The sequence below is a fragment of the Aegilops tauschii genome, chromosome 5 (assembly GCF_002575655.3).
Source record: "Aegilops tauschii subsp. strangulata cultivar AL8/78 chromosome 5, Aet v6.0, whole genome shotgun sequence".
Lineage (NCBI taxonomy): Eukaryota > Viridiplantae > Streptophyta > Magnoliopsida > Poales > Poaceae > Aegilops > Aegilops tauschii.
The window spans coordinates 34527556-34671734 of NC_053039.3; the positions used below are offsets into that span (position 1 = coordinate 34527556).

General features: G+C 46.1%; 1 protein-coding gene and 2 long non-coding RNA genes across 3 annotated transcripts; 1 reads left to right on the forward strand and 2 right to left on the reverse strand.

Annotated features, from left to right (window-relative positions):
• Positions 1–12472: 12472 nt before the first annotated feature.
• LOC141023268 (uncharacterized) lies at positions 12473–47716 on the reverse strand. Its single transcript, XR_012183988.1, has 2 exons — positions 45876–47716; positions 12473–12930 (listed from the first exon to the last, which is right to left on the reverse strand). It is a non-coding gene; the product is annotated as an uncharacterized lncRNA (long non-coding RNA).
• A 4218-nt stretch (positions 47717–51934) lies between these two features.
• Positions 51935–55142, reverse strand: LOC123493841 (uncharacterized). Its single transcript, XR_006663230.2, has 2 exons — positions 54238–55142; positions 51935–52158 (listed from the first exon to the last, which is right to left on the reverse strand). It is a non-coding gene; the product is annotated as an uncharacterized lncRNA (long non-coding RNA).
• A 298-nt stretch (positions 55143–55440) lies between these two features.
• Positions 55441–58290, forward strand: LOC141022517 (uncharacterized). Its single transcript, XM_073498777.1, has 3 exons — positions 55441–56941; positions 57374–57822; positions 57958–58290. Exons 1-3 carry the CDS (start codon positions 55441–55443, stop codon positions 58288–58290), a joined length of 2283 nt encoding a protein of 760 aa, XP_073354878.1.
• The last annotated feature ends 85889 nt before the right edge of the window (positions 58291–144179 follow it).

Genomic DNA, 144179 nt, shown 5'->3' on the forward strand with positions numbered 1-144179 from the left:
TTTGGCGCTTGCATCTTATGCAATAAAGAGACAACCATAAGGCTTCTTCCAGTTGCCGATAACTTCAACAAAACATGATCATCTCATACAACAACTTATATTTCATCACATCTTGACCATATCACATCACAACATGCCCTGCAAAAACAAGTTAGACGTCCTCTACTTTGTTGTTGCAAGTTTTACGTGGCTGCTATGGGCTGAGCAAGAACCGTTCTTACCTACGCATTAAAACCACAACGTTATTTCATCAAGTTAGTGCTGTTTTAACCTTCAAAAGGACCGAGCGTAGTCACACTCGGTTCAACTAAAGTTGAAGAAACTGACACCCGCGAGCCACCTATGTGCGAAGCACATCGGTAGAACCAGTCTCGCGTAAGCATACGCGTAATGTCGGTCCGGGCCGCTTCATCCAACAATACCGCCGAATCAAAGTATGACATGCTGGTAAGCAGTATGACTTGTATCGCCCACAACTCACTTGTGTTCTACTCGTGCATATAACATCTACGCATAAACCTGACTCGGATGCCACTGTTGGGGAACGTAGTAATTTCAAAAAAATTCCTACGCACACGCAAGATCATGGTGATGCATAGCAACGAGAGGGGAGAGTGTCATCCACGTACCCTCGTAGACCGTTAAGCGGAAGCGTTATGACAACGTGGTCGATGTAGTCGTACGTCTTCACGATCGACCGATCCTCAATACCGAACGTACGGCACCTCCGCGTTCAGCACACGTTCAGCTCCGTCCCACGAACTCCGATCAGCAGAGCTTTGCGGGAGAGTTCCGTCAGCACGACGGCGTGATGACGGTGTTGATGAAGCTACTGACGCAGGGCTTTGACTAAGCACCGCTACGATATTACCGAGGTGGAATATGGTGGAGGGGGGCACCGCACACGGCTAAGAGATCAACGATCAATTGTTGTCTATGGGGTGCCCCCTGGCCACGTATATAAAGGAGTGGAGGAGGGGAGGGGCTGGCCCTCTCTATGGTGCGCCCTGGGGAGTCCTACTACCACCGGGAGTAGGATCCCCCCCTTCCATGTAGTAGGAGTAGGGGAGAAGGAAAGGGAAAAGAGAAGAGAAGGAAGGAAGGGGCACCGCCCCTCCCCCTAGTCAAATTCGGACTAGGCCTTGGGGAGGTGCGCAGCCTCCCATCTCTCTTTCCCCAAGCCCAATAAGGCCCATATACTCCCCGGCGAATTCCCGTAACTCTCCGGTACTCCGAAAAATACCCGAATCACTCAGAACCTTTCCGATGTCCGAATATAGTCGTCCAATATATCGATCTTTACGTCTTGACCATTTCAAGACTCCTCGTCATGTCCCCGATCTCATCCGGGACTCCGAACTACCTTCGGTACATCAAAACACATAAACTCATAATACCGATCGTCACCGAACGTTAAGCGTGCGGACCCTACGGGTTCGAGAACTATGTAGACATGACCGAGACACCTCTCCGGTCAATAACCAATAGCGGCACCTGGATGCTCAGATTGGCTCCCACATATTCTACGAAGATCTTTATCGGTCGAACCGCATAACAACATACGTTGTTCCCTTTGTCATCGGTATGTTACTTGCCCGAGATTCGATCGTCGGTATCTCAATACCTAGTTCAATCTCGTTACCGGCAAGTCTCTTTACTCATTCCGTAATTCATCATCCCGCAACTAACTCATTGGTCACATTGCTTGCAAGGCTTATAGTGATGTGCATTACTGAGAGGGCCCAGAGATACCTCTCCGACAATCGGAGTGACAAATCCTAATCCTTATCTATGCCAACTCAACAAGTACCATCGGAGACAACTGTAGAGCACCTTCATAATCACCCAGTTACGTTGTCACGTTTGGTAGCACACAAAGTGTTCCTCCGGTATTCGGGAGTTGCATAATCTCATAGTCATAGGAACATGTATAAGTCATGAAGAAAGCAATAGCAATATACTAAACGATCGTATGCTAAGCTAACGGAATGGGTCAAGTCAATCACATCATTCTCCTAACGATGTGATCCCGTTAATCAAATGACAACTCATGTCTATGGCTAGGAAACACAACGATCTTTGATCAAGGAGCTAGTCAAGTAGAGGCATACTAGTGACACTTTGTTTGTCTATGTTTTCACACATGTATTATGTTCTGGTTAATACAATTCTAGCATGAATAATAAACATTTATCATGAAATAAGGAAATAAATAATAACTTTATTATTGCCTCTAGGGCATATTTCCTTCAGATGCCACGTGTCGGTCACCCTTGATGAAAGCACTTCTATGACGCGTGATTTATCGTCATGGAAGTGGACACTTCCGTGATGATAATTTTGGTAATGTCGTGGAACACTTCTACGACAGCACAGGTATGACTATCTTGATTCTGTCATAAAATTGTCATGGATGTACATGCATGACAGAAAATGTGACCTACTGTGACAAACACGTATCATCACGGAAGTGTATTTTTTTTGTAGTGTATCGTGGACGCTATGTTGATTTTGTTTCAACTACATGCATGAACATGTGCCAAGTCAAGCCACTTAAATCATTCAAAGGAGGATACCATCCTATCATACCACATCACAACCATTTTAAAAGCATGTTGGCATGCAAGGTAAACCATTATAAACTCCTAGCTAATTAAACATGGCATGAGTGACTATAATCTCTAGTTGTCATTGCAAACATGTTTCATTCATAATAGGCTGAATCAAGAACGATTAACTAATCATATTTACAAAAACAAAATAGGTTGAGTTCATACCAGCTTTCCCTCATCTCAATCATTTCATCATATATCGTCATTATTGCCTTTCACTTGCACGACCGAACAGTGTGGATAATAATAATAGTGCACGTGCATTGGACTAAGCTGGAATCTGCAAACATTTAATCAAAGGAGAAGACAAGGTAATATGGGATCTTTGTTAGATAAAAAATAATGCATATGAGAGCCACTCAACATTTTCATAGTGGCCTTCTCCTCTCGGCCCAAAGAAAGGAAAAAGAAATTCAAAAAACACACTGAAATATTTTTGGAGTTTTTGTTTTTCTAAAGAAAGTAAAACAAGAACGAGAAAAACTATTTACACGGGAAAGCTCCCAACAAGTAAAAGAAGAACGAGAAATCTTTTGGGGTTTTCTTTTAATACTACTACTACTAAACATGGAAAGGAAACCTAAAAAGAAACTGCAGCTATTTTTTGGATTTTCTCAAAGTTTTTCAAACACACAAGAAGAAAGCGGGAAAAAGAAAATAAACAAAGCATTGTTGATACAACGAAAAAGTGTGAACACCGACAACTGAAATGAGTGTGTAAACATGGATGTAATGTCGGTGAGAAATACATACTCCCCCAAGCTTAGGCTTTTGGCCTAAGTTGGTCTATGCCCACGGATCAAAGTAGCCCTCTCCTTGGTACTGAGGAGGATCCTGAGGGTTCCACTGGTGAGCGAGCTTGTAACACTCTGGACACACCCGCCGGTGGTCGTTACTCCTGGATGAATCTAGACTGGCCTCACAGATCAATACTAGTCTTTTCTGCGCACTTTGTCCTCACTCGTGCGCACCCGGGAGAAACTTCCCGGTCGGTCACCCATCCTGAAATTACTCTAAGCAGAGCACACTTAACTTTGGAGTTCTTTCCGAATGGGCTCCCGGAAAAGAAGAATTTCCTTATTGATATGAGTAGTCTATCATACCTAATAAGCCAGGCTATCACATACACCCCCACTCAGAGGAACCGACGTCCTCGTTGGGCCACAGGAACGTTCCCTCTTGGCACATACATCTGTGCTTCCAGTCCGGCACATGTGCCATACCATGTGCCACGACGAGTCACAAACATCATGCACAACATGACCGCGCACCTGTCCGCAAACATCCGTGTAACCGCGAGGGTCGGCACTGATACCAATGTTGGGAATCGTAGCATAATTTAAAATTTTCCTACGCACACCAAGATGCATCTATGGAGTATACTAGCAACGAGGGGAAGGGAGTGCATCTACATACCCTTGTAGATCGCGAGCGGAAGCGTTCCAATGAACGTGGATGACAGAGTCGTACTCGCTGTGATCCAAATCACCGATGACCGAGTGCCGAACGGACGGCACCTCCGCGTTCAACACACGTACGGTGCAGCGACGTCTCCTCCTTCTTGATCCAGCAAGGGGGAAGGAGAGGTTGATGGAGATCCAGCAGCACGACGGCGTGGTGGTGGATGTAGCGGGTCTCCGGCAGGGCTTCGCCAAGCTTCTGCGAGAGAGAGAGAGAGAGAGGTGTTGCAGGGGAGGAGGGAGGCGCCCAAGGCTGTGTGTTGCTTCCCTCCCTCCCCCCTTTATATAGGCCCCCTTGGGAGGGGGGGGGCGGCCAAAACCCATCTAGGGTTGGGGGGGCGGCGGCCAAGGGGTGGAAAGGGGTGCCTTGCCCCCCAAGGCAAGGGGGAAGTCCCCCCACCCTAGGGTTCCTAACCCTAGGCGCATGGGGGAGGCCTATGGGGGGGCGCCCAGCCCACTAGGGGCTGGTTCCCTTCCAATTTCAGCCCACGGGGCCCTCCGGGATAGGTGGCCCCACCCGGTGGACCCCCGGGACCCTTCCGGTGGTCTCGGTACAATACCGGTAACCCCCGAAACTTTCCCGGTGGCCGAAACTTGACTTCCTATATACAATTCTTCACCTCCGGACCATTCCGGAACCTCTCGTGACGTCCGGGATCTCATCCGGGACTCCGAACAACTTTCGGGTTTCCGCATACATATATCTCTACAACCCTAGCGTCACCGAACCTTAAGTGTGTAGACCCTACGGGTTCGGGAGACATGCAGACATGACCGAGACGCCTCTCCGGTCAATAACCAACAGCGGGATCTGGATACCCATGTTGGCTCCCACATGTTCCACGATGATCTCATCGGATGAACCACGATGTCGAGGATTCAGTCAATCCTGTATACAATTCCCTTTGTCAATCGGTATGTTACTTGCCCGAGATTCGATCGTCGGTATCCCAATACCTTGTTCAATCTCGTTACCGGCAAGTCTCTTTACTCGTACCGCAATGCATGATCCCGTGACTAACGCCTTAGTCACATTGAGCTCATTATGATGATGCATTACCGAGTGGGCCCAGAGATACCTCTCCGTCACACGGAGTGACAAATCCCAGTCTCGATCCGTGCCAACCCAACAGACACTTTCGGAGATACCCGTAGTGCACCTTTATAGTCACCCAGTTACGTTGTGACGTTTGGCACACCCAAAGCACTCATACGGTATCCGGGAGTTGCACGATCTCATGGTCTAAGGAAAAGATACTTGACATTGGAAAAGCTCTAGCAAACGAAACTACACGATCTTTTATGCTATGCTTAGGATTGGGTCTTGTCCATCACATCATTCTCCTAATGATGTGATCTCGTTATCAACGACATCCAATGTCCATGGTCAGGAAACCGTAACCATCTATTGATCAACGAGCTAGTCAACTAGAGGCTTACTAGGGACATGGTGTTGTCTATGTATCCACACATGTATCTGAGTTTCCTATCAATACAATTCTAGCATGGATAATAAACGATTATCATGAATAAGGAAATATAATAATAACCAATTTATTATTGCCTCTAGGGCATATTTCCAACAGTCTCCCACTTGCACTAGAGTCAATAATCTAGTTCACATCACCATGTGATTAACACTGACAGGTCACATCACCACGTGACCAACATCTAAAGAGTTTACTAGAGTCAACAATCTAGTTCACATCATTATGTGATTAACACTCAATGTGTTCTGGTTTGATCATGTTATGCTTGTGAGAGAGGTTATTAGTCAACGGGTCTGAACCTTTCAGAACCGTGTGCTTTACGAATATCTATGTCATCTTGTGGATGCTACCACGCGCTATTTGGAGCCATTTCAAATAATTGCTCTACTATACGAATCCGGTTTACTACTCAGAGTCATCCGGATTAGTGTCAAAGTTCGCATCGACGTAACCCTTTACGATGAACTCCTTTTCACGTCCATAGTCGAGAAAATTCCTTAGTCCACTAGATACTAAGGATAAGTTCGACCGCTGTCATGTGATCCATTCCCGGATCACTATTGTACCCCTTGACCAACTCATGGCAAGGCACACTTCATGTGCTGTACACAGCATAGCATACTGTAGAGCCTACGTCTGAAGCATAGGGGACGACCTTCGTCCTTTCTCTCTCTTTCGCTGTGGTCAGGTCTTGAGTCTTACTCAATGCTCACACCTTGTAACACAGCCAAGAACTCCTTCTTTGCTGATCTATTTTGAACTCTTTCAAAATCATGTCAAGGTGTGCTGTCTTTTGAAAGTATCATCAGGCGTCTTGATCTATCTCTATGGATCTTGATGCCCAATATGTAAGCAGCTTTATCCAGGTCTTCCTTTGAAAAACTCCTTTCAAACAACCCTTTATGCTTTCCAGAATTTTTTTTACATCATTTCGGATCAACAATATGTCATTCACATATACTTATCAGAAATGTTGTAGCGCTCCCACTCACTTTATTGTAAATACAAGTTTCTAACAAACTTTGTATAAACCCAAAAACTTTGATCACTCCATCAAAGCGTATATTCTGACTCCGAGATGCTTGCTCTAATCCATGGAAGGATCGCTGGAGCTAGCATACCTTTTAGCATCCTTAGGATCGACAAAACCTTTCTAATTTTATCACATACAACCTTTCCTTACGTAAACTGGTAAGGAAACTTGTTTTGACATCCATCTGCCAGATTTCATAAATGCAGCTAATGCTAACATGATTCCGACGGACCTAAGCATCGCTACGGATGAGAAAAACTCATCGTAGTCAACTCCTTGAACTTGTGAAAATACTCTTTGCCACAAGTCGAGCTTCATAGACGGTAACATTACCTGTCCATGTCCGTCTTCTTCTTAAAGATCCATTTTTCTCAATGGCTTGCCGATCATCGGGCAAGTTCACCAAAGTCCATGCTTTGTTCTGATACATGGATTCTATCTCGGATTTCATGGCCTCGAGCCATTCGTTGGAATATGGGCCCACCATCGCTTCTCCATAGCTCGTAGGTTCATTGTTGTCTAGCAACATGACTTCCAAGACAGGATCACGCATTACTCTGAAGTAGTGCGCATCCTCGTCGTCCTACGAGGTTTGGTAGTGACTTGATCCGAAGTTTCATGATCACTATCATAAGCTTCCACTTCAATTGGTGTAGGTGCCACAGGAACAACTTCCTGTGCCCTGCTACACACTAGTTGAAGCGACGGTTCAATAACCTTATCAAGTCTCCACCATCCTCCCACTCAATTCTTTCGAGAGAAACTTTTCCTCGAGAAAGGACTCGTTTCTAGAAGCAATTACTTTTGCTTCCAGATCTGAAATAGGAGGTATACCCAACTGTTTTTGGGTATTCTATGAAGATGCATTTATCCGCTTTGGGTTCGAGCTTATCAGCCTAAAACTTTTTCACATAAGCATCGCAGCCCCAAACTTTTAAGAAACGACAACTTAGGTTTCTCTAAACGGTGTCGTCTCAACGGAATTGCGTGGTGCCCCTTTTAAAGTGAATGCGGTTGTCTCTAATGCCTAACCCATAAACGATAGTGGTAATTCGATAAGAAACATCATGGTATGCACCATATCCAATAGGGTGCAGTTATGATGTTCGGACACACCATCACACTATGGTGTTCCAGGCGGTATTAATTGTGAAACACTTTCCACAATGTCTCAATTGTGTGCCAAACTCGTATCTCAGATACTCATCTCTATGATCATATCACAGACATTTTATCCTCTTGTCACGACGATCTTCAACTTCACTCTGAAATTACTTGAACCTTTCAATAATTCAGACTAGTGTTTCATCAAGTAAATACACTCAGCATCTACTCAAATCATCTGTGAAGTAAGAACATAACGATATCCACTGCATGCCTCAGCACTCATTGGACTGCGTACATCAAAATGTATTACTTCCAATAAGTTGCTCTCTTGTTCCATCTTACCGAAAACGAGGACTTTCAGTCATCTTGCCCATGTGGTATGATTTGCATGTCTCAAGTGATTCATAATCAAGTGAGTCCAAACGATCCATCTGCATGGAGTTTCTTCATGCATATATACCAATAGACATGGTTCGCATGTCTCAATCTTTTCAAAACGAGTGAGTCCAAAGATCCATCTATATGGAGCTTCTTCATGCGTTTTATACCAATATGACTCAAGTGGCAGTGCCACAAGTATGTGGTACTATCATTACTATCTTATATCTTTTGGCACGAACATGTGTATCACTGCGATCGAGATTCATTTCAGGTGCAAGACCATTGAAGGTATTATTCAAATAAACAGAGTAACCATTATTCTCCTTAAATGAATAACCGTGTTGCGATAAACATAATCCAATCATGCTTAACGCAAACACCAAATCTCGATGGTAGAGGGAGCATGCGATGCTTGATCACATCAACCTTGGAAACACCTCCAACACATATCGTCATCTCACCTTTAGCTAGTCTCCGTTTATTCCGCAGCTTTTATTTCGAGTTACTAACACTTAGCAACCGAACCGGTATCTAACACCCAGGTGCTGCTAGGAGTACTAGTAAAGTACACATTCATATAACGTATATCCAATATACTTCTGTCGACCTTGCCTGCCATCTCATCTACCAAGTATCTAGGGTAGTACTGCTTCAGTGACCGTTCCTCTCATTACAGAAGCACTCAGTCTCGGGTTTGGGTTCAACCTTGGGATTCTTCACTAGAGCAGCAAACGACTTGCTGTTTCATGAAGTATCCCTTTTGCCCTTGCCCTTCTTAAACTAGTGGTTTTACTAACCATCAACAATTGATGCTCCTTCTTGATTTCTACTCTCGCGGTGTCAAACATCGCGAATAGCTCAAGGATCATCATAACTATCCTTGATATGTTATAGTTCATCACGAAGCTCTACTAGCTTGGTGGCAGTGACTATGGAGAACTATCACTATCTAATCCGGGAGATTAACTCCCACTTGATTCAAGCGATTGTGGCCTTTAGACAATCTGAGCACATGCTCAACGATTGAGCCTTTCTCCCTTAGTTTGCAGGCTTAAGAAACTTGTCAGAGGTCTCATACCTCTTGACGTGGGCACTAGTCTGAAATCCCAATTTCAGTTTTCGGAACATCTCACATGTTCTGCGACGTTTCAAAAACGTCTTTGGTGCCATAATTCTAAACCGCACTGAACTATCACGTAGTCATCAACACGTGTATGTCAGACGTTTCGTAACATCTACAGACGACGCTGAGGTTCAGCACACCGAGCGGTGCATTAAGGACATAAGCCTTCTGTGCAGCAATGAGGACAATCCTCAGTTTACGGACCCAGTCCGCATAATTGCTACTACCAACTTTCAACTAAATTTTCTCTAGGAACATATCTTAACCAGTAGAACTAAAGCGCAAGTTATGACATAATTTGCAAATACCTTTTTGACTATGTTCATGATAATGAAGTTCATCTGATTATGAACTCCCACTCAAATAGACATCCCTCTAGTCATCTAAGTGAAACATGATCCGAGTTTAACTAGGCCGTGTCCGATCATCACGTGAGACGGACTAGTCAAGATCGGTGAACATCTCCATGTTGATCGTATCTTCTATACGACTCATGCTCAACCTTTCGGTCCTCCGTGTTCCGAGGCCATGTCTGTACATGCTAGGCTCGTCAAGTCAACCTAAGTGTATTGCGTGTGTTCCGAGGCCATGTCTGTACATGCTAGGCTCGTCAACACCCGTTGTATTCGAACGTTAGGATCTATCACACCCGATCATCACGTGGTGCTTCGAAACAACGAACCTTCGCAACGGTGCACAGTTAGGGTGAACACTTTCTTGAAATTATTATAAGGGATCATCTTACTTACTACCGTCGTTCTAAGCAAATAAGATGCAAAAACATGATAAACATCACATGCAATCAAATAGTGACATGATATGGCCAATATCATCATGCTCCTTTGATCTCCATCTTCGGGGCACCATGATTATCTTCGTCATCGGCATGACACCATGATCTCTATCATCATGATCTCCATCATCATGATCTCCATCATTGTGTCTTCATGAAGTCGTCACGCCAATGATTACTTCTACTTCTATGGCTAACGCGTTTAGCAACAAAGTAAAGTAATTTTACATGGCGTTATTCAATGACACGCAGGTCATGCAAAATAATAAAGACAACTCCTATGGCTCCTGCCGGTTGTCATACTCATCGACATGCAAGTCGTGATTCCTATTACAAGAATATGATCAATCTCATACATCACATATATCATTCATCACATCTTCTGGCCATATCACATCACATAACACTCACTGCAAAAACAAGTTAGACGTCCTCTAATTGTTGTTGCAAGTTTTTACGTGGTTTGTAGGTTTCTAGCAAGAACATTTCTTACCTACGTATGACCACAACGTGATTTGCCAATTTCTATTTACCCTTCATAAGGACCCTTTTCATCGAATCCGTTCCGACTAAAGTAGGAGAGACAGACACCCGCTAGCCACCTTATGCATCTAGTGCATGTCAGTCGGTGGAACCTGTCTCACGTAAGTGTACGTGTAAGGTCGGTCCGGGCCGCTTCATCCTACAATGCCGCCGAAGCAAGAAAAGACTAGTAGCGGCAAGAAGAATTGGCAAACTCAACGCCCACAACTTCTTTGTGTTCTACTCGTGCATAGTAACTACGCATAGGCCTGGCTCATGATGCCACTGTTGGGAATCGTAGCATAATTTAAAATTTTCCTACGCACACCAAGATGCATCTATGGAGTATACTAGCAACGAGGGGAAGGGAGTGCATCTACATACCCTTGTAGATCGCGAGCGGAAGCGATCCAATGAACGTGGATGACGTAGTCGTACTCGCCGTGATCCAAATCACCGATGACCGAGTGCCGAACGGACGGCACCTCCGCGTTCAACACACGTATGGTGCAGCGACGTGTCCTCCTTCTTGATCCAGCAAGGGGGAAGGAGAGGTTGATGGAGATCCAGCAGCACGACGGCGTGGTGGTGGATGTAGCGGGTCTCCGGCAGGGCTTCGCCAAGCTTCTGCGAGAGAGAGAGAGAGGTGTTGCAGGGGAGGAGGGAGGCGCCCAAGGCTGTGTGTTGCTGCCCTCCCTCCCCCCCTTTATATAGGCCCCCTTGGGAGGGTGGGGCGGCCAAAACCCATCTAGGGTTGGGGGGGCGGCGGCCAAGGGGTGGAAAGGGGTGCCTTGCCCCCCAAGGCAAGGGGGAAGTCCCCCCACCCTAGGGTTCCTAACCCTAGGCGCATGGGGGGAGGCCCATGGGGGGGCGCCCAGCCCACTAGGGGCTGGTTCCCTTCCACTTTCAGCCCACGGGGCCCTCCGGGATAGGTGGCCCCACCCGGTGGACCCCCGGGACCCTTCCGATGGTCCCAATACAATACCGGTAACCCCCGAAACTTTCCCGGTGGCCGAAACTTGACTTCCTATATATAATTCTTCACCTCCGGACCATTTCGGAACCTCTCGTGACGTCCGGGATCTCATCCGGGACTCCGAACAACTTTTGGGTTTCCGCATACATATATCTCTACAACCCTAGCGTCACCGAACCTTAAGTGTGTAGACCCTATGGGTTCGGGAAACATGCAGACATGACCGAGACGCCTCTCCGGTCAATAACCAACAGCGGGATCTGGATACCCATGTTGGCTCCCACATGTTCCACGATGATCTCATCGGATGAACCACGATGTCGAGGATTCAGTCAATCCTGTATACAATTCCCTTTGTCAATCGGTATGTTACTTGCCCGAGATTCGATCGTCGGTATCCCAATACCTTGTTCAATCTCGTTACCGGCAAGTCTCTTTACTCGTACCGCAATGCATGATCCCGTGACTAACGCCTTAGTCACATTGAGCTCATTATGATGATGCATTACCGAGTGGGCCCAGAGATACCTCTCCGTCACACGGAGTGACAAATCCCAGTCTCGATCCGTGCCAACCCAACAGACACTTTCGGAGATACCCGTAGTGCACCTTTATAGTCACCCAGTTACGTTGTGACGTTTGGCACACCCAAAGCACTCCTACGGTATCCGGGAGTTGCACGATCTCATGGTCTAAGGAAAAGATACTTGACATTGGAAAAGCTCTAGCAAACGAAACTACACGATCTTTTATGCTATGCTTAGGATTGGGTCTTGTCCATCACATCATTCTCCTAATGATTTGATCCCGTTATCAACGACATCCAATGTCCATGGTCAGGAAACCGTAACCATCTATTGATCAACGAGCTAGTCAACTAGAGGCTTACTAGGGACATGGTGTTGTCTATGTATCCACACATGTATCTGAGTTTCCTATCAATACAATTCTAGCATGGATAATAAACGATTATCATGAATAAGGAAATATAATAATAACCAATTTATTATTGCCTCTAGGGCATATTTCCAACAACCAACTTGTAACGCCCCGAGATGTAGCGCCCAAGATGCGATTCTATACCAATCACCTGATGAATTCATGATCGGGGCACAATCGCGTTTCGAGCGCATAGCAAGGTGGATATCATTACAACATACCATGTACTAAATAGATGAGAATACAAGATAAAGGCTTACACTCGCTACAAGCTACAACAAGAATACATCAATACATAGCAATCATCATACAGAAGAGCAGGATCCTACTACGGATGAAATCAAACGAAAAAGAAGAACGACATCCACCCTGCTAAACCCAGGCTCCCCGACCCGAAACCTACCCCTTGAACGAAGAAGCAGAAGCAGAAGAAGAACTCCAGACAAGCAAGCATCGCTCTCTCGTCATGATCATCGAATTACCTGTACCTGCAACTATTGTTGTAGTAATATGTGAGCCACGAGGACTCAGCAATCCCATTACCATGTGTATCAATACTAGCAAAGCTTATTGGGTAAGGAATGGATAAGTGGTGAGGTTGCAGAAGCCCTAAGAATTGTATGGTGGATAACTTATGAGTACAAGAATAAGATGAGAAACTATGCAATGGTCGCAAACTAGTTATGATCAATAAGTGATCCTGAACTACTTACGTTCAAACATAACCCAACCGTGTTCCCTTCTCGAACTTACAAAAAAAGAGATAGTCACGGTTACGCACGCGGTTGGTGTATTTTAATTGAGTTTAGTTCAAGTTCACTATGATACGTCCATTTTGCATCATGTTTTCCTACTATTATTTATGATGTTTTTATCCATAATAATCCTTTTTGGAGTAATTCTAATGTCTTTTCTCTCATAATATGCAAGGTATACACAAAGAGGGAGAATTCCAGCAGCTGGAAATCTGGACCTAGAAAAGCTAGGTCAGGCCACCTATTCCGCACATCTCCAAACAAGCTGAAACTTCACGGAGATTTTTTATTGAATATTTGAAGAATATTGGAGCAAATAACTACCAGAGGGGGCCCACCAAGTGGGCACAACCCACCTGGCCGCGCCAGGGAGCCCAGGCGTGACCTGGTGGGTTGTGCTCACCCAGGCCCACCTCCGGTGCCCATCTTCTGGTATATAAGTCATTTTGACCTAGAAAAAATCAGGAGAGGTCTTTCTGGACAGAGCGCCGCCGTCTCCAGGAAGAACTTGGGCAGGAGCACTTTTGCCCTTCGGTGGAGCGATTCCGCCAGGGGAACTTCCCTCCCGGAGGGGGAAATCATCATCCTCATCATCACCAACAACTCTCCCATCTTGGGGAGGGCAATCTCCATCAACATATTCAACAGCACCATCTCATCTCAAACCCTAGTTCATCTCTTGTGTTCAATATTGTTATCTAAACTATAGATTGGTGCTTGTGGGTGACTAGTAGTGTTGATTACATTTTGTAGCTGATTACTATATGGTTTATTTGGCGGAAGATTATATGTTCAAATCCAATATGCTATTTAATACCCCTCTGATCTTGAGCATGATTATCATTTGTGAGTAGTTACTTTTGTTCTTGAGGTCATGGGAGAAATCATGTTGCAGGTAATCATGTGAACTTGATATGTGTTCGATATTTTGATAGTATGTATGTTGTGATTCCCTTAGTGGTGTCATGTGAACGTCGACTACATGACACTTCACCATATTTGGGCCTAAGGGAATGCATTGTGGATTATCAATTAGATGATGGGTTGTGAGAGTGACAGAAGCTTAAACCCCAGTTTATGCGCTATTTCGTAAGGGACCGATTGGATCCAAAAGTTTAATGCTATGGTTAGAATTTATTCTTAATACTTTTCTCGTAGTTGCGGATGCTTGCGGGAGGGTTAATCATTAGTAGGAGGTTTGTTCAAGTAAGAACAGCAGCTAAGCACCGGTCCACCCACATATCAAATAATCAAAGTAGCGAACACAAATCAAACCAACATGGTGAAAGTGACTAGATGAAAATCCCGTGTACCCTCAAGAACGCTTTGCTTATTATAAGAGACCGTTTTGGCCTGTACTTTGCCTCAAAAGGATTGGGCTACCTTGCTGCACTTTAGTTACTATTATCGTTACTTGCTCGTTACAAATTATCTTGCTATCAAACTACTCTGCTAGTTACAATTTCAGCACTTGCAGACATTACCTTGCTGAAAACCACTTGTCATTTCCTTCTGCTCCTCGTTGGGTTCGACAGTCTTACTTATCGAAAAGAGCTACAATTGATCCCCTATACTTGTGGGTCATCAAGTCTATTTTCTGGCGTCGTTGCCGGGGAGTGAATCGCCTTTGGTAAGTGGAATTTGGTAAGGAAACATTTATATAGTGTGCTGAAATTTATTGTCACTTGTTACTATGGAAAACAATCCTTTGAGGGGTTTGTTCGGGGTATCTTCACCTCGTCCTGAACCACAATTAGCGACCCCTCAACCTATTGCACCTACTAAAAATATTGAATATGAAATTCCTTCGGGTATGATAGAACAACTGCTAGCTAATCCTTATGCAGGAGACAGAACTGAACGTCCTGATATCCACTTGATATATGTAGAACAAATTTGTGGATTGTTCAAGCTTGCAGGTTTACCCGGAGATGAAGTTATGAAGAAGGTTTTCCCTTTATCTTTGAAGGGAAACGCATTGGCATGGTATAGGCTATGCGACGATATTGGATCTTGGAATTGGAATCGATTGAAATTGGAGTTCCATCAAAAAAATTATCCTATGCATCTAGTTCATCATGATCGGAATTATATATACTCCCTCCGTTCCTTGATATAAGGTGTATAGATTTTTGAGAAAAAATACAAAATATAAGATGTATTATGTTGCACCACTCGTTTGGATAACTTTTTTAGGGATTTGATTACATTTTCTAATACCAGGCAAGCTCCATTATTTTCTCATGTCAATTAGTGAGGTGTAATCTCGCCCAAAACTTGTGAAATTTTCCCTCCACGTGCATTCTTTAATTTCCGTGCCAAAAACTATACACCCTATATTTAGGAACGGAGGGAGTATGATTTTTGGCCTCGTGAAGGAGAAAGTATCGCTCTAGCTTGGGGGAGGCTTAAGTCAATGTTATATTCATGCCCCAATCATGAGCTCTCAAGAGAAATTATTATCTAGAATTTTTATGCTCGGCTTTCTCGTAATGATCAAACCATGCTTGATACTTCTTGTGCTGGTTATTTTATGAAGAAGACTATTGAATTCCGGTGGGATCTTTTGGAAAGAATTAAATGCAACTCTGAAGATTGGGAACTCGACGAAGGTAAAGAGTCAGGTATTAAACTTAAGTATGATTGTGTTAAATCTTTTATGAATACCGATGCTTTTCAAAAGTTTAGCACTAAATATGGACTTGACTCTGAGATAGTAGCCTCCTTTTGTGAATCATTTGCTACTCATGTTGATCTCCCTAAAGGAGAAGTGGTTTAAATATCACCCACCTATTAAAGAAGAAATTAAAGAACCGTACCAGCTAAAGAAGAAACTATACTTTACAATGTTGATCCAGTTGTTCCTTCTGCTTATATTGAGAAACCACCTTTCCCTGTTAGGATAAAGGAACATGCTAAAGTCTCAACTGTGGTCGCCAAAAGCTATATTAGAACATCTAAACCTGATGAACAAATTAAAGTAGAACCTAGTATTGCTATGGTTAAGGATCTCTTGGAATAAAATGTAGATGGGCATGTTAGTTACTTCTGTGAAGAAGCTACTAGAATTGCCAAACCTGATAAAAAGGATAAACATAGATCTGTTGTTGGCATGACCATTGTCTCAGTTAAAATAGGAGATCACTGTTGTCATGGTTTATATGACATAGGTGCTAGCGTGAGTGCTATTCCTTATTCCTTATATCAAGAAATTATGAATGACATAGCACCCGCAGAGATAGAAGACATAGATGTTACTATTAAACTTGCTAATAGAGACACTATATCACCAATTGGGATTGTTAGAGATGTTGAAGTCTTGTGTGGGAAAATAAAACACCCTACTGATTTTCTTGTTCTTGGTTCCCCACAAGATGACTTTTGCCCCATTATCTTTGGTAGACCTTTCTTGAACACCGTTAAAGCTATAATAGACTGTGAGAAACAAACTGTCGGTGTTAGTTTTGGTGATGAGTCTCATGGCTTTAATTTTTCCAAGTTTAGTAGAAAGCTTCATGAAAAAGAATTGCCTAGTAAGGATGAAATAATTGGTCTTGCTTCTATTGCTGTGCCACCTACTGATCCTCTAGAACAATATTTGGTAGACCATAAAAATGATTTACATATGCATGAAAGAAATGAAATAGTTAAGATTTTCTTTGAACAACGTCCTCTACTTAAACAAAATTTTCCTATTGAAACTCTAGGAGGTCCTCCACCTAAAGGTGATCCTGTGTTTGAATTAAAACAATTGCTAGACACTTTGAAATATGCTTATCTTGATGAAAAGAAGATATATCCTGTTATTATTAGTGCTAACCTTTCAGAACATGAAGAAGAAAGATTATTGAAAGTTCTAAGGAAGCACCGAGTTGCTATTAGATATACTCTTGATGATTTAAAGGGCATTAGTCCCACTCTATGTCAGCACAAGATTAATACGAAACCTGATGCTAAACCCATTGTTGATCACCAACGTTGGTTAAATCCGAAAATGAAGGAAGTGGTAAGAACGGAAATCTTAAAACTTCTGGAAGCCAGTATAATCTATCCCATAGCTGATAGTAGATGGGTAAGTCATGTTCATTGTGTCCCTAAGAAAGGAGGTATTATTGTTGTTCCTAATGATAAGGAACTTATTCCACAAAGAATTGTTACAGGCTATCAAATGGTAATTGATTTTAGAAAATTAAACAAAGCAACTAGAAAAGATCACTACCCTCTACCTTTTATTGATCAAATGCTAGAAAGATTATCTAAGCACACACATTTTTGCTTCCTTGATGGATATTATGGTTTTTCACAAATGCCTGTTTCTCAACCTGATCAAGAAAAGACCACTTTTACTTGTCCCTTTGGAACTTATGCTTATAGACGTATGCCTTTCGGTTTATGCAATACACCTGCTACCTTTCAAAGATGTATGACTGCTATATTCTCTGACTTTTGTGAAAAGATTGTTGAGGTTTTCATGGATGACTTCCGTCTTTATGGGAAGTCTTTTGATGATCGTTTAAGCAATCTTGATCGAGTTTTGCAGAGATGCGAGCAAACAAATCTTGTCTTGAATTGGGAGAAGTTCCACTTTATGGTTAATGAAGGCATTGTCTTGGGTCATAAAATTTCTGAAAGAGGTATTGAAGTGGACAAAGCTAAGGTTGATGCAATTGAGAAAATGCCATGTCCTAAAGATATCAAAGGTATTCATAGCTTCCTAGGTCATGCTGGTTTCTATAGGAGATTTATCAAAGCCTTTTCTAAAATCTCTAGGCCTCTTACGAATCTTTTGCAAAAGGATGTTCCTTTTGTTTTTGATGATGATTGTTTAGAAGCCTTTGAAACACTCAAGAAAGCCTTAATTTCTGCACCTATTGTTCAACCACCTGATTGGAACTTGCCCTTTGAAATTATGTGTGATGCTAGTGATTATGTTGTTGGTGCTGTTCTAGGACAAAGAGTTGATAAGAAACTGAATATTATTCATTATGCTAGTAAAACTCTAGACAGTGCTCAATGGAACTATGCTACTACTAAAAAGAATTCTTAGCAGTGGTGTTTGCTTGTGATAAATTTAGATCTTATGTTGCTGATTCAAAAGTAATTGTTCACACCGATCATGCTGCTATTAAATATCTTATGGAAAAGAAAGATGCTAAATCTAGACTTATTCGATGGGTTCTCTTGCTACAAGAATTTGATTTACATGTCACTGATAGAAAAGGAGCTGAGAACCCCATAGCTGATAACTTGTCTAGGCTTGAAAATGTGCTTGATGACCCACTACCTATTGATGATAGTTTTCCTGATGAGCAGTTAGCTGCAATAAATGTTGCTCATAGCACTCCTCTATATGCCGACTATGCTAATTACATTGTTGCTAAATATTTACCGCCTAGCTTTACATACCAACAAAAGAAAAAAATTCTTCTATGATTTAAGACATTACTTTTGGGATGATCCACATCTTTATAAAGACGGAGTAGATGGTATTATTAGATATTGTGTACCTGAGCATGAACAGGGACAAATCCTACGGAAATGTCACTCCGAAGCTTATGGAGGGCATCACGCTGGAGATAGAACTGCTCACAAGGTATTGCAATCTGGAATTTATTGGGCTACTCTTTTCAAGGATGCCCGTAAGTTCGTCTTATCTTGTGATGAATGCCAAAGAATAGGTAATATCGGTAAGCGTCAAGAAATGCCTATGAATTATTCACTTGTTGTTGAACCATTTGATGTTTGGGGATTTGATTACATGGGACCTTTTCCTTCCTCTAATGGGTATACACATATTTTGGTTGATGTTGATTATATTACTAAATGGGTAGAAGCTATTCCAACCAGTAGTGCTGATCACAACACCTCTATTAAAATGCTTAAGGAAGTTTTTTTCCAAGGATTGGAGTCCCTAGATATTTAATGACTGATGGTGGTTCACACTTTATTCATGGTGCTTTCCGTAAAATGCTTGCCAAATATGATGTTAACCATAGAATTGCATCACCTTATCATCCTCGGTCTAGTGGTCAAGTTGAACTTAGCAATAGAGAAATAAAGTTAATTTTGCAAAAGACTGTCAATAGGTCCAGGAAGAATTGGTCTAAGAAATTAGATGATGCACTTTGGGCTTATAGAACAGCATATAAAAATCCTATGGGTATGTCTCCTTATAAAATGGTTTATGGAAAAGCTTGTCATTTGCCTCTTGAGTTAGAACATAAAGCATATTGGGCATTCAAAGAACTCAATTATGATTTCAAACTTGTCGGTGAAAAGAGGTTATTTGATATTAGCTCATTAGATGAATGGAGAACCCAAGCTTATGAAAATGCCAAATTATTCAAAGAAAAAGTTAAAAGATGGCATGATAAAAGAATCCAAAAGCATGAGTTCAAAGTCGGAGAATATGTTCTTTTGTACAACTCTCGTTTCAGATTCTTTGCAGGAAAACTCCTCTCAAAATGGGAAGGCCCCTATGTCATGGAGGAGGTTTATCGGTCTGGAGCTATCAAAATAAATAATGCCGAAGGTACTAACCCGAAGGATGTCAATGGGCAACGAAGAAAACATTATATCTCAGGTACGCCCATTAATGTTGAAAGTAATATTATCCAAACTTTGACACCGGAAGAGCACATAAAAGAGTCCTTCCGAAACACTCCAGAATCATGAAAATAAGGAGGTACGTGATACGGTAAGTAAACGGACTCCGAAAAATCTGCAAAAATATTTTTTGTCAGTTTGGAATGTTTATAAAATTAGGAAAATAAGAAACTTCCAGGAAGCGTACCCTGGTGGGCACAAGACACCGGGGCGCGTCTAGCTTGCCAGGCGCGCCCAGGTGGGCTGTTCCCACCTAGGACACCTTCCGGACTCCGTTTTTCTATGATTTGCTTGCTTCCCAAGATAAAAACTCTTTATATACTCCCCAAACCTGTTGCCACCGTATCGCGGAGAAATCTTCTGTTCTCTTTCCTTGTTGTTTTCTGACAGATCCAATCTACCATGGCCGCTCCACGCTCCTCCAAGGACAAGTTCTTCGAGAACGTCATCAACCCATATCTGCGGGAGGTGATGCAGCACCCTCAGGCTATCCAGATGCATGAGGGGGTGCTGCACATCCACGATGTGCAAGGTCCCAAGGGGACGGGAACTGTGGAGGCCAGGCTTGAGGCTATGGAGCAGGAGGTCTTCCGGTGCAAGGGGATGGTGGAACGTGGACTCAATGCCAATCACTATTGGAAATATGCCCTAGAGGCAATAATAAATGGTTATTATTATATTTCTTTGTTCATGGTAATTGTCTATTATTCATGCTATAATTGTATTGTCCGGAAATCGTAATACATGTGTGAATACATAGACCACAACGTGTCCCTAGTAAGCCTCTAGTTGACTAGCTCGTTGATCAACGGATAGTCATGGTTTCCTGACTATGGACATTGGATGTCATTGATAACGGGATCACATCATTAGGAGAATGATGTGATGGACAAGACCCAATCCTAAGCATAGCATAAAAGATCGTGTAGTTTCGTTTGCTAGAGCTTTTCCAATGTCAAGTATCTTTTCCTTAGACCATGAGATCGTGCAACTCCCGGATACCGTAAGAGTGCTTTGGGTGTGCCAAACGTCACAACGTAACTGGGTGACTATAAAGGTGCACTACGGGTATCTCCGAAAGTGTCTGTTGGGTTGGCACGGATCGAGACTGGGATTTGTCACTCCGTGTGACGGAGAGGTATCTCTGGGCCCACTCGGTAATGCATCATCATAATGAGCTCAATGTGACTAAGGCGTTATTCACAGGATCATGCATTGCGGTACGAGTAAAGAGACTTGCCGGTAACGAGATTGAACAAGGTATTGGGATACCGACGATCGAATCTCGGGCAAGTAACATACCGATTGACAAAGGGAATTGCATACGGATTGATTGAATCCTCGACACCGTGGTTCATCCGATGAGATCATCGTGGAACATGTGGGAGCCAACATGGGTATCCAGATCCCGCTGTTGGTTATTGACCGGACAGGCGTCTCGGTCATGTCTGCATGTCTCCCGAACCCGTAGGGTCTACACACTTAAGGTTCGGTGACGCTAGGGTTGTAGAGATATATGTATGCGGAAACCCGAAAGTTGTTCGGAGTCCCGGATGAGATCCCGGACGTCACGAGAGGTTCCGGAATGGTCCGGAGGTGAAGAATTATATATAGGAAGTCAAGTTTCGGCCACGGGGAAAGTTTCGGGGGTTACCGGTATTGTACCGGGACCACCGGAATGGCCCGGGGGTCCACCGGGTGGGGCCACCTATCCCGGAGGGCCCCGTGGGCTGAAAGTGGAAGGGAACCAGCCCTTAGTGGGCTGGGGCGCCCCCCTTGGGCCTCCCCCCATGCGCCTAGGGTTGGGAACCCTAGGGGGGAGCTTCCCCCTTGCCTTGGGGGGCAAGGCATCCCTTCCCCCCCTTTGGCCGCCGCCCCCCCTTCGAGATCCCATCTCCCTGGGCCGGCGCCCCCCCAGGGGGCCTATATAAAGGGGGGAGGGAGGGCAGCAACACACAGCCTTGGGCGCCTCCCTCCTCCCCTGCAACACCTCTCTCTCTCTCTCTCTCTCGCAGAAGCTTGGCAAAGCCCTGCCGAGACCCGCTACATCCACCACCACGCCGTCGTGCTGCTGGATCTCCATCAACCTCTCCTTCTCCCTTGCTGGATCAAGAAGGAGGAGACGTCGCTGCACCATACGTGTGTTGAACGCGGAGGTGCCGTCCGTTCGGCACTCGGTCATCGGTGATTTGGATCACGGCGAGTACGACTCCGTCATCCACGTTCATTGGAACGCTTCCGCTCGCGATCTACAAGGGTATGTAGATGCACTCCTTTCCCCTCGTTGCTAGTAGACTCCATAGATGCATCTTGGTGAGCCTAGAAAAATTTTAAATTATGCTACGATTCCCAACAGTGGCATCATGAGCCAGGCCTATGCGTAGTTACTATGCACGAGTAGAACACAAAGCAGTTGTGGGCGTTGAGTTTGCCAATTCTTCTTGCCGCTACTAGTCGTTTCTTGTTTCGGCGGCATTGTAGGATGAAGCGGCCCGGACCGACCTTACACGTACGCTTACGTGAGACAGGTTCCACCGACTGACATGCACTAGTTGCATAAGGTGGCTAGCGGATGTCTGTCTCTCCTACTTTAGTCGGAACGGATTTGATGAAAAGGGTCCTTATGAAGGGTAAATAGAAATTGGCAAATCACGTTGTGGTCATACGTAGGTAAGAAAACGTTCTTGCTAGAAACCTACAAACCACGTAAAAACTTGCAACAACAATTAGAGGATGTCTAACTTGTTTTTGCAGCAAGTGCTATGTGATGTGATATGGCCAGAAGATGTGATGAATGATATATGTGATGTATGAGATTGATCATATTCTTGTAATAGGAATCACGACTTGCATGTCGATGAGTATGACAACCGGCAGGAGCCATAGGAGTTGTCTTTATTATTTTGCATGACCTGCGTGTCATTGAATAACGCCATGTAATTTACTTTACTTTGTTGCTAAACGCGTTAGCCATACAAGTAGAAGTAATCGTTGGCGTGACGACTTCATGAAGACACAATGATGGAGATCATGGTGTCATGCCGGTGACGAAGATGATCATGGTGCCCCGAAGATGGAGATCAAAGGAGCATGATGATATTGGCCATATCATGTCACTATTTGATTGCATGTGATGTTTATCATGTTTTTGCATCTTATTTGCTTAGAACGACGGTAGTAAGTAAGATGATCCCTTATAATAATTTCAAGAAAGTGTTCACCCTAACTGTGCACCGTTGCGAAGGTTCGTTGTTTCGAAGCACCACGTGATGATCGGGTGTGATAGATTCTAACGTTCGAATATAACGGGTGTTGACGAGCCTAGCATGTACAGACATGGCCTCGGAACACACGCAATACACTTAGGTTGACTTGACGAGCCTAGCATGTACAGACATGGCCTCGGAACACGGAGGACCGAAAGGTCGAGCATGAGTCGTATAGAAGATACGATCAACATGGAGATGTTCACCGATCTTGACTAGTCTGTCTCACGTGATGATCGGACACGGCCTAGTTAAACTCGGATCATGTTTCACTTAGATGACGAGAGGGATGTCTATCTGAGTGGGAGTTCATTAAATAATTTGATTAGATGAACTTAATTATCATGAACTTAGTCTAAAATCTTTACACTATGTCTTGTAGATCTAATGGCCAACGTTGTCCTCAATTTCAACGCGTTCCTAGAGAAAACCAAGCTGAAAGATGATGGCAGCAACTATACGGACTGGGTCCGGAACCTGAGGATCATCCTCATAGTAGCCAAGAAAGATTATGTCTTAGAAGCACCGCTAGGTGAAGCACCAATCCCACAGAACCAAGATGTTATGAACGCTTGGCAATCACGTGCTGATGATTACTCCCTCGTTCAGTGCGGCATGCTTTACAGCTTAGAACCGGGTCTCCAAAAGCGTTTTGAGAAACATGGAGCATATGAGATGTTCGAGGAGCTGAAACTTGTTTTTCAAGCTCATGCCCGGGTCGAGAGATATGATGTCTCCGACAAGTTTTTCAGCTGTAAAATGGAGGAGAACAGTTCTGTTAGTGAGCACATACTCAGAATGTCTGGGTTGCACAACCGCTTGTCTCAGCTGGGAGTTAATCTCCCGGATGACGCGGTCATTGACAGAATCCTCCAGTCGCTTCCACCAAGCTACAAGAGCTTTGTGATGAACAACAATATGCAGGGGATGGAAAAGACCATTCCTGAGGTATATTCAATGCTGAAATCAGCGGAAGGGGAGATCAGAAAAGAACATCAAGTGTTGATGGTGAATAAAACCACTAAGTTCAAGAAGGGCAAGGGTAAGAAGAACTTCAAGAAGGACGGCAAGGGAGTTGCCGCGCCCGGTAAACCAGTTACTAGGAAGAAGTCAAAGAATGGACCCAAGCCCGAGACTGAGTGCTTTTATTGCAAGGGAGGTGGTCACTGGAAGCGGAACTGCCCCAAATACTTAGCGGACAAGAAGAAGGCCGGCAACACCAAAGGTATATGTGATATACATGTAATTGATGTGTACCTTACCAGTACTCGTAGTAGCTCCTGGGTATTTGATACCGGTGCGGTTGCTCATATTTGTAACTCAAAACAGGAACTACGGAATAAACGGAGACTGGCAAAGGACGAGGTGACGATGCGCGTCGGGAATGGTTCCAAGGTCGATGTGATCGCCGTCGGCACGCTACCTCTGCATCTACCCACGGGATTAGTTTTAAACCTCAATAATTGTTATTTAGTGCCAGCTTTGAGCATGAACATTGTATCTGGATCTCGTTTAATTCGAGATGGCTACTCATTTAAATCCGAGAATAATGGTTGTTCTATTTATTTGAGAGATATGTTTTATGGTCATGCCCCGCTGGTCAATGGTTTATTTTTGATGAATCTTGAACGTGATGTTACACATGTTCATAGTGTGAATACCAAAAGATGTAAAGTTGATAACGATAGTCCCACATACTTGTGGCACTGCCGCCTTGGTCACATTGGTGTCAAGCGCATGAAGAAGCTCCATGCAGATGGACTTTTGGAGTCTCTTGATTACGAATCATTTGACACGTGCGAACCATGCCTCATGGGTAAGATGACCAAGACTCCGTTCTCCAGAACAATGGAGCGAGCAACCAACTTATTGGAAATCATACATACCGATGTGTGCGGTCCAATGAGTGTTGAGGCTCGCGGAGGATATCGTTATGTTCTCACTCTCACTGATGATTTAAGTAGATATGGGTATGTCTACCTAATGAAACACAAGTCTGAAACCTTTGAAAAGTTCAAGGAATTTCAGAGTGAAGTTGAGAATCAACGTGACAGGAAAATAAAATTCTTACGATCAGATCGTGGTGGAGAATATTTAAGTCACGAATTTGGTACACACTTAAGGAAATGTGGAATAGTTTCACAACTCACGCCGCCTGGAACACCTCAGAGAAACGGTGTGTCCGAACTCGTAATCGCACTCTATTGGATATGGTGCGATCTATGATGTCTCTTACCGATTTACCGCTCTCATTTTGGGGCTATGCTTTAGAGACTGCCGCATTCACTTTAAATAGGGCTCCGTCGAAATCCGTTGAGACGACACCGTATGAATTATGGTTTGGGAAGAAACCTAAGCTGTCGTTTCTAAAAGTTTGGGGATGCGATGCTTATGTCAAGAAACTTCAACCTGAAAAGCTCGAACCCAAGTCGGAAAAATGCGTCTTCATAGGATACCCTAAGGAAACTATTGGGTATACCTTCTACCTCAGATCCGAGGGCAAGATCTTCGTTGCCAAGAACGGGTCCTTTCTAGAGAAGGAGTTTCTCTCGAAAGAATTGAGTGGGAGGAAAGTGGAACTTGATGAGGTGATAGTCACCCCTTCCGAACCGGAAAGTGGCGCAGCGCGGGAAAATGTTCCTGTGGTGCCTACACCGACTGGGGAGGAAGTTAATGATGATGATCATGAAGCTTCAGATCAAGTTACTGAACTTCGTAGGTCCACAAGGACACGTTCCGCACCAGAGTGGTACGGCAACCCTGTCCTGGAAATCATGTTGTTAGACAACGGTGAACCTTCGAACTATGAAGAAGCGATGGCGGGCCCGGATTCCGACAAATGGCTAGAAGCCATGAAATCCGAGATAGAATCCATGTATGAAAACAAAGTATGGACTTTGACTGACTTGCCCGATGAGCGACGAGCCATAGAAAACAAATGGATCTTTAAGAAGAAGACGGACGCGGATGGTAATGTGACCATCTACAAAGCTCGACTTGTCGCTAAGGGTTATCGACAAGTTCAAGGGGTTGACTACGATGAGACTTTCTCACCCGTAGCGAAGCTGAAGTCCGTCCGAATCATGTTAGCAATTGCCGCATACTATGATTATGAGATATGGCAGATGGACGTCAAAACGGCATTCCTTAACGGCTTCCTTAAGGAAGAGTTGTATATGATGCAGCCGGAAGGTTTTGTCGATCCTAAGAATGCTAACAAAGTATGCAAGCTCCGGCGCTCAATCTATGGGCTGGTGCAAGCATCTCGGAGTTGGAACATTCGCTTTGATGAGATGATCAAAGCGTTTGGGTTTACACAGACTTATGGAGAAGCCTGTGTTTACAAGAAAGTGAGTGGGAGCTCTGTAGCATTTCTCATATTATATGTGGATGACATACTGTTGATGGGAAATGATATAGAATTCTTGGAAAGTATGAAGGCCTATTTGAATAAGTGTTTTTCAATGAAGGACCTTGGAGAAGCTGCTTATATATTAGGCATCAAGATCTATAGAGATAGATCAAGACGCCTCATTGGTCTTTCAAAGAGTACATACCTTGACAAGATATTGAAGAAGTTCAGTATGGATCAGTCCAAGAAGGGGTTCTTGCCTGTATTGCAAGGTGTGCAATTGAGCAAGGCTCAATGCCCGACCACGGCAGAAGATATAGAAAAGATGAGTGTCATCCCCTATGCCTCGGCCATAGGGTCTATTATGTATGCCATGCTGTGTACCAGACCTGATGTAAACCTTGCCGTAAGTTTGGTAGGAAGGTACCAAAGTAATCCCGGCAAGGAACACTGGACAGCGGTCAAGAATATCCTGAAGTACCTGAAGAGGACTAAGGATATGTTTCTCGTTTATGGAGGTGACGAAGAGCTCGTCGTAAAGGGTTACGTCGACGCTAGCTTCGACACAGATCTGGATGACTCGAAGTCACAAACCGGATACGTGTATATTTTGAATGGAGGAGCAGTAAGCTGGTGCAGTTGCAAGCAAAGCGTCGTGGCGGGATCTACATGTGAAGCTGAGTACATGGCAGCCTCGGAGGCAGCACAGGAAGCAGTCTGGATGAAGGAGTTCATTACCGACCTAGGGGTGATTCCCAATGCGTCAGGCCCGATGACTCTCTTCTGTGACAACACTGGAGCTATTGCCCTTGCGAAGGAGCCCAGGTTTCACAGGAAGACCAGGCATATCAAGCGTCACTTCAACTCCATTCGTGAAAGTGTTCAAAATGGAGACATAGATATTTGTAAAGTACATACGGACCTGAATGTAGCAGATCCGTTGACTAAACCTCTCCCTAGGGCAAAACATGATCAACACCAGGACGCAATGGGTGTTCGATTCATCACAATGTAACTAGATTATTGACTCTAGTGCAAGTGGGAGACTGTTGGAAATATGCTCTAGAGGCAATAATAAATGGTTATTATTATATTTCTTTGTTCATGGTAATTGTCTATTATTCATGCTATAATTGTATTGTCCGGAAATCGTAATACATGTGTGAATACATAGACCACAACGTGTCCCTAGTAAGCCTCTAGTTGACTAGCTCGTTGATCAACGGATAGTCATGGTTTCCTGACTATGGACATTGGATGTCATTGATAACGGGATCACATCATTAGGAGAATGATGTGATGGACAAGACCCAATCCTAAGCATAGCATAAAAGATCGTGTAGTTTCGTTTGCTAGAGCTTTTCCAATGTCAAGTATCTTTTCCTTAGACCATGAGATCGTGCAACTCCCGGATACCGTAAGAGTGCTTTGGGTGTGCCAAACGTCACAACGTAACTGGGTGACTATAAAGGTGCACTACGGGTATCTCCGAAAGTGTCTGTTGGGTTGGCACGGATCGAGACTGGGATTTGTCACTCCGTGTGACGGAGAGGTATCTCTGGGCCCACTCGGTAATGCATCATCATAATGAGCTCAATGTGACTAAGGCGTTAGTCAAGGGATCATGCATTGCGGTACGAGTAAAGAGACTTGCCGGTAACGAGATTGAACAAGGTATTGGGATACCGACGATCGAATCTCGGGCAAGTAACATACCGATTGACAAAGGGAATTGCATACGGATTGATTGAATCCTCGACACCGTGGTTCATCCGATGAGATCATCATGGAACATGTGGGAGCCAACATGGGTATCCAGATCCCGCTGTTGGTTATTGACCGGACAGGCGTCTCGGTCATGTCTGCATGTCTCCCGAACCCGTAGGGTCTACACACTTAAGGTTCGGTGACGCTAGGGTTGTAGAGATATATGTATGCGGAAACCCGAAAGTTGTTCGGAGTCCTGGATGAGATCCCGGACGTCACGAGAGGTTTCAGAATGGTCCGGAGGTGAAGAATTATATATAGGAAGTCAAGTTTCGGCCACCGGGAAAGTTTCGGGGGTTACCGGTATTGTACCGGGACCACCGGAAGGGTCCCGGGGGTCCACCGGGTGGGGCCACCTATCCCGGAGGGCCCCGTGGGCTGAAAGTGGAAGGGAACCAGCCCTTAGTGGGCTGGGGCGCCCCCCTTGGGCCTCCCCCATGTGCCTAGGGTTGGGAACCCTAGGGGGGGAGCTTCCCCCTTGCCTTGGGGGGCAAGGCATCCCTTCCCCCCCTTTGGCCGCCGCCCCCCCTTGGAGATCCCATCTCCCTGGGCCGGCGCCCCCCCCAGGGGGCCTATATAAAGGGGGGGAGGGAGGGCAGCAACACACAGCCTTGGGCGCCTCCCTCCTCCCCTGCAACACCTCTCTCTCTCTCGCAGAAGCTTGGCAAAGCCCTGCCGAGACCCGCTACATCCACCACCACGCCGTCGTGCTGCTGGATCTCCATCAACCTCTCCTCCCCCCTTGCTGGATCAAGAAGGAGGAGACGTCGCTGCACCGTACGTGTGTTGAACGCGGAGGTGCCGTCCGTTCGGCACTCGGTCATCGGTGATTTGGATCACGGCGAGTACGACTCCGTCATCCACGTTCATTGGAACGCTTCCGCTCGCGATCTACAAGGGTATGTAGATGCACTCCTTTCCCCTCATTGCTAGTAGACTCCATAGATGCATCTTGGTGAGCGTAGAAATTTTTTAAATTATGCTACGATTCCCAACAATCACCTCATGATCGCGGACTACACCCGTGATCTCAAGGTGGATGGCAAGTCTATGAAGGACATCGTCTTCACCCTCAACGAGCAAATCAACTTGCTCCAAAGCCAGATCTATGATCTCCAAAACCAAGTCTTTGAATATGAGGCAAGGTTTAAAGGTATGAGTTTGGCTGCCAGTTGCAGGACCCGTGAGACTCACTCCTCCTCTTATAATGGTGAGCCTCTGCCATGGAAACCCGAGGACAAGATATCTTCATCACCACCTCCTTCTTCTTCATCACCAAAGGAAAACTGAGTATCGGGTATGGGCACGCCCCTTGGCTTTCGCCAAGCTTGGGGGAGGTGCCCCGGTATCGTTTCATCCTCACTATCTTTTTCCCTTTACTTATTTTAGTTTGATCTTTTGCTTTAGATGAATAAAAGTTTAGTTCATTCATTTCTTTTCGAGAATTTGCTTAGTGATCTATCCTTGTAATCGTGTGCGAGATATATAATAAAGTTTAGTTTGAGTTTTTGCTTTCTTTACTTTTTTGTTGCAATAAAAGGATAAGATATAAATAAAAAGAAAGGAAATAAATCAAGAAGATCATATCTTTCACTAATAATAAAGCACGGATTGACTCCGTGGATTCACCGTCACAATATGCTTCTTTTCGTGAATTTACGCTTTCAGTTTAAATATAAAACATATATGTGAGGTGGTACTAATTGCTTACTCCCTAATTTTTGTCCGTCTTCATCCGTCCGTCCGTCCGTTACGCGTTGTAGTTAGATCAACTTCAGTTTTTCCACCCGTGACACCTCAGGACACTGGACACATACCTCAGTTGGATTCTAGCATTGCATCTCTCCACACCTTTCTAACTGCTCCCATAGATCGGCTCGGGAAAGAGAAGGGGGCGGTCATGGATTGGACAAAAAAGTACACGAGGATTTCTTTAGGGTTTCACAGATCACGAGGAATTTCGCAGCAGCGGAGGCGAACGGGCGGCCCTGCGACAGATTAGAGACGCTGTCGTAGACGTGACAAAGCTCGCTGGCCCGTGTGTGCACGTAGGGTAGCTGGTCTTTCCTGGCCAAGTCGCTGAGGAGCATCATGGTGAAAAGGCAGCAGCCAGCGCAAGCTCCTCGAGCGGCGGTGGGGACTACGAGGACGTCGACAACAAGGACTAGCCCCGACTGGGTCTTGGTGCTATGGTGTCTCCCTCATCTACAGGGAGCGACAACGACGGCGCATGGCTGCTCTAATAGAGATGGACCTGTTCGACTGATAAAAGCGAACGCCGTGGTGTCAGTGATGACACGGCAATGGCCGGCCAGCACGCGTCGCCGCTCGCGCATGTGAGCGATGGTGGCTCGCGGCACTCGGTAGAATGACTTTCGCGGTGATTCTTGCTGGCCGGCGAGGCCTGGGCACTTGGGCGGCAGAACGGCTCGTGGTGCACGGCGGCACGATGGTGCATGCAACGCGGCCTTGGCCCATTGCAGTGGTGCCAAGAACGCGATGCTCGCGGCCAGGTAGGCCAAGGCGCGTGGGCTGTTTGGGAACGCGGTTGCCGTTGGTGCATGGTGGTGCCGGTCAGGAGCGGTGCAGCGACTTCTGCAGGCAGACGTGTGATGCTCGCGACTGCGCACAGGAGGCGGAGGCATGCGGGGGAGAGCCGGCGACGCACATCAGATGGCAATGGCATTGAGGCTCGGCACCGGCACACCAGCGACAGCCAGCAACGCAGCAAGCAGCTGCATCGGGCCGTGATGCGAAAAACAGCATTCCAGCAGTTGCCTGACAGCCTGAGCATGCACTGCTGCGGAGCCAAAGCACGGCGGGGAGTGCAACCTATTCAGGAACGGCTGCACGTAGGCTAACACTCAAGGCAGCTCCCAAACAGTAATACTTCTACATATATTACACACGTATTCTATTTGTTTCTCTTCACAATTTTTTAATTTCATCGTATATATAGCAATCTACGTATATGCACAATCACTAGTACAAAACACGGCTTTCGTCACAGGGCAATATTCACATTAGTCCCGGTTCAGTCACGAACCGGGACTAATGTGAGCATTGGTCCCGGTTCGTGCGGCTAAGGCATTAGTCCCGGTTCACCTGGGCCCTTTAGTCCCGGTTGGTGCCATGAACCGGGACTAAAGGGTGCGATGCCCATTAGTACCGGTTGGTGGCACCAACCGGGACTAAAGGAACCTTTAGTCCCGGTTGGTGCCACCAACCGGTACTAATGGGCTTTGAGGCATTAGTACCGGTTCATGGCACGAACCGGTACTAAAGGCCCCATCAAACTCTACCCCCCCTGTGGACCGCCTTTTCAGTTTTAGAAAAAACAAAAGTAAATGATGGAAATGTCAAAAAAATAAAATAAAATAAGTTTCCCATGTGATATGTGGTCTAGTTGTTGGGAAAATTAACAAATATGAATTTCGACTTTATTTCCAAAATCTCTCTGGAATTTCTTAAAATGGGCATAACTTTTGCATACGAACTCGGATGAAAAAGTTTTTATATCAAAAATCATCTACTCGAAAAGTTACATCCGAATTTCACCGGGGGAACCCCGTTAAACATTTTCAAAATCCTAACAGAAAAAAAGTTACGGGGCTTTTAAGATCTGGAGAGGCAAAAAAATTCAAAAAATTTCAAATTGTGGTCAAACTGTGGTCAAACAATGGTCAAACTAATTATTCTAGAATATTAGTGTTACTAAATAATTATTTCAGTTTTTTTGAATTTTGGTCAAATCTGGTCAAGCTGTGGTCAAACTGTGGTCAAACAGTGGTCAAACAATGGTCAAACTAATTATTCCAGAAATATTAGTGTTACTAAATAATTATTGTTTTTTAAAACAATGGTTTCAAACTCAAACAGTGAAATGTGTCACTTCATGCTCAAGCTAAATTCCTGAGGGTTAATAGAATTGACATCTTACTATTGTCAGGAAAACAACAAGTGCAGACTTGGAAACGAGGAAGAATAGAACCTGGAAGTTAAGCGTGCTCAGGCTGGAGTAGTGAGAGGATGGGTGACCGTCCGGAAAGTTAGATGATTTGGAATGATGAGGGGTGATTAGAGATTAGAGGATAAATTGAGCAGTGATGAGGGGTGGTGATTAGAGATTAGAGGTTAAAATAATTCAGAAATTTGAAAATCAAAAAAAAAATTCGCCAATTTATTTTCAACAAAAATCATAAAATTTCCTTTAGTCCCGGTTGGTGAGCTCCAGGCTGCGTCCACGTGGACGGCCTTTAGTCCCGGTTCGTGTACTAAAGGGGGGAGGCATTAGTAACGACCCTTTAGTCCCGGTTCAAAAACCGGGACTAAAGGCCCTTACCAACCGGGACAAAAGCCCCCTTTTCTACTAGTGAGTGCCAATGCATCTGATAACAATGCAAGTCCCTCCCATTGCATGTTGTATTTTTTATATGGATTACATAGTTCTGCAAGTGCACATATGCCAACAAAACTAGCTTAGACTGGATTTAATTACTATTGTGCTCAAGCTACAGTATGGAGCTTTAATTAGCACTTACTTACTCTCCTTGCTATGCTTGCAGAGGTAGAGGGATCATGCCTCATATGCAGAGTTACGTATACTTAAGAATCAGGTGCAATGTCATCATATTTTTATTTACTTTCTACCACTTCTTCTCCGAGTGAAAATTTAGTGTATATATGTAGAACAATGACATCTATGCTGATATGTGTATGCAACTCTCCTTATTTTGTTAGTTTCTACAAGGGTCTGTCACAATTTTGTTTTATTTGTCTGCGGTGATTTAGTTCCCACTGCTTGTAATTTGTGGTAGAGAAATTGAGAGGGAGGCCTCACTGTGAGAGTTTGCAGTTTGTGTGTCGATGTTGCTCGTGGTGGTGAATGGAAAGTCGGCCGTGTAGCCGCCTGTTGCGTAGTTGTGTGCCGATGTTACTCGCGGTGGTGAATCGGAAGGCCGGCCGTGTAGCCGCTTGTTGCGTACCATGGTGGCAGTGGTCAGCCCTGTGAGGAGGAAAGAGAAGAATGGCATGTAGATCAGTGGGTAGCAAGAGTTTCGCGCTGATCACGTGCCCAAGCACAGGCACGCGAAGAAACACGACAATAAGATTGATCATACGATTGCGGCTAAAAGTGTAAGTGGTCAGGGGGAGGAGGATTGAGGAGAGATGGCATGGAACTGACTAAAGTAAATGGGAGGGAACCGGTGAGTGGGGGAGGGATGCATCGGTGATGGAAGATGGGACTGGTTGCTGAATTGCTAGCTAGGAGAGCAAATCGGCTAGTTGTGGTTCATGAAAATTTGTGTTCGCTCCGTAGAAAAGCACGAGCATAGAATATGTATACCCGTTGCAACGCACGGGCTCTTTTCCTAGTACTAATCTTATGGTAGGTGATGGCACCACATAAGGAAAAGTATAAGTAGAAAATTTTATTAGAGACTGACAAACATAACATTAGTCAATGATGCAACTCATGAAAGAATTAATAAGGGAAGAGAAGATTCACATATAAATATACTATCCTAGAAATCTTTTGTGATTCTGAGCCCCCATCAAAATATTATATGCCAAAATTATTGACGTTGGACAAGGAAGACAACTTAATGATTTATGTTTGTTCATATTCACATAGAAGTTATATTGTCATAGATCCTTTAACATGTGGTGCTTGCCCCCTATCTTTGCTAGCCAAAAATTCCGCACTAAGTATAGATACTACTTGTGCATCCAAAAACCTTTAAACCCAAATCTTATTTTCAAATGTCCACCATACCTACCTAGGGATTGAGCAAGATCCCTCAAGTAAGTTGTCATCAGTGCAAAAAGGCAATAAAAATTACTTCTAAATGTGTGAGATTATTTAGTGTAAGAGAAAATTGAGCGTTGCACGAACTTGCGATGGTGAAGAATAAAAGCGACGGACTGCATAATAAAGGTCGCTATCACAAGGGGCAATGCAACGTGACGTTCTTTTGCACTAAGGGGTTGAGCATACAAACAAATAAGCGAATGGCAACCTCTGCTTACCTCTGTGAAGGGCCTATCTTTTACTTTCATGTATTTAATTTTATGCAAAGAGTCAAAGTTTTCTCTCTATTCCTTTTTATTTTCTCCTTTTGCAAGCATCATGTGGTGAGGAAAGATCTAGGCACATATGTCCAGTTGAATATGGGTAGCATGAGTTATGATTATTGACATCACCCTTGAGGTGAATACGTTGGGAGGCGAAACTATAAGCCCCCGTCTTCTTATGTGTCCTGTTGAAACGTTTCGCTCATATGTATGCGGTGAGTGTTAGCAATCAGAGAAGACTATATGATGGTTGAGTATGTGGACTTGCCTAAAGGCTCCGATACATGACCCTTCCTGAAAAGATGATGAATTGTAGTTGCAAAGTTGACTGAGAACATAGTTTGTTGGTTTTAAATAGAGTTTTTGGTTTATACTTTGATTGTGTGATGAACTGTTACTTATTCATGAGAAGTTTATGATACAAGTGTTGGAAATATGCCCTAGAGGCAATAATAAATGGTTATTATTATATTTCTTTGTTCATGGTAATTGTCTATTATTCATGCTATAATTGTATTGTCCGGAAATCGTAATACATGTGTGAATACATAGACCACAACCTGTCCCTAGTAAGCCTCTAGTTGACTAGCTCGTTGATCAACAGATAGTCATGGTTTCCTGACTATGGACATTGGATGTCATTGATAACGGGATCACATCATTAGGAGAATGATGTGATGGACAAGACCCAACTTAAGCATAGCATAAAAGATCGTGTAGTTTCGTTTGCTATAGCTTTTCCAATGTCAAGTATCTTTTCCTTAGACCATGAGATCGTGCAACTCCCGGATACCGTAGGAGTGCTTTGGGTGTGCCAAACGTCACAACGTAACTAGGTGACTATAAAGGTGCATTACGGGTATCTCCGAAAGTGTCTGTTGGGTTGGCACGGATCGAGACTGGGATTTGTCACTTCGTGTGACGGAGAGGTATCTCTGGGCCCACTCGGTAATGCATCATCATAATGAGCTCAATGTGACTAAGGCGTTAGTCACGGGATCATGCATTGCGGTACGAGTAAAGAGACTTGCCGGTAACGAGATTGAACAAGGTATTGGGATACCGACGATCGAATCTCGGGCAAGTAACATACCGATTGACAAAGGGAATTGCATACGGATTGATTGAATCCTCGACACCGTGGTTCATCCGATGATATCATCGTGGAACATGTGGGAGCCAACATGGGTATCCAGATCCCGCTGTTGGTTATTGACCGGAGAGGCTTCTCGGTCATGTCTGCATGTCTCCCGAACCCGTAGGGTCTACACACTTAAGGTCCGGTGACGCTAGGGTTGTAGAGATATATGTATGCGGAAACCCGAAGGTTGTTCGGAGTCCCGGATGAGATCCCGGACGTCACGAGAGGTTCCGGAATGGTCCGGAGGTAAAGATTTATATATGGGAAGTCTTATTTTGGTCGCCGGAAAAGTTTCGCGCTTTATCGGTATTGTACCGGGAGTGCCGAAAGGGGTCCGGGGGTCCACCAAGGGGGTCCACCAGCCCCGGGGGGCCACATGGGCTGTAAGGGGTGCGCCTTGGCCTATATGGGCCAAGGGCACCAGCCCCAAGAGGCCCATGCGCAAGAGATAAGAAAGAAGGGAGAGTCCTAAAGGGGGAAGGCACCTCCGAGGTGCCTTGGGGGGGAAGGACTCCCCCCTGGCCGCACCCTTCCTTGGAGGAAGGGGCAAGGCTGCGCCCCCCCCCCCTCTCCCTTGGCCCTATATATAGTGGGGGGAAGGGAGGGCAGCAACATCTAAGCCTTGGGCGCCTCCCTCCTCCCCTGCAACACCTCTCTCTCTCTCGCAGAAGCTTGCGAAGCCCTGCCGGAGAGCCGCTACATCCACCACCACGCCGTCGTGCTGTTGGATCTCCATCAACCTCTCCTTCCCCCTTGCTGGATCAAGAAGGAGGAGACGTCGCTGCACCGTACGTGTGTTGAACGCGGAGGTGCCGTACGTTCGGCACTCGGTCATCGGTGATTTGGATCACGGCGAGTACGACTCCGTCATCCACGTTCATTGGAACGCTTCCGCTCGCGATCTACAAGGGTATGTAGATCCACTCCTTTCCCTCCGTTGCTAGTAGACTCCATAGATGCATCTTGGTGAGCGTAGGAAAATTTTAAATTATGCTACGATTCCCTACAGTGGCATCATGAGCCAGGTCTATGCGTAGTTACTATGCACGAGTAGAACACAAAGTAGTTGTGGGCGTTGAGTTTGCCAATTCTTCTTGCCGCTACTAGTCTTTTCTTGTTTCGGCGGCATTGTAGGATGAAGCGGCCCGGACCGACCTTACACGTACTCTTACGTGAGACAGGTTCCACCGACTGACATGCACTAGTTGCATAAGGTGGCTAGCGGGTGTCTGTCTCTCCTACTTTAGTCGGAACAGATTCGATGAAAAGGGTCCTTATGAAGGGTAAATAGAAATTGGCAAATCACGTTGTGGTCATACGTAGGTAAGAAACGTTCTTGCTAGAAACCTACAAACCACGTAAAAACTTGCAACAACAATTAGAGGACGTCTAACTTGTTTTTGCAGCAAGTGCTATGTGATGTGATATGGCCAGAAGATGTGATGAATGATATATATGATGTATGAGATTGATCATATTCTTGTAATAGGAATCACGACTTGCATGTCGATGAGTATGACAACCGGCAGGAGCCATAGGAGTTGTCTTTATTATTTTGTATGACCTGCGTGTCATTGAATAACGCCATGTAAATTACTTTACTTTGTTGCTAAACGCGTTAGCCATAGAAGTAGAAGTAATCGTTGGCGTGACGACTTCATGAAGACACAATGATGGAGATCATGATGATAGAGATCATGGTGTCATGCCGGTGACAAAGATGATCATGGTGCCCCGAAGATGGAGATCAAAGGAGCATAATGATATTGGCCATATCATGTCACTATTTGATTGCATGTGATGTTTATCATGTTTTGCATCTTATTTGCTTAGTACGACGGTAGTAAGTAAGATGATCCCTTATAATAATTTCAAGAAAGTGTTCACCCTAACTGTGCACCGTTGCGAAGGTTCGTCGTTTCGAAGCACCACGTGATGATCGGGTGTGATAGATTCTTACGTTCGAATACAACGGGTGTTGACGAGCCTAGCATGTACAGACATGGCCTCGGAACACACGCAATACACTTAGGTTGACTTGACGAGCCTAGCATGTACAGACATGGCCTCGGAATACGGAGGACCGAAAGGTCGAGCATGAGTCGTATAGAAGATACGATCAACATGGAGATGTTCACCGATCTTGACTAGTCCGTCTCACGTGATGATCGGACACGGCCTAGTTAAACTCGGATCATGTTTCACTTAGATGACCAGAGGGATGTCTATCTGAGTGGGAGTTCATAATCAGATGAACTTCATTATCATGAACATAGTCAAATAGGTATTTGCAAATTATGTCATAGCTTGCGCTTTAGTTCTACTAGTTAAGATATGTTCCTAGAGAAAATTTAGTTGAAAGTTGGTAGTAGCAATTATGCGGACTAGGTCCGTAAACTGAGGATTGTCCTCATTGCTACACAGAAGGCTTATGTCCTTAATGCACCGCTCGGTGTGCTGAACCTCAGCGTCGTCTGTAGATGTTACGAAACATCTGACATACACGTTTTGATGACTACGTGATAGTTCGGTGCAGTTTAGAATTGTGGCACCAAAGACGTTGTTGAAACATCGCAAAACATGTGAGATGTTCCGAAGACTGAAATTGGGATTTCAGACTAGTGCCCACGTCAAGAGGTATGAGACCTCTGACAAGTTTCTTAAGCCAGCAAACTAAGGGAGAAAAGCTCAATCGTTGAGCGTGTGCTCAGATTGTCTGAGTGCCACAATCGCTTGAATCGAGTGGGAGTTAATCTCCCAGATGAGATAGTGATAGTTCTCCATAGTCACTGCCACCAAGCTAGTAGAGCTTCGTGATGAACTATAACATATCAAGGATAATTATGATGATCCTTGAGCTATTCGCGATGCTTGACACCGCGAGAGTAGAAATCAAGAAGGAGCATCAATTGTTGATGGTTAGTAAAACCACTAGTTTAAGAAGGGCAAGGGCAAAAGGGATACTTCATGAAACAGCAAGTCGTTTGCTGCTCTAGTGAAGAATCCCAAGGTTGAACCCAAACCCGAGACTAAGTGCTTCTGTAATGAGAGGAACGGTCACTGAAGCAGTACTACCCTAGATACTTGGTAGATGAGAAGGCAGGCAAGGTCGACAGAAGTATATTGGATATACGTTATATGAATGTGTACTTTACTAGTACTCCTAGCAGCACCAGGGTATTAGATACTGGTTCGGTTGCTAAGTGTTAGTAACTCGAAATAAAAGCTGCGGAATAAATGGAGACTAGCTAAAGGTGAGATGACGATATGTGTTGGAAGTGTTTCCAAGGTTGATGTGATCAAGCATCGCATGCTCCCTCTACCATCGAGATTTGGTGTTTGCGGTGAACATGATTGGATTATGTTTACCGCAAAACGGTTATTCATTTAAGGAGAATAATGGTTACTCTGTTTATTTGAATAATACCTTCAATGGTCTTGCACCTAAAATGAATCTCGATCGTAGTGATACACATGTTCGTGCCAAAAGATATAAAATAGTAATGATAGTACCACATACTTGTGGCACTGCAACTTGAGTCATATTGGTATAGAACGCATGAAGAAGCTCCATGTAGATGGATCTTTGGACTCACTCGTTTTTGAAAAGATTGAGACATGCGAACCATGTCTATTGGTATATATGCATGAAGAAACTCCATACAGATGGATCGTTTGGACTCACTTGATTATGAATCTCTTAAGACATGCAAATCATACCACATGGGCAAAATGACTGAATGTCCTCGTTTTCAGTAAGATGGAACAAGAGAGCAACTTATTGGAAGTAATACATTTTGATGTACACAGTCCAATGAGTGCTGAGGCATGCAGTGGATATCGTTATGTTCTTACTTCACAGATGATTTGAGTAGATGTTGAGTGTATTTACTTGATGAAACACAAGTCTGAATTATTGAAAGATTCAAGTAATTTCAGAGTGAAGTTGAAGATCATCGTGACAAGAGGATAAAATGTCTGTGATATGATCATAGAGATGAGTATCTGAGTTACGAGTTTGGCACACAATTGAGACATTGTGGAAAGTGTTTCACAATTAATACCGCCTGGAACACCATAGTGTGATGGTGTGTCCGAACATCATAACTGCACCCTATTGGATATGGTGCATACCATGATGTTTCTTATCAAATTACCACTATCGTTTATGGGTTAGGCATTAGAGACAACCGCATTCACTTTAAAAGGGGCACCACGCAATTCCGTTGAGACGACACCGTTTATAGAAACCTAAGTTGTCGTTTCTTAAAAGTTTGGGGCTGCGATGCTTATGTGAAAAAGTTTCAGGCTGATAAGCTCGAACCCAAAGCGGATAAATGCATCTTCATAGAATACCCAAAAACAGTTGGGTATACCTCCTATTTCAGATCTGGAAGCAAAAGTAATTGCTTCTAGAAATGAGTCCTTTCTCGAGGAAAAGTTTCTCTCGAAAGAATTGAGTGGGAGGATGGTGGAGACTTGATAAGGTTATTGAACCGTCGCTTCAACTAGTATGTAGCAGGGCACAGGAAGTTGTTCCTGTGGCACCTACACCAATTGAAGTGGAAGCTTATGATAGTGATCATGAAACTTCGGATCAAGTCACTACCAAACCTCGTAGGACGACGAGGATGCGCACTACTTTAGAGTAATGCGTGATCCTGTCTTGGAAGTCATGTTGCTAGACAACAATGAACCTACGAGCTATGGAGAAGCGATGGTGGGCCCATATTCCGACGAATGGCTCGAGGCCATGAAATCCGAGATAGAATCCATGTATCAGAACAAAGCATGGACTTTGGTGAACTTGCCCGATGATCGGCAAGCCATTGAGATAAATGGATCTTTAAGAAGAAGACGGACATGGACGGTAATGTTACCGTCTATGAAGCTCGACTTGTGGCAAAGAGTATTTTCACAAGTTCAAGGAGCTGACTACGATGAGTTTTTCTCATCCGTAGCGATGCTTAGGTCCGTCGGAATCATGTTAGCATTAGCTACATTTATGAAATCTGGCAGATGGATGTCAAAACAAGTTTCCTTACCAGTTTTTGTAAGGAAAGGTTGTATGTGATACAATCAGAAAGGTTTTGTCGATCCTAAGGATGCTAAAAGGTATGCTAGCTCCAGCGATCCTTCCATGGATTAGAGCAAGCATCTCGGAGTCAGAATATACGCTTTGATGGAGTGATCAAAGTTTTTGGGTTTATACAAAGTTTGTTAGAAACTTGTATTTACAATAAAGTGAGTGGGAGCGCTACAACATTTCTGATAAGTATATGTGAATGACATATTGTTGATCCGAAATGATGTAAAATTTCTGGAAAGCATAAAGGGTTGTTTGAAAGGAGTTTTTCAAAGGAAGACCTGGATAAAGCTACTTACATATTGGGCATCAAGATCCATAGAGATAGATCAAGACGCCTGATGATACTTTCAAAAGACAGCACACCTTAACATGATTTTGAAAGAGTTCAAAATAGATCAGCAAACAAGGAGTTCTTGGCTGTGTTACAAGGTGTGAGTATTGAGTGAGACTCAAGACCTGACCACAGCAGAAGATAGAGAAAGGACGAAGGTCGTCCCCTATGCTTTAGACGTAGGCTCTATAGTATGCTATGCTGTGTACCGCACATGTAGTGTGCGTTGCCATGAGTTGGTCAAGGGGGTACAATGGTGATCCGGAAAGGATCTCATGACAGCGGTCGAACTTATCCTTAGTACCTAGTGGATTAAGGAATTTTTCTCGATTATGGAGGTGGAAAGGAGTTCGTCGTAAAGGGTTACGTCGATGCGAACTTTGACACTAATCCGGATAACTCTGAGTAGTAAACCGGATTCGTATAGTAGAGCAATTATTTGAAATGGCTCCAAATAGCGCATGGTAGCATCCACAAGATGACATAGATATTCGTAAAGCACACGGTTCTGAAAGGTTCAGACCCGTTGACTAATAACCTCTCTCACAAGCATAACATGATCAAACCAGAACACATTGAGTGTTAATCACATAGTGATGTGAACTAGATTGTTGACTCTAGTAAACTCTTTAGATGTTGGTCACATGGTGATGTGACCAGTGAATGTTAATCACATGGTGATGTGAACTAGATTATTGACTCTAGTGCAAGTGGGAGACTGTTGGAAATATGCCCTAGAGGCAATAATAAATGGTTATTATTATATTTCTTTGTTCATGGTAATTGTCTATTATTCATGCTATAATTGTATTGTCCGGAAATCGTAATACATGTGTGAATACATAGACCACAACCTGTCCCTAGTAAGCCTCTAGTTGACTAGCTCGTTGATCAACAGATAGTCATGGTTTCCTGACTATGGACATTGGATGTCATTGATAACGGGATCACATCATTAGGAGAATGATGTGATGGACAAGACCCAACTTAAGCATAGCATAAAAGATCGTGTAGTTTCGTTTGCTAGAGCTTTTCCAATGTCAAGTATCTTTTCCTTAGACCATGAGATCGTGCAACTCCCGGATACCGTAGGAGTGCTTTGGGTGTGCCAAACGTCACAACGTAACTGGGTGACTATAAAGGTGCATTACGGGTATCTCCGAAAGTGTCTGTTGGGTTGGCACGGATCGAGACTGGGATTTGTCACTCCGTGTGACGGAGAGGTATCTCTGGGCCCACTCGGTAATGCATCATCATAATGAGCTCAATGTGACTAAGGCGTTAGTCACGGGATCATGCATTGCGGTACGAGTAAAGAGACTTGCCGGTAACGAGATTGAACAAGGTATTGGGATACCGACGATCGAATCTCGGGCAAGTAACATACCGATTGACAAAGGGAATTGCATACGGATTGATTGAATCCTCGACACCGTGGTTCATCCGATGATATCATCGTGGAACATGTGGGAGCCAACATGGGTATCCAGATCCCGCTGTTGGTTATTGACCGGAGAGGCTTCTCGGTCATGTCTGCATGTCTCCCGAACCCGTAGGGTCTACACACTTAAGGTCCGGTGACGCTAGGGTTGTAGAGATATATGTATGCGGAAACCCGAAGGTTGTTCGGAGTCCCGGATGAGATCCCGGACGTCACGAGAGGTTCCGGAATGGTCCGGAGGTAAAGATTTATATATGGGAAGTCTTATTTTGGTCGCCGGAAAAGTTTCGCGCTTTATCGGTATTGTACCGGGAGTGCCGAAAGGGGTCCGGGGGTCCACCAAGGGGGTCCACCAGCCCCGGGGGGCCACATGGGCTGTAAGGGGTGCGCCTTGGCCTATATGGGCCAAGGGCACCAGCCCCAAGAGGCCCATGCGCAAGAGATAAGAAAGAAGGGAGAGTCCTAAAGGGGGAAGGCACCTCCGAGGTGCCTTGGGGGGGAAGGACTCCCCCCTGGCCGCACCCTTCCTTGGAGGAAGGGGCAAGGCTGCGCCCCCCCCCTCTCCCTTGGCCCTATATATAGTGGGGGGAAGGGAGGGCAGCAACATCTAAGCCTTGGGCGCCTCCCTCCTCCCCTGCAACACCTCTCTCTCTCTCGCAGAAGCTTGCGAAGCCCTGCCGGAGAGCCGCTACATCCACCACCACGCCGTCGTGCTGTTGGATCTCCATCAACCTCTCCTTCCCCCTTGCTGGATCAAGAAGGAGGAGACGTCGCTGCACCGTACGTGTGTTGAACGCGGAGGTGCCGTACGTTCGGCACTCGGTCATCGGTGATTTGGATCACGGCGAGTACGACTCCGTCATCCACGTTCATTGGAACGCTTCCGCTCGCGATCTACAAGGGTATGTAGATCCACTCATTTCCCTTCGTTGCTAGTAGACTCCATAGATGCATCTTGGTGAGCGTAGGAAAATTTTAAATTATGCTACGATTCCCTACAACAAGTTCTATGATAAAAGCCTTATGTTTAATTTTGTTGCTGTTATAATAATCTACATGATGCTTCTATGTCCGTATTTTGTTTTTATCGAGACCTCTCTCTCTAAGCATGTGGACATGTTTTACGATTTCGGTTTTCGCTTGAGGACAAGCGAGGTCTAAGCTTGGGGGAGTTGATACGTCCATTTTGCATCATGTTTTCCTACTGTTATTTATGATGTTTTTATCCATAATAATGCTTTTTGGAGTAATTCTAATGCCTTTTCTCTCATAATATGCAAGGTATACACAAAGAGGGAGAATTCCGGTAGCTGGAAATCTGGACCTGGAAAAACTACGTTAGGTCACCTATTCTGCACAACTCCAAACAAGCTGAAACTTCATGGAGATTTTTTATTGAATATTTGAAAAATATTGGAGCAAATAACTACCAGAGGGGGCCCACCAGGTGGGCACAACCCACCTGGGCGCGCCAGGGAGCCCAGGCGCGCCCTGGTGGGTTGTGCTCACCCAGGCCCACCTCCGGTGCCCATCTTCTAGTATATAAGTCATTTTGGCCTAGAAAAAAATTAGGAGAGGACTTTCGGGACGGAGCGCCGCCGTCTCGAGGCAGAACTTGGGTAGGAGCACTTTTGCCCTCCGGTGGAGCGATTCCGCCGGGGGAACTTCCCTCCCGGAGGGGGAAATCATCGTCCTCATCATCACCAACAACTCTCCCATCTTGGGGAGGGCAATCTCCATCAACATCTTCAACAGCACCATCTCATCTCAAACCCTAGTTCATCTCTTGTGTTCAATCTTGTTACCGGACCTATAGATTGGTGCTTGTGGGTGACTAGTAGTGATGATTACATCTTGTAGTTGGTTACTATATGGTTTATTTGATGAAAGATTATATGTTCAGATCCAATATGCTATTTAATACCCCTCTGATCTTGAGCATTATTATCATTTGTGAGTAGTTATTTTTGTTCTTGAGGTCATGGGAGAAATCGTGTTGCAAGTAATCATGTGAACTTGATATGTGTTCGATATTTTGATAGTATGTATGTTGTGATTCCTTTAGTGGTGTCATGTGAACATTGACTACATGACACTTCACCATATTTGGGCCTAGGGAAATGCATTGTGGAGTAGCAATTAAATGATGGGATGCGAGAGTGACAGAAGCTTAAACCCCAGTTTATGCGCTATTCCGTAAGGGACCGATTGGATCCAAAAGTTTAATGCTACGGTTAGAATTTATTCTTAATACTTTTCTCGTAGTTGTGGATGCTTGCGGGAGGGTTAATCATAAGTAGGAGGTTTGTTCATGTAAGAACAACACCTAAGCACCGGTCCACCCACATATCAAATTATCAAAGTAGCGAACACAAATCAAACCAACATGGTGAAAGTGACTAGATAAAAATCCCGTGTACCCTCAAGAACTCTTTGCTTATTATAAGAGACCGTTTTGGACTGTCCTTTGCATCAAAAGGATTGGGCTACCTTGCTGCACTTTAGTTACTATTATCGTTACTTGCTCGTTACAAATTATCTTACTATCAAACTACTCTGCTACTTATAATTTCAGCACTTGCAGACATTACTTTGCTGAAAACCACTTGTCATTTCCTTCTGCTCCTCGTTGGGTTCGACACTCTTACTTACTGAAAAGAGCTACAATTGATCCCCTATACTTGTGGGTCATCACACTACAACCGGATATTAAAAACTCCCATCTACGGCATAACTGGAGGTACGGCTCTCGAAAGTTTAAACCCTACATGGGTGTCCCAACTTAGCCCATGACAAGCTCTCACGATCAACGGAGGAAAATCCTCCTCCTGGAACAACCCGATCAAGCTCGAAATCCCGGTTCACAAGACATTTCGACAATGGTAAAATAAAAGCAGCAAGACTGCCCGATGTGCCCACAAATCCTGGTAGGAGCCGCACGTATCTCGTTCTCAGGGCACACCGTATGGGCCAGACATCGAGTTGGCTGAGACCCTGGTTGCTCAGGGGGCGCCGGACATTGCCCAGTTTGGACCAGCACCAACAGCACTGGCCCCCTGTATTATGTTGAATTAAGAATCCCCGGGAATGCCACCCACTATGCCAATTAATTAATTATCAGTATTATTATGTTGGCAAATGTTAAAACCAATGTTGGGCCTTGCTAGAAGAGTTTTATTCAAAGCGAACTGTCAAGGGGGGCCCATAAACCCCAACCGTGTTAGGAACGCAAAATCAAAAAACATAACACCGGTATGATGGAAACTAGGGCGGCAAGAGTGGAACAAAACACGAGGCAAAGGCCGAGCCTTCCACCCTTTACCAAGTACATTGATGCATTAATTTAATAAGAGATATTGTGATATCCCATGATATCCATGTCCCAACATGGAACAAACTGCAACTGCACCTGCAACTAGCAACGCTATAAGAGGGGCTGAGCAAAGCGGTAACATAGCCACACAACGGTTTGCTGGGATGGTGAAAAGGGTTAGAGGCTAGCATGGCAAATGGGGAGGCATGATAAACAAGTGGTAGGTAGCGCGACATAGCGATAGTATCGTGACAACTAGCATAGCAAAGATAGTAGTGAGATCCAAGGTGACGATCATCTTACCTGAAATCCCGCTAGAAAGAAGATCGAATACATGAAGTAGACGAACCAACATAGTCGAATTGATCCTCACAATCGCAACGTAACCGGAACTATCAAGGAGAAGCTCAACCGGAAAGAAGCAAACATCATGGTAACAACCATCACATAAACATGGCATGATGCACAATCAAGTATGATGCATGTCCAGTTTAATGAGTCATGGCATGGCAAAGTGCAACAAACAATACTACAAGTTAAGCGAAGCTCAATATGCAACGAGTTGCATATTGAAGAAACACCATATTTAATTATTTAGTTTGCTCTCGTTAAAACTACTCAACAATATTAGATGTTGGTTAACATGGCAAGAGGTGAAGCATAATTGAACTACCTATCTAGGCAAGTTTAAGTGAGGCCGGAAACAACAAACAACAATTCTGATAAATCCCCATATGTCATTTAGCAATTTGATGCAAACAACAATTTTAAAGATTTTAAACGTTGTTATCATGATGCGGATGACATATGCAAGTTATATGCAATTTTAAGAAAATGTTGACATGAGCATGTTATGAAGCATTTGTCATCGTGCCGGAATGAAAGGGGTGCCACGGCAACGACAACGGAAATGGTGCCACGGCAACATTCCGATGATCCGACAACTCAGTGAGACACCGGTGCAAAAGAGCAAGTGTGTGGACGTGCGGAACATGCTAGAGATGGTGGGGTGATCCCGGTTACCGGGTTCCCACGGGTCGACGCATGGCAAACGAGAAAGACCGTGCAATGACAACTCAGACACGGTGCAAACACGAGCATCTCATACAACACGCATGCATTCGTTCTCGGGCGTCGTCTCAGGTTATACCTTTGAAGCGTGCATTTTTAGGGCGGAACGAGTTCAATGCGGTGTAGATGGAAGTAGATGTTCTCGCGATGGTAGTCGTACATGTCCGGAGAGGAACTTGGCGTTTCAGTCTGTAGTCGTTCGAGCGTCCGTGCGGTCTTGCCGGTGGCGTACTTGCGCTTGCAGTCCAAATCCAAGGTCATAGCCGTGTATTTGAACTTGACGAAACGGGTCCCCGACGACGGTAGTGGTACATCTCGTAGTGGAACTTGGTGCATCCAAGGTCCCCGGCGTAGTGGTACACATTCTGTAGACGAACATGGGTGTCGTGGTATTGGCGTCTCGTCGCATAGTTGATCTTGCCGGTCTTGATGGTCCAACACAACGCAACACAAGGGGCCTCGGGGCGGCGCCAGATCCGGGCAGAACTTGCCGGATCCGTCCCGGAGGAGGACAGGGTTGACGTGGCGGCGCGGATCTGGCGAGGAGGAGCTCGCACGAGGGACGGGGAGGTCGCTACTATTGCTCGTCGGGCCGGCGGAAGGAGGCGCTCGGGAGCCCGACGGCGGCGGCCGGGCCGGGCTGCAGAGGCAGGAGGTTGGCAGTGCACAGTGACGGGGATTGCCTGCGAGGTCCAGGCGGCGAGACGGCTCGACTGCACAGGGAGGAGCGGCGCGGCTCCGAGGAGGTGGCGGCGGGGGCTCCGGCTGGCGCGGAGGCGGACATGCGCGGGCTGTCGGGGCCAAGCTGCGGCGGGGTTTGGCGTCGAGGAGGAGGTCGGGCGCGGGGTCTCGCTCCTCTCTCTCTCTGTGGGTGGCGGCTCAAGGGAGAAGACGAGAGGGAGAGGGTGGGGGAAGAGGAGGGGATCGGGAGTGAGCGCTCTGTCCCTGGCGGCGCAAGAGGGAACGGGGGGAAGGGAGCGAGGGGTGAGGGAGTGATCGGGCTAGGGTTAAGGTGGGAGAGGTGGGTCTTGGGCCAACTAGGCCAGTTTAGAGGCTAGGGAAAGAGAGAAGAGATTTGGGGCCAGCCCAGCTGCTTACTGCTGAACATTTGCCACTTCCCAGCAGAGAGAAGAAAAATATCCGAACTATTGAATACTTTCTGATTGAGATGGAAAATTAATATGCGGCCACTCTGAAATATTTATCAAAGCTCCACAACTTCAAATGGATTGAAAAGAGAAAGAGGAAGGACTTGGAATATTTCGAAGCAAAGGGAATTTAACTTGCAAGTGGGTTGCGGTTAATTCCAAACTAATGGAATATTTATTATAGCTCCCTAAAATATTGGGAGGATATGTTATAAAGAGAACTCACCATGTGAATTCCCTCGATTTAAATGGATCGAAGATCCATACGATTTATTTAGATGAGTTTTAAAAATTAAATGACATGATGCCATGATGCAATGTAAATGATGCTATGAAGAATGCAACAAACAAATAAATCGCACGGCGAAACTCAGAATACATGGAAGGCATCTGGAGCGTCAGTCTCGGGTCGTCACAACTCTCCTCCACTTACAAGAGATCTCGCCCCGAGATCTAGGGCTGACACCAGAGATAAGCGGAAGAGGAAGAGGTAAAACAAAGTTGCTTCTTTGACAAACGAGTGAAACCACGAGCCTTGGGAGGTTGAACAAATTGAAAGAAAGAATACAATGGAGATGAACGAGATTGAAAACACCCATTAGGAAGAGGAGCAAGGAATACAACGAGAACCAAGAGCTCAAGGGACAAGATAGATTTTGAAGCCACTCCGGTTAAAATTATTTGGACAAGGAATAAGAGTAAAAGGATTCGGGCAGCACTCTGGTTGAAAAGAGACGCAAGACTTGATAAGATGAAAGAACTTGAATGAGAACACAACACCCCGGTTAAATGGATAAGCAAGAAAAAGAACATGATCTTGAGAAAATGAGATGATTGGTCGAAGAGAGCAACATCACAATTCCTCCGGAGCAAATGAAAGAATGGAATGGAATGAACGGAGAAAAGAACAACATAGTGTACCACCCAGAACTTGCTTACGAGGAATGCCGGAACAGAGTTGTGGGATTATCAACAACGAAAGGATATGATCCTCATGGGCTTATGGAGACATCTCAAAACTTGAGGTGAAATTATGCCACTAACGGAACAATTGCTTGCTTTAGATCGACAAAGAGATGAAAAACTTCTTTCGCCGAGAGGATAGGAGAAAACTTGGATCGTTGATAAGCACTACAAATAGCAACAATACTTTGGAAAAGTTTTAGGTGAAATCTTTACCAAGATAACTCCAACCAAGTGATTGATGGATTTAAAATACCTCATTCTTGACAACATGTGAATCACGAAACGCGAAGGGAAATTGTCAAGAATGACATAACGCCACCTCAAAAGATAAAGTAGAAAGAATTGCACTTCAGAATGCACGATAAAGAGCGCTTCAGCTCCTCCAACAAGAATCTTGACGAACATACTGAGAATGAATGAAATCTTAATGAACCACTCTGTTGAGCCTTTGTGAGAACTCCGGTAATAAAAGAATGATGAAACGAAAGGAAAGTTGAAAAGAACAAGATGAAGCCTTGCAATGACTAGATGGAGCTTCGTGACGAGATAACCGAGAAAACTTGGAACTCCGGAAACGAAAGATGAACAACTTAACCCAAGAAATTGATATCATGAACGACTCTGAAGGAAGGAATCAATCACTTGGATGAAACAAGAATAAGAATTATGTTATGCGTATCCTTCACCAATTTAAATTGATGACAAGCAACGGATTTGGCATACTACTTATTCTCGTTGAAAAGGATTGAAGAGAGATATAGAGCAAACTTGAGGAAGGTCTTCAACGAACCACCGGTAGGATTTTGGAAAGATCGAATTAATTGATATAAGAACAAAGGAAGAGGAATCTTGAACGAACCGCCATAAGAAGTTAAAAAACAAATGAAGAAAGGATAACAAAACACCGGAAAGAATTAGAAAACGGACGAAGATACTTGAGTGAATTTAGATACAAGAGAATGAAGAGATGACAAGCTGACTAGAGAATACTTGAACGATGCAGCGGTAAGATTTGGAGAACAAGAGCTGAAAGCTGAGAATGAGTAATATTCAGAAATGATGGCATTCGGATGATCGAGAAAGGGAAGAAACTCCTAAAATGCTTTCGATGGGTATGAATCTCACCATCGAAAACACTTTGAGAGGATGGCATGAAGCTAGAACCATGATTCTTCACGAAAACGGGAAATGACTTCAGAGAAACTCGTATCCGGCCTTCAGATGACAAGAATGACGATGATAAATACCACCAGATTGTTGAGACACTTTGGATGAATGAAAGGACAAAAGGTTGAGCTAAAGATGGAAATAATTTGAAAGCAATCTTGGAGAAGGCATTTGACTGGTGAAAATTCATTCTTACATCAAACTTTGAAAATAATTTGAGAATAACTCCAGAAAATTTAGAAGAGTCAGGTAATATCCTGGGAAAAGACCTGTGGGTTAGGGCCCACTCAAAAGAGAATACCGTTGAACAACTTTCAAATAGAGATTGCACCGGTTAAATTAAATGGCTTGAATAAGGTAAGACCTCGAAATAGCTTGAAAGGATTAAGAATGGAAACTCAAATCTTCTGAGATATCTCTAGCACTCCAGAACAAATGAATAGAGAGAGGTGAATAAATAAGAGAGCCTTGGATAAGAAATTCCAACATGGGAAAACATCTGAACCAAGGAAAAGAATATGATCAACGCCGAAAGCTTGGACTTAATCCACCGGAAATTTGAAGACAAAAGAATGATGAACTTGAAAACTCCTGAGCATCTTCATGATAATCGCCGGATAAAGAACACTGAAGGAAAAATGAAGAGACTTCACATGATTATAATGGATATTTGATTAAGATATCCGAGTCCTTGAAGAAAAGGGTGGGATGGTGGGAAAAATGAATGCAACTTGGGACGGATGAAATGAACAATCCTCATGCTTCTAAACGACGCCCGTATGGAATAGCTTGAATAGAAGTGCACCGGTTGAAAAGGATTGACATTACAATCTCAATGATCCAGAAGGATTGGCATTCACATAGAAATATGAGAATACCGCTTAGGAAATGGTATGGAATCAACACTTGACTTGGAAGCAACTCGAATACCACAACCAAATCAAAACAAAGGATTTGGTTTGCAGAATCAGCCGGAAACAAGCATATGATAGAGATTTCGCCCAGAGTGTTCGCGATGAGGCCCCACGGGCACGATGTACAGCGGACATCATGAATGACAAATGAGACGTCCCCGAATCAGCATAGCCAAGGATTCTTTAAGACTCCCCGCGACCACTGTAAATCGGCCGTGAAAAACGAACCACTAGACGTTGGACCCCAATCTCAAATCATACATCTGTCTGAAAGAATTCCTGGGTAACTACTTGAATTCCCACCTATTAACTCCTGAAACTTTCTGGTTATGCAATTTGGTGTTGGGGATAGAGGGAGCACAAATATCGCACAAAACTAACAAATCCTACACTCCAACTGTATCCATCCATCAACACATAACCAAGAAAATCTCGGAAATCGTGTACCCCAGATCTTCGAAAACATCCGATATACTAGCTGTGGCAATACATCTGATCGCTCTCCATAGTACTGGGTGGCGCCAAACTACTCTCACCACAAAGAGTATAGAAATGTTTTCGATGTCGGTGACCTCTGGTATTCCGGGACTGAAACGATAAGCACTGTGACAAAAACACCTTGGAGCTCAACTCCCCGGGACACTCTCACAACTCCTAAATGTTAGGAGGCACCAAGACAGAATCCCCATCACAATGGTATCAAAACGATTCCACCATACCCGCATCATCCTAAAAAAATTGAGTGAGAAAGGGTAGAAGAGTGGGAAAACACATATGTCACGAGTCCTCACCAGAGGGACAAAGGGGATAAGAAGTAAAAAAGAATTACTACTCTCCGATATATAACGAGACTCAAAATAGTTTTCTTTCTAGACTCAACAACGACAGCGATTCGATCAATCAAGGGGGCTCCTAAGGTCGGTAAGGCTCGGATACCAACTTGTAGTGCCCAAGATGCGATTCTATCCCAATCACGTGATGAATTTATGATCGGGGCACAATCGCATTTCGAGCGCATAGCAAGGTGGATATCATTACGACATACCATGTACTGAATAGATAAAAATACAAGATAAAGGCTTACACTTGCCACAAGTTACAACAAGAATACATCAATACATCAATACATAGCAATCATCATACAGAAGAGCAGGATCCGACGACTGATGAAATCAAACGAAAAAGAAGAACGACATCCACCCTGCTAAACCCAGGCTCCCCGACCCGGAACCTATCCCTTGAATGAAGAAGAAGAAGCAGAAGAAAAACTCCAAACAAGCAAGCATCGCTCTCTCGTCATGATCATCGCATTACCTGTACCTGCAATATTGTTGTAGTAATCTGTGAGCCACGAGGACTCAGCAATCCCATTACCATGGGTATCAAGACTAGCAAAGCTTAATGGGTAAGGAATGGATAAGTGGTGAGGTTGCAGCAGCACTAAGCAGTGTATGGTGGCTAACTTATGAGTACAAGAATAACATGAGAAACTACACAACGGTCGCAAACTATTAATATCAATAAGTGATCCTGGACTACTTACGTTCAAACATAACCCAACCGTGTTCTCTTCTCGAACTTACCCAAAAAGAGACAGTCACGGTGTATTTTAATTGAGTTTAGTTCAGGTTCACTACAACTGGATATTAAAAACTCCCATCTGCCACATAACCGTGGGCACAGCTCTTGAAAGTTTAAACCCTGCAGGGGTGTCCCAACTTAGCACATGACAAGCTCTCACGATCAACGGAGAAAAATCCTCCTCCCGAAACAACCCGATCAAGCTCAGAATCCCGATTCACAAGACATTTCAACAATGGTAAAACAAAACCAGCAAGACCGCCCAATGTGCTGACAAATCCCAATAGGAGCCACACGTATCTCGTTCTCAGGGCACACCGAATGGGCCAGACGTTGGGTTTGCTGAGACCCTGGTTGCCGAGGGGGCGCCGGACATCGTCCAGTTTGGACCGGCACCAACAACACTGGCCCCTCTGTATTATGTTGAATTAAGAATCCTCGGGGACGCGACCCCCTATGCCAATTAATTAATTATCAGTATTATTATTTTGGCAAATGTTAAAACCAATGTTGGGCCTTGCTGGAAGAGTTTTATTCAAAGCAAACTGTTAAGGTGGCCCCATAAACCCCAACCGTGTTAGAAACCCAAAATCAAGAAACATAACACCGGTATGATGGAAACTAGGGCGGCAAGAGTGGACCAGAACACCAGGCAAAAGGCCGAGGCTTATACCCTTTACCAAGTATATGGATGCATTAATTAAATAAGAGATATTGTGATATCCCATGATATCCATGATATCCATGTCCCAACATGAAACAACCTGCAACTGCACCTCCAACAACGCTATAAGAGGGGCTGAGCAAAGTGGTAACATAGCCACACAACGGTTTGCTGAGATGGTGAAAAAGGTTAGAGGCTAACATGAAAAATGGGGAGGATGATAAACAAGTGGTAGGTAGCGCGACATAGCGATAGCATCGAGACAACTAGCATAGCAAAGGTAGTAGTGAGATCCAAGGTGACGGTCATTTTGCCTGAAATCCCGCTAAAAAGAAGATCGAATCCATGAAGTAGACGAACCAACATAGTCGAACGGATCCTCACAATCGCAACGTAACCGGAACTATCAAGGAGAAGCGCAACCGGAAAGAAGCAAACATCATGATAAACAACCATCACATAAACATGGCATGATGCACAATCAAGTATGATACATGTTCAGTTTAATGAGTCATGGCATGGCAAAGTGCAACAAACAATACTACAAGTTAAGTGGAGCTCAATATGCAACGAGTTGCATACTGAAGAAGCGCCATATTTAATTATTTAGTTCGCTCTCGTTAAAGCTACACACCAATATTAAATGTTAGTTAACATGGCAAGAGGTGAAGCATAATCGAACTACCTATCTAGGCAAGTTTAAGTGAGGCCAGAGTAAACAAACAACAATTCCGATAAATCCCCACATGTCATTTAGCAATTTGATGCAAATAACAATTTTAAAATTTTTAAATGTTGTTATCATGGTGCGGATGACATATGCAAGTTTTATGCAATTTTAAGAGAATGTTGACATGAGCATGTTATAAAGCATTTGTCACCGTGGCGGAACGAAAGGGGTGCCATGACAACGACAACGAAAATGGTGCCACGACAACATTCCGATGGTCCGACAACTCAGTGAGACACCGGTGCAAAAGAGCAGGTGTGCGGACATGCGAGAGATGGTGGGGTGATCCCGCTCACCGGGTTCCCACGGGTCGACGCATGGCAACAGAGGAAGACCGTGCAATGACAACTCGGACACAGTGCAAACACGAGCATCTCATACAACACACATGCATTCGTTCTCGGGCGTCGTCTCGGGGTTATACCTTCAAAGCGTGCATTTTTAGGGTGGAACGAGTTCAATGCGATGTAAATGGAAGTAGATGTTCTCGCGACGGTAGTCGTACAAGTCCGGAGAGGAACTTGGCGTTTCGGTCTGTAGTCGTTCGAGCGTCCCGGTCTGTAGTCGTTCGAGCGTCCGTGTGGTCTTGCCGGTGGGGTACTTGGCGCTTGTAGTCCAAATCCGAGGTCACAGCCGTGTATTTGAACTTGACGAAACGGGTCCCCGATGACGGTAGTGGTACATCTCGTAGTGGAACTTGGTGCATCCAAGGTCCCCGGCGTAGTGGTACACATTCCGTAGACGAACATGGGTGTCGTGGTATTGGCGCCTCGTCGTGTAGTTGATCTTGCCGGTCTTGACGGTCCAACACAAAGCAACACAAGGGGCCTCGGGGCGGCGCCAGATCCGGGCAGCTTGCCTGATCCATCTCGGAGGAGGACGGGGTTGACGTGTCGGCGTGGATCTGGCGAGGAGGAGGTCGCACGAGGGACGGGGAGGTCGCTGCTGTTGCTCGTCGGGCCGGCGGAAGGAGGTGCTCAGGAGCCCGACGGCGGTGGGCGGGCCGGGCGGAAGAGGTAGGAGGTTGGCAGCGCACGGCGACGGGGATGGCCGGCGAGGTCCGGGCGGCGGGACGGCTCGACTGCGGAGGGAGGAGCGGCGCGGCTCCGAGGAGGTGGCGGCGGGGGCTCCGGCTGGCGCGGAGGCGGACAGGCGGGGTGTCGGGGCCAAGCGGCGGCGGGGTTTGGCGTCGAGGAGGAGGCCGGGCGCGCGGTCTCGCTCCTCTCTCTCTTTGTGGGTGGCGGCGCAAGGGAGAAGACGAGAGGGAGAGGGTGAGGGGATCGATCGATGGAAGAGGAGGGGATCGGGAGCGAGCGCTGTCCCTGGCGGCGCGAGAGGGAACGGGGGGAAGGGAGTGAGGGGTGAGGGAGTGATCGGGCTATGGTTAAGGTGGGAGAGGTGGGTCTTGGGCCAACTGGGCCAGTTTAGAGGCTAGGGAAAGAGAGAAGAGATTTGGGGCCAGTCCAGCTGCTTACTGCTAGATCCGACTTCTTTCCCCTAGGGTTTCTAGGGTTTCAACTATCCTCCGGCGATTTCTCGGCGGAGTCCACGTAAATCACCGTTGGTGACCGGTTTTCCGGCCGGCGACGGGGAGTACCACCTAAACCCACCACGCGGGCTTGCCTGCATGGCGGAACCACCGATGATTCAGGACGTAGATGGGAGGCAGGGAGAAAAGAAGGAAGCAGAGAAGGCGGCGGCGCCAGATCAGAACCAGGCCGGGGATGGATCCACTCAGGATGGGAGGGCCTCGGGCCGTGTAGGGGAGGTAGAGGAGACGAAAGATCTGGTGGATTTGGAGGAAGATGCGGCGGCTGATGGGGCGGGCGAAGAAGACCTCCGTTATGCAGCAGAGGAAGAGGAGTACGATCTGTTCGGGCCGGAGGCGGAATTAGATGACAAGTTCGCAGGGCTGACACTCCATGGTGAGGAGGAGGAGGATCTTGATTTCTCTGAGGAGGTTGATGAGCTGATCAGTGATGTGCATTTGCTGGCTTTGTTTAGGGTTCACACGACCCGTCCGTTTAGTCATGCCGCTCTGCTTAAACAGATGAGGAACGCACGGGCGGCGGCGCAAGGAGTTACTTTCAACATCAGGGGGCCAAATCTCTTTTTGGTTCAGTGCCATTGTTTGGGGGACTGGAGGAAGATTATGGACGGAGGGCCTTGGCTCTTTCGTAGGGCGCCGGTGGTGATACAGGAGTATGATGGTTTTTCGGATGTCAATGAGTATAGGCTAAATAAAATACCAGTTTGGGCCAGAATCAAAGGGCTACCAGATGGACTGACAAGGAAGAAGGAATTGGCAGAAAGAGTAGCATCCAAGGTTGGAGAGCCACCGTTCACAGTTATTGTCAATGAAGGCCGAATCAATCCAGCGAGCACACTTCGGGCTCGGGTGTATTTGGATGTGACCAGACCCTTGGTGAGGTTTGTACCAATCACGTTGAAGGAGAGTAGGAGATACAGTGTCTACTATGAGAAGCTTCCGGATTTCTGCTATGTATGTGGTTTGATTGGTCATGTTGCTGAGGAGTGTGGTGATGGTGTTCATGATTCAAGAAAATTTGAGTGGGGTGAATGGCTTTTGTGGGTTCCAGAACCATCAGCCGATCAACCCACGGGAGTGAGGGGTGGCAGCGAGGGAGGAGGAAGGGGTGGAGGAAGAAGTAATCGAGGTGGAAGGGGTGGTCGTGGGGGTTCAGAAGGAAGAGGAGAAGGGGAGTGGAACGGAGGCAGTGGTAGAACAGATGCTCCCACAGATATGGATGTCATGGCCCCGTTAGTGGTGGAAGGAGGAGGGAAGATGGTTCGGAAGAGACTAGTATCCCAGGATGGTTCCCTTAACATCAGGGGGCAACCAATGCCAAATTTAGCAGGGAGAGTGGCGGGTACAGTTTTGAGGATTGAAGGAGGAGCTTCTAGCAGCGGTGGAGTCCCAAGTACCCCGGGTAAGGTGCAAATGGTCAAGAGGAGGAGACAGGGGGATGAAGGAGTAGAGATGGATTACACAAATGTCGCGGCCTCCGATGGGGGGCCACGGACAGTGATGCGAAACGTGTGCTGGAACTGCCGTGGGATTGGCGACCCCGCGACGTTTCAAGAGCTCCGCGATCTCGTGGAGGCTAGTGCGTCGTGGATTCTTTGTATCGTTGAAACTCAGCTTGCAAAAGATCGAGTGGAGGGTTTGGTGGGTACTTTAGGTTTTTCTAGTAGGTTTGCAGTAGCTAGTAGGGGGCGTAGTGGAGGTTTAGGGTTGTTTTGGAAGAATGATGTAAATCTTGAAATAAAGAATTTCTCATAGTATCAGATTGATTCAGTGATTACGGGAGAAGATGCGCAGCAATGGCGCCTCTCTTGCTTCTATGGGGAGGCAAACAGGAGCCTTCGTTACAAAACCTGGGAGACAATGGTCAGGCTTAGGGGAGAGAGCACTCTCCCGTGGATTTGCATGGGCGATTTCAATGAAATACTCCGACCGGAAGAACAATGGGGACCAAATGAATGAGATAGTTCTCAGATTGCGGGATTCCGAGAAGCGGTTGATCTTTGTGGTTTAGATGATCTTGGGTACAAAGGACTCGACTGGACCTTTGAGAAGAGAATTGTGGTAGGTGATTTCTGCAGAGTGCGGCTGGACCGTGCTCTTGCGAACCCGTCGTGGTCGGCTATGTTTCCCTTTGCTTCTTTGGAACATTTGACGGCTGCGAAGTCAAACCATTGTCCTATCTTATTGTCAAACAAACTTGAGCAAAGTGCAGTTCGACATAAACTGAAGAAGCCGTTCAGATACGAGGTCGTTTGGGAGACCGATAGGAGGTTCGGTGGAGCGCTTGAGGACATGTGGAGGTCAGAAGGGCTGGCAGTGTCGGTTTCAGCAATGGCGGACAAATTGTCGGCGATGGCGAACTCGCTGCGGATATGGGGCAGAAAAACTTTTGGCTCTATTAGGCAAGAGCTAAGGGTGCTGCGGCTGAGACTTGCAGCTCTTCGGGCCGATCCATCTCGGGTTGGTCCAGGCTAGGAGGAGAAACAAGTGCAAGACAGAATGATTGAGCTGTCATATAGGGAAGAAATTATGATGCGCCAACGATCCCAGATTCAATGGCTAACAGAGGGAGACAGTAACACACAATTTTTTCAGAAGAAAGCAAGTGCAAGGAGGGCAAAGAACAAAATTTCACAGCTCGAGAAGGAGGATGGCTCGTTGACTAATGATCCGGAAGAGATGGCGCAGATGGCTAGTAGTTTTTATTCGAATCTTTATGCATCTGAGGGCACTATTGGGATGGAAGAGGTTCTTTCTCATATACCTACAAGGGTTGATGGAGCTATGAATGTGGCTTTAAACAAAGCCTACAGCAAGGAGGAGGTAAAGGATGCTTTGTTTCAAATGTTTCCCACTAAAGCCGCGGGGCCTGATGGGTTCCCAGCACATTTTTTCAGCGTCACAGGGAGCTATGTGGTGATGAGGTAACTAGTATGATCATTCGAGTGCTGAATGGAGAGGACTCACCGGAAGATATCAATAGTACGTTCATTGTGTTGATTCCCAAGATAACAAGTCCAAAACTTTTAGGACAGTTCCGGCGATAAGTCTTTGTAATGTGATTTTTAAAATTGCTTCAAAGGTCTTAGCAAACAGGCTGAAACTTATTCTTCCTGAGGTCATCTCCGAGGAGCAGTCGGCTTTCGTTCCAGGACGTCTCATTACTGATAACTTTATAACTGCATATGAGTGTTTACACTATATGAAAACAAGGAGAGTTAAGGGGAACGGATTTTGTGCATTGAAGTTGGACATGATGAAAGCGTATGATCGATTGGAATGGTCGTACCTTAGGGTTGTGATGCTCAAACTTGGCATAAGACCACGCTCCACGGAGACAGTAATGAGGTGCGTCACATCAGTATCATTTGCAGTGCTGTTTAATTGTGGAATTTTAGACTCTTTCAGGCCTTCCCGTGGAGGAGACAAGGAGACCCGATCAGCCCATATCTTTTTCTGTAGGCGGCCGAGGGATTATCTTGCTTGCTCAAAGGGGCGGATGGAGTGAGAGGCATCAAAGTAGCTCCTCCAGCCCCGGAAGTGAATCATCTACTATTCGCTGATGACAGTCTTTTGTTCTTCGAGGCGAACAGCACGACAGCGACCCGCGTTCAGGAGTTGCTGCACAAATATTGCAATGCATCGGGCCAAAGAATCAACACAGATAAATCATCAATTTTTTCAGCAACGGGGTTGTAACACCCCGGAAGTAACTTTCCAATTTGTAACTCCAACTCTTGCCATTTTCGGCTATGTGTTATGATATTCCCTTCGTGGTCGGGTTTTGTCTTTCGTTTTGCATTTTGTTCTTGTCATGCATTTCATATCATGTCATCATGTGCATTGCATTAGCATACGTGTTCGTCTCTTGCATCCGAGCATTTTCCCCGTTGTCCGTTTTGCAATCCGGCGCTCCCACCTCCTCCGGCGCATCCCTCTTGTTTTCTTTTCATGAGCGGGTGTTGAACGTTCTCGGAATGGACCGAGGCTTGTCAAGTGGCCTTGGTATACCACCGGTAGACCACCGGTCAAGTTTCGTTCCATTTGGAGGTCGTTTGGTACTCCAACGGTTAACCGGGTAACCGCAAAGTCCGTTTGTATGTTGCAGCAAAACTCCCCTCAAAACCAGCCCAAAACCCCTTAACTCACCTCCATGCTCTAGGTCGTTCGATCACGATCGTGTGGGCGAAAACCGCACCTCATTTGGAGCCTCCTAGCTCCCTCTACCTATATATTTGCATCCCTTCCCGAAAACATTCGCAGTCCAACCCTACCCCCGCTCCCTCTCCGCCGCCGGACGCGTCCGGTCCGCGCCGGACAAATCCCCGCTGCCGCCCGCGCCCAATCTGGACGCGCCACGTGGCCCCGCGCCGTCCCCGCGCCGCCGGCCCGCCGGGCCCGTACGCCGCCCCCGAGCCCGTTCCCGAGCCCGCGGCTCCCCCGCCGCCCGCGCCCTCCCGTCTCCAGCGCCGCGCCGCCGCCGCCCTGGTGCGCCTCGCCGCGCCCCGCAGCCCCATCGCCGGCGCCGCCGCCCGCCCCCGTGGGACCCGTGCCGCGCCGCCCCGGGCTCGCCGCCCCTCTCCTCCGCCTCCTCCCGTCGTCCCCGACGCCTCCTCTCCCTCCGACGCCGGCCGCGGCCTCCCTCTCCTCTCCCGTCGCCGGCGAGAGCTCGTGCCAGATCCGATCTGGGATCCCCTCGAGGTTGACTTTTCTCCTCTCCCCGAAATCTCCAAGTCCCAATATTCTCACATTACAAGCCCCTGTTTATTGCATCAGAACTCTCTGCATATAGCTCCGTTTCGCGCGTGTAATATATCGAATTGTTCGCCTCATGATGCTCTTCATTTTGTTCCATTGCACCATATTCATTTGAAGCCATCTTGATGCCCAAATCTCTGGTGCAAGAGTGCTAGTTGCTGTTATCTGCTGTTACTTATCAGAACTTGGTGATTTGTTATTTTTGTAGCATTTAATCTGTGCATCTTTTGGGCATGAGCTCTACATGTGTTTTGTTGTATGCCATGCTATATTTCCAGTGGTGTATTACATGTATTTTTGTGATCTCTGTGGTGACTAGCACAAGCATGCAAACTAGGCCCCGTAATGTTTCTGTTTTCAGAGACTTTAGTAATTTCTCTAAGTCTGTCTGCTGTTATTTTGTTGCTATGTATCCATGTGGCCACAGAGAGATCCATGCATATTTTGAAGATGTTCAGTAAGGATATTTTGTAGATATTGTTGTAGTTGATCCATTCTTGCCTTTATTTGCAATTATGGAGTGCCGTAGCATGACTCAATCTTGCTCTACTTTTTCTATAAAATATTTCTGGCAGATTGTTAACATGTTATTCAATTTTGCCAAGCTTGTTGTAGTTGATCCATACATGCTATGCTTTTGTTCTTGCCATGGATAGCTTCATAAACATGCCATCGTGCTGTAGGTATGCTTGTTTTGTCATGCATAGCTCTGTAGTGAGTGCATAAAGCTCACCAAGATGCCTTCATATTATTGTTTCTGCCACGCTCTGTTTTCTGCCAAGTCTGAAACCTAATAACGAAACTTGCTATGTTTACATGGTTGCCACCTTATCTTCTGTCCTTTTTGACTTACGGTCAGTAAGGGACTTTTGTCATATGCATTTAGTAGAATACTGCCATGCCTTGTTTTGCCATGTAAGTTCCTGTAGCATGTTGTTTTCATGCTCTGAACATTGCTACCTGATGCTGTTTCTGCCATGTCCAGTAATTTCTCTAAGTCTGTGAACCTGTTATCTTTTGCACTTTTGCCTTGCCTGTTTGAACCTGCTGTGGTGTGAACTAGCCGTAGCTCAGTGTTCATCTTTTGTCAAGCATCTCCTGTAGATTACTGTCATATGCTTTGTTACTATGTTGGAGTGCTGTAGCATTGTTGTTGCATTCTAAGTGCTATCATGCTGTTAATCGCAGATTCGTGTCATTCTTGTTTTGCTTGCCATTTGCAAAACGTGCATCCGTTTTCGGTGATCTTTATATCGATTTCGACCGAAATCATCTCATCTTTCCAGTGGCATGCTTGGTTTTCCAAGTTACTGCCTTGTTCATCATTTTTCTTCCGGAGCACGCATATGTATCGCATATCATATCTTGCATATCATTCATGTATTGCATCATGTTGCTTGTGCATTTCCCGTGATTGATTGTGGTTCCGTTGCTTGTGTTCTTGTTGTGGGTAGAGCCGGGACATGAGTTCGTGAACGAGGAACCTGTTGAGTACGCTTACGAGGATCAAGCTTTCGACAACTCTGAGAACCTTGCAGGCAAGATGACCACCCCTCGAAATCACTTCTATCTTTGCTTTGCTAGTTGTTCGCTCTATTGCCATGCTGCGCTACCTACCACTTGCTATATCGTGCCTCCCATATTGCCATGTCAGCCTCTAACCATTCTTTTCCTAGCAAACCGTTGTTTGGCTAAGTTACCGCTTTTGCTCAGCCCTTCTTATAGCGTTGCTAGTTGCAGGTGAAGTTGAAGTTTGTTCCATGTCGGAACATGGATATGTTGGGATATCACAATATCTCTTATTTAATTAATGCATTTATATATTTTGGTAAAGGGTGGAAGGCTCGGCCTTATGCCTGGTGTTTTTGTTCCACTCTTGCCGCCCTAGTTTCTGTCATACCGGTATTATGTTCCTTGAGTTTGCGTTCCTTACGTGGTTGGGTGATTTATGGGACCCCCTTGACAGTTCGCCTTGAATAAAACTCCTCCAGCAAGGCCCAACCTTGGTTTTACCATTTGCCACCTAAGCCTTTTTCCCCGGGTTTTCGCGAGCCCGAGGGTCATCTTTATTTTAACCCCCGGGCCAGTGTTCCTCTGAGTGCTGGTCCAAACTAGAGCACCGTGCGGGACCGTCCCTTGGCAACTTGGGTTATGTTGGTACCTGTACGCTTCGCTTATCCGGTGTGCCCTGAGAACGAGATATCTGCAGCTCCTATCGGGATTTGTCGACACATTCGGGCGGCTTTGCTGGTCTTGTTTTACCATTGTCGAAATGTCTTGTAAACCGGGATTCCGAGACTGATCGGGTCTTTCCGGGAGAAGGTTTATCTTTCGTTGACCGTGAGAGCTTATGATGGGCTTAGTTGGGACACCCCTGCAGGGTATTATCTTTCGAAAGCCGTGCCCGCGGTTATGAGGCAGATGGGAATTTGTTAATGTCCGGTTGTAGAGAACTTGTCACTTGACCCAAGTAAAATACATCAACTTGCGTGTAGCCGTGATGGTCTCTTCTCGGCGGAGTCCGGGAAGTGAACACGGTTTGAGTTATGAATGACGTAAGTAGGAGTTCAGGATCACTTCTTGGTCATTACTAGGTGATGACCGTTCCGTTTCTTCTCTTCTCGCTCTCTTTTGCGTATGTTAGCCACTATATATGCTTAGTGCCTGCTGCAGCTCCACCTCATTTCACCATCCTTTCCTATAAGCTTAAATAGTCTTGATCTCGCGGGTGTGAGATTGCCGAGTCCTCGTGACTCACAGATTCTACCAAAACAGTTGCAGGTGCCGACGATGCCAGTGCAGTTGAAGAGATCGACCTCAAGTGGGAGTTCGATGAGGAACGTGGTCGTTACTATGTTTCTTTTCCTGATGATCAGTAGTGGAGCCCAGTTGGGACGATCGGGGATCTAGCATTTGGGGTTGTCTTATTTTCATTTGGATTGTGACCGTAGTCGGTCTATGTGTGGATTTTGGATGATGTATGAATTATATTTAGTATTGTGTGAAGTGGCGATTGTAAGCCAACTCTCGTTATCCCATTCTTGTTCATTACATGGGATTGTGTGAAGATGACCCTTCTTGCGACAAAACCACAATGCGGTTATGCCTCTAAGTCGTGCCTCGACACGTGGGAGATATAACCGCATCGTGGGCGTTACAGGGGTACCGGAGAGTACCCGAGAGGAGGTGAATAACGTTCTCAATGTTCACAACGAGTCTCTGTCAGAGAAGTATCTTGGCCTGCCTTCGGACATGGGAAGATCAAAGGAGGGGTGCTCCAAATATCTGAAAGATAGAGTATGGAAACATGTTCAGGGGTGGATGGATAAGTGTTTGTCGGCAGGAGGAAAGGAGGTGTTGATCCAGTCGGTAGCTCAAGCCATTCCGACTTATTCCATGTCATGTTTTAAACTACCCCGTGGGCTCTGTGAACATATCAATGGTCTCTTGAGAAATTTTTGGTGGGGCAGTAAGAGAGGGGAGAGGAAGACGGCTTGGGTCTCGTGGAAGACGATGTCAACACCTAAGTATATGGGTGGAATGGGTTTTCGGGATATAGAACTATTTAACTTGGCACTTCTTGCAAGGGAAGTTTGGAGATTAATGCAAGATCCAAATTCTCTTAGTGCTCGAATTATCAAAGCAAGGTATCATCCGGAGAGTGACATATTAACATCAAGCATTGGTTCGAATCCGTCGCAAGTATAGAGAGCCTTACTGGAGGGAAGAGATGTACTCAATTTGGGCTTGATAAAGCGGATTGGCATGGGGCAGGAGACTAGGATCTGGCATGACAATTGGCTGCCAAGGGATTTTAAACTTCGGCCACTATGTACTATCTCTCAAAATCCGCCACTGTTGGTGTCTGAATTGACAGATAGTTGGATGAAATCGTGGAATGTTCAGAAGCTGAATGATCATTTTGTCGGTCCTGATGTTGATGTTATTAAGAACATTCCGCTAAGCTCTCGTTTACAGGAGGATTATTGGTCCTGGCACTATGATAAACGAGGGGTGTTCTCCATCTGATCAGCATACATGATGATTACTGGCATCCGGGCGCAGCGGGAGGTGTGGTTGGAGCAGCGAACAAGACAATCCAATCAAGAGGCGGACAAGAAATCGTGGACGTATCTGTGGAAGGTTAAAGTCCCAGCAAAGGTGCGAGTGTTTACCTGGAGATTGGCACATACATCGCTACCGACTGGAACGACGAGGCATGAGCGCAAGATGGCGGACACAGACGTCTGCTCAATTTGTAACTCGGCTGAGGATACATGGAGGCATTCACTCTTTGAGTGCCGTATGGCGAGGTGTGTCTGGGCCTTGGTAGATGAGGACACCCTGGAGCATGTGATATCAACTCGGATAGAAGACGCTCGACTATGGATTTTTTGGCTGTTTGAGGCTCTAAATCAGCAGGATCTAGCGCGGGTGTTGGTAACCATGTGGGCCATATGGTGGGCGCGACGACGAGCGATTCATGATGGGGAGTTTCAGAGCCCATTGAGCACCATGAGTTTCATAAACTGCTATCTTGAGGATCTGAGTATAGCTTCTGCTTCTGGAAGGAACACAGTTACGGCTACAGATCGCGCTAGGAGGACCAACAGATGGCTAAAACCGGCTACTGGTAACGTGAAGATGAATGTAGATGGAGGGGTCTCGAGGAATGGAGCACGAGGAGCAGCGGCTGTCATATGCAGAGGTGAAGCGGGAGCCTTTTTGGGAGCTTCTGCAATTGTTTTCGATGGCCTAGTGGATCCACCTAGTCTGGAAGCACAAGCATGCAATGAAGCTTTAGCATTAGCCAAAGATCCGAATCCGCAGAGAGTTCAGGTGGCCTCGGATTGCCTTGAGGTGGTGAAAAATATCAACAAGGGAGGAGCGCCGGTTTATGGCCCGGTCCTGCACGAGTTAAAGCACCGCATGGAGGAACTAGATTTTGTTAATTTTTCTTTTGAAATTCGTGAGTCGAACTATGAAGCTCATGCTTTGGTTAAGGCTGCTACTTTGCAGTCGGGCGCCACTTGTGGCTAGGGATATTGCCCAATATCATTTGTATTCCGCACGTTGCTATCAGCGAATAAAATCCCTTTTGCCCCTAAAAAAAGCTGCTTACTGCTGAACATTTGCCACTTTCGAGCAGAGAGAAGAAAAATATCTGAACTATCGAATACTTTCTGATTGAGATGGAAAATTAACATGCAGTCACTCTGAAATACTCCCTCCGTTCGGAATTACTCATGCAAGAAATGAATGTATCTAGATGTATTTTAGTTGTAGATACATCCATTTTTATGAAAAGTAATTCCGAACGGAGGGAGTATTTATCAAAGCTCCATAACTTCAAATGGATTGAAAAGAGAAAGTGGAAGGACTTGGAATATTTCGAAGCAAAGGGAATTTAACTTGCAAGTGGGTTGCGGTTAATTACAAACTAATGGAATATTTATTATAGCTCCCTAAAATATTGGGAGGATATGTTATAAAGAGAACTCACCATGTGAATTCCCTCGATTTAAATGGATCGAAGATCCATACGATTTATTTAGATGAGTTTAAAAATTAAATGACATGATGGCATGATGCCATGATGCAATGTAAATGATGCTATGAAGAATGCAACAAACAAATAAATCGCACGACAAAACTCGGAATACATGGAAGGCATCTGGAGCATCGGTCTCGGGTCGTCACAGAGCTCATGTGGCTCCCACTGATAAACAGAGTCCTCGTATGGATCAGGTGATGGTTCTGGCTCAGGAACTGGGGATCGCGTCCACTCCCAGTATGCATAAATGTCCTCGGGCATGATAAGGTACCTGCCTGAATGAATATCGAACAAAGAAGGTGCAGGCAAAGTAATAATCTGACAAGTTTTCTGGCTGAATACCTGATTATAAATGAGTCTCTTGTCCTTATCACCACTAATAAAATCATGTGCTACCATACTGTCATAATCTAAGTATCTAGTGGGTAGCAGCATCTCCTCTTCCTCATCGTGCCTAATGGGTATTTCGAAGCGTCTAGCAAGGTGTGAGGCATAGATACCTCCAAAGACAGGACCCCTCGAACGGTTTAAACTCAACCGTCGAGCAACAATAGCGCCGAAACTAAAAGTTCTATCGCGAAGTAAAGCAGCGCAAAATAGCGAGGTCGGGGGCACTATGGCCTCCACTCTCCCCGTGACCAACTAAACATCTCCCAACAAATAATGAGTAATAGCGCAAAACAGGAAAAATGTAAACTAGCCACTCTCGCTTCCGACACCCTTCTCCTTTCCCCTACAGTAACTTCATTAATAAAATCGTCCACATCACTAGGACGTGGTTCATTGACGCTGCCCTCATAGGTAATTTGCAAACCCCACAAAAATCATAAAGCGTCATCTCCTTATGCTCATCATATAAATAAAATCTACCGTGGGTGGTGATTTCCTAGCATGAAAGTGAAAATTTTGCATGAAAGTATCAGTGAGTAGGAGGTATTGATCACACTTATTGTTGAGGAAGTCGGTGATGCCTGCATTCTCGGCCAAATAATAAAAATCATCATAAACTTTGGTCGCCCCCAAGAATGCATCATTTGGCCATTCACACGGCCGAACCTCCGCGGTGCGAGGAAGGTTATACTTGGGCTTCTTCTTCTCTTTATTTTCATTTTTCTTTGAACCCCGGCTTAAAGAGCCTCTCAACCATCTTTTCATCATTTCTTTCCTTTGAAAAATTCTGAAATTTTTAGTGACTCAAAATAAAAGTGAACCAAACTCAACAAAATTGATAGCAACTACTCCTACAAGTGTCTAGAAGCTCTATCATGCATCAAAACTACTTTGGACCATATAAATTTGACATGCAAGCTCAAGAACAAGGTCACCACAGTAGCAAAAAAATTCAACATATAAAGCACTGGAACAAAAACTAATTTGACCATTAGAGGAGTCACATACCGAAGAACAATCCCCCAAAACAGTTTTGCAAATGGATCTTTGCACAAGGAGATTGAAAATGGCAGCAAGATGAGCTAGAACACGGGTTTGAGCAATGGGATGTGTATTTCTGGAGGAAGACGAAGTGGATGGGTGCTGGAATAAGTGAGGGGGACCCACGTGGGAACCACAAGGCAGGGGCGCAGCCAGGGGGGTAGGGCGTGCCCTCCACCCTATGGTCCACTGGTGCATTCTTAGTGCCAGAAATTCTAAAATACTCTATAAAAAATCATACTAAATTTTCAGGGCATTTGGAGAACTTTTATTTTTTGGGCATTATTGCACGGATAATTAAGAAAAAAAACAAACTATTTTTGCTTTATTTATTCTAAACAACAGAAAGTAAAAAGTAGGTACAGAGAGTTGAGCTTTCTAAATTCATCCATCTCATGCCCATCAAAAGGAATCCATTAACAAGGTTGATCAAGTCTTATTACAAACTTCTTCCGAATGACATGAATCGGAGAACTTTTGAATAACACTAGGTTACCTCAATGGAGATATGCATGTCCCCAACAATAAGAATATCGTATTTCTTTTTGACAGTAGGAAGAGGAAATTCAAAACCTCCAATAGCAATAGTTGAAAATTTTCCAATAGAATTGATGCTATGAACTTGAGGTTGTTTCTTCGGAAAGTGTACTGTATGCTCATTACCATTAACATGAAAAGTGACATTACCTTTGTTGCAATCAATAACAGTCCGTGCAGTATTCAAAAAGGGTCTACCAAGGATGATCGACATATTGTCGTCCTCGGGAATATCAAGAATAACAAAGTCCGTTAAGATAGTAACATTTGCAACCACAACGGGCACATCCTCACAAATACTGATGGGTATAGCAGTTGATTTATCAGCCATTTGCAAAGAGATTTCAGTAGGTGTCAACTTATTCAATTCAATCTACGATATAAAGAGAAAGGCATAACACTAACACCGGCTCCAAGATCACATAAAGCAGTTTTAACATAGTTTCTTTTAATGGAGCATGGTATAGTTGGTATTCCTGGATCTCCTAGTTTCTTTGGTATTCCACCCTTAAAAGTGTAATTAGCAAGCATGGTGGAAATTTCAGCTTCCGGTATCTTTCTTTTATTAGTAACAATATCTTTCATATACTTGGCATAAGGAGACATTTTCAGAATATCAGTCAAACGCATACGCAAAAAGACATGCCTAAGCATTTCAACAAAGCACTCAAAATCCTCATCATCCTTTTTCTTGGATGGTTTAGGAGGAAAGGGCATGGGTTTCTGAACCCATGGTTCTCTTTCTTTACCATGCTTCCTAGCAACGAAGTCTCTCTTATCATAACGTTGATTCTTAGATTGTGGGTTATCAAGATCAACAGCAGGTTCTACCTCCACATCATTATCATTACTAGGTTGAGCATCAACATGAACATCTTCATTAACATTATCACTAGGTTCATGCTCATTACCAGATTGTGTCTCAGCATCAGAAATAGAAATATCATTGGGATTCTTCGGGGTGTCTATAACAGGTTCACTAGAAGCATGCAAAGTCCTACTAGTTTTCCTCTTCTTTTTATTAAAAGGACTAGGTGCATCAGTATTAACTCTCTGAGAATCTTGGTCAATTCTCTTAGGATGTCCCTCAGGATACAAAGGTTCCTGAGTCATCTTACCACCTCTAGTCATAACTCTAACAACATGATCATTATTCTTACTATTCATCTCATTGAGCAAATCATCTTGTGCCTTAAGTACTTGTTCTACTTGAGTTTTTACCATAGAAGCATGTTTACTAATAAGCTTCAGATCATTAACAGTTATACACATATAATCACCCAAGCGGTCAAGCATGTAAGCATTACGTTTCAATTGTCTACTAACATAAGCATTGAAGTTTTCTTGTTTAACAATAAAATTATCAAACTCATCCTAGCATTGACTAACAGACTTATTATAAGGAATATCACCTTCATCAAATCTATAGGGAGCTACTACCTGTGTCGGAATATTAAGGCCATGTACTTATTCAATAGCCGGTAAATTCTTAACATCTTCAGCTTTAATACTTTTTTCTTTCATAGATTTCTTTTCCTCTTGCATATCTTCAGGACAAATAGAATACCTCTTTTCATCGGAGTTGGCTTAGGAGGTGGTTCGGGAAGAGTCCAATCATTATCATTGCTCAATATATTATTCAATAGTTTTTCAGCTTGGTCAACAGTTCGTTCCTTGAAAACACAACAAGCACAACTATCTAGGTGGTCCCTAGAAGCATCGGTTAGTCCATTGTAAAAGATATCAAGTATTTCATTTTTCTTGAGAGGATGATCAGGCAAAGCATTAAGTAATTGGAGAAGCCTCCCCCAAGCTTGTGGGAGACTCTCTTCTTCAATTTGCACAAAGTTAAATATTTCTTGTAAAGCAGCTTGTTTCTTATGAGCAGGGAAATATTTTTTCAGAGAAGTAATATATCATATCCTGGGGACTACGCACACAACCAGGAGCAAGAGAATTAAACCATATCTTAGCATCACCCTTTAATGAGAAAGGAAACAACTTAAGAATATAGTAATAGCGAATTTTTACCTCATGAGCAAATAGGGTGGCTATATCATTCAATTTAGTAAGATGTGCCACAACAGTTTCAGATTCATAACCATGGAAAGGATCAGATTCAACAAAAGTAATTAACTCAGGATCGACAGAGAAATCATAATCCTTATCAGTAACAAAGATAGGTGAAGTAGCAAACTTACACTACAAAAAAAGACACATCCGTGACATTTTGGGCTGAACGAATTTTTTTTGTCATACTTATGACACTTCTATGACGATAATTGTGACAAAACCCGGTATCATCATAGATGTGGTGGGCTCCTACTTCTATGACAAAAAATCATGATCGAAAATGGGCTTTTTGTCCTGGGCAGGCCGGAGACACAGCTGCATGACATTCTTTGGGCCGTCCATGACGGAAAAAACCGTGGTAGAAGCGAGGGCGAGGAAAATTTCGGGGAGTTCTCGGTTATGGTGGGTGGTCGGGGCCGAGCGATGTGCGTTTCTCTCGTACACGTACGCGCCTGTGTGCGAGGCGTTGGGCTCTAACTGAACCCGAGTGAGGCATCGCCTAACTGAACCCGAGCGATTGCACTACAGGCTACGCGTTACTGAACCCGAGCGATCGAGCGATTCCTTCGCTACTGCTGCTAACTAAAGCCGATCGATGCTGCCTCTGGATGAACAGTGAGCGTTGCAGGGGGGTTTGGATGAACAGTGAGCGTTGCGAGGGGGTTTGGATGAACAGTGAGCGGTGGGGGTGGATGAACAGAACCCCGTGGCGTTGCCTCTGGATGAACAGGACCCCGATCGATCGAGCCGGTTGGGGCTGGATGAACAGGACCCAGTGGAGGGCTGTATGAACAGGACGACCCCGTGGAGGGCTGGATGAACAGTAGACGGTGGAGGGGTGGATGAGCAGTAGCCCGTGGAGGGGTGGTTGAACAGGAGCCCGTGGAGAGGGGTGGTTGAACAGTAGCCGGTGGAGTAGCACGCGGTGGAGGATGGATGAACAGGAGCCCGTGGATGAACAGTCGCAGGTGGAGGCTGGAGGAGGTCGATGGTGGATGAACAGTAGCCCATGGAGGCTGGAGGAGGTCGACGGTGGAGATGAACAGTATCCCGTGGAGTCCCGTTTTGCGGTATGCCACACCCCTCCCGATGAACAGGACCCCCGTTTCGACCGTAGCGCTCCAACACAAGTCCGTTTCGTCCGTTTTGCGGTACGCCACACCCTTCCCGATCAATAGGACCCTGTTTCGACCGTAGGAGGTCCAACACAAGTCCATTTCCTCTGTTTTGCGGTACCCCAGACCCCTCCCGATGAACAGGATCCCGTTTCGAACGTGGCCGGTCGAACACAAGGCCATTTCCACCATTCTGCGGTACGCCGGGCCTCGTTTCCATCGCCTGTTCCGTCCAAGCCAGTTGGCTCCCACGCGTTATGTTGCCTCCCGATGAACACGACGCATTCCGTTGCCTCCCGATGAACACGGCGCATTCCGTTGCCTCAACAAGAACACGACGTCGACGCAGTTTCTCCGTTCCGACCCAGCCATGTACACGAGCCCTGGACGTATGTCTATATGCGCGAGTAGGCGTTCGAGACCCCGCCCGTATGTACATACGTGGCCGTATTTTCTTTCTTGCACACTGGCCGTTGTACATACGTGTACATGCTACGTGCGCGCCTCTACTACGACACGTGCGTGCCTCTACATCCACCAGTATGTACGTACACGTTCGCGACCAGAATGACAACGCTACATACGCTTCGACTAGGTGGGTCCCGACTGTCAAGCACTTCCTTGCATGCGAAGATGTGGCTGGTCGGTCCCAGCAGTCAGGGGCGAATCGTTTTTTTTTGCCCGGACACACTTCCTTGCGTGCGAAGGTGTAGCTGGTGGGTCCCAGCAGTCAGGCGGGAAACGTTTTTTTCACGAAATACGGTGGCCCGTCCGGTGGGTCCCTCCTGTCAGGTGGAGGAATAATTATTTTGCGCGTAATAAGGAGGTAGTTCCTTGCGGCCGCCGTGGACCCAGCTGTCAGCCTCTCCACGTACAGTACTCTTCCGATGGAAGTCGTTCCTTGACCACGTTGACCACGCCGCGCCGAGAGCACCAGGGCAGTGGACGACGGCGAGGCCTAGGAAGGGGACGACGCGGAGCCGGGGAAGACGCGGCAGTGGAAGCCCGCGCGAAGAGGAGCATGAGGGTTCACTAGTTCGGCTGCGGTGTGAGGCTGCCGTCGTCGCAGGGCCTGGCCAGCGGTGGGAATAGTAGTGGGTGGTGAGGCCTCCGCGGTAGCACAGCCGGCCACGGGAGGCAGGAGCATGCGACACGACCGGCGCTGCTTTGGGCGGCTGTAGCAAGAAGACCAGAGGTTGAAGAAGCACTACGGCCGTTGGATGGACATCGTACGGTCACTGGAGCTAGAATCGTTCATATTGACTAAGTTGACAAAGCCCTCCATCCCCGTCAACTTAGTAGGCCCACAAGTCAGCCTCCTACCAAGGTGGGTCCCAGCTAGCAGGGGGAGTATTCATTTTTTGTGCGTAATAAGGAGGCACTTCCGGTGGGTCCGAGCAGACAGTGGGGGGAACGTTTTTTTCAAGAAATACGGTGGCCCGTCCGGTGGGTCCCAGCAATCAGGGGGAAACGTTTTTTTCGCGAAATACTGCTGGCCCGTCCGATGGGTCCCTGTTGTCAGGTGGAGGAATAATTATTTTCCCCGTAATAAGGAGGCACTTCCTTGCGGCTGCCGTGGACCCAGCTGTCGGCCTCTCCACGTACAATACTCTTCCGATGGAAGTCGGTCATTGACCACATTGACCACGCCGTGCCGAGAGCACCACGGCGGTGGACGACGGCGAGGCCTAGGAAGGGGACGACGCGCAGCCGGGGAAGACGCGACAGTGGATGCCCACGCATAGAGGAGTACGAGGGTTCACTGGTTCGGCTGCGGTGTGAGGCTGCCGTCGCCGCAGAATAACAGGGGGTGTGGGTGAGTGGAGGGATGGCCTGGCTAGTGGTGGGAGTAGTATGGGGGCGGTGAGGCCTCCACGGTAGCACAGCCGGCCACGGGAGGCAGGAGCAGGCGGCACGACCAGCGCTGCTTTGGGCGGCTGGAGCAAGAAGACCAGAGGTTGAAGAAGCACTAAGTTCGTTGGATGGACATCATACAGTCACTGGAGTATTGACTAAGTTGACAAAGCCCTCGGCCCCCGTCAACTTAGTAGGCCCAAAAGTCAATCCAACAATATGGTGGGTCCCAGCTAGCAGGGGGGTATTCATTTTTTTGGGCGTAATAAGGAGACACTTCCTTGCGTGCGAAGATATAGCTGGTGGGTCTGACCTGTCAGCGGGGGGAACGTTTTTTTCGCGAAATACAGAGGCCCTTCCTGTGGGTCCTAGCTGTCAGGTGGAGGAATCATTATTTTGCGTGTAATAAGGAGGCATTTTCTTGCGTGCGGCCGTGGACCCAGGTGTGAGCCTCTCCACGTACAGTCCACTTCCGATGGATGTCGTTCATTGACCACGTTGACCAGGCCGCGCCGAGAGCACCAGGGCGGTGGACGACGCGGAGGCCTAGGAAGGGAACGACACGGAGCCAGGGAATACTCGGCAGTTGTTTCCCACGCGGAGGAGTACGAGGGTTTACTGGTTCGTCTGCCGTCCCCGGAGAATAACAACAAGTGTGGGTGAGTAGAGGGATGGCTAGGCCAGCTATGGGAGTATGGTGGGGCCGTGAGGCCTACGCGACAGCATAGCCGGCCGCGGGAGGAGGGAGCAGGCAGTCCCGCCAGCGCTTGTTTGAGCGACTGGAGCATGAAGAGCAATGATTGAAGAAGCACGACAGCCGTTGGATGGACATCCAACAGTCACTGCTCTCGTGTGTTGACTAAGTTGATAGGGCGTTGCGTGTGCGTCAACCTTTTTTTTATGAAAGCATACGCGTCAACCTGTAGTAGGCGTACAAGTCAGCCTCAAATCTGTGGAAAACAACATACATCCCATCTGCCATTATTTCTAATAATGTACAACCCATTTGCTAATTCTTAAGAATTTTTTTCAAGCCCATCTTCTTTTTGTTAGCATTACACCCCATATTGTGGCCACGATTAAAAAGTATATGAAATTTTGCATATTTCGGTGCGGTCAACTCTTTTTAATCCAGAAATATCGATTCACATTCAAACTATTTTGAAAAATAATTTATATAAATATAAAATCCAAATAATTGTCCACGCATAAAAATCAATGGAATTTAAAATCTTGTAATGAAAAAATTTGAAACTAATTCCCGGTTTGATGTGTTTAAAAAATGTACAGCCCATTTCTGGGCAAACCGAATGAAACTCTCCTTGTCTTGAAAGATTTGCAGCCCAGCGGGCCGATAAAGCAAGTAGGCCTTGTTTGGGTATTTCTTAAAAAAATAGAACTGGGCTAGCCATTTTCAGCAAGAAAAAAACACAACAGGGCTCATGATGTGGTAAACATAAATAAAACCCTGGCTAGACGGGCCACAACCCCCGCACAGCTCCGTTGTTACCCTGATCCGTCGCTAAAACTAGTATAAATAACAAATGAATGTTCCTCAAAAAAACTGCGCGACATGTTGGGTCCCTGGTGTCAACCGCTCGAAGTGTAATTTTCTCGTTTATTGACTACGTTGACAATGGCGTGAGCCCCAGATGTCCAACCATTAGGAGGAACCATATTTTTGGGCTTGTAGTATAGAGGCACTTGCTTGCGTACTGCCATGACGCTGGTGGGTCCCTACTGTCATCCTCTCCACGTACAGTCATCTCCTTGTTCCTCTCGGTTGTTGACGACGTTGACAACGCAAGAGGGCAGCGCACCGCGCACGGCGAGCTTACCAAGGCCGCAAGGTGGAGGACGACGGCGAGGCCTCAGACGGAACGAACAGGAGCCGTGGAAGATGCGCCGGTCCAGTCGCAGGCGGAGGGGAGTACGAGGGTTGACTGGTTCCGGTGTGGGTGCGTGTTGGGGCTGACATCGCGGAGAATAACAGGACGTGTGGGGGAATAGAGGGAGGGACTGGCCAACATTGGAGGGTACGTACGGTAGGGCGGCGGAGGCGCAGCCAGCCATGGGATGCGGGAGCAGGCGGAGCCGACGGGGTGGTTTGGTTTGGGCGGCTGGAGGAAGAAGAAGACAAGAGATAGAAGATACACGACAGATGTTGGATGTCAATCCAACGGCTGGTAGGCAGAATCGTTTGTTGACTGGCTAGTAAGTCGACACCACCTTGGATAGGCTATTTCCTCGCGGGTCCCAAATGTCAGAATCCAAATCTGTCACGGTCATGCAGCCTTTCCTATGAAAATTTATAGCCCATTTGATGTGCTAGTTCGAAATAAGTTTGTGGGTGCTGGTGGGGGCTAATCACTTGGCTTCTGTAATGCACAATGAGCTCAAGTAGCCGGCGAGAGTGATGTTATTTCCCTTGGTTGGGATTTGTTACAATATTTCACTTTAAATTAAACGAATGGCAAGCCATTTGCCTAGTTTCAAAGAAAATATGACAGTCACAGCCTAGTTGAAAAGGGCAGGAACATCTAACTCCAGCTTACAAACTGTACAAAAGCACGAGGGTTAATTGTTCATCAGGTTTACAAAAAAACCCAGGTTGAAAAGGGTAACAACATCTAACTCCTGCACTGTTTTCGGCAGTCACAGTCAAATGGATCGGTCAGGTCCATAGAATGAACATCCTGGGTCATAAAATTTACTGGATTATGACCACAATATGTTGTAAATAGAAGCCCGGCACGTTCAGAAGCTCTTTTGCCCATTTTTGTGCTCTTCGACATACCCATCCATCAAAACCATGATGCTGATAAACTTAAGCCTGATGGACATTAGTAACCTTGCATTCAGCAGGACGAATGTGACAAATCTAGTGTTTGCACGGTTGGCTACATATCATTCTAGCGTTATTGTCTTCAGTCGAATCTCATGAGAAGTGAGAAAATCCCGATGCTTACGAATCCACCGATTGGTTATAACTTTCTTACCCCGTCCTGTTGCCTAAATAGACATGAAGATTGAAAACAGTTAAGGTCTAAAAAAAGAGTGTCGAAAGAGCAACAGCTGAACGGTTAATTCTAGTACAGTATATGCGGGCTTCCGATGTGCGTGAAATTATCACCTTTATATACAACTTCTCCAGACATGGAAAGCATTGCAGCAAGCCAATAATCTTGTTCAGATCAAAACTATTCATTTGGATATATAAGATCTTGACAGAATCCAGCACCATTGATAGGCCATCCATGGAGAAACTCTTCATTGAACATAGAACATAATATTAGTACAAAATGTGTACTCCAAGATGATATATAACTTATGCGCAGAAATTTAAAATGTAGCTTATGGTTACAAGTGTAGATGATAATATAAAGTACCTGAAGAACTGTGGAGCCAAACACCATATTGAAATGAGCACAGAGATCATGTATTACACCCAAGGTCTCCAGTTTAGGCGCAGAGAGGACGGTTATTTGCGACAGTGAATAACTAGAATCAAGGATCAACCTTTGAAGTGAAGGGGCATCTTGGATGATGATGTGCCTTCCGTCAAAAGAAATTCCAATTCTTACAAGGTTAGGCGACTTTATTTGGAGACAACCGATTCTAACTGTGAAAACAAGCACCAAGCACTCCAGGGCAGGGCAACTTGAGTGGATGATGCTGTGCAATGAGGCCTCCGATATAGGAACCCGCACAAGTGAAAGTTTCTTGAGAAATGGGAGTCGAAGGTTTAGTACCAGATTGTCTGGTAGGTAGCACAGCGCAAAGGTGGCGGTGTGGAGAGAGGAGGAAAACCGCGAGATGGATATCGGTGCTGAGGGCACAAGTTCATGGCGTTCGGTACGTGGTATGTGATTTCCAGGGGAATAGTAGAACTCAAGCAGCTGTAGTTCTGTGAATTCAGGGGATTTCAGCCAGGCGTCCACCGTGTAGGGCATGGTATGCTTGCTCAGGTAGCATGACGGGATGTAGAGGCTTTGAATGGAGCCCTAGTGGGAGGAGATAATGGCTCTGGGGATTTCAAAATCATTGAAGAGAGATAGCTGACGACAGTCGAGATTAAGGGTCACGGCGCGCCATAGAGGGCACCACCGAATTGAGAGGACTTGGGTGCGGCAGCAATCCTTGGTGGGGAGAAGGGAGATGATCTCCCCAAGGACGGCATCTGGGAGATCGCTGATGTGGTCCACCCGAGATTCTACGGGTTCCTGGGATCCGGTGGGGGCGGGGTCGCCGCTTCTCCCCGCGCTGACGGGTGCGGGGTCTACAACAGGCGTCACCGCTGGTGGGAGCCTCATCTTCTTGGCGCTGGGGTCAGCCGACTCCATTTTCCTCGAGGGCGTCACGCCGCGCTCACGGATTTGAGGAGAGTAACAAATGACGAGCCTAGTTGTAGTGCGAGTGAAGAAGAAGGCGAGCTGGGGTTTTTTTCTATAGTAGTGAGGAAGAAGGGGAGCTGGGGTTTTTTGTAGGAGTGAGGTGAGGAATTTGGGGGTACACGAGTGGAGCGAGCTGACGTGAGGTGGGTGGGAGCGAGGAGGAAGAAGAGCACCCAGGTTTCTTTGGGGGGGGGGGGGCGGTGTGCTGGGTGTGGGTAGCGCCTCTCATTCAGTAAATATAGGGTTTTTGAATTGATTTTACTATTTACTAGTGTGGATGGGCTGTTTTGTCTTGGGCCCAGAGAAACAATTACTACTAGTACAATGGAGACACTCTACAGCTACCCAGAAAAACAATTACTACTAGTACAGTGGAGACACTCTACCGCTTCTGGCTCCTCCTAGGTCATTGAAACATCTCCCTCTACTGAATGCGGTTATACTTTTGTTCACCGACATGCGGGCCATGCAGAGCGCGGGCCCAAATGCCATTCACCAAATTAGAAGGCAGTATGCAGGCGGAGAGTCACCCCGGTCGTAGCGCGGCAGTAACGAGCCGTCGTATCACAAAACCCCACCTCCCCGTAGTCTAAGTTTGACGAACGAAGCAACCATCATTTCACTCTTCGCTGAAGCCCCTTCTCCCTCACCGTCTTCAAGAAAGGCAACACTCGCATCTGCCACTGTTCTTCTCTCCCAACGAAGGGAAGGTAAACGGATCCGTGATGTTGGTATATTTTTGTTCAGAGAAAAAAAAAGAACTTTTGCATAGCAGTAACCGATACTCACTCTCTTTTTTGTTTCATTGTCATTGCGATTGTGTTTTCCTTTTAGTGGTCTCCTAGTATTCGTCAGTTTCATGATGGACCAAGGAGAACCAGGCAAAGATCTACCGATATTGGAGTAGACACGGGAGGCTGATCCCCACGAGACAGAGAGCTCCAAGAAGATGGAGGCAGCCACCGAGCCGACCCCAGATACGCTCACGGCCACTACTGAGATGGTCAGTGCCCCATTTGAGGTTACAGCCCCCGTGGCACTGCAGGAGCAGTTTCCCCCTTCGAGGATGTGCCCCCCCCGCTGAGCTGCCCAAGGTGATTTTCTTCTTTGCGGATCTCGATTGTGGTTTCTCATCTAAGTATGTGGTGATTAATAATGCAAAATTTTATTAGCTTCGATGCCATGCTATACATAGTGGTTTAAATAACTTGTGTTTCTTATACTGAAAAGTAATTCAGAATTTGTTTCTATTTCAATTAGAGCCCTGATGCAGACAAGGATTCTGTCGTTGTACATGTCACTCGCTATGAGGCGGATGACCTGAATATACGCACTGGGAAAATAGGGTTCTTAGGCTGTTGGATCCTGGAAGCCATTTGCGGTTATACCAATGAAGACTTGTATTCTAGCCTCACTATTGTTAGGCGTGTTGTCCAGGGTGTACTGAAGCACAAGAAGTTCAAAGCTACTCCTTCGTTTGTGAGGCATACTGTTCTTGTCAAGCTTACGCAGGAAGATGACATGGCATGCCTCCACAAACAAGTTTATGAGTGGCAAGGCCACAAGGTTGTCTTCATGAAGGTTCACAGGATTGAGCTGCTGCGGGACGTCCTCGATGATGTTCATGGCAAGGTCCATCTTGTGTCCAACCCAAATTAGATCGAGGCATGAAATAGTCGCCCCAGCTAGTGTTTAATAGTAGTTTGGATTGTGTCTAATTATCCGAACCTTGCCTGTTATCGACCCCTCTGGGGCTAGTACTCTGTTTGAATCCGTCTATGGGAACTGCTGCTACTTTTGTGTGCCCGTGAATCATGTGAGAACCATCGTAATTGTTGCCGAAACAGATGCGTCCTCACTAGTTTTTTCATGAATATGGCATGGTAAGACATAAGTTGTCACAGTTTATCATACGAGCAGTGTGTGTTTTGATGAAATAGAGCACTCGTTCGAGAACTGTGCGCCGACGTATACATAAGTACTTGTAAACACTGTTGGTGCCACCCCACTTGTAAGCAGTTGTGCAAAACACGGCACATTGGCTCAGCTCGCTTCAACACTAGGCTATCGACCAGCTAACAATCAACGATCTGCTGTCTGACATATAAGCAACTATGTACACTACAAAAAAATACACTTCCGTGATGATACGTGTTTTTCACAGTAGGTTGCGTTTTTTGTCATGCATGTACATCCATGACAAATTTATGACAGAATCAAGATAGTCATACCTGTGCTGTCGTAGAAGTGTTCCATGACATTACCAAAATTATCATCACGGAAGTGTCCACTTCCATGACGATAAATCGCGCGTCACAGAAGTGCTTTCGTCAAGGGTGACCGACACGTGGCATCCACCGTAATGGAACGCCGTTAAGCTATCGGGTCGGGTTTTGGATCCGATAACCCGTTAACAGCTGCGACCAATGGGGATTTTCCAGATATAAAATCATCATTGGCTGGAGGAAACACGTGTCGGCTCAACATTGGGACAGATGTCATCCACTCATTGGACAGAAGGCGCGTATGATACGTCGACACGTGGCACGGCCCATCAAGTTTAAATGGCCCACAAGATTTTGCGGACCATAATGGGCCGGCCCAGCTAAAGGCCCACGAGATTTTGTGGACCATAATGGGCTGGCCCAGCTAAAGGCCCACAAGATTTCGCGGGCCATAATGGGCCAGCCCAGGTAAAGGCCCACAAGATTTTTGTGTGCCATAATGGGCCGGCCCAGGTAAAGGCCCACAAAATTCTTGCGGATCATAATGGGCCGGCCCAGCTAAAGGCCCATGAGATTTCGCCGAGACTAATGGGCTGGCCCAGCTGTAGGCCCACAAGATTTTGAGGACCCTAGTAGGCCGGCCCATTAACTGGCTGCCATGTTTTGGGCCAAATGCCGGCCCATATTTGATCCGGTCCATTAATGGCCTGCCACGTTCCGGGCCTAATAATGGCCCATATGAGATCCGACCCGTTAAAAGCCTCCCACGTTCTGGGCCAAATCACGGCCCAGATCAGGTCCGGCCCTTTAAGAGGCTTTGGCCTCAATTATGGCCCATATTAGATTCGTCCCGTTAACTGGACGCTATGCTTTTGGGCCCACTTGATAAAGGCCCATTTAGTAATTCGGCCTGATATTAGTTTCGGCATGTTAAGGGCCCGTTTAACATTTCGGCCCTATATTAATTTCGGCTAGTTAAAAGCCCGTCATATAGCTGGGCCTAACTACGGCCCGGTTTGCATCCGGCCTGCTCGCAGCCGATATCTGATTGGGCCAAACAAGGACCGAGAAAATTTTGGCATGTTAAAAGCCCGTGATTTGATTCGCACAATCATGGGCCGGGGTCCATTTCGGGCTGCTGCCGGCCCGTGAGCTGTTCGGCACGTTTCAGGCCCAACCTACTTCTCAGCCTCCTAAAAGCCCATTAAGTTTTCTTGCGAAAAGAGGGCCGGGGGTTACTCGGCCTATTAAAGGCCCGAATCTACTAGTGGGCCAGTTTGACGGGGCCCATGATGCGGATCATACATCGTGATTGCATGACGGCTCGATTATGTACCGTAATTTTATGGTTTGGCCGGTTTACTGCGAAGACAGGATATATATACAGTAAAATAACTGCAGCATCGTGAATAAGAAAAAACCTAGACTATACAATAAAGAAATTACGGCATATTACATCCACTGGGCATCAAAGTTCGCCACTATGATAATAAAGCACAAGCAGACAGCAGATTACATACACTAGGCATCAAAGATCGCCACCAGTGCAAATAAACACACCGACAAAATAATATACAAAACCGACAGCACTTCAATAGAGTTCAAAAAAGGTTAGCCCTGCTGGCGAGCTGCAGCGCAAGCACCTGAGCAAGATGATGAGACTGCGCTTGTTCAACACTCATATCTTCCTCACTCTGAAAGATAAACAAGCAGACAGATGACAGGTTTTGCACATAAAAGTATCAGTGCTGATGATTCATCACATTACTTACTGACGAATAAAGTGACACAGTTTAAAATTGCATTACCACAATATGGTATTGTTCAGGTCAAGACATGGCAGGAAATGACATTGTGAAGGAGTTGGCAGCTTCACGACACCACTGGATTACAGATCAAGAACTCATAAGTATCAATGGTTAGTGTGCTGTCAATTTATCCCATTTCAGAATGGCAAATGAAGAGACGGTTTAAATAATAGTAGAATGATATGACATTGTTCATAGTTAAGACATTGCAGAATATGACATTGTGCTATAGTGGGTAGGTTCACCACAGCACTGGATTACAGATGAAGAATAGAAGCATACATGCAGTGCAAAAGAAGATCACTTGCTCTGTATAGTTTAATTTACATGGTATGAAGAAGGAACTTGGTTGTACAACTGAAAACTTAAATTGAGAAGGACAAACTTTTGTTTATGAACTACATAATAAACTTTAAACATGCAATTTGATGCAAACACCAAAAATAAACAGCTGTTGCAGTCATGCCTAACCAAATATACACAACAAAGTTTGAAGGCTTGAGAAGGACAAACTTACATTACTGGTGAAGACAGGCTCTATAAAGCCCTTGTCCATGCTGATGGGGGAGGGCAATTCAAGAAGTGTACCACAGAATCTTCTTCATAAGCATTGCCTTTATTCTACATTTTGTTAAGAGTAAATATAGATGTGATAATATATGAAAAAATGGAGAATATTTAAGATAAGATGAAGAGTGATGCTACATAACCAAGTAGCTATAAATGTATGTGCAACGATACACGCAAAAGGCACAGCCATGAGCAATGCACAGCTAAACTTCTTCAGTACCAACCTTATGGTAAGAGTAAATATAGATCTGATGTGTAGAAAATGGAGGGCAAAGGAAAATAAGCTGCAGAGTGATGGTACATGAAAAACTACCTGTCAATATAAGTACACTGATAAAGGACAACATGTACTTACAAGAACAATGCAGAGCTAAAGAAATTCATTGGCATTGGATATATTCTACACTAATGTAACCATTCATATAGATCAAATAATTTGGAGCGAACAATTGATAAGCAAGCTATCATGCATACTGCTGTCACATAATGAACCAGGTATGTATGCAAGTACAGTGATACAGGACAATAGGTACTAACAAGAGCAAAGCAGCGGGCAGCATATTTGCGATATCCTATCGTTCTTTTCAAACCGGAATTCTTCTTCGAGCAGATTTCCTGCAAAAAAGATCCGTAAGGCACATGCAGAAAAGTAGAAGTTGAAATTGTCATGTGATTTCATAGACAGTACCTCATCCTGGGAACGAGACCAGTGCATAACAAGGTTTCTCCATTCAATGTCTTCTAAATTTAGCACAGGAGACTTATCCGGAAATTCGTTTATAGACTTGCCATCAAAGTGTGATTTCCTCAGGTAACACCGATACTGCTGCAATGCTTCCTTGAAAAGCACAAGCAAGCTTTGCTCGTCATGACTATCCAGATTGACCCTCGCCTAGTTACAACAATGTAATGTAAATCATTGATGTGTTCGATCACCAGAAAACAGGAAAATAATAACCATGAATAATAGCACTTACACGTAAGTTGGACAGGAAGATGTGAAAATGGTGTTTGTCTTCACTACAATCTTCCCATGATGGGAATATATGCACGTAGTCCCTAACAACATTGAAATCATTGTCTTTTAAACTGGGAATAAATGGAATGGGGTTCCAATCTGCAGGAATTGGCCGTCTCTGTAGTTGGGATAGGTCTTCGGCCGGTGGACTTGCTGTACTTTTTGCTGGAGTGGGATTTTTCTGTGGTACGGCTGGTGCTATGACAAATGAAATCGATAATACCTTTTGCTAGAGTGCAGGTCCTGTGTGGTGGGGCTAGTGGTGTGGCCAGTGAAGTATGGGTACAGTCTGCTGGAGTCGGTCCTACGTTTTGTGTCACTGGTTGTACAGCTAATATAAGTGGGGCGCTGTCTGATTTCTCCGGCACCACCACGTTTTTCAAGGACTTTGCTGGTGCTCCTTCAGGTTCGGCAATCACCCTCTTCCTTTTTGATGTCTGATGCACAAGAACAACATTTGAGTGGAAAAACATGGTATGATGACAAATGGAATATGTATTGATAATGGATGGGCATGGCATCTCGAGTTATATGATGAGTAAACTAAGCAGATGGCAGTGCAACAAAGTAGAAGAAATGCAAGACAACATATGCAAGATACACGCAATCAATAAAACCTTGCCAAATTAGAACAGGCACCTTGATGGGTGAACAGGACAGGCCATCTGCCTTTGACTCCTCGAGGTTAGAATAGTCATTAGGATGATATTCTGAACAAGAATAAACAGGTGGGGAGCGTATGAGTTTCATTGCTTCCAGAATGGCACTCAATGCCTTTGTGCCAATTTTGTAAGTCATTGCAGTGTTCCACAATATTCTTCTGATGCGCGAATTCTGATATTCACTGTAATTGCGTATAATATCTGAGAACCATGGAAACATAAATAGTTGTGAGATTATCTTTGTAACGCAGATGATATTCTAATATAGGGGCGCCCCTGTAAACACTTGTGTGCTATCACTGGATTCTGATGAGAGAGCTCATGTGTGCTGTAATATGGTGCGTGCATTTATATAATCTGGCACAAGTACACACAAAAATAGGCTCCAGAAGTAAGGATAGCCGGCAGATGATAGGTTCATAATATACTGTATAGGGAGTTTATTGCCAAACCATGTTAACAAGAGCACACAACAACTAGGCAGATCATAGTGTACATAACAGGGGTACACCATAACCACGATATATAAATCGGGAAAGTGGAACTGGCTTGAAAATACGGTGTTTTATTGCCACTAGTAATTGAAAGCCTATCAATCACGTACAGGCCAGCTCTATCAGCTGTTGACTGCAGATGTCCCGGCGCCCCTTCTTGACAAGGAACATATTGTACGTACTAAATACAGAATAAACAAAGAGGAACATGTTAAAGAACAGAAGAGGAAGCATATTCTTGAGGTTCCGCTTCATTGCATACAATGTTGGTTGCCCACTCATGATGAATCACAGCGCCCAAAGAAATGCAATTCCATGCTGTCTCTCTATATGTGGCAATTTTGAACAAGAGTCATTAGGATCATATTCTGAACAAGAATCAACAGGTGGGGAGCGTATGAGTTTCATTGCATCCAGAATGGCACTCAATGCCTTGGTGCCAATTTTGTAAGTCATTGCAGTGTTTAGCTTCAAGAGTGAACTGCTGCTAGTGCAACACAAAGCAGCTACACAGATCATAGTGTAGATATAACGGGGGAAACCATAAGCATCAGAGTAAAATCAGCAAAGTGGAACTTGCTAGAATATATGTGCTAGTATTGCCGGTACGGCTAGAAAGGCTTCGGATACCAGCTCTCTTCAAGTGAAGGTGCGGTACTGTTAATATCAGTGTTACTCAAAGGCGACACAGCTCCCCGCATTTCCTTGCTATTCTTATAGGATTCAAGTGGGCAGGTGACTACAAATCATATTCCTATGTTTACAAGATCCTACGAATCAAAGAGGCTCAAAGTGTCCATCACAACCGACCGTATAGACCTCTACACTGGAAATATCCCTGCTCATCTTCAGTACAAGGAACATACTGTACTACTATCATACTCCCTCCATTCCAAAATATAAGTCTTGGTAGAGATTTCCACTATGGATCACATACAGATGTATCCAGATACATTTTAGAGTGTAGATTCACTCATTTTGCTCCATATGTAGTCCATGGTGGAATCTATACAAAGACTGGTATTTAGGAACGGAGAGATTACATATTAAAGAAGAACGGAAGAGGAACAAGGTAAAGAAGAGCAAGCAGATTTTGGATAATAAAATGTTGGTTGCGCAATGCCCACACATGATGAACCAGAGCGCATTAAGAATGCAACTCCCAGCTGTCTCTCGACCATTTCAGGCGGTTGGATGAAGATCCTACGTCTCCTAACCCATCTTCTTCCTCGTCTCTGATTCTTCCCATACAGAACACCGCACGGGCCGCCGGCCGGACCACCGGCCCCCGCCGCCTGTGTTCCTCCGCCACCCCCACCCCCCACCCCCGCCCCAACCCCCACCCGCATCGAGTTTTCTTCATTCGGCGAGGCCCCACAACCACCCGAGCCCCTTCGTTCGCACCGGCGAACTCCGGCGAGCTCTGAAAAATCGACTGACCCAATTTGAAATTTAGTCTACTGTGATTTAACTAGTGTGGAATATAAAAAGGGAAAACCATAAGCATTGGGAGTATAGTGTTGAGCGTTCCATGGCGGATCTGAAGGTGCAAACCGGACACCATGACAAGAAATTTGTCCGGTTTGCACCGCCAAGACAAGAAATCAGAGTAAAGCAGTGGAAGTAGATCTAGGAGGGTAGACGGTGGCGGCTGGGTGCGGTGGACGAGACGGTCGTAGGAGCGGCGCCGGCAAGGTGGACGACGGCGGGGACGAAGCGAGAGGACGGGATGCAAGGATCCCGGTCCGAAGCCGTGGATGAGAGAGGTCGATCTCTTGTAATGGACGGCGGCGTCGGGGTATCAGCTCCGGCATGGTGGAGGAGGACGGCGGTGGATGGGGTGGCGGACGGAGGAGGGTGGGGTGGAGAGGGTGTTTTGGCGCCCACGGAGTACGAATGGGGAAAAGGGAGGTAGAGAGGAAGGGGGGAACCATGTATTCAGGGCGCGCTTGTCTCAAATGCGAGGAAATTTACAAATTTAGCCCCCGTTTCAAATTTCTACTACATCACAGCAATATTAGTCGGTTGGGGATAGGACGGTAATCTCGCATACACCGAATATTTGCCGACGAGAGTTTGTTTTTGGCGCCCACCGTGTATGAATATGAATCGGGGAGGGAGTCGATTTCGGCCGAGGACACACTGTGTTTTGGCGCTCACCGTGCATGAATCCGGGTGAGAGGCGGTTACGTCACATTTGGGTGAAATTACAAACCTACCCCTATCGAAACCTATATAAATCCAGCACATAGGCTTTGCGTGGCAGGGATAGGCAGTAGTAGTAGTTTCCATCTCGCAGATTTTGGTTTCGGGTGGTTACTGCGACTTTCCCCGCTTCCTTCAAATTTTGCAGAGTGCACGTTTACCATGCCAACTCAATTCGAATCCCGTTTGTATTCTATTTTTTTCGGGCGGGATCCATTTTCAATTGGAATTACATTCTATATGCATCATTTTTTTATATATACTTTCAAAAGCACAATAAAGAATTCTGTTCCATTATATGTATAATATGATTTACAAATACAACGATCTCAAAATCTTAAGGTTGAATTCGAAAAAATTTAACCAAATTATGTTCTACTAAAATGTATGGATCAGTAATATCTACATATTAAATAACATAGATGTGCGTGAATTCATATGAGTATGCATGTTTGATAGATCAATTTTGGTTCGAGTATGGATTACATGTATCATCATCTCGAATTCAAATATTTGAATCCCTTTTTTTGTTCACTCCTTTCATGCCCATCTCTCTCGCATGCATGCTCCTTCAGGTAGCTATCACTCTCTTTTCTCCAGCTCACCCGCACGCTCACTTCATGTTTCTCCTATCCTCGCAAACATGGTCTCTCGACGTCTCCCTTGAGAAGTGTCACACTCTCCCTATCATTATACATTACACGATTTTCATTATCTCTCACATCTCTACTGTTCTCTGGTATCACTCGGTACCTAAGCTCTCTTTTTCACCGCCACACACACAGTATCCACTCGTCTTTCACTTTGTCCTTCTCTCTATGGGATTCTCTCACACACCCTATATGTCTCTACATATGACTCATACCACTAAAATTACTCTCTCCTCTCTCTCTCCTGTAGACACAATATTTGTTGTGGTCTCCTTTTCGTCTCCATCCCAGACTAACATTATTCATTTGTTTACTGATCAGACAACCCTGACTACCGTCTCCTCTCTCTCTCTCTCTCTATCTCTCACAGACACACACACAACTCCTGCTTCCACTCCCCTCCCCGACTACCGTCTCTCTCTCACACACACAAAACTCTCGCTTTCGCACCCCGACTCGTATTTCTCTCACAAACATTTATCGACTAGCTAGCCTCTAGATAGGTTTATACACCCGCACACTCGTGCTTCCACTATCGCATACATGTCTCTCTCCCGCTCCTTGTATCCACTGGCGGAGGAGCCCTGTGGGCATGGTGTGGCGGCCACCACACCTTGATTCGGCACCAATTCTTTTTATACATAAGCATACACTTTTTCTTCATGAGAATACCTAAGCATATACTGCTTGTTTGTTTTAGATCACACTAGATCGATTCACCCAAGCAAAGCTAGACGGAAGCACACAAGTTAGAGCAGAAGCAGATAAGCAGGCAAGTTGATTGATGTGCTACATAGCACATGCACATCTCACCCTGTAGACGTACGTGAACCAGCCTGCTTCAGCTACACAATGATCGGATATAGATCAAATATAGATCGGACGGCCTATATTGCAGGATGGCAGGCACACGATCATCAGCGACAATGCTTTTTATAAGAGTAGGGATAAAAAATAGAGTTGGTGATGATGGTGGGCCTGCCATCCTGCAATGTAGGTCGTCCGATTTATATCTGACGGATAGGAAGGAAAATATGGCAATTTACCCGCACTCTTCACCACATTTGCCGATAAGGCCTTCCCTCGTTCATCCTTTTCTCCCACAAGATCTTGATGTTCCGTGCAACGAACGGGCATCTTGCTAGTAAGAGTAGATATTAGACATATACCACTTCTCAAATCTTGAAACCAACAACATTCCTCCCTTATCTCATCAAAACCGCCAAAGGAATATATTTTGAGTGAAACATAACATAGTTTTAGTGATATACGTATTTCAAAACTAGAATTTTTTTCTATCAAATCGGTGAATATGTATTAATCTACTTTGATCGTGTGGCAACGCATTGGCACATTGCTAGTAGTTATTATAATTTTTTGGACACCAGACAAACGGTGGAGTACATATACGAAGAGAAGAGGCGCACGCACGCAGTCGGCCTCTCGCTGTCTCACACACATGAGTGTTACGTAAAGGCGACATTAACAAATAAACCCTAAAACCCTAGGTGCACGGTTGCTGCATTCGCGGGTACCGGGTACGTGGTGGGGCACCTTTGTAGGAATAGTTAGCTCGCGTGATAATTTGATCCGTAGGAGTTGATGGTCGGGACCACAGGTGAACGACTTGGAGCGCGGTGGCTCGCCAGTTGCCACAGATCGAGTAGCCACGTTTAAAATATCGTTTTTTTAGCGGGGTTAAGAGTTCGGATTTTCAATGGCGCGTTATAAGTAGTAACTAGTTTTTAGAACGATTGGTATGGAGCGAAAATGGAATTCATAGTACTATGTACCTCCTTGGCGTATGGTTGTATGGGTTTATGTTGCGAGATGTTGAACCTGGTAGTTCTAGGGCAAATACTATGGTTTAGATTTAGATGCTGGTTTGCAGTAATGAAAATCGGAAGGGAAAACCCTTTTTTGATTAGAAAAAAACTACTACCTCCATTCTGGTTTACTAGTCCCCATCGTACTTTGGGTCAAAGTTTGTCCACGAATTTTACTTGTAAAATGTGAATGGAAAACGAGATTTTGTTATACCCAAAAAAAGGGACTGGAGGGAGTGATTGCTCTGACACGGACGCGACCTCTCATAGCGCAGGCATTGAACCGGCGCGCCGGCCAAGAGGGCCGCACTCGCTGCAGGCCCGGCTGAGCACGCCACCTCGCCGCGTGCAACCAGCTTAAGACTGCCCCGCCTACCTTCATTGAATCCGTGCGTGTGCCGGCAACACGTCCTTCCGCGAGCCGGCAGGCATTTTAGAACACAAAAAATGACTAAAATATAATTAATTTATGCATGGTCTTGACTTGTTGTGCTCGCAGTAGTAGCAGGAACTAGTAGAGGTTTTTCTTTATTTATAACTCTCCTCACAATTTTTTGGCTTTGAAGTGAATCATGGTTGTGGACATTATGTATGAATGTGCAGATATCTGTGAACATGAGTTTGGTGTGGAAGTTGAACTTGGAATGTCGGGCTTGCGCGTGAACTATACCATGTCCAATGCTTCGTCTGTTATTGTTTGGAAAGTAATTGCTGTTATTACATGACCCGAAAAAAAACATTTTGTGCCACATCAGTAGATGCACGGACATCACAACAGGCATGCTGACTGGATAAACATTTGAACCTAGCGATTATGAAGGAAATTTTGTATTGACAACAGTTTTAGATAGTAGGAGACGCCTAGCCTGCTCTGCCTCTGCTAGCTTATTTCTGGCTTCTTCCATCTCTTCTTTGGCTTGGGTGAAGAGAGCATCTGATTGCTCTTTTCGCTTATTCAGGAACTCAGCTACATTCTCAAGGGCTGCTGCACGCTTTCTTTCAGCCTTTACTAATGCCACGAGGACACGAACAGCTGACGACTCCACCTGGCTTGTGTGTAATCCAGCATCATCTGGGAATTTGCACCTTGTGTCTAATCCAGCATCATTAGGGAATGGGCACCTTGTGTGTAATCCAGCCTCATTTTGGAAACATGATCTCGAGGTTGACCATACTTCCCTCCTCGCAGGAACTGCATCCTGACATGAAGTTGCTTCTTTTTTAGATCAATACTCAGAGCAACCTAGATCCATTTAGTAGAAGCCAGATAAACAGAACTCGGAGAAGTGAATTCAAAAGGAAAAAAATTATAAAAACATACTACAAGGTGAGAACACCCACTTCCTACATCAAGCTAAAAACGAAAGCATTAGGACGATTAAGACTCTTCTTATTACACATCGAAGAACACCACGTTTAAGAGAAACAGAAACTACAACATATACACATCGAAGAACACGAGGCTAAACGAAAGTAATTGAAAGGGTGTTACTTACCAAAGCTCGTTTTACAGGTTCGGTGCAGCTCCTCTTTTACTTGCCACGCTCCTTGAAGATGTCCCGAATATCCCGTGTTTGGTCATCATTGCTCCTCTGCATGTTCGCACTCGTGGTTTTAAAATCTCAACATGGCAAGAAAAATATACTACTAGTAATACTCGCGCATCTTGTGGGCAACATTAAAGCACTCGTCTGCCATGTTAGAGCATCTCCAACAGAATCGCAACGCACGGCGCTTTAAAAAAGCATTTACAGTGCTAAGATCGAGAAGTAGATACTAGAGAGTAGAGGATAGTTCTCAGCATAGATAGATAAAAAAAGATAATTCAACTACTCCTCGTTGTCCGACTCCTCCTCGGTGATGTCCTCCTCCGACGTCTGACTGTAGGCGTGAAGATACCGATCGTCGTCGGATTCCCAGGGCAACGCTGCTCCTAGCCTCATGTTGAATTGAGCGTCCGCTTTTCACCTATGCTTGTCCTCGGGATAGGCGGCTCGCTCCGCCCTCCTCTTATCCCTCTCTGCCCTCCTTTGCGCGTAGAACTCGCGCTCGTTGATGATATCGTGCGGGAAGTGTTGGCGCCACAACGCCATGGCTTCCTCATCCATCTCGGCGATGCCGAGACGGTGCTCCCGCCTCCGGTTGTCGCGACGATCCTCGTCGGTGCTAAGCCGCGGCAGAGGCGCGAGCTCCTGCGCCCGCTCCCGCGTCGGCACGTTGGGGAAGTTCAATGTTCTATGAGGCCACCGGAGGCGCCACGCTGCCGCGTCGTACGCGCGGGCGGCCTCGTTGGCGGTGTCGAAATTGCCGAGGCCGAGGCGCATCCTGCGGAACCGGATCTCGGCGGAGAAGCCGCCGGAGGGGCGCGCGCGGACGCCGCGGTATCCCCAAGTTTCCCGGCGACGCGGCGGCATGGTGGCGCGGCGGCGGCGAGGCGAAAAAGAGCAGGGAGAGAGCGGTGGCAAGGCACAGAGCGGTGGGAGGGCGTTGGATTTTATAAAGCGCGCCGGACGCCGCGCGCCAAAACTAGCGCACGCCCGGCCGCTTTTTCCCGCGCGCGCGCGATCCTTTCCGGACGTCTCTGCTATCTCTACTCTCTTCTCTACTGTTATATTTATTTTATATTTTATATTTATCTCTACTTCCTTTACTGTCTACTTTTTTTTCTCTATACTTTTTTTCTTGCAATATAGGCCGTCCGATTTATATCTGACAGGTAGGAAGGAAACAAATGGGAATTTTGCAAAAAGATACCCATACCCCTCTCCAGATTTGCAAATAAGGCCTTCCCTCGTTCATCCTTTTCTCCCACAAGATAAACTACTCATACAAATGCATCTTGATGCGTGCAACGCATGGGCATCTTGCTAGTTCTAAAAACCTTTCCATCATTTGCCACACTACTGGTTGCAGATGAAAAACCTACCCAAGCACAGCGCGATACAGGAGCGACGCACAATTACAAGCTGATATTCTGGTGGACAATGGAGGCTATAACCAATTACTTTTACAGGAACAATAGTACCCAGCAAATTTGAAGGGTAGGTATGAACAAAATTGGAACTGCACATGTACTGCTAAGTGATTCAATACACACATTACCAATCGAGGAGGAGAATGATGGTCGCGGCGGCCTCTGTGAGTCATGGTCGGCAACGGGAGTCAGTTCATTGTCCACGACGGTGGTACTTCTGCGCTTGGCATCGGCTTCCGAGAAGCAGATCCGAGACCGTGGAAGACGATGCCGGGGAAGAGGCTCCGTGTACGACGACGACGGTGGACCGGCTCCAGTGCGGCGTACGAGGTCGTCGATGAGGTAGATGCGCTGCGGTGGACGAGTGCGCCGATGTAAAGGGGAGGAGCACGAAGGCTGCGGTGCCGTGGAGAAGTCTATTTTGCGGTGGGGATAGAAAATGGGGAGTACTCAGGTGTACTACTCTGGGTGCCGGGGTGGGGTTGGCTGGGTAGGGTGAACCTGAAGTTACGAAAACAGCCCCCTACCAAGCGTCATCCGTTGGCCTGTTCCGAAGGCTATGATGGTAACTTCGCACTGCTCGAATCAGGGTCGCGGGAGATTTTCCCGCCGACCTCAAAATTTTGTGACACTGGACTCCCCGTGTGGCGTGTTGAGTGATTCGGCTAAGCAACTAGTGAGTAGTAGTAGTAAACTCTGCATATTAGGTTTGACCGAAATCAAACTTCCTAAAGTTTGACCAAGTTTACAAAAAAATATAAACATTTACCATAAAAAATATGTATGATGTGAAAGTACATTCAATAATGAATCTAATGGTATTTATTTGTTATTGTATATGTTAATGTTTTCTGTTATAAGCTTTCTGAGAGTTTACAAAACTTGACTTTGACCAATGCTAATACGCAGACTTAAATAAAAACGGAGGGAGTACACATTTGTTTTCTTAGTTTGTAGTGAACTAATCATTTGTTGAAATTGTGAAATAAATATATTAGGCTATTGACTTCGAATGTAATGGTCTATACAATTTAATAGTTACAATCATTGTCGAATCCCAAGATGTATACAAGGTCTATAGTACTTCACAACATGCTCAAACTCACATAATCCCAATCAAATGAGAATCTAAATGCATTTCATAGTTATTACTTTGTAGGATGCAACAAAAACAACCATAACTGTACATCAGCCAGTATAGAAGCAACATTTTGACATATCCCAATGTGTGAATGAAACGTGCAGAGAGAGCTATTGAAGATGGAGCAGATAGGGTGGGAAAGATTGTATGTATGTGGACAAGAGAGTAGGAGACAAACCTAACGAGACAGAGAGAGAGAGAGAGAGAGAGAGAGAGAGAGAAAGAGAGAGGAAGAAGTTAGGTCTGTGAGAAAGATGGAGACATGTAATATACGTGAGATGCGTGTGCATCCGGATTCTGTATACGTGGAAGGAGAAGAGACAACATGTTTGATGAGAGAGCTGGAAAAACATGGACGAGAGGGGAAGGATCTCGTGGGTTGAGGGATTGACAATTTTGTGCGGGGGAGAGACGGATTGGTTATTTTGTGCAAGAGAGAGAGAGAGAGAGAGTGGGGGAGGAGTCAGTCAGCGATCGTCACATCACCCTGCTTCCAAATGACCCCGCATTCTCTAGCGCGGTGTGGTCGCCGTCTTCGATATGCTCGATGCCCTCTTTGAATATTGAGGTGTTGTGCATGTTGGGGTGCAAAGAAGCACAAAGCGAGAGTGGTCGCCGTATAACCTTGGATGGGGATGAATTGTGTGCTCGGGGGAGGGTGTGTGTGTGTTGTGCTGCGCGCGTGTGTGTGTGTGTGTGATATTGAGAGAAAACAAACCTAAGGAGAGAAATGGGTATTCACGAAGAGATTGTGCGGGCCTTGAGGTGGGCAGGGGCCGGGTGAGGGTGTCAAAATGTGCGCGTTGATGCATGTGTTGCATGCGATCGTGCGAGGGACGGACGAATCGAGAGAGATGGTTGTTGTGTTACGGATGCTCCTCTCTCTCTCTGTCTCTCTCTCTCTCACACACACACACACAAGTAAACTAGAAGACCGTTCTCTCATGTATACACAACGTATCGGCATCTGTCTATGTCTCACTCATGCATGATCATTTGCACATTCACACCTCTCTATGTCTGTATCACACGCACACCGTCTCCACATTGCCCTTCCGCCACAACACACATATGGACACATACACACGTTCTCTCTCAGTCACACACACAAAATCAGTATTAAAAAAACTAGGGCGCACCTAAAACGTCCAAATCCAAATAAACACGAACTGGAGCTAAATTCAAATATATGGAAATATTGCAGCGTCAAGAACTTTCCCAGGAAAAAAGTTGAGTAATATTCGAGGATTGTTGTCACACACACAAAAAGGTTCGGTGGATGTCCTTCGAGCGCGACACGGTGACGCACACGTTCCATCGACCGCGCGGTCGCGGTTCACGCGCTTGCACAGGATTCTGTATCATGGTTGTGGTACTAACTAATAAAAGCGCTGCCTAAGTCTAATGTTTACGTGTACTAGTACGGTTTCTTTTAAGTTCGACCAACCTTATATAAAACTAAAGTAAGCTCCCACACGCGCACTCATCAATATGCCGGCGCCGCCGTTGCGCATGCCGGCGCCCGCCTGCTCCGGCCAACAATTTCTCGCCCATCACCGCCATGTCGCCGCCATCCCTATGCCATGAAGCCGAAGGCTCGCCCGCTCACGTCGTCGTCCCTCCTCGCGATGCCTCCGTGCTACCAAGCACGCGAGCAGTTGGTGGAGCCACGTCTATGAATGCAGCGTACGAAGAGGAGGACGAGCGCGTGCTCCAGCACGCCGGCGAGGAGGAACTAGCGTGTCATTGTCGTCTCCGCCTGCGCGGAGGAGGCGCGCATGGTGGCTGTCGCGGCGGAAGCCGGTCGCACGCATGTCGAGCCCGCAAACCGGGTGTGGACGCGGAATCTACCTTCGAGACCTTGAATGCCACGTGGATCCTGCAATCTGAAGGAGCAATTTGGGTCAGTCGACTCATGTGAGCCATTTGATGCAACATGGATGGCTAGAAGGGCTTCTTCCACCTCTTCTGCCGTCTTCTTCCTACGCTCCGTCGAACTTCTTTCACAAATCGACCGACCCAAATTATACTACTAGTACGAACATATTAAGTAAAGTAGGAACACGAAGATACAAGCAGTAGTACAAACTGCAAGAAGAACAGTAGTAAGACATAGTACTAGTACTACTGTACGTACTAAAGAGTTCAAATAACGAGAAAGAACATAAACATAGTTCTGCTGGGGCCTCAGCACAACACACCCTTGAAAATAAACTAAGCAACTAGTCCGCTTGACACTGAAGTAGAACCAGCATGAGCGACGGCACTGCCACCTACTCGGAGTCCGAGTCCACATCCTCGACTTCGTCCTCGTCCCTCTTCCTCTTCCTCTTCGCCGACGCTTCTTTGCTTGAACCAGACACTGGGCTCTACTTCTTCATCCAACCCCTGTAGATATTTAAACAAAGGTAGGCATCCATTGCTGCGTACAGGATGTGATCTTCATCTAATGTCTTCGACTCCCATGCATGATGAAACTCGTGATGAGGTTTCTTCAGTTTAGCGTACGAAGGATCAATCATGGCTGCTGCCAGGGTCAGCATTGAAGGTTGAGAGGAGGACACCAGGCTTGCCTTCTGGAGATCGAAGGGCTGGCCTACAACGAGACCTATCCGACGCAGGACATCCCTGTCGTTCTTAAAGCCTACAGTAACGAATTTCACTCTTTTGTCCTTGAGGAAGTTCTTAAAATCCTGGCACTCAACGCACTAGTAGAAAACAGGGCTTAGGTCACAGGGCAGTTTTCTCATTAGCCCCGGTTCAGTCACGAACCGGGACTAATGTGAGCATTGGTCCCGGTTCGTGAGCCCAGGGGGCCGGCCGGGGCCTCGTGGGCATTGGTCCCGGTTCGTATGGACCCTTTGGTCCCGGTTGGTGGTACAAACCGGGACCAATGGGCCACGCTCCTGACCCACCACCCTTTAGTCCCGGTTCATACTACAAACCGGGACTAAAGGGCTGGTCCTAGTTGCGGCCAGTGTTTAGTCCCACCTCGCCAACCGAAGGGCGCTCACACCAGTTTATAAGCCCGTCCCTCTATGCCTTGTTGAGCTTCTATTAAAGTGAAAATAGATGCCCTTATACAGGAAATTTGACTTAAATTCATAGTAAATTTCATAGAAATTTAGTATGAATTTAGGTTGAATTTTCTCTATAAGTGCATCTATGTTCATTTTTTATATTTATAAAATAAATAAACCTTAATAAAATAAATAAAACTAAATAAACCTTAATAAAATAAAATAAAATAAACTATAGTAACTAGAATAAATAAACCTTAATTAATTAAGTAAAAATAGCAGCAAGTAAAATAAATAAAAATAGCAGCAGTAAAATAAATAAAAATAAAATAATTAAAGTAAAAGACATAAGTAATTAGAAATAAAATAAATAAGTTTTTTGTTGTAAGTAGAAAGAAAACCTTTTCAGAGTTCATTTGAAATGCTTTTCAATTTTAGGGTCTTATAGCTCAAAATAATTAGTAAATGCATGAAAAATAACAAATGAAGTCAGAAAGGATTGACAAATGATGATGTGGCTTTGAATGGTCCATTTTGAACACAAAAAAGTCAGGAGTTCAAATAAGGTTTAAAAAATGAAATCCCTTTGTAACACACGAGTTTCCGGATGAAATCCTGATACTTTGAAAGAGATTGTCCGTTTTGTACACGAAGTGCATCCAGTTTTTGCCGTAACCCTCTCAACTTTCTTGCACATGCTATGTGGATGAAATGATGATATCATGCCAACTTTCAACCTTTTCAGAGTTCATTTGAAATGCTTTTCAATTTTAGGGTCTTATAGCTCAAAATAATTAGTAAATGCATGAGAAATAACAAATGAAGTCAGAAAGGATTGAAAAATGATGATGTGGCTTTGAATGGTGCATTTTGAACACACAAAAAGTCAGGAGTTCAAATAAGGTTTAAAAAATGAAATCCCTTTGTAACAGACGAGTTTCCGGATGAAATCCTGATACTTTGAAAGAGATTGTCCGTTTTGTACACGAAGTGCATCCAGTTTTTGCCGTAACCCTCTCAACTTTCTTGCACATGCTATGTGGATGAAATGATGATATCATGCCAACTTTCAACCTTTTAAGAGTTCATTTGAAATGCTTTTCAATTTTAGGGTCTTATAGCTCAAAATAATTAGTAAATGCATGAAAAATAACAAATGAAGTCAGAAAGGATTGAAAAATGATGATGTGGCTTTGAATGGTCCATTTTGAACACAAAAAAGTCAGGAGTTCAAATAAGGTTTAAAAAATGAAATCCCTTTGTAACACACGAGTTTCCGGATGAAATCCTGATACTTTGAAAGAGATTGTCCGTTTTGTACACGAAGTGCATCCAGTTTTTGCCGTAACCCTCTCAACTTTCTTGCACATGCTATGTGGATGAAATGATGATATCATGCCAACTTTCAACCTTTTAAGAGTTCATTTGAAATGCTTTTCAATTTTAGGGTCTTATAGCTCAAAATAATTAGTAAATGCATGAAAAATAACAAATGAAGTCAGAAAGGATTGAAAAATGATGATGTGGCTTTGAATGGTGCATTTTGAACACACAAAAAGTCAGGAGTTCAAATTAGGTTTAAAAAATGAAATCCCTTTGTAACACACGAGTTTCCAGATGAAATTTAAACTATTCAAATTTGGAAACTAATGGATTAACAGAAAGTTTATAATTATTCTGAGCTAAAAGCAAAAAGAATAAAAAAATAAAGCAAAAATCAAAAGAAATAAATAATTCAAAAAACAAAAAAATACTGGAAAAAATAAAAAAATGCCGCCTAATGGGCCACACAGCCTGCATACGACTAGAAACCCATCTGCACATGGACCAGGATGCAGGCCCGCAGGCCCAATAGGCCCAACATGGCAATGACAAAGGTAGGCATGTATAATGCCTGCGTATTAGAGAGGAGCTCAGCACCTGAGCTGCAGCGCAGCTTATAAACAGGTGCTGAGCTCTCTCAGCTAGCGAGGTGGGACTAAACTTCCCACCGCACCGCGCCAGCACATTAGTCCCAGTTGGTGGCTCCAACCGGAACCAATGCTCCCCTTTGGTCCCGGTTGGTGCCACCAACCAGGACCAAAGCCCTCTGCTTCCCGCCCTTTGCGCTGGTGAAAAGAGGACTTTAGTCCCGGTTGGTGGCACCAACCGGGACCAAAGGGTGGGTATTGGTTCCGGTTGGAGCCACCAACCGGGACCAAAGCCTTTGCTATATAAGTAGCACTTTGGTAATTTTTTGATTTCCATCGCCAGTGTCCCCCCGCCCGACGACGCCGCGAGCTCGATCTACGCCGCCGGGCTGCCCCATCGTCGTCGCTGTCGCCCGTGCCCCCGAGCCCACGCCATCGCCCGTCGCCGTCGTCCTCCGCCCCCCCGCCGCCGTCGCCGTCGTCCTCCGCCCCCCCGCCGCCGTCGCCGTCGGCCTCCGCCGTGCGCCCCCGAGCCGTCGCCCCATATACGTCACCGTCGCCGCCCTCCGCCCCCGGCCCGCCGCGGTCGCCGTCGCCCTCCGCCACCCTGTGAGCGCCGCCCCGATGGCCGCTGCCGCTGCCGCCGCGCCCCCTAGCTATAGTACTGTACGTAGTTTAATTTAGATTTGTAATTTAGTTGTATTAATTTGGATGTGTAGTTAGATGTGTAGTTAATTTAGTTGTTGTAATTTAGATGTATTAATTTAGATGTGTAGTTTAGATTTTTCATATTTAGAAGTCATTTATGTATGTTCATATTTAGAAGAAAAAGAAGGAGAGAAAAAAGGAAAATAAGAAGAGGAAGAAGGAGAAGAAGAAGATTAAGAAGAAGATGAGAGGAAGTAGAGGAGAAATAAATAAGAAGATGAAAAAGAAGAAAAAAAAGAGTAGAAGAAGAAGAAATAGAGGAGAAGAAGAAGAAATAGAATAATATATTATTCTATTTTTTCTTCTTCTCCTCTATTCCTTCTTCTTCTCCTCTTTTTTTCTTTTTTTTCTTCGATCTCCTCCTCTATTCCTTTCTTCTTCTCCTCTTTTTTTCGTCTTCTTCCTCTTCTTATTTTTTATCGGGTATGTCGTTGTCGATATATGTACCCCCTCCCCGATAACTTTTAGTAAGTACTACTTAGAAAGTGTTTAATAGAATTAGTTAGAAAAATAATAGAACTAGTTAAACTAGCTAGTTTATTTGTAGTAAGTACTACTTTATTCTATTTATAGTAAGGAAATTAATAGGACTAGTTTGTTTTTTTTGTTAAACAAATTATTCCCGCATCGACGTCGACGATGCCTATCCCGCATCCTCGTCGTCGACTCGGCGGAGGAGGCCGGCTTGATCAGAGGGGCCATGTCCGGGACTGGGCTCCGCCGGGCTGGTTTTGGGAGGTGCTACCTTCCGGTGGGCGTAGGTTGGTGAGGAACCAGCCCATCGTTGACCCGATCCTTGCTTGGTGGCGCTCGCGTGGGCCAGTGACGGTGCCGAGGCTTCCGGACACCGCGGAGGTGGTACGTCACCGTGTTAGCGAGGAGGACCAGCACGTCCGTCGCTAAATGGTTGCGTTGGAGGGCAGGTTCGACAATACCTGGCAGGTTCTTCAGGGATCTCACTGGAGCTATGATCCTGTGATGGTTCCGTCCCTTTGGGTGTCCACCGCCCGCGCCGATACCCGTCGGGCGCTACTGTTCTAGCTGTACTAGCGATGCTATATGTATGATAGTATTCGAGGTGTATTAGTGATAATATTCGGCGATGTACGGACGCATGAAGATGATGTAGTTTTGCTTATAATTGAATGCATCCTAATTTGAATACTACTTTATTTTGTGATTTGATTTTGCTTATTGAATGCTCAAAGTGGAAAACTACTCCGATCCTACTTTGAATGCTAAAATTGGAGAGCACTATGATTAGTTGATAGCTTATAGGGTTTTTGTTTTCGCAGAAATCTAGGAGCCCCCCCGGCCCCTCCATCATCCCCGCCGTCGTCCCCGTCACCGCCCCCTCCGACATCGAGGTGAGACCAGCCAAATCCTCTTTTAGAAAGATAATTAAACGATATTTTGGGTTGACTGTAAGTCTGTCGAGTCTCCACCATATATGGGAGGACGAAGAATCCCGACTGTTCTCGTGGGGGTAGCTTCTCCTTCGTTCCCGTGTGCTAGACAATTTGGTGTAATGCACTCGAGAACGAAAGGAGGAGCTACCATCACCGACGGTCGCAAATGTCAGAGAGGAATCAGTGAGGGAGAGTTCCACCATATATATATGAGAGGACGAAGAATCCCGACTGTTGTCATGGGGGTCGCTTCTCCTTTGTTCCCGTGTGCTAGCTAGACATTTTGGTGTAATGCACACGGGGACAAAGGGAGGAGCGACCATCACCAACGGTCGAATGTATACACCACGTGAGCTGAGAGTTTTCAAGAAAAGACTCGACAAACCGATAGTCAACCCGTGATGAATAATAATGATCTAACTTAGGTTTTTTAGTACATATATTTAATTGTAGATGTTTAATATTTGAATTATATATGAACATAGGAAATGTCGTACTGGGACGACGAAAGTCTCCCGGGGGAGTGCGACTGGTGCCACGACGACCGAGGTCAGTGCGACAGGCCTCACCTGGACGAAGATCGGCGCTTCAGTATTAAGCTGGAGGAGACGTTCGATGTTGAAACGGTACGCAATGACGACAAGTGTTATTTTTTCATAATTAAGCACGACTTCAACTATTTCAACGTGTACTTTTCATCTTTTACAATTCGGCTAGCTTATCCCATGCCATGCAAGACGCTACGTCTTGGAGAGGATGGGTTTTGAAGACCATGAAAGTATGGAAACAAAGAAAATTCACCTAAGGACCCATCATGATATAGATTTTGAAGTAAAGCTGTATAATTCTGAGAGCGTAACCCATTTTGGTTGCAAAAATTGGGAAGCATTTTACAAGATGTATGGTTTTGATGAGGGTATGCTTGTCACCATGGATCTTGGTGATCCTGACATCGAGCAAGACAATATGGACATTTGGGTCCTTGTTGATACGCCTCCAATTCTACCGCTATGTGAGTTTCTCAAACATAGTTATTAGCTAATTTATATTGTTCATTTCAAAATAGTTGACAGCTTATTTTCATTGACAGCTTATTTTGATTGTTCAAACAATGTGCGGAACATGGTAGACAGAACCTACTACACCGATGGCTCTGAGTTAACTTATAAGGAGAAAACTCATCTGGTCGGATTTTGTACTGATATTGAGAATTACAATATCTACAATCAAACTCCTCATCATTATGGTCCTCCATATGTGCCACTAGTGCACGTGTTGAACTACGGTACCTACTATGGAGATACCCTGGTAAGATTTCTTACTATTACGACATCCGTGCATATTTTGCATAGTTCTAAAACTAGTGCATTATCATTGCTAACTATGAAGTTATTACTATGTTTTTCAACAGATAATCCCAGAGGATTGTGTGCCTCATTTGATGTATCAGAATGGTAGGCTTGATGTTTTGAATATACAGCCAGGTCATCCTACGAATCTCAACTGTCCATACCGGATTTCTAAAAGAAGTGGAGACATGCAAATCAAAGAATGGAAAAAATGTATGGACAGTCGCAAGGAGCTTCTTGGAAGCAAAAGGAAGCGAGGCGCAAGAATTGGAGACAGGATGATCTCCATTCTCCATAATGGAGAGTCAGGGTCTATATTGTTTTATGCTATTTTACCTTAAAGAGGGTATTTCGGTCCTACCTAATACTGATGATCATGTGCTAAGAAAAATTAAGTAGGGTTGGTTCGATGACTGTGAGGATGATGATCGTATGACTTGTTATTAATAACGAGTAGAAGTTGTATGATGATGATTAGTTAGGACTTGTTATTATATATGATGATGCATGATGCGTGCATCAAGAGTTATTATATATCAGCGGGTGAAATGAACATGGATTGGATTGAAGTGATGGCAACATGCATGTGGTGCGTGTCGAAAGTAGTACAATCCAAACTTGACCAAGTCCGGATTAGTATTACTTTCGACATGCACCACATGTTGCCTTCACTTCAATCTAAGCCATGTTTAGGCATAGCAGTACCTAGCGTTGGTAAACCAAGCACGGAGATATAAGAGAGGACACTTCTCTCTAATAGCTACCTAATAACAACCTAAATTAACCCCCCAAAACCCCCAACCCCCCCCTTTCAAAAAAAACAAAAACCTCAGCTCCTGCCAGGTGCTGACGCGTGGATGCCTATTGGTCCCGGTTGGTGGCACCAACCGGGACCAAAGGCCCTCCTGCCTGGGCTCCCCGCACCGGCCACGTGGATGGCCTTTAGTCCCGGTTCGTGTAAGAACCGGGACTAAAGGGCTAGGGCATTAGTAACGACCCTTTAGTCCCGGTTCCTGAACCGGGACTAAAGGCCCTTATGAACCGGGGTAAAAGCCCCTTTTCCTACTAGTGACGTCGGCATGGCATATGTGGTAGACCAAGCACACGTTATGTACGCAAGCCTAGATCACGGCAGGCTTCTTCCTCTCTTCATCCTTTAGATCCTTCTCTCGTCCCAGGACTGTGGTGTACTCAACATCTAGCCCAGCGACCCACTCATCCGTTGAACTGTTGAACATGCGTAGGAAGCAAGCAAGCCATGCTTTCACCGTCGCGGATCCATGTGTGTAGAGGACAATGAATTGATCACCGGTGATGGCTCTAACCTGGTACTCAGCGGTGACCATGGAGATTTGGGAGGCCATGGATTTTGGAGGAGGGTTAGGAGAAGTTGAACAGTTGTACCCCGCAAAAAAAACTGGGAGAGAACTAATGTGAAAGGATGGGACGACTGGGAGCGAACTGTTATAAGGTAGAAGACGGGGACGAGTAGGGAGTGCGAACGGCGTGGGGTTGCTGGCTTGCCCGGTGGATAAACGGTTGCAAGGCCCCAAAGAGTTCTCGAGAACTATGCGGGACTCAATAGATGTCATGTCTACTAGACCCATATCGTAAACCTGACAGTATAGCTTCTGCCTGTTCGCACGCCATGCTGGCGCGTGGATGTAACTTCACTTAATTCCTTCAACTGTCGCGCCTCCCATGACCTTCGCCTGCCTCGCGCGGTCGCGCCCTTTGAGACTTCGACCGGCTATAAATGAGCAATTTTGTTGCCTACTCCGGATGCATGATAATCCCTCTGGTCCTTTTTACTCCCGTCAACCGTTTGCAAAGTGTTTGACCAAATTTATACTTTTTTTTGAACACCACCTTATATTAATTAACCAGCCACACCAGTACACTCATTCGATACAATATTCACCACACAGGGCGGTATGTTATTTACAAGAATACCATCTAATCTATTGTCAAAGCTATACTTAGCGATTAAGTGTGCCACCTTATAAGTGTACATTTTTCTATAAGTCTGGTGAAAGTAGAGGTACATTGACTTCAGACAAAACTTAAATGCACAATGCAGACTAGTTCCTCCGTCCAGGTGAGTGCCATGTCCTATCTTGTAATCACAACAAGGTTAGCTATTAGTGTACCACTACCTCCCTTCTAGTTTAAAGGGCTCGATTCAAAAATTTCACCTACTCTTAGCAAGATAGTAGAGGCGGTGGAATAGTTTTTGAAGTCTGCAAAAGTACTCAACTAATGCTGTCGTTCTTCACAAAAAAATGTGTTTACCAATGCATGCATGAACACTAGTTACTCTAACCCCCCTCTCTTCTTTAGTTCTTTGCCACATCAGCATGTTTGCTATTCCCGTGTGCATGATACCAGCTAAGATACCACCATTATGGCCAGCCTTAATCATTGCATGCAATAATTTAGTGCACCTTGAAATATGAACATGTGTGGGGCGTGTATGTTTTTAATGACTTGAGACTATACCTAGCCCGGCATGCAAGATGACTTATTATGCACCGTTCCCCATACCTGCAGGAAGCCCGTTCGTCTCCAAATCTTTTCCTCTCCATGTGTGGAAACAACATATGCCTGCCAAACTCTCCTTCTCCCTCCGACGGTCCCACCACTCCACCCCGTGTGAAAAAATATGCATGCATGACTCTCCTCCTCCCACGATCGTCCAATCCGTTGTGACCAGCAATATTTCCACCCCTTCCCTCCCCCGTAATTTACTCCAACAAATATGCCCACGTAGCTGTTACTTAACTGCAGGTGCATTGGGTCACTGACATGTGAGCCCAACAAGGGTCTGGCCCACATGTGGGTGACGCAACTGGACCTGCAGTTAAGTCAGTGCAGCTCAGTCCATATCTTATGTAGGTGTGCCATTGCTCGCTATAAATACTGCGCCTCCCACGACATCGCTATCTCCTCCCCCTCACGTTCATGTTCATCACTATCTCCTCCCCCTCCCTCTCACGTCGACCACCATGGCATCGCCCCTCCCAAGCCCTAGGAGCCCCTCGCTGCACCTCGCGGACGGTCACACGTCGCCGTTCCGTTCCTCGCCGCCACTAGTCGAGGAGGACGCGTCGGTGTTCCGCTCCTCGCCGCTACGCGACGCGTCACCGTTCCGTTCCTCGCCGCCGCTAGTCGAGGAGGACGCGTCGGCGTTCCGCTCCTCGCCGCGACGCGACGCGTCGCCGTTCCGTTCCTCGCCACCACTAGTCGAGCAGGATGCATCGGCGTTCCGCTCCTCGCTGCGACGCATCAAGGTGGATGCGTCGGTGTTCCCAATCTCTCCAGCATGCGCGTCGGAGGACGCGTCGGCTCCCCGCTACGAGGAGAACGCCGCGCCGCCCGCCGAGCCCCCCAGCCTTGAGGAGCTTTGGAAAGAAATGGATGTCGCCTTGTGGGAGGCTTTGCCTCCAGCAGAGCGCGCCAAAATGGAGGCGGAGAAGAAGGCCGAGGAAGAGAAGCGCACCGCGGAACAAGCTGCCTGGGAGGCCTATGTCGCGTCCGAGAGAGTCAGGCAATTGGCTCTTTGGCAGAAGGCTCGTGCGAGGGCCGTGAGGGTGGCGGAGGATGCCCGTGCCGACGCCCTGAGTACAGTCAGGCCCAAGTGCCTCATCTACGCTTGGCGGTACGTGGACCAGGTGCACGCTTCCAGCGAGGAGGAGTACCTGTTGGCGCCGGATCACCATACCGGTGAGATCGCGCTCGCCCGCTGGCAAGCCGCCAATCAGCACCTCGCGAGTTGCGAGGCTGAGGAAGAGGCGTTGTGTCGGCACGCTGGGAAACGGCCGCGCACCAGGGCACTCGTGGCGCGCCGCAAGCGCTCCTTCGAGCACCGTGGCTTTTAGGAGGAGTATAATTTTTGTTTCGTAAGGCGATCTCATTAGTTTTGGGACGCAAATGATAAATCCCGAACATTCAGGAATTTTTAGCGTCCTTAATTAAGTATGTAAAAGGGAAAGTTTGGAAACCCTGTGTATTCGTACGCATTTTGCAAGTACGTGCATATAGCACAAACTTTACTATATACTATCGCACTACACGTCTCTCTCGATATATGCTTGTAGACTGTGCTACTCCCTCCGCCCAGGTCAATAAGTCATCTTTGGTTGTGCACCGTGACCAAGAAAGAGGGAAGACTTATACACCTAGACGGAGGGAGTACTACTATTACTTATGTACATGCAAATGCACGTTTTAACATTGCGATGCGGTTTTTGTAAAAGTAGAAAAACAGCAGTAGTCAAGCTTGTGAAACGATTCAATGCAAAACAAATGCAAAAATGCTCGTTTTATTGTTTACTTTTAGCTTCCTTCTCTGTGGTTATTGACTTATTTCTCTGTCGTACTTTGTACGGAGTATCTCAGTGCTTGGAAAGGCATGCAAATTCCCAAACCGCTTCCTACACCCTGTATTTTTTGCCTAACAAGTTGTGCTGTGCAATTGGAATTCCAACTTGAGTACTACTACTAGTAGGAGTACCTGGGGCCAGTTCTTTTAGGCTTCTAGATTAGTAATCCCATAACTACTTACCTCCGTCCTGGTTTATTGGTCCCCATTGTAATCTGTGTCAAATTTTGATCATATAACTAATGAAATGTTAGTGCATGTCACATGCACTACTCCATCCGTCTAGGTGAGTAAGTCATCTTAGGCTGTGCACCGTGACCAAGGAGGAGGAGAAAACGAGAAACGATAATGTTTATTTGCTAATTAATAGTGTTGCATGCAATGAACTAACCACTGCATGTCGTGTTTGATATCTCAAGTCATTAAAAGCATGCACACTCTTTATCTCTTATTGGTTGATATGTCAAGAAACAAGAAACGAGGTAGAAGTTAATGCACCGCGCCTAAGTCTTTTGGGATTATTTGGTTTTTGTAAGATGGCTTACACACCTAGACGGAGGGAGTAACATTTTATCAGTTAAAACTTTGGTCAAAATTTAGCACAAATTACAATGGTGAGGAATAAACCAGCCCAAATAAATGAGTGAGGCGCCTTATTGTTACTCTCCATTGTGACTAGTCTTATGGGAAAAGCTGGGGAAGCCGCCAAAATAACTGGCCCTAAGAGTAGTAGCTAGGGATCGAGTGTGCGAGATGAACCGGAGAAAGTAAATGCAGAGAGATGAAATGCAAAAAAGACGGAGGGATGTGATGGTTGCTTGTCCGTTTATTTTACCAGGCCACTTATTACTGGGAGTGGTTGGGTTTTGTGATATGACGGCTTTACTGCCGCGCCACGAGCGGGGTGAGAGGTGAGACTCCCGTGCAGCGCCGCCCTCTACACTTGTACTACATCGGTCGTGGTTTCTTAGCCCCCCATTGAATTTGACTGAAGATTTAACTGACAAAATGTTAGTGCATGTCAACAAAAACTATATCGTTGGATTCGTATTTGAACATAGTTTTGAATGATATAATTTTAGGTGACATGCATCAGCATTTATCATACTATATATAATGTTAGTTCAATTTTTGGTCGTACTAATCTATAGTAGTAAGGTGCCCGCGCATTGTACCAAAGAGTGAAATGCATTGATCGGGGAGTTGTTTATTTTGACAAAGGATGTTGGGGTCATCTCATGTGTAACGGGTATCGATAGGTTTCTTCGGATATTATTTCATCTCTAGAGCTCACAAACATCCGGGTGAAATAGATAAAAAGGTATCTTTTGCAAACAAAAGCGTTCAACTGTTCAACCTGCATCCAAAACTTGTGAAGAAATAACACTTATTGTGCTTTGCAAGAAATGATCTTTAAGAATTAGTTTTGGAGTATTGATTGTTATACATGTTGGCTACGGATGACATGGCACTTTCTTATAGTCAACAGTTGGCTATACTATTAAGTAATATTAACCATGCCCTTATACACCTAGACGGAGGGATTAAATCAGGATGACTGGCAAGGGGGCAGAGGAGATGTAAGAAATGGTTCATCGTAAGTCTTTCACTAGTACTGTAGAGTAAAAATTCATACATGGAAGATTCTAGACTAAACGATAAACGGATACACTTTTATTCATGCGATACTCCAATAGAGCAAGATCCTGCATGGAAGTCTCCACATGCTTAGACAGCGGATTACATTGAGCGAAGACTAATGATCAACATTTAACTTGATAATGCGTATGTCCAGGTGAACCTCCTTGGAGCCCCCGTGCACCGCGTCGGCGGGTAAAGGATGCCATGGGTTTTCCAAGTCCACATTGGCGGGATAGTCCCAGCTCCCCAGAGTCCAAGTCCATTTGATGAGGCCGGTGTCGCCGCCCACGTGACCCGGAGGGGTAGTAACACTGACCACGCACCCGTACATCGGCCTTGTGTCAGTGTCAGCGTCAGCAGCGTCGCCCTTGACGCACACTACAGAGACGGGGCGGCGGCCTGCGCAGGACTCGCCGGTGCCCACGATCAAGAGGAAGACGCTGCCGTCCTCCTCCGAGACTAGTAGGCGGCGGTGATCCTCCAGCGACTCCGGCATGGTGAACGGGTAGCACGTCTCGTACTTGATGTTCTCCGCCAAGGGCCAGCAGTGACCGCTGCACGCATCCGTGAGGTGATGCACCATTTCCGCCGGCGAGCCCCAAAACGGCATCGGGCACTCATAGCAGTGGACGAAGGGCTCCTTGGAGGCATCGACCAGGCCGTCCATGAAACGCGAGTGGCTGTAGGGGACGTTGCGCCAGTTGAATATATGAGCAAGTTACTACGAGATTTAATCCTAATAAGCACAAAATAAATCATGACGGCTATAACAGAGATGAAACTAATCATGTGGACTAGCATAGTAGTAGGATACAGAGTAGAAACATGAATTCTACCACGATTTCGAACAGGAAGGACAGAAACACATACGGTGCAACGGGAGCAGCACCGTTGGCGTTGAGGTTGTCGTCCATGTCGTTGAGCAAGAGGTTGCCGAGGTCGGGGAAGAAGTCGTCGTCGGTGAAGTCGTGGCTGCCAGCAGTCGCGAGAGTGCACTCCCCAAATTTCAACAGCGCCCGCCGAATGGAGCGCAGGAGGGAGTGGCTGTAGGGGATGTTGCGGCCGCCGAATGGAGCGCAGGAGTAGCACACGAAGTAGTAGATGGTGTCCTTACTAGTACTCCCTAGTCTCCATCTATCTATATCTACTCAAAATATCATTAAAAATATGTTATGTTTGACTCAAAATATATTCCTTTGGAGGTTTTGATGAGATAAGGGAGGAATGTTGGTGGTTTCAAGATTTGAGAAGTGGTATATGTCAAATTTCTACTCTTACTAGCAAGATGCCCGTGCGTTGCACGGAAGATCAAGATCTTGTGGGAGAAAATCATGAACAAGGGAAAGCCTTTATCTGCAAATGTGGAGAGGAGTGCGGGTAAATTTTCATAGTTTCCTTCCTATCTGTTAGATATAGATCGGACAGCCTATAACAAATCTGCTTTTTATAACAAATCGAGTTGGTGATGATGGTGTGCCGTGCAATGCACGGGCATCTTGCTATTTTTTTTTGCATATAAGTCCAAACACCACGTAGACACAGTCTTTGAGCACGGTTCGTAGTCGTTCCACGCTCGGGCATTGAAGTTTGTAACTATTTTAGATTAGAATATACTACTCCTCCGGTGCTAGTAGTAGAGCAGAGTCCTACTCTACTACTCTACTCAAGCAAGTTAGGGCATAGTACTGTAGTAGGTACTGTAGGGAGTACCAGTACTATGATCACTCAAGCAAGTTGTCTGGCATCGATATGACCCTACGCTGCTGGTATGTGTCTCGTAAGTTAAGCGGCGTGCTGTAGTCATCATCACCTGTCCACTTCCCGCAGCACATATTCGCTTCTCCATCTTTGTCCGCACATAATCTCGTCCAATCTTCCATCCCCGCTCGTCCGAAACCCAAGCACTAACAATGGCAGAACCGAGCAGCGTCCGCCGAAAGAGTGGCTGGAATTCGCTCCCCACAGAGGTAATCAATTAAGCTCATTGTTTCGCGTGTGGACAATCTCAGTACCATGCCACTCGCCGCGTGCTCGTCGGGGCTGTATCGTTTACTCAAAGCCCTCAGGCCGGAGCTTTTTAAGCCAGCTCCTTGCTTGCTGATGCCGCCTGATCTTCAGAAACGGCGTGTCACACAGCATAACGGTCGTAGGGTGGCGAGCATCAACCCCCTTGAATGCGATCCAATCCCCATCAGCCTCAACTACATTAACGGTATGTACTAGGTCGGCATAAACACTTCTTGGATGGTGCTCGTCGACGGTCGCGGCAGCTGGATACTCGTGGAGGTCTACACCCGGCGATTGATCCCCCTTCCTTTGGTTAACACTGCACTGCTTTGGCACCGCGGCCCAGAATACTCGGAATCTTACAGTAGCCAACATGATACCAAATTTGATTTGCTCAAGGTTGTAATCTGCCAAGTGCCCACAAGATCTGCGAATTATAAAGACTTCAGGCTAATAGCGTTCTTCAACCGCGGTCTCGCCTATCTAACAGGTCACTGCGGTAAGTGGATAAATCTGCACGTCCATCGCAGGATCATACATCCTCCATGGTTCTCTGATGCCATTGAACACAAGGGCTTCATTTACGCTCTCGACTCCTTCTATGGTTGGACGTATTGTTGGCCTACTCCAGTCATCGCTACAAACGGTTGTTGCAGCAATATTTTACTTTCCTATGATATCATGATGGCTTGCTTATATTACTGTCAACATTTACTAAAAAAATATTCATGCTCATAACATGCTGTTCTTAAGATTGACTAAATCAAGAGCCCTTTTTTATTTGACTCCAACTTGATATGATGTTGTAGGCCGCCTGGTGTCCCTACCCTTCCTAATCCCAGAACCTTTCAAAGAAAAGCGGCATGGCAGTTGCAGGTGGTTCCTGGCTCGATCAGACGACGGCGAAAGATTGATGATCATTCGCACGTACCGGACGTGTTGTTTTGCGGAATACAATCACAGTCATTGCAAGGTCTTTGAGCAGGATCCCAGCTTCTCTGGGCCTTCAGGAATTTTTGACTGGAGGCTGGTAAGTAGCCTTGGTACACGCTCTCTGTTTGTCGGACTGAATTATCCGATTAACCAGGAGATAACCGACGGCAAGGATCATGATGGCAGCGCGGTTTCGTTCATCAGGCAAAACTGTGTGTACACAGCGTACCATGCATCTCTGCATGCACCATACCCTGATATGTGCCGCCACGCTCTGCAGCCCAAAGTAGGAGAGAGGGTCGCAAGTATCAAACTTCGACCTGCTGGCTGGAGTTTCCCTCGTCAGGCACCCATCTGGTTCAAGCCGTCAGCCAATCTCCACAGCTTAATAAATAGTAACGTCTAACTAAGCCAGTTAGTTAGATGCATACACTTGGTGTAGTAGGATCTTTATTTAGTTTGATGCATACACTTGTTCTTTTTTGGTAGCCCTTTTGTAATGATGGCTGATGTTTGGTTTGGAAGAGAGAGCTGCGTCTTCACTCTTCTGGCCTGCTTACTGCTTCTGTTGCACCCCCAGCCCTGGTTGTTGCTGCTGCTGTTTTCAATGTACAATCAGTAGTATATATCGTCTGTTGGTTGAATAAATGTGTTGTTAGAATGACAAACACAATGTTTTGGAAGTCGTTGCACGGTTCGATCCTTTAGTGCCCCGAACAGTACATAGCTCATATGGAGTACTATCGTACGGAACACATTTTCCACTTGTTGATAACATGCAGCCCACTGATAAAGGCCCAATAGAGAAGCCCATAATTAACTGGAAGGGAGGCTCTCACATGAATCCGGCCCAGGTACATGCTCATGGTCCCCTAAACATAAATAAGTAAATAAATAAACAAAGCTAAATGCTCATGCACCAGTTCTTTGGGAAAATAGGTAGCCCAGTATTTCTTTTTGAAGAATACCCAAGCTAGGCCTATTTGTTTTCTCCGAATTACTAGGCTGCAAATCTTTCAAGACGAGGAGGGATGCATTCCGTCCTGGCCAAAGAGTATGGTCAATGTCTGTTAAAAGTAATATCAAAAGGGGTTGAAAATTCCAAAAAAATTATAGCAAATGGGATATTAGTTTCTTTTTTTGTTTTTGTTCTTCACTGATATCTTATACGTATTTCATTGGATTTAACATGACATAGTACTAATTTATTTTTAAATTTGTTTTAGTATGGCTATTAATTTTGGATTAAGAATATTTTGTTCCCCAGCAAAAAATTGCGAATTTTCAAAATTTCCCACATATTTAGTTAATTTTTTGACCCTGGTACTGACCAGAAAATGGCCAGCAATTCTAAAAATGGAAAACGGGCTGCAATAAATTCCATATGAATTAGAAAATGAGTAAAAATTATAAAAATAATAGCAAATGGGCTGTACACGCCATAGATTTTGAGGCTGACTTGTTTACGCAAGGCTTTGTCAGTGAACACACGATTCTAGCAGCAGTGACTGTTGGATGTCCATCCAACGGCCGACGTGCTTCTTCAATCTCTGATCTTCCTGCTCCAGCCGCCTAAACTAGCGCCGGCGGGACTTCCTGCTCCCTCCTCTTGTGGCCCGTTGTGATGCCGCGCAGGCTTCCCCGGCCCACCCTACTCCCGCCGCTGGCCTGGCCGCACGCAATCAACTGCCTCCTTATTACGCGAAAAAAATGATTCCTCCCACTGACATCTGGGGCGCACCGGTTGGGAGGCTGACCTATGGGCCTACTAAGTTGACGCGTACGCAGGGCTTGTCAACTTAGTCAACAAACGATTCTAGCAGCAGTAACCGTTGGATTTGAATCGAACGGTCCTGCTGCTTCTTCCATCGCTGCTCTTCTTGCACCAGCCGCCCAAACCAGCGCCGGGGAGACCGCCTGCTCCTGCCTCCAGTGGTCGGCTGTGCTGCCGTTGAGGCCTCATCGCCCCCTACTACTCCCACCGATAGCCAGGCCCTGCGGCGACGGCAGCCTCACACCGCAGCCGAACCAGTGAACCCTCGTACTCCTCTCCGCGTGGGCATCCACTGCCGCGTCTTCCCCGGTTCCACATCGTCCCCTTCCTAGGCCTCGCCGCCGTCCACCGCCTTGGTGCTCTCGGCACGACGTGGTCAATGTGGTCAACAACATTCCATCGGAAGAGTACTGTACGTGGAGAGGCTGACAGCTAGGTCCACGGCCACAACCCAGTTTTTTTGTGATTTGCCAAGTAAGTCGCTTTGTCAGGCCTGTTGGGCTGCAAATCTTTCAAGACGAGGAGAGCTTTCATTCGGCTGGCTGAGAAAATGGCCCATCAGTAATGAGAAATGGGCTGTACATTTTTAAAACACATCAAACCGGCAATTAGTTTCAAATATCTTTTTTTATTTCGAGATTTGAAATTACATTAATTTTTATGCGTGGAGAATTTGTTGGATTTTATATTGATATACATTTATTTTTAAAATCAGTTTGAATGTGAGTCGAAATTTCGGGATTAAAAACAGTTCGGACCGCACCGAAATATGCAAAATTTCGTATAATTTTTTAACCATGGCCACAATATGGGATGTAATGCTAACAAAAAGAATATGGGCTAAAAAAACCTTAAGAATTAGCAAATGGGCTGTAAATTATTAGAAATAATGGCAGATGGGCTGTATGCTGTTTTCCACAGATTTGAGACTTTCCTAAAAAAAGGTTGACGCACAAGCAGTGACTGTTGGATGTCCATCCAACGGCCTTCGTGCTTCTTCAATCTCTGCTCTTCCTGCTCCAGCCGCTCGAACAAGCGCCGGTGGGACTGCCTGCTCCCTCCTCCCCGCGGCCGGCTGTGCTGTCGCGCAGGCATCACCGCCCCACCGTACTCCCATCGCTGGCCTAGCCATCCCTCTACTCACCCACACATGCTGTTATTCTCCGGCGACGGCAGACGAACCAGTAAACCCTCGTACAGTCGTACTCCCCTCCACGTGGGAAACAACTGCCGAGTCTTCCCTGCCTCCGTGTCATTCCCTTCCTAGGCCTCGCCGTCGTCCACCGCCCTGGTGCTCTCGGCGTGGCCTGGTCAACGTGGTCAACGACCGACATGCATACGAAGTTGACTGTACGTGGAGAGGCCGACAGCTGGGTCCACGGCCGCACGCAAGGAAATGCCTCCTTATTACGCGCAAAATAATGATTCCTCCACCTGACATCGGGGACCCACCGAAAGGGCCTCTGTATTTCGCGAAAAAACGTTACCGTCGCTGACAGCTCGGACCCACCAGCTATATCTTCGCATGCAAGGAAGTGCCTCCTTATTACGCACAAAAAAATGAATACTCCCCCTATTAGCTGGGACCCAGTATAGTGGCAGGCTGACTTGTGGGCCTACTAAGTTGACGGGGACGGAGGGCTTTGTCAACTTAGTCAATATGCATGATTCTAGCTCCAGCGACCGTCCGATGTCCATCCAATGGCCGTAGTGCTTCTTCAACCTCTAGTCTTCTTGCTCCAGCCGCCCAAACCAGCGCCGGTCGTGCCTCGTGCTCCTGCCTCCCGTGGCCGGTTGTGATGTGGCGGAGGCCTCACCGCCCCCTACTACTCCCACCACTGGCCAGGCCATCCCTCTACTCGCCCACACCCCCTGTTATTCTGCGGCAACGGCAGCCTCACACCGCAGCGAACCAGTGAACCCTCGTAGTCCTCTACGCGTGGGCATCCACTGCCGCGTCTTCCCTGGATCGGCGTCGTCCCCTTCCTAGGCCTCGCCGTCGTCCACCGCCCTGGTGCTCTCGGCGCGGCCTGGTCAACGTGGTGAAGGAACGGCTTCCGTCGGACGTGGACTGTACGTGGAGAGGCTGACAGCTGGGTCCACGGCCGCAGCAAGGAAGTGCCTCCTTATTACGCGGAAAATAATTATTCCTCCACCTGACAACAGGGACCCACCGGACGGGAAACCGTATTTCGCGAAAAAAATGGTTCCCCCTGACTGCTGGGACCCACCAGCTACATCTTCGCACGCAAGGAAGTGCGTCCGGTAAAAAAAGATTCGCCCCCCTGACTGCTGGGACCCACCAGCTACATCTTCACAGGCAAGGAAGTGCCTGACAGTCGGGACGCACCTGGTCGAAGCGTACGTAGCGTTGTCATTCTGGTCGCGAACGTGTACGTACATACTGGTCATTGTAGAGCCGCGCACGTGTCGTAGTAGAGGCGCGCACGTAGCATGTACACGTACGTACAACGACCAGGGTGCAAGAAAGAAAATACGGCCACGTACGTACATACGGGCGGGGTCTCGAACGCCTAGTCGCGCATACGTACGGCCAGGGCTCGTGTACATGGCTGGGTCGGAACGGAGAAACAGCGTCGTCGTCGTGTTCATGGGGAGCCGACCGGCTGGGTCGGAATGGAATGCGTGGTCGTGTTCATCGGGAGGGCTTGGACGGAACAGGCGATGGAAACGAGGCTTAGCATACCGCACAACAGAGGATAAGGACCTCCTATGTTCGGAACGGGGTCCTGTTGCTCGGGAGGGGTGTGGCGTACCGCAAAATGGAGGAAACAGACCTCCTACGGTCGAAACGGGGGTCCTGTTGATCGGGAGGGGTGTGGCGTACCGCAAAGCGGACGAAACGGACTTGTGTTGGAGCGCTACGGTCGAAACGGGGGTCCTGTTGATCGGGAGGGGTGTGGCGTACCGCAAAATGGACGAAACGGACTTGTGTTGGAGCGCTACGGTCGAAACGGGGGTCCTGTTCATCGGGAGGGGTGTGGCGTACCGCAAAACGGGACTCCACGGGATACTGTTCATCTCCACCGTCGACCTCCTCCAGCCTCCACGGGCTATCGTCGACCTCCTCCAGCCTCCACGGGCTCCTGTTCATCCAGCCTCCACTGCGCGCTACTCCACCGGCTACTGTTCAACCACCCCTCCACGGGCACCCCTCCATCGTCTACTATTCATCCAGCCCTCCACACCACGGGGTCCTGTTCAACCACCCTCCACCGTCTACTGTTCATCCAGCCCTCCACACCACGGGGTCCTGTTCATCCAGAGGCAACGCCACCGCTCACTGTTCATCCACCCCCCGCAACGCTCACTGTTCATCCAATCGATCGGCTTTAGTTAGCAGCAGTAGCGAAGGAATCGCTCGATCGAGTTCAGTTAACAGCCATCGATCGATCGCTCGGGTTCAGTTAGAGCCCAACGCCTCGCTCGGGTTCAGTTAGATCCAATGCCTCGCACACACGCGCGTACGTGTATGAGAGAAACGCGCATCGCTCGGCCCCCGACCTCCCACCGTAACCGGGAACTCCCCGAAATTTTCCTCGCCCTCGCTTCTACCATGGTTTTTCCGTCATGGACGACCCAAAGAATGTCATGCAGCTGCGTCTCCGGCCCGCCCAGGATGAAAAGCCCATTTTCCGTCATGATTTTTTGTCATAGAAGTAGGAGCCCACCACATCAATGATGATACCGGGTTTTGTCACAATTATCGTCATAGAAGTGTCATATGTATGACAGAAAAAAATTCGTTCGGCCCAAAATTTTACGGATGTGTCTTTTTTGTAGTAGTATCTTGTTACAGTGGTTCATGCAGTTAACTGAGGCCACAATGTAAATTCCAAACATTCACACGCTAGTCCAGCGCTCATGTGGAACACTCACATTAAACTCGTCTCCATAAAAAACTTGAAAAGCATAAGTTAAGCAATTTTATACATCTCAATGATTCATAGAACATAACAAACATATACTAGTTCACAGCAAAAGACAACGTTGTGAGAAGGTTTACAAATCAGGAAAAAACAAGCAAAGGGCCTCCCGGCAGGCTTAAATTTCCTGGAGTTCACTCTGGTTTTTTCTTGTTGCTACCATCCAGGGTTAGGTTCTCTCATTCCAGAATAACCAATTATAATTGTGGTCTCAGCTGGAATGCTGAACTGAACCATGCAGTGTACTGACCAGGTGAAATTCTTGTGCATTCCACTAAATTTAAGCACCGCTATTTGCAGAAATAAGCAGACCACAATGCCTCTTGTCCGCGCACCTGTCCAAAAAACCGCCGTGCAGCCATGCCAGCTAGTCCTCGGTCCATGGATGAACTGGTAGAAAGTGCATTCCGGACTAGGATGCAGTTGTTTTTGCTCGTCCCTGCACTGCAATCAGGAAGTAAAACGTATGAATCATCTTCTTTTAGATTGCGTTCGTCATTCTACCTTAGTTACTACCAATGTAGGAATACCTTGAAGACTGGAGGTTAGACGACGGGAACGAGGGATAGCCATCTCATTTTGCGCAGTTCTACTAAAACTGACGTGTGTGCTTTTGATTGCACGGATAGAAACGATACGGAGACAGACATCCCGAAACGATATGGAGACAGACATCCCTGTTTGCGCAAATACGAAATACGGTTATTTAAACAGTGACAGATATTTGCAGTGGCGTATGATTAACAGCAGCATCTATTGTGTTATAATTGGCACTAGATTGACAGTATGAAGAGTCCTTAAGTAAGTAGCATCACATCACATCAACAAGGCCACTAGCTTAACATGCAGAACAATAGCATTAGTATTACTGTCATGAGAGTAGCACATGGTCAGTAAATGTGCAATCAAATTTGTGCAGTTCCACTGGGATGAAGCAATGTTAGCGGTGTGAGATTTAAGTGTAACTGCAAAAACAAAATTCATGGGAAATAAAGCAAGACGGAAGCACTTCATAAAATGGTGGTGGCATTGCTTCAATTTATCGACGGTACTAGACCATTACTTATAGTGACATTAGGTGGCATTGCTTAATGCTTCATGTGCTTTTACATTAACGGTAGCGATATGGGCATAGGGACAGCAGGGGCATAAAGTGGTGAGGCAGATGCGGCTGCCGAGATCGGCAAACACTCAGGCATCATGTCTGCATTTGTCCCATTTTTTATCTCCTTGGCGACATTTTCCTATGTGAGCACAGGAAATCTAGACCTGCTCATTCTCATTTGCGTTGTCCCCCAACACCCGTCACTTTCTTTCCTTTTTCAACCAAGAGATAGGTCCACTTCCCCCCACCCTTCGCCATCCACCATGCTTTCTTCGTCTTTTCAACCAAGAGACCGGTTGGGTAGCCAGTATCTACTACTTTCCCCCGTTTCCTCTTAGAACCAAGTCCTAGATTCATGCTACAGCTTTCCCACTTCCTTTCATGTTTGAACCAACTCTTAGAGTCGACTGTATGAACTAGCTTTACCTCTAATAATAGTAAAAGTCTAGGTGGCTTTGGAATAGCAGACGGAAGTAGAAAAATATCCACACGAAGGGAGCTGGGGCAGTAGAGCAAGGCAGGTTTCGAAGGAATATATACCTGAGGGTCGTCGGCATGTGGTAAAGACGGCGTCAGGAGGCCGCATCTTGGCCACAATACCGCAGGGAGGAAGAAGGGGTCAGAGGCCCTCCCGAGCCGGCGCTCTCTCGGAGAGAACGGCACGGCCACCGATCGGGACGCGCGGGCAACCATTGGTCTCCTCCCTCGCCACCGACGACAGCGTGAACGATGCACCTACACCCCTGCCCCGGTCGAGGTTGTCCGGCCGGATTTGTGACCAGCCGTGAGCTGAGAGAGAGTGTGGCCACCTATGTCTTGCTTAGATCTGGAGAGCATGAGAGAGTGAACGAGAGGAGCCCTAGTAAAGCAAGCGCTAAGGCTCTTGCTTATATATATAGTGGAGTGATTTGTTGTACCAGCTTCAAAAAAATGCGCTCCTACGTGTACCAGCGAGTGGGTGTGAGAGAACTAGTGCGTGCGTGCACCACTTCTCTTCGTGAGAGTACAATATACTATGCCCAAAGAACGTTCGCCGCAAGAGTAATAGTATAAGTGTGTGACGTGTGAGCTAAAATAAAATGTGCGCGACGTCTTTTGCTTTTTAGAAGTTCTCAGGGTAGGGTGTGAAGAGCACATATGTGCGTGACATCTACCCGCAGATAGACGGTGGGTGCGACGTGCGAGTCTGCGAGAGGACTCGGGAGAGTCATGACTCATGAGGGTGCGTGTGTGTGTGAGAGAGGGGGGGCACGTATCAATGCAATGCATGTGTCCGTAAATCATTATCCGACAAACGTTCGCCACAAGCCTTTTCCTGACGAACGCCGTAAGAACCGCTAGATCGGCATCCGACAGTGTCAGTTTTGCCATGTCATTTAACAGAACAGCCACTCCTCCTACACACAAATCTTCCATGTGAGTGTTAGCAACTGCCGTATGCTCCCTCCGTTCTGAAATGCAGTGCATATAGCTTTATTGAAAATTCGAACCTCGCAAACTTCTACGGAGTTTTCGTGTACCAAGTTGCACATGTAGAATACCCTGTATATATCATTTCATTCATCTTCAAGAGGTAACTATAAAGATGGGGACGAGTCTACAAAGAAAGACCATCATATCACCCGCAGAAATTTCAACCATCCTTTGGTGTCGAGGAATATCATAGGAACTCTATATGATATGATTTTTATAGGATTTTTTCCTTTAGAGCCAATTGGTTCATAGGAATAGATTCATATACTCCAGATTTCAAAGGAAATAAACATGATATCATTTCTATAGCTTTAGAGCCACTTGGTTCATATAAATGGATTCCTATACTCCCTTAATTTCAAAGGAAAATAAACATTAGTGTCGTCGAATTGTCACGGCAGATGTCCTCGTGCAAGGACTTAGTCGTGGAGCCATCGCAGCTAGGAAGCTTAAAGGGGTTAAACGGGAAAAGGGACACGAGGATTATACTAGTTCGACCCCTTACGGTGAAGGTAAAAGCCTACGTCTAGTTGAGGTGGTATTACTTAGGGTTTCGATGACCAGGAGCTAAACCGCTCTGCTTGGCTATCGATCTGATCTTACTTGCCCTGAACCGCCGCCAGGTCGTCCCTTTATATAGAGAGGTTGACGCCCAGCGGCTCTCAGAGTCCCAGCCGGCTTATAACAGTGTCCGTCTCGGACTCTTAACTATTCTTGCCTTACACTACAAGTCTCGCCATAACGGCGGTTTATTACTATGGGCCTTAAGCCGCCTCCAGGTCTTAAGCCCATTACTGAACCGCCATCCTCAAGCTTGGTACTGGGCTTCACGTGATGATCATTATGACGTAACCCGGCCCCTCCTGGGCGGGTGACTCTAATGGTTATATCCTCAACATTAGGCCCCAGATTGATTTGAACCGGTTCATGTCAATCTTCAATACCTTTAAGAGAAAATCTTCCGGCTTCTGCTTGTGCGAAGGTTATGACCCGCCGTGACGTCATCTTCTGGATTCTTGGTAACCCGCCATGACATCATCTTCCATTAAATTCATTTTTTATTCTGTCAAATCCCAACGGATCTTATCTTAATGACCATCCCAAGAATCGAGGCATTTCTGCGGCAAGATAATCATGTCTTCGGCCTCCTCGTTTCTCGCGCCCATTTACCAGCCGTCCCTTATAAATAGGCCCGGCCCATAAGCCTTCGTCACTCTTCTCGATCCATCGTCTTCCTCCTCTGACGCCCCAGAGCCCGAGCTCTGCCGCCGCCGCCGCGCTTTTGGGGAACGTAGTAATTTCAAAAAAATTCCTACGCACACGCAAGATCATGGTGATGCATAGCAACGAGAGGGGAGAGTGTTGTCCACGTACCCTCGTAGACCGACAGCGGAAGTGTTATCACAACGCGGTTGATGTAGTCGTACGTCTTCACGATTCGACCGATCAAGTACCGAACGTACGGGACCTCCGAGTTCAGCACACGTTCAGCTCGATGACGTCCCTCGAACTCCGATCCAGCCGAGTGTTGAGGGAGAGTTTTGTCAGCACGACGGCGTGGTGACGATGATGATGTTCCACCGACGCAGGGCTTCGCCTAAGCTCCGCAACGGTATTATCGAGGTGTAATATGGTGGAGGGGGGCACCGCACACGGCTAAAATATCGTATATCAAGTGTGTCTAGAGGTGCCCCCTGCCCCCGTATATAAAGGAGCAAGGGGGAGGCCGGCTGCCCTAGGTGCGCCAAGGAGAGGGGGGAGTCCTCCTCCTAGTAGGAGTAGGACTCCCCTTTCCTAGAGCAACTAGGAAGAGAGGGGGGAAGGAAAGAGAGGGAGAGGGAGAGGGAGAGGAAAAGAGGGGCTGCGCCCCCCTCTCCTAGTCCTAATAGGACTCCTCATGGGAGGGGGCGTGCCACCTCCTGGCTGCTGCCCTCTCTCTCCCCTCAAGGCCCACTAAGGCCCAATACTTCCCCCGGGGGTTCAGGTAACCCCTCCGGCACTCCGGTTTTATCCGAAACTTCTCCGGAACACTTCCGGTGTCCGAATATAGTCGTCCAATATATCAATCTTTATGTCTCGACCATTTCGAGACTCCTCGTCATGTCCGTGATCACATCCGGGACTCCGAACAACCTTCGGTACATCAAAACATATAAACTCATAATATAACTGTCATCGTAACGTTAAGCGTGCGGACCCTACGGGTTCGAGAACTATGTAGACATGACCGAGACACCTCTCCGGTCAATAACCAATAGAGGAACCTGGATGCTCATATTGGCTCCCACATATTCTACGAAGATCTTTATCGGTCAAACCGCATAACAACATACGTTGTTCCCTTTGTCATCGGTATGTTACTTGCCCGTGATTCGATCGTCGGTATCTCGATACCTAGTTCAATCTCGTTACTGGCAAGTCTCTTTACTCGTTCCGTAATACATCATCCCGTAACTAACTCATTAGTCACAATGCTTGCAAGGCTTATAGTGATGTGCATTACCGAGTGGGCCCAGAGATACCTCTCCGACAATCGGAGTGACAAATCCTAATCTCGAAATACGCCAACCCAACAAGTGCCTTTGGAGACACCTGTAGAGCACCTTTATAATCACCCATTTATGTTGTGACGTTTGGTAGCACACACAGTGTTCCTCCGGTAAACGGGAGTGGCATAATCTCATAGTCATAGGAACATGTATACGTCATGAAGAAAGCAATAGCAACATACTAAACGATCGGGTGCTAAGCTAACGGAATGGGTCAGGTCAATCACGTCATTCTCCTAATGAGGTGATCCCGTTAATCAAATGACAACTCATGTCTATGGCTAGGAAACATAACCATCTTTGGTTAACGAGCTAGTCAAGTAGAGGCATACTAGTGACACACTGTTTGTCTATGTATTCACACATGTATTATGTTTCCGGTTAATACAATTCTAGCATGAATAATAAACATTTATCATGATATAAGGAAATAAATAATACTTTATTATTGCCTCTAGGGCATATTTCCTTCAGTCTCCCACTTGCACTAGAGTCAATAATCTAGTTCACATCGCCATGTGATTTAACATCAATAGTTCACATCACCATGTGATTAACACCCATAGTTCACATCGTCATGTGACCAACACCCAAAGGGTTTACTAGAGTCAGTAATCTAGTTCACATCGCTTATGTGATTAACACCCAAAGAGTACTAAGGTGTGATCATGTTTTCCTTGTGAGATAATTTTAGTCAACGGGTCTGTCACATTCAGATCCGTAAGTATTTTGGAAATTTCTATGTCTACAATGCTCTGCCCGGAGCTACTCTAGCTAATTGCTCCGTCTTTCAATATGTATCTAGACCGAGACTTAGAGTCATCTAGATTAGTGTCAAAACTTGCATCGACGTAACCCTTTACTTCGAACCTTTTGTCACTTCCATAATCAAGAAACATATCCTTATTCCAGGAAGGATAATTTTGACCGCTGTCCAGTGATCTACTCCTAGATCACTATTGTACTCCCTTGCCAAAATCAGTGTAGGGTATACAATAGATCTGGTACACAGCATGGCATACTTTATAGAACTTATGGCCGAGGCATAGCGAATGACTTTCATTTTTTTCTATCTTCTACCGTGGTCGGGCTTTGAGTCTTACTCAATTTCACACCTTGTAACACAGGCAAGAAACTCTTTCTTTGACTGTTCCATTTTGAACCACTTCAAAATCTTGTTAAGGTATGTACTCATTGAAAAAACTTATCAAGCGTCTTGTTCTATCTCTATAGATCTTGATGCTCAATATGTAAGCAGCTTCAGCGAGGTCTTTCTTTGAAAAACTCCTTTCAAACACTCCTGTATGCTTTGCAGAATAATTCTACATTATTTCCGATCAACAATATGTCATTCACATATACTTATCAGAAATGTTGTAGTGCTCCCACTCACTTTCTTGTAAATACAGGCTTCACCGCAAGTCTGTATAAAACTATATCCTTTGATCAACTTATCAAAGCGTATATTCCAACTCCGAGATGCTTGCACCAGTCCATAGATGGATCGCTGGAGCTTGCATATTTTGTTAGCACCTTTAGGATTGACAAAACCTTTTGGTTGCATCATATACAACTCTTCTTTAATAAATCCATTAAGGAATGCAGTTTTGTTTATCCATTTGCCAGATTTCATAAAATGCGGCAATTGCTAACATGATTCGGACAGACTTAAGCATAGATACGAGTGAGAAACTCTCATCGTAGTCAACACCTTAAACTTGTCGAAAACCTTTTGCGACAATTCTAGCTTTGTAGATAGTAACACTACTATCAGCGTCCGTCTTCCTCTTGAAGATCCATTTAATCTCAATGGCTCGCCGATCATTGGGCAAGTCAATCAAAGTCCATACTTTGTTCTCATACATGGATCTCATCTCAGATTTCATGGCCTCAAGCCATTTTGCGGAATCTGGGCTCACCATCGCTTCTTCATAGTTCATAGGTTCGTCATGGTCTAGTAACATAACCTCCAGAACAGGATTACCGTACCACTCTGGTGCGGATCTTACTCTGCTTGACCTACGAGGTTCAGTAATAACTTGATCTGAAGTTCCATGATCATCATCATTAACTTCCTCACTAATTGGTATAGGCGTCACAGAAACTGGTTTCTGCGATGAACTACTTTCCAATAAGGGAGCAGGTACAATTACCTCATCAAGTTCTACTTTCCTCCCACTCACTTCTTTCGAGAGAAACTCCTTCTCTAGAAAGGATCCATACTTAGCAACGAATGTCTTGCCTTCGGATCTGTGATAGAAGGTGTACCCAACTGTCTCCTTTGGGTATCCTATGAAGACACATTTCTCCGATTTGGGTTTGAGCTTATCAGGATGAAACTTTTTCACATAAGCATCGCAACCCCAAACTTTAAGAAACGACAACTTTGGTTTCTTGCCAAACCACAGTTCATAAGATGTCGTCTCAACGGATTTAGATGGTACCCTATTTAACGTGAATGTAGCTGTCTCTAATGCATAACCCCAAAACGATAGTGGTAGATCGGTAAGAGACATCATATATTGCACCATATCTAATAAAGTACGGTTACGATGTTCGGACACACGATTACACTGTGGTGTTCCAGGTGGCGTGAGTAGTGAAACTATTTCACATTGTTTTTACTGAAGGCCAAACTCGTAACTCAAATACTCTTCTCCACGATCAGATCGTAGAAACTTTATTTTCTTGTTACGATGATTTTCCACTTCACTCTGAAATTATATGAACTTTTCAAATGTTTCAGACTTCTGTTTCATTAAGTAGATATACCCATATCTGCTCAAATCATCTGTGAAGGTCAGAAATTAATGATACCTGCTACGAGCCTCAATATTCATCGGACCACATACATTTGTATGTATGATTTCCAACAAATCTGTTGCTCTCTCCAGAGTTCCGGAGAACAGCGTATTAGTCATCTTGCCCATGAGCCACGGTTCGCAAGCATCAAGTGATTTATAATCAAGTGATTCCAAAATCCCATCAGTATGGAGTTTCTTCATGCGCTTTACACCAATATGACCTAAACAGCAGTGCCACAAATAAGTTGCACTATCATTATTAACTTTGCATCTTTTGGCTTCATTATTATGAATTTGTGTATCACTACGATCGAGATCCAACAAACCATTTTATTGGGTGTATAACCATAGAAGGTTTTATTCATGTAAACAGAACAACAATTATTCTCTAATTTAAATGAATAACCGTATTGCAACAAACATGATCAGATCATATTCATGCTCAACGCAAACACCAAATAACACTTATTTAGGTTCAACACTAATCCCGAAAGTATAGGGAGTGTGCGATGATGATCATATCAATCTTGGAACCACTTCCAATACACATCGTCACTTCATCCTTAACTAGTTTATGTTAATGCAACTCCCGTTTCAAGTTACTACTCTTTAGCAACTGAACCAGTATCAAATGCTGAGGGGTTGCTATAAACACTAGTGAGTACACATCAATAACATGTATATCCAATATACCTTTGTTCACTTTGCCATCCTTCTTATCCACCAAATACTTGGGGCAGTTCCGCTTCCAGTGACTAGTCCCTTTGCAGTAGAAGCACTTAGTCTCAGGTTTAGGTACAGACTTGGGCTTCTTCACTTGAGTAGCAACTTGCTTGCCGTTCTTTTTTAAGTTCCCCTTCTATCCCTTTGCCCTTTTCTTGAAACTAGTGGTCTCGTCAACCATCAACAATTGATGTTTTTCTTGCTTTCTACCTTCGTCGATTTCAGCATCACGAAGAGCTCGGGAATTACTTTCGTCATCCCTTGCATACTATAGTTCATCACGAAGTTCTACTAACTTGGTGATGGTGACTAGAGAATTCTGTCAATCACTATTTTATCTGGAAGATTAACTCCCACTTGATTCAAGCGATTGTAGTACCCAGACAATCTGAGCACATGCTCACTGCTTGAGCTATTCTCCTCCATCTTTTAGCTACAGAACTTGTTGGAGACTTCATATCTCTCAACTCGAGTATTTGCTTGAAATATTAACTTCAAATCCTGGAACATCTCATATGGTCCATGACGTTCAAAACGTCTTTGAAGTCCCGATTCTAAGTCGTTAAGCATGGTGCACTAAACTATCAAGTAGTCATCATATTGAGCTAGCCAAACGTTCATAACGTCTGCATCTGCTCCTGCAATAGGTCTGTCACCTAGCGGTGCATCAAGGACATAATTCTTCTGTGCAGCAATGAGGATAATCCTCAGATCACGGATCCAATCCGCATCTTTGCTACTAACATCTTTCAACATAATTTTCTCTAGGAACATATCAAAAATAAACACAAGGAAGCAACAACGCGAGCTATTGATCTACAACATAATTTGCAAAAATACTATCAGGACTAAGTTCATGATAAATTTAAGTTCAATTAATCATATTACTTAAGAACCCCCACTTAGATAGACATCCCTCTAATCCTCTAAGTGATCACGTGATCCATATCAACTAAACCATGTCCAATCATCACGTGAGATGGAGTAGTTTCAACGGTGAACATCACTATGTTGATCATATCTACTATATGATTCACGCTCGACCTTTCGGTCTCCGTGTTCTGAGGCCATATCTGCATATGCTAGGCTCGTCAAGTTTAACCTGAGTATTCCGCGTGTGCAACTATTTTGCACCCGTTGTATTTGAACGTAGAGCCTATCACACCCGATCATCACGTGGTGTCTCAGCACGAAGAACTTTCGCAACGGTGCATACTCAGGGAGAACACTTTTATCTTGAAATTTTAGTGAGAGATCATCTTATAATGCTACCGTCAATCAAAGCAAGATAAGATGCATAAAGGATTAACATCACATGCAATCAATATAAGTGATATGATATGGCCATCATCATCTTGTGCTTGTGATCTCCATCTTCGAAGCACCGTGCTCGTGATCTCCATCTTCGAAGCACCATCATGATCACCATCGTCACCGGCGCGACACCTTGATCTCCATTGTAGTATCGTTGTCGTCTCGCCAACTTATTTCTTTTACGACTATTGCTACCGCTTAGTGATAAAGTAAAACTATTACATGGCGATTGCAATTCATACAATAAAGCGACAACCATATTGCTCCTGCCAGTTGCCGATAACTCGGTTACAAAACATGATCATCTCATACAACAAATTATATCACATCATGTCTTGACCATATCACATCACAACATGCCCTGCAAAAACAAGTTAGACGTCCTCTACTTTGTTGTTGCAAGTTTTACGTGGCTGCTACGGGCTTAGCAAGAACCGTTCTTACCTACGCATCAAAACCACAACGATAGTTTGTCAAGTTGGTGTTGTTTTAACCTTCGCAAGGACCGGGCATAGCCACACTCGGTTCAACTAAAGTGAGAGAGACAGACACCCGCCGGTCACCTTTAAGCAACGAGTGCTCGCAACGGTGAAACCAGTCTCGCGTAAGCGTACGCGTAATGTCGGTCCGGGCCGCTTCATCTCACAATACCGCTGAACCAAAGTATGACATGCTGGTAAGCAGTATGACTTATATCGCCCACAACTCACTTGTGTTCTACTCGTGCATAACATCAACGCATAAAACCAGGCTCGGATGCCACTGTAGGGGAACATAGTAATTTCAAAAAATTTCCTACGCACACGCAAGATCATGGTGATGCATAGCAACGAGAGGGGAGAGTGTTGTCCACGTACCCTCGTAGACCGATAGCGGAAGCGTTATCACAACGCGGTTGATGTAGTCGTACGTCTTCACGATTCGACCGATCAAGTACCGAACGTACGGCACCTCCGAGTTCAGCACACGTTCAGCTCGATGACGTCCCTCGAACTCCGATCTAGCCGAGTGTTGAGGGAGAGTTTTGTCAGCACAACGGCGTGGTGACGATGATGATGTTCCACCGACGCAGGGCTTCGCCTAAGCTCCGCAACGGTATTATCGAGGTGTAATATGGTGGAGGGGGGCACCGCACACGGCTAAAATATCGTATATCAAGTGTGTCTAGAGGTGCCCCCCTGCCCCCGTATATAAAGGAGCAAGGGGAGGCCGGCTGCCCTAGGCGCGCCAAGGAGAGGGGGGGAGTCCTCCTCCTAGTAGGAGTAGGACTCCCCTTTCCTAGACCAACTAGGAAGAGAGGGGGGAAGGAAAGAGAGGGAGAGGGAGAGGAAAAGAGGGGCTGCGCCCCCCTCTCCTAGTCCTAATAGGACTCCTCATGGGAGGGGGCGTGCCACCTCCTGGCTGCTGCCCTCTCTCTCCCCTCAAGGCCCACTAAGGCCCAATACTTCCCCCGGGGGTTCCGGTAACCCCTCCGGCACTCCGGTTTTATCCGAAACTTCTCCAGAACACTTCCGGTGTCCGAATATAGTCGTCCAATATATCAATCTTTATGTCTCGACCATTTCGAGACTCCTCGTCATGTCCGTGATCACATCCGGGACTCCGAACAACCTTCGGTACATCAAAACATATAAACTCATAATATAACTGTCATCATAACGTTAAGCGTGCGGACCCTACGGGTTCGAGAACTATGTAGACATGACCGAGACACCTCTCCGGTCAATAACCAATAGCGGAACCTGGATGCTCATATTGGCTCCCACATATTCTACGAAGATCTTTATCGGTCAAACCGCATAACAACATACGTTGTTCCCTTTGTCATCGATATGTTACTTGCCCGAGATTCGATTGTCGGTATCTCGATACCTAGTTCAATCTCGTTACTGGCAAGTCTCTTTACTCGTTCCGTAATACATCATCCCGTAACTAACTCATTAGTCACAATGCTTGCAAGGCTTATAGTGATGTGCATTACCGAGTGGGCCCAGAGATACCTCTCCGACAATCGGAGTGACAAATCCTAATCTCGAAATACGCCAACCCAACAAGTGCCTTTGGAGACACCTGTAGAGCACCTTTATAATCACCCATTTATGTTGTGACGTTTGGTAGCACACAAAGTGTTCCTCCGGTAAACGGGAGTTGCATAATCTCATAGTCATAGGAACATGTATAAGTCATGAAGAAAGCAATAGCAACATACTAAACGATCGGGTGCTAAGCTAACGGAATGGGTCAGGTCAATCACGTCATTCTCCTAATGAGGTGATCCCGTTAATCAAATGACAACTCATGTCTATGGCTAGGAAACATAATCATCTTTGATTAACGAGCTAGTCAAGTAGAGGCATACTAGTGACACACTGTTTGTCTATGTATTCACACATGTATTATGTTTCTGGTTAATACAATTCTAGCATGAATAATAAACATTTATCATGATATAAGGAAATAAATAATACTTTATTATTGCCTTTAGGGCATATTTCCTTCACGCGCCCCTCGTCTTCATCAACCTCGGCCGCTGCATCACCCTGAGTCGGTCCAGAGAAACGGCGGCGACCTCCGCTGCTCATCGGCTCCAGTAAATCTTTGCTACCCCGTACAGTAGATTCGCATTAGGGTTCCATATTTCTTCCATGTTCTTCGTAGTTTCATCTCGGTTTCTTCACAGTTCCTCCACCGAGGTTCCTTTTGATCCGAAAATGGTACAAAATTCCTGCGGTAGTAGTTTCGCACCCATTTTTATGCTAGCAGATCCCTCTTGCCCGCAAAAAGACCCCATTTAGAGCTTATGAACTTCTCTGTATCAGTTTTTAGGTCTAGAATTTTTTTCTTTCTAGACGATCGTTTGATCCAAAATAATCCCTGCAATCTGTGAAACTTGTTTGTGCAAACACTTAGACAAAAAACTGCATCTGTTAGCCATGGCGGCTCGTATCGCCGGCTTAAAAGAGGCCATGCTTTGTGAAATTTCCATCTCATTTGTAATAGAGTTTTAAATAACTTGAATTACTTATGATATCCACAGCGGCTTAGATAACCCGACACAATTAGCCATATATCATTAGGCCCTTTCATAAGCCGCCACCTTGAATACTGAACTGAAATTTTCCTCCGGCTTAAATTTGAACCGTGAATTCTCTTTTGTCATAGGCTTCCATTTTCCACAATCCCGCCCAAGGCTCCCAAACCACCCATTACATGCAACTGGGTGAGATCCAACGTTACTGTAGCACCTTAGATGACTTCGTAAAAACGGGTTACCTGCCTAAGAAGGAGGTCATGTCCTACCGAGCTCCTGACCCGTCCGAAGAGAGACCTCAACCAAAGGACGGAGAGGTTGTCATATTTGCTGACCACATAAGCCGGGGCTTTGCTCCTCCTGGCTCAAAATTCTTCAGAGATGTTCTGCACTTTTTTGATCTGCGACCTCAAGACATTGGACCCAACTCCGTGTCGAACATTTGTAACTTTCAAGTGTTCTGTGAGGTATACCTTGGAGAAGAACCCAGCCTGCTACTCTTTAGGGAGTTATTTTACCTGAACCGCCAGAATGAATGTGCCAACGGGCCTAGCTTGGAACTTGGTGGAATCTCAATCCAACGACGGAGAGATTGTCTCTTTCCTTATGCTGAGCCGCCAAGCCACCCGAAGGACTGGAACCAGATATGGTTCTACTGCCAAGATACTTCTCTGGCTGATGAGAACCCTCTGCCCGGCTTTCGCGCCCTGCGTCTGGAGTCAAGTCACCCTCTGCCAGACAAACTATCTCAAGCTGAGCGTCAACCGCTTATTCCCACCATCAACAAAATCAAAGCTCTTCTGGGAAACGGCCTAAATGGCGTTGATCTGGTCCGGGTCTGGATTGCTTGGCGGGTGATTCCTCTAAGCCGCCGCCCCGGCTTAATGTGTGATTACACGGGCCGGAAGGATGATCCTCTTCGGCACAGCCCCAACGACTTACCTGAGGACGTTGTTGATGACATGACCAAGTCTCTTCTGAACGAGAGCTTAGCACATCGCGGGAGGACAAGCCTAAGCCCCTTCTGCAAGGCTAACCCGGCCCCGGCAGTAAGCTATTGACCTGAACACCTTACTTTTCATTTTAACAATTTTCGTCTTAACTTCAAGAAACCTTCGTTGTATTTTACAGGCTAATGACAAATTCTGGAAGGTCAGGTATGACCATGAAGCTGCTAAGAAAGCCAGGAAGGTTAAAAAAGCCGCCAGGAGAGCCGCTCCCTGCAAGAAGGGGAGTAAGCCTAGCGCCACGGACCTGCTTCACCTGGAAGACACCTCCGAGTGAGAGGTAGCCCTTGATTCTTTAGGCTCCTTTTTTAACCGTCTTATTGACACTGATTATTAGCAGGAGGATACCGGAGCGAGTAACCCGGTGATTGAAGAGGTAACTATACTTTCCTCCGACTCGGAGCCCTTGCCAAGACTAAAAGTCCGAAGAGTAACCCGGAAAGTAAGATTTTCACATCCTTTAGCTTATCAAGATCCTCAATTTCTTTTGAAGCGACAGATTCATGAGAGTCGGAGGCAGACCCGGACTAGCAAGGACGCAGACCTCTCCTCTGGCTTACCCGAAGCATCAAGGAAGCGCCGGACCAAGGTTATCTCCGACTTATATCCTTTTCACCCTTTGGCGGGCGTCACTCGTCAACCACTCAATTCTTCTTATTCAAACTATCAGGGAACTTCACCGTCCTCCGGCGACTCCATGCAATCTAACTTGCCGGCCTTCAAGACCGCCCCCGGGTAATGATGATCAGCTTACTTTGTGCTTATCTTACTCATGGTTTTGCACTAACTCTTTAACTTTCAGTGTACAAGTAAAGCCCAGCAAGAGGGCGAAGAAAAATAAGCCGGCCAAAGAGTCGGTCCTAACTGAACTGGAGGCTTCTGCTCATGAGCCGCCGTCTGCCTCAGCTCCTGAAACCACCACTGCTCCATCGGAAGAACAAGTCATGGAGGGTTCTGATAACCCGGAGATCCCCAGCCCGGCTCAACCGGCCGATGATCCGGACGTTGTAATCACCCGGACAGAGTTTGTCAAGCCGGGGAGACCCACTGTGTTAGCTAGATGCTCTAACAAGGAAGAACTGCTGGAACGTCGCAGGGCCAGGCTGGATATCACTGACTATGCTAATTTGAGCATTGGAGATATTGTCTCCGGCTATGTTAATCAAGTGCACAACAGCCGGGACCTGGAAATTGACATGGTGAAGCAAATCCAGCAAAAATCTGAGGTATGATTCTCTTGCTTACTCCATAGTTACCCTTACCATGCCAGCCCCCAAGTCTATGACTTATGATAAAATATGTTGTAGACTTAATACCGGGTTAATAATTACTGCAAGAAAACCGGCTTACCTGGTACCACTCAAGGGCCGGCTTAAACAGCATAGTTGACTCGGTTCTTTCGTTACTTTAATCAAGTAGTTGAGCAGCTTTACACATTAGCCCCCAAGTGCCAAGTACCTTTGTCTGCAAAGTGCTTAGGACTTATTTTCATGAACCGGCACTGTAAATAGAGCTTCTCAGCATACATTAGCCCCCAAGTGCAAAGTGTCTTTGCTTGCAAAGTGCTTGGGACTTTAATGTTGCATGATAATCACCCAAACTGTAACCCAGAAATTATACAGGCCGCCTGTCAGAAATTTGAATCGGAAATCTCTGATCTGAAGAACCGCCTGAAGACTCAGGAAAGTGAGACCCAAAAGGCCAATGCCAAATTTGAATTCAGTGTTTCTGCACAAGAGAAACTGAAGAAAAAGTTCGAAGCAGAAAGAAAGGCCTGGGTGGATGAGAAGACTGCCTTGCTCAGCCGGGCCGAACAAGCGGAGGCCACGCTTACTGAAAGAACCGCCGAGCTATCCGGCTTAAAACGCCATGTCTCTCAGATGGTCTCCGCAATCTTTGGTAAATTTCTAATCTGTTTACATCATTTAGTTCCCATAAACATCTCAATTGCCAACAGCTCACTTGACTTTGTAATGCAGGTCCCAGGAGTTCCAATCTCAACCAGAGCGTGCTGACTAAGCTGAAGGCGGTTTACACCTTGGTGGAGCAACTTTACACCGGGTCACAACGTGCTTTAGCCGTTGTGGCTCTGTCCAATGAAGTTCCCACTCACCTGGCAGATGTACTCAGGCGGCTTGCCGTACTTCCTCAGCGCTTCCAAGAGCTGAGACGGGCTTCTGCAAGAGCCGGAGCCATAGCCGCTTTGAGCCGGGCCAAGCCGTTTCTACCAGAGCTAGACCCGGCCAACATCGCCCTTGGGTATCCTAGCTTGAAGGAAGACGGCACCCCCTTTGACCAGAAGACTTCGCCGCCTGTGTGAAGAGCATACGCCCTGTGGCCACTTTGATTGGCAACGACACAGATCTTACCAAATATCAGCCGGGCTATGACGCGGAAAATCAGAGAATCCCAACACCACGCTATGAGGCAGTCAGCCTAATTCCGCCAACTCGTAAGCATACCTTTGCCCCTGAAGTTGACCCGGCCGGGTTAATTGATGATGAGGCTCAATTTGAAGCTTTGAGCGGCATTGACTGGAAATCCTCAACCTTCCAGGTCATGGAAACAACCGGAGGAGCGGAGAGGGATGAGCCGGAAGCTTCAACCCAACAAGCACTTTAATTCCGTAGGCGGCTCACGGTTATGCCTTAAAAATAATGCCTCACCTTTTGGACTCGGGGAGTCCTGTAATAGAGTAGGACAAACACTTAATTTTGTCGTGCCATCGTGCACGTGTGCAGTGCTCAACTCTGTTTAGGCTGCTCTTTTATATTCCTCCGGGTTATGTTTGATCATCTGCTTTCCTTAAGCTTAAAGAACTGTCTTTAATTGTCCTGCATAGAAAACAAATCACAAGTCTCTAGGCGGCCTACCGTACGGAGAGTCATATAACCCGGAATACGAATCAAAGTCATAATAAACCGGCTCTCAATGATATCTCCGAGATATCATAATAGCATACTTGCGAGCCTTCAAATATTCCTCCAGTTTATATAACCCGAATGACAAGGTGGAGAACTCCGGCTCACCAGCACTTATAATGCTTATTATATGCCGTTAACATTATTAATCAAGGTTAAGCCGGTGGAAGTAGAACCACCCTTGAATACTTCCGATATGATCAAAAAGAACTTGTTTGCAACAAAAAGATGTCAAAAATTTGGAGGCTTCTGATTCGAATACGACTAGAGAACCGTCCCAAAGGGGTTAAGCTAAGATTCGAATACAATCATATAGCCCCCAGTGGCTTTGGCGTTGCCGATCAAGAGGGTACCGATAGCTATGTTCTCTTTGGTTCGAATACGACCTATGTTTGAACAGGAAGCCCCCAAATGACCTTGAGAGTTGTTTAACGACGCTGATTCGACTACGATCCATGTCGGTTCCCAAAGGGGGTTGAGCTATGATTCAAATATGATCAAGAAAAACTCCCCAATGAGCTCGGCAATTTGCCAATCAAGTGGGTATCGACAGCTATGTTATCTTTGGTTCGGATACGACCAATGTTTGAACAGGAAGCCCCCAAGTGATCATATTGTTAACGGCTAGACGCCGGATCAACCTCCAAGTGACCATGTAATGTTGCAATGGAAATGACAATAATACATTTACCTTCGGAGGAAAAAAGGACAGAGGTCCTGCTTTATTATTTATCATCATATATACATAGCTATAGAAATATGTACATTATGAGAGCCGGTGGCTCAAGTGCAATAAGGCCGAAGCTGAGCTATGTTCCACGGCCGACGGGTCTCTTCCTCCAACTTACGTGAATCTTTGTGCTCCCGAACATCGATAAGGTAGTATGACCCGTTGTGCAAGTTCTTGCTGACCACAAAGGGCCCTTCCCAAGGCGGGGATAACTTGTGTGTGTCTGTTTGATCTTGGATGAGCCGGAGCACCAGATCACCTTCCTGAAAGACCCTGGACTTAACCCGACGGCTGTGATAGCGGCGCGGGTCTTGTTGGTAAATCGCCGAGCGAGCTGCTGCCACATCACGCTGTTCGTCCAACAAGTCAAGAGCATCTTGACGTGCCTACTCATTATCCGCCTCAACATAAGCCGCCACTCGAGGCAAGTCATGACGGATGTCGCTAGGGAGGACCGCCTCCGCTCCATAAACCATGAAGAAAGGCGTGTAACTCGTAGACCTGTTAGGAGTAGTATTGATGCTCCATAACACGGAGGGTAACTCCTCCACCCAACAACCCGGCGTCCGTTGCAAAGGGACCAAAAGTCGGGGCTTGATGCCCTTCAAGATTTCCTGATTGGCTCTCTCAGCTTGACCATTGGATTGAGGGTGAGCCACTGATGAAACATCAAGCCGAATATGCTCTCGTTGACAAAACTCCTCCATGGCGCCTTTAGACAGATTGGTACCATTGTCAGTTATAATGCTGTGTGGAAAACCAAAGCGAAATATCACCCTTTTCATGAACTGAACCGCTGTGGCTGCGTCACACTTACTAACTGGCTCTGCCTCAACCCACTTTGTGAACTTGTCGACCGCCACCAAGAGGTGGGTCTTCTTATCCTTGGACCTTTTAAAAGGCCCAACCATATCAAGCCCCCAGACCGCAAATGGCCAAATGATTGGAATCATCCTCAACTCTTGAGCCGGCACATGAGCCAGTCGCGAGAACCTCTGACAACCGTCACATTTACTGACCAAGTCCTCTGCATCAGCATGAGCCGTCAGCCAATAAAAACCATGACGAAAAGCCTTGCCCACAAGGGATTTTGAGCCGGCATGATGGCCACAATCCCCCTCGTGAATCTCACGTAAAATTTCTTGACCTTCCTCAGGGGAAACACAACGCCGGAAAGTTCCAGTGACACTGCGACGATGCAGCTCGCCATTGATAATTATCATTGACTTAGACAGCCGGGTTATTTGCCTGGCCAAAATTTCATCCTCAGGCAATTCTCCCCGGGTCATGTAAGCCAAGTATGGTACTGTCCAATCTAGGATAATGTGGAGAGCCGCCACCAACTGTGCTTCCGGGTCAGGAACAGCCAAGTCTTCCTCTGTAGGCAACTTAACAGAAGGGTTATGCAAAATGTCCAGGAAAGTATTAGGCGGCACCGGCTTTCACTGAGAGCCCAGCCGGCTTAATGCATCAGCCGCCTCGTTCTTCCTGCGATCGATGTGCTCTACTTGGTAACCCTGAAAATGGCTAGCAATGGCATCAACTTCGTGGCGATAAGCCGCCATGAGGGGGTCCTTGGAATCCCACTTGCCTGACACTTGTTGGGCCACTAAATCTGAGTCGCCAAAGCACCTTACCCCGCTTAAGCTCATCTCCTTAGCCATCCGAAGACCATGGAGCAAGGCCTCGTACTCAGCTGCATTGTTAGTACCGGGAAACATCAACCATAGCACATAGCAAAACTTGTCCCCTCGAGGGGAAGCTAATACAACTCCAGCCCCCGAGCCCTCCAATTGCCTGGACCCGTCGAAGTGAATAGTCTAGTATGTATTATCCGGTTTCTCTTCAGGCACCTGCAGCTCTGTCCAATCGTTGATGAAATCCACCAATGCTTGAGATTTGATAGCAGTGCGTGGCACGTATTTTAGACCATGAGGCCCAAGTTCTATAGCCCACTTAGCAACTCTTCCTGTGGCTTCTCTGTTTTGGATGATATCTCCTAGGGGAGAAGAACTAACCACAGTGATAGGGTGACCATGGAAATAATGCTTAAGCTTCCGGCTTGCCATGAATACCCCATAAACAGGCTTCTGCCAATGTGGATACCGTTGTTTGGACTCAATGAGTACTTCGCTGACGTAGTAAACAGGCCGCTGAACCGGATACTCCTTACCCGCTTCCTTACGCTCCACCACCACAGCCACACTGACGGCTCGTGTGTTAGCGGCTACATACAGTAATAAAGGCTCCTTGTCAACAGGAGTAGCAAGGACTGGTGGCTCAGCCAGCTGTCTTTTCAAATCCTCAAAAGCAGCATTAGCAACATCATTCCAGATAAAGTCATCTGTTTTCTTCATCATCTGGTAAAGTGGCATGGCCTTTTCACCCAACCGCCTTATAAACCGGCTCAAAGCAGCGATGCGACCCGCCAGACGCTGGACGTCGTTTATGCATGCCGGCTTAGCTAGAGAGGTGATTGCCTTGATCTTTTCCGGGTTAGCTTCAATGCCTCTGTGAGAAACCAGAAAACCCAAGGGCTTGCCTGCGGGAACACCAAAAACACACTTGGCCGGGTTAAGCATCATCTTGTAAACCCGGAGATTATCAAAGGTCTCTCTCAGATCATCTATCAAGGTCTCCTTCTCCCTGGATTTAACCACGATATCATCCACATAGGAATGAACGTTGCGCCCAATCTGGTTATGAAGACAATTCTGCACGCAACACTGGTAAGTCGCCTGTGCACTCTTGAGCCCAAAAGGTGTAACGCCCACGATGCGGCTATATCTCCCACGTGTCAAGGCACGACTTAGAGGCATAACCGCATAGTGGTTTTGTCGCAAGAAGGGTCATCTTCACACAATCCCATGTACTGAACAAGAATGGGATAAAGAGTTGGCTTACAATCGCCACTTCACACAATACATAAATATCATCATACATCATCCAAAATACAATCATATAGACCGGCTACGGTCAAAATCCAGATGAAAATAAGACAACCCCAAATGCTAGATCCCCGATCGTCCCAACTTGGCTCCACTACTGATCATCAGGAAAAGACACATAGTAACGACCACGTTCCTCGTCGAACTCCCACTTGAGATCGACGCCATCATCTGCACTGGCATCGTCGGCACCTGCAACTGGTGTTGGAAGTATCTGTGAGTCACGGGGACTCAGCAATCTCACACCCGCGAGATCAAGACTATTTAAGCTTAACGGGGGAATGGTGCAAAAGGTGGAGCTGCAGCGGCAAAACATATATGGTGGCTAACTTGCGCAAATGAGAGCGAGAAGAGAAGCAAAGGAATGGACGTCATCTAGCAATGACCAAGAAGAGGTCCTGAACACCTACTTACGTCAAACATAACACAGACCATGTTCACTTCCTGGACTCCGCCGAGAAGAGACCATCACGGCTACACACGCACTTGGTGTATTTTAATTGGGTCAAGTGACAAGTTATCTACAACCGGACATTAACAAATTCCCATCTGCCTCATAACCGCGGGCACGGCTTTCGAAAGATATTACCCTGCAGGGGTGTCCCAACTTAGCCCCATCATAAGCTCTCACGGTCAACGAAGGATAAACCTTCTCCCGGAAAGACCCGATCAGTCTCGGAATCCCGGTTTACAAGACATCTCGACAATGGTAAAACAAGACCAGCAAAGCCTCCCGAATGTGCCGACAAATCCCGATAGGAGCTGCACATATCTCATTCTCAGGGCACACCGGATTGTCCAAGCTTCCGATAGGCCAGACCAGAGTTGCCCCTGGTGGCCACCGGCGACTGACAGTTTGGACCAATACTCAGAGGAGCACTGGCCCGGGGTTTTAAAATAAAGATGACCCTCGGGCTCTAGAAAACCCGGGGAAAAAAAGGGTATAGGTCGCAAATGGTAAAACCAAGGTTGGGCCTTGCTGGAGGAGTTTTATTCAAGGCGAACTGTCAAGGGGGTCCCATAAATCACCCGACCGCGTAAGGAACGCAAACTCAAGGAACATAATCCCGGTATAACAGTAACTAGGGCGGCAAGAGTGGAACAAAACACCAGGCATAAGGCCGAGCCTTCCACCCTTTACCAAAATATATAGGTGCATTAATTAAATAAGAGATATCGTGATATCCCAACATATCCATGTTCCGACATGGAACAAACTTCAACTTCACCTGCAACTAGCAACGCTATAAGAGGGGCTGAGCAAAAGCGGTAACATAGCCAAACAACGGTTTGCTAGGAAAGGATGGTTAGGGGCTGACAAGGCTGAAATAGGAGACATGATATAGCAAGTGATGGTAGCGAGCATGGCAATAGAGCGAACAACTAGCATAGCAAAGATAGAAGTGATTTCGAGGGGTGGTCATCTTGCCTGCAAGATTCTCAGAGTTGCTCAAATAGCTCATTGATGTTGGGAAGTGGGTACTTGTTCTTGATTGTCTTCTTGTTCAACGGACGGTAATCGACGCAAAGTCGGTCCGTGCCATCCTTCTTCTTGACAAAAATAACACCACAACCCCATGGAGAAGAACTCGGTCTGATCAAACCCAGACGTTCTTGTTCATCGAGCTGCTTCTTCAATTCCTTCAGCTCGTTTGGTCCAAGCTTGTATGGACGCTTGCAAACAGGTACAGTACCAGGCTCTAGTTCGATAACGAACTCAACTGGCCGGTGCGGAGGCATACCCGGAAGCTCTTCTGGAAAGACATCTTGATACTCGCAAACGACTGGAATTTGAGAGATGGCATCCAATTCGCCCTTCTCATTGAGAGAGAAAAACCGAATGGTTTCATCACGAGCGGCAAAAACAATCACATCCTCAGACGAGTGTGTCAATTGAATTTCTCTGGCAGCACAATCAAGTTGAGCCTTGTGCTTTGAAAGCCAGTCCATCCCGAGAATAAGATCAATATCCGAGTCACCAAGAACAATTGGAGAAGACTGAAATGCATAATCGCCCATCTTGATGGTAACATTCGGAACCATGGAACTTGCATTCGTGCATTTGCCTGGAGAGACAACTGCTAACGGCCTAGGCAATCCTTGGAAATGCAATTCATGCTTGGATGCAAAAGGTCTTGAAATGAAAGAAAGAGATGCACCAGAATCAAAAAGAACTTTTGCAGGAATATCGTTAACAGGAAGATTACCCATTATCACATCAGTAGATTCCTCCGCTTGAGCTGCATTCATCATGTTCACCTTTGCAAACTTTGGGTTATGCTTGACCACTGCATTGCTGGAAGATCTGACAGGAGGAGGAGGAGGAAGACGCCTCTGGTTGAAGCACTTGTTAGCATAGTGACCTTTCTGCTGACATTTGTTGCAAGTCACCTCTGAGAGTGGACGGTGATAAGGAGCATTGGACTTGGGAGCTTGATTCTGAGACTTGTTCTGATAGCCAGAGTTGGAAGAGTTTGAAGAACCATGGCCACCTTTGTTCTTCTGCTGGTAAGGCTGACGAAACGGAGGAGGAGGAGGCAACCAGAACTTCTGTTGCTTAGCTGTCACAAGTGAGGAAGAAGAAGACTGAACTGCGTCCCTGACTCTTTTCTTAGAAGCCTCACACTTGAGCTGAGCAGCCTCTTGCTTCAGTGCTATATTGTAGAATTGATCAAACTGAGTAGGCTCAACAAGAACGAGAGCTAACTGCAGATCCTCTTTAAGGCCACCTCTGAAGTGATAGATCATACTCTTCTCATCAGGAACGTCTTGTTTAGCGAAGCGAGCAAGTTTCTGAAACTGAATGTTGTATTGATACACAGACATGTTTCCTTGCTTGAGATTGCGGAATTCCTCATGCTTGCTCTCAACAACACTTTGTGGAATGTGGTGCGCTTTGAAGTCCCGACAGAAGTCAGTCCAAGTAATCACACGACCTCCTCTGGAATCTTTGTATTGTTGAAACCAATCAGCAGCTTGGTCCTTGAGCTGGAAAGAAGCGAACTTGACAAAGTCCTCAGGCCTGACATTGCTACATTCAAAATGCTTGTTGATGTCCACGAGCCAATCATCGGCATCCGTGGCCTCGGCACAGTAGCTGAAAGACTTGGGCTGATTTGCGAGAAACTGGTTGAGAGTGGCAAAGTGAAACTGATTGTTGCCTTGACCTTGATTGCCTTGATTGCCTTGCCCTTGAGTACGTTCTTGCAAGAGTTGCAGAATCATCTGAGCATTGGCGTTGGTGGCTGCCATGATTGATTGCCATGCCTCCGGAGGTGGAGGTGGTGGCGGAGGGTTCGCTTGACTCCCTTCATTGCGATCCGGATTCTGACGCGTTGGCGGAGCCATCCTGAAGAGGGTGACATCCGTTAGCATCTTGATAGACAAAAGATAATTAGAATCAACGGACAGAAATTGCAGCATATAGTCTTCACAATAAACATTCGAACGAAGATGAACGAATGAAATCCGTAGTAAAACATCACACTTTCATGAGTTGAGAAGCCACTTGAAAAAGATATGGAATGAACATATGAATTCGAAGAAACTCGAATGCCACAATACAAAATAAAACAAAGTATTGGCTTGCAAAATAAGCCGAAACAAACATATGATAGAGGTTTCGTCCGAAGTTTTCGTGGTGGGGCCCACACGGGCTCAATCGTACAGCACCATCATGTACAAGGCTATGCACATGACATACGAAGCGTCCCCGAGTCGGCAAAGCCATGGACTCTTTAAGACACAACGAGACCACTGTAAAATCAACCGTATACAGGGGGACCACTAGACGTCGAACCCCAATCTCATATCATGCGTCTGTCGGAAAGATATCCTAAGGCTACTAGAATTCCCACTTATAAACTCCCGAAACTTTCTGGTTATGCAATCTGCTGTAGGGGATACAGGGGACACAAATATATATCACCCAAACTAGCAATCCCTAGATCCAGCTGTATCCATCCGTCAACACATAACCAAGAAACCTTCGGAAATCGTTTACCTCAACCTTCGAAAAACATCCGTTATACAAGTTATGGCAATACTCCCGAACTCCCGCCCCAGTACTGGGTGGCGTCGAGGTGATCTCACCAAAAACTGCATAAAAGAGATTTTGATGTCGGCGAAACTCAGATATTCCAGAACTGCAACGATAAAATTGTGACGACAACACCTCGGAGCTCAACTCCCCGGGACACTGCCACAACCCCTAAATGACAGGAGGCACCAAGAACAATGTTCTCGTCACAAATCGATCGGAACGATTCCAAGATACCCGCGTGATCCTAAAAAAAAATTTTAGTGAAATTTGAGGAGAGAATAGTCAAAACTTCTACGTCAGGAGACCTCACCAGAGCGACGAAGGGACTGAGGAGTAAAAAGAATCCTACTCTCCGATATATATAATCCTAAGACTCAAAACATTTTGTTCTAGACTCAACAACGTCAGCGATTTGATCAAGCAGGGGGGCTCCTAAGTCGGGGATGGCTTACATGGGATTGTGTGAAGATGACCCTTCTTGCGACAAAACCACTATGCGGTTATGCCTCTAAGTCGTGCCTCGACACGTGGGAGATATAGCCGCATCGTGGGCGTTACAAAAGGCATAGACACATAACAGAAGGCTCCAAAGGGAGTGATGAACGCCGTCTTCTCCTGGTCCTTGACTGCCATTTTAATCTGATGGTATCCAGAATAAGCATCCAAAAAGCTTAAACGCTCACAACCCGCTGTAGCATCAATAATTTGATCAATACGGGGGAGAGCAAAAGGATCAGCCGGACAAGCTTTGTTTAAATCCGTATAGTCCACACACATCCGCCAGGTGCCGTTCTTCTTGAGCACGAGCACCGGGTTAGCTAACCATTCTGGATGAAAAACTTCAACAATAAACCCGGCCGCAAAGAGACGGGCTACCTCCTCACCAATGGCTTTCCGCCTCTCCTCATTAAACCGCTGGAGGAATTGCCTGACCGGCTTAAATTTCGGATCAATATTGAGAGTGTGCTCAGCGAGTTCTCTAGGTACACCCGGCATGTCAGAAGGTTTCCATAAAAAGATGTCCCTGTTCTCACGGATGAACTCGATGAGCGCGCCTTCCTATTTTGGATCCAGATTGGCACTGATGCTGAACTGCTGAGATGAGTCACCTGGAACAAAGTCAACAAGTTTAGTCTCATCAGCTGACTTAAATTTCATTACCGGCTCATGCTCCGTGGTTGGCTTTTTCAAAGACGTCATATCTGCCGGGTCAACATTGTCCTTGTAAAACTTCAACTCCTCTGTTGCACAAACAGATTCAGCGTAAGCCGCGTCGCCTTCCTCACACTCCAAGGCTATCTTTTGGCTGCCATGAACCGTAATGGTCCCATTGTGGCCCGGCATCTTGAGCTGCAAATACACGTAACACAGCCGTGCCATGAACTTGGCGTAAGCCGGCCGCCCAAATAAAGCATGGTACGGACTTCTTATCTTAACCACCTCAAAGGTTAGTTTTTCCGCCCTGTAGTTGTACTCATCTCCAAAGGCTACTTCCAGCTCGATCTTACCGACTGGATACGCCGACTTACCGGGCACCACCCCGTGGAAAACAGTATTGGACTGGCTGAGGTTCTTATCAGTTAAACCCATACGACGGAAGGTCTCATAATAGAGGATGTTGATGCTGCTGCCTCCGTCCATGAGCACTTTAGTTAATTTATATCCCCCAACCTGAGGGGCCACCACCAAGTCCAGGTGACCCGGATTATTGACCCGGGGAGGGTGATCTTCCCTACTCCATATGATAGGCTGCTCAGACCATCTTAAATAGCGGGGAGTCGCCGGCTCAACAGCATTTACAGCCCACTTATGAAGCTTCAGATCTCGCTTGCACAGGCTGGTAGTGAACACATGATACTGTCCACCATTGAGCTGCTTTGGATTGGTTTGGTACCCCCCTGCTGCTGCTGATGATTACTCTGGCCAGATTGCTGATTAAAACCCCCTTGGAAATTCTGAGAATTGGGATTTGAGCCGCCGCCCGGGCCGTGAAAACCGCCGGCGCCTGAGCCGCCGCCCGGGCCATTGTTGCCATTGAAAGCATTGGAATTTTTAAAGGCCTTCATGATTGCGCGGTCCTTCCATAGATGAGTGGCCGGCTTTTCCCTAGAGCCATGCCTTGGACAAGGCTCATTCAACAACTGCTCAAGCGTCGGGCCTGACCCGCCGGCTCGGGGAGGTGGTCTCCCCTTACGTCGGTGGTTGTTACCCTGTGAATTAGCGTTGGCCACAAACTCCATACTGCCATCAGCCTTACGCTTGTTACCTCCCTGGTTCGCCGGGTTATGCTGGGGGCCCTTGCCATTGCCATTCTGTTTTCCCTTCCCTGTCCTTTCATCATCAGACGCGGGATCCTTGGTACTATCAGAGTCGGCGTACTTGACCAGAGCCGCCATCAGCGTACCCATATCATTGCAATCGCGCTTGAGCCGCCCGAGCTTCATCTTCAGGGGCGCAAAACGACAATTCTGCTCCAACATTAAGACTGCAGAGCCGGAATCCATCTTATCAGATGAATGTATTATCTCTTTGACCCGGCGCACCCAATGGGTTGTAGACTCACCCTCCTGCTGCTTGCAGTTAGTCAAATCCACAATTGACATAGATTGCCTACATGTATCTTTGAAGTTTTGGATGAACCGGGCTTTTAGCTCCGCCCATGACCCGATAGAATTAGGCGGCAGTCCTTTCAACCAAGTGCGTGCAGTTCCATCCAACATCATGGTGAAGTATTTGGCCATTGCCGCTTCGCTGACCTCCAGCAACTCCATAGCCATCTCGTAGCTCTCAATCCATGCTCCAGGTTGTAAATCAGTCGTATAATTAGGTACCTTCCTAGGTCCTTTGAAATCCTTGGGCAGACGTTCATTACGGACAGCCGGCACCAGACAAGGGACACCTCCGGTCCTCGTAGGTATACCCGCCTCTATAGAAGCCGTCGGATAAACCGGGAGGGGCTGGTAAGCCGTTAACTAAGGCGCCTCCTCTGCCTCTTGTTGTGCTCTGTCTTGGTCCACCGCGTTAAAGGCTCCGTTATGAGCCGGGCCGTGGCCCGCTGGCAAGTCACGGCGCAGGACGTTCCTTGAGCCGGTCGCTGAGACCATGTGTCTGCTATAACTTGGGCTCCGGCCTGGACGAGGGGTTGAATGAATCATGTCCCGGCTATATGAATATGCCTCCTGTTGCGCCAGAGCCATCTGAAGAAGTTCTCTGACCCGGCGGGTTTCGGCCACCGCTGGAGAGTCGCCATCGATTGGGAGAGTCGCCATCGATTGGGAGAGCCGCCAATCGCGCCGCCGCGACGACCATGTTTTCCAACGGGTTGGCATAATGACCCGGTGGTATTGGCATGTACTGAGGCAGGGTAGTGTTCACACGGGGAGGCCCCATCACTTGCGGCTGAAGCGGCGTTCCAGCCCCGGGTGCCGTGATCTCTGGCGGGTTACTAGGCCCTGCACCAGGTGTGTTGAAAAGGTTTCGAGGATCGTAAACCAGAGGGAGTCGAGATTGAGCCTTCTGATGCCTCCTTCTCATGATCTCATTGGATGCATTCTGATCCATCGTGAGCCGGAAAGACTGCACCTGAATCAGCTGAGTCTGGGCGTCGTGAGCCGCCCGCTCTGCAGCCATCCTGATCCCTTCCGCTGCTAGATCTTCCTTGGCTCTCGCTATATCCAGCTTTAACTGTGCTACCTCTGCATCATGCTGAGCTTGATCCGCTGGGACGACCGTAGCAGTTAACAGGGCTGTCATCTTATCTGTGAGATCCATCAGCGCCTGAGCCGGCGAGTGCGCAGGGCCT

Bases quoted from the DNA above. Each gene is read 5' to 3' on its own strand.
- LOC141022517 (XM_073498777.1), top strand. From the start codon at position 55,441: ATGGCGGAACCACCGATGATTCAGGACGTAGATGGGAGGCAGGGAGAA. The intron at 56,942-57,373 runs GTGCGTCGTGGA...TTTGTGGTTTAG, and splicing joins CCGCGATCTCGTGGAGGCTA to ATGATCTTGGGTACAAAGGA. The intron at 57,823-57,957 runs GTTGGTCCAGGC...CAATTTTTTCAG, and splicing joins TTCGGGCCGATCCATCTCGG to AAGAAAGCAAGTGCAAGGAG.